Genomic DNA, 128,922 nt, shown 5'->3' with positions numbered 1-128,922 from the left:
GCCCAACTTTAACATTTCATCAAGGACAAAAGGAAGATGACGCATTTATTCGTTAACTGGATTGCTTTTATACTAAACGACTAAAGTAAACGTATATGGATTCTGATGCAAAATTGATATACCATTCCTGAGTGGGCATCTAGTTTTAGTTAATTACATGATAAAAACACACAGACACACACACACTCAAGCACTGTAAGACACCCTAGTGTGTAGTTTATGATGCCAAACTAGTGCAAACTTTTGCTCTAAGTGGGCTGACTTTTGCGATGCTGTCGACATTAGCTTTTTGTACTTGCGAAAAAGGAGTGATCACAAGCGTTCTCGCTTATGATCACCAAAGGTTATTAAGCTTATTCATGTGAGATCAATAGTATTTCTAATTCGTGGGATGAGCTTTAGGACCACATGAACTTGTTCGAGCTCCAACGTCTGATACCTGAGTTAGCACTTGGGATCCTCGGTGACATGTTTTTCTATGTCAATTCAATGCCACCTATAGTATTGCGCCAAGTGTTCCGTTATTATTTACACTTTAATTTTCTAATAATTCAACTTGGTTTGGTTTAACACAAGTAAAAATAATAACAGGACACTTGGCACAATATTATAGGTGGCATTGAGTTAGCATAGAAAACATGTCACCGAGAATCTCAAGTGCTGAGTTAGGTGTTCTGACATGGCACAATTGGTTGGTTTTTTGGGTGTATGCACCGTTCACTATCTTTTTTCTAAGTAAGCACCTTTCACTCTCATAAACCCTTTTAGCAATTATGATAGCTATTTTAATCCCATGTTTGGTACATTAGCTAAGCGAGCTTGCTATTATTATCCAAAGAGAGAAAAAAAAAGAAGAAAACTTGTCATAATCGTATTGCGAGTCTGACCATGTTAGCTGGTTTTCATAGAGACAGAGGCCGAACTTAAAAACTTATTTTACCCGTAACATCCAGCCAACTGTGTATTAACTCTAAAAATCATTTAATTTGAATCATTTGGCACCGCTTTCATTCTGGTTCGTTTCCTAATTAAGCCCTAGTTTAATTATTGCTTTTTTTAAAATTATATATATATATATATATTTTTTATTCCTAATACGCTAAAAATCTACAACATGCGCCTTTTTTTAACAAGAAATATTCTTTGCGAGACAAAAATTTCCCCAAATGAAAAACTTTTTTAGGTCAACTAAATGAATGGATTACCCCAATTGTCCATTCAAAGTAATAATTAAAAGGCATTAGGTTGATGACGGAATATATCAGGAAGGATTAGTTTGCTTACTCAGAGCCTGGAGCTGGAGATGTGGATATTATAGTATTAGTACCGTTTAACTTGATATCCATTACATACCATTTGCTCTCGTCATCTTCAACAAAATACGACTAGGTATTTTGGACTGTGTCCCAAACACGGTTTCTTGTGGACATGCAAGAAAATATGAAGTCATCGATCCCTTCTAAAACAAACATAGAAAGATGTGAAGGCAGTAGATATCCACTAGAACACCCCTAGTGACGCAAAGATGAATCCAAGTTTTCTTGAGAGTGACCATACTGATAGTAGGCAAGAACTTTCATCAGAGATCATTAAAAATCTGCCACTACATTGTTTTTAATGTTTTGAAGGACTGCTGAGGTATGTTGTCACTCATAGTCATCAGTTATATATGTCTGCTTCATGCATTGAAAACCCGGGTAGCTTTTCTCTTCTTCTTCTTCTTTTTTTTTTTTTTTTTTTTTTTGTCAAGGAGAAATTCCAAACCTTACAAAAGAGAAGAGGGACAAAACAAAAAACAAAAAAAAAACTTACCTAAATAACTTTGGTGATTAGGAGCCAGGGTGGCTTTCCTAATCACTAGGATTCAAACTTTCTTTGCACGATCACACGCCTAAATTAATTCGCTTCCCACTTAAATATACAGGGCGTTTGATTTGTAAACCTTTTTTTTTTTTTATGTACTAAATGAATTTATTTGGTACGAAGCCAGACTATGGTGATGGAGAATTTTTGTCTCCGTAAAAAGGTGTGATCCTCACATTTCTATTTTCTCCAATGGCCTAAGTTCCATCCTACTCACCATTTCTCTACTTGGAAACTGCTAACATTAATGCTCATTGGCATCTGAATTGGCTTTTGATGAATAAGAAACACTAAGCACTTTAATTGTTCATCTAGGGTAGGTAATATATATGCAGTCTAGTATTCACATGGCTTAGATGAAAGTGGTGTAGCCGAACGCGGGGCTTCTTGATAAAAGTTATGATGCATTGATGAGTTTGAGAGAGGAAAAGGTTGGAAGGTCGATTTGATGGGGTGAACACCTAGCCGACAAGCATAAAAAGTTTGTGCTAGTGGAAGATGATTTCATCATTCTTGATTGATTTTAAAGGGCTTGTATGTTGTTGTATGAAGAAGACCTTCCTGCAAATTGCCTTGTGTGTCCGTACGTTTATTAGTGCGCTTTCAAAGCTAATTTTGGAGATCAAGAATCCCATTCTGACTGGGAATGCAGTCGAGTTAACGTTGAACTCAAATAGTAGACTAACTTGAGTTAAAAAACTTAGGTTCGAACTAAAACTTTGAACTCGTTTGACTCTTGAAAGTTCAAGTTTGAGTTTTGAGTTTGTTTTACTTGAACTCGTATAAAATTGAGCTTAATTTGAGTTTGATAAATATAAATTTTAAACAAAGGACAAAATAGAGATTTACACTAATAAATATATATGTATGTGTGTGTACATGGAACTTGTTTGAGTTAATTAACCTCGACAAGTTTTCACATATTATGCTCAATTCAAGCTCATTAACTAGCTCGAACTGTTTAAACTCGAGTTTGAACTTGATCAACGCAAGTTCGAGTTCAAGTTTTAACTGAGCAAACTCGCAATTGCTCAATGAAACTTGACTCATCTAATTCTGACTAGGAAAACGTAGGTTTATTCATTGCTGAGTACCGGCTGATTGAAGGTTTCCTCCATCGTTGGAAGCTTGTTTGTTAAAGAAGAATACAAGAACTAAAGTAAACAATTGTCAAAAGAAGTAAAAAGAAAATTCCTTGCGATTTAGAAACAAGCATGGTAGTTTATGGCTGTGCCAGGCACAAGAAAAGGCTTTCTTTTTTTTTTTTTAAAAAAAAATAAAGGCATAAAAAAAAGGTTGAGGTAGGATTAATTCGACAGTAGATAAGGTATCCCTCTTCATAGGCAGAAATCATAAAACCACAACCTGCCGGATGTTTTCTTTATATAAAGAAGTTAGTTGCTGTGGAAAACCCTCAAGTCTTATGCGACTGTGACATTTAAAATTATATATATATATATTTATAAAATATTCATATACACAAAAGACCAACCATTCAAACGCTTAATTTTTAATTTGGAAAGAGGGCTGATTGTCACTTTCATGGGGAATAATTGATGTCATTTATATCCCTACACCGATGACGAATATACCTAACAAAAGTTGGGAAAACACTTTGGACATGATTTAGAAATTTTTTTTTTGTTACCACAAATAAAAGGTGCGGTTTAATTAGCATCGGTTCATATATCTATCGAAAACTTGAGATGTTTTAGAGTAAATATATAACAAGGAAAAGCTCGATCAGTTTCATGGATTAAGAGCTCAAGGACCATTTCTTGTACACTACAATATGGTGTGGTCTCTGATTCATGAACCATTGTTCAGACCCACTTTTGGTGAATCAACTGCACAACAAATGTATACCCATTCCTTCTTATTGTAACATCCATCTTTCGGATTCAATTTCAATATTTCATGGTGCTACTTCCAAAAGCTGTCAAAATTCAGCGGAAATGGTTGGGTATTAGAGTCAATATATGTGCTCAATCAAGGCTATGCAGATCGAGGACATGGTGCAGCACTAGTTTGATGATGGAAATTTCAAAACATTAGATGTTCCTCTTTCTTTCTGAATGTTATCAAACACGGGTTTTGACTCTAAACGCCATATATATGATTCATCCATTAAAATATGTGTTGTTCTCCCTTTCAAACGATCGAAGTCAAAATGGGAGAGAAGAAGTCGTTGTCGAGCAATATTTGCAAGGATCAAAAACCTCTTGTTTCCGGGGCCATTTGTTGGTTTCAATTGGGAAGCAGAACAAGAGGAAAAGTGCGTATTACTATTAGTCCCTCTATCACGAATCCACCTTTGTCTGTCTTTGACAATTTACTGTGAGGCATAAAAAAAAAAAATTTTAATTTTTTTTTTTGCACGAGCGAAACTTATTAGTACTAGTATAAATCGCCCCAAAAAAAAAAAAAAGATTGTTTTTAATTCCAATCAACTTATCTATGTGCTTAAATCTGAACCAGTTACACAATTTCTGACCCTCAATTCTTCCACAATAGCAATCCATTGGACCAATCTTGAAAATCCCGGCTGGCCCCTCTATAGGACGGTACAAACACAAGGACATAACTTTTGTCAATTTTCTATCCACATGAGGCAGTCAGTGGCACCGTGCTGGTTCTCAGGTTTTAATACTTCCTTGTTAAATAGGAAAAATAGTACCTAGGCTAGAATATTTTCTTTCATCGCAAATTAAAATTTGTTTATTCTCTTTTTGTTGTTTGTGGTAGACCAACAGTTATGCAATTCAAGTGGTGCAAAAAAAGGCCCTCCACCCCCCCGCCTCCCCCTGCAAAAAAAAAAAAACACACACACACACGCACGCACGCACTACACCTTTGGCACTTTTTAGCACTACAAATTCGCATCCCACCCCTCGCTTACCCTTCATTCAACATCAACTTGTTTCTCTCCTCTCCTCTTCTTTGCTTGTTAGCTGCTTCCTCTCAGCTGCCCCTCACCTCCTGCTATATACCTTTCTTCAACACTGCTCAAAATCCTCTGATCAACTTTGCTCCTCAATTTCCTCCCTATCTAATTAAGGACATTTGTTTTTTTCACCTATTTGCGACCCTTTTGGCCTGTCATCATGACCACCATATTACAGTCTTGTCTTGAGACGCAGTTCTGTGAAACAGCAACTGTCATGCTCAAAGTTGCTCCCTCCAAAACCTTGGAGTCGAGCAGAAGTAGTCCCTGCAACCGTCCAACGGAGGTCAACAGTACGGCCACGCCAAACATGTCCTCCAACCATGATTCACGAGGTTGGAGTTTCCTACAGTTTCTCGACAATGTTTCTTCAGCTCCCAAAGAAACAATGGAGAAAGAAAATGTGTACGTCCATCCTTTGACGAAGCAATATTCATCCTCAAGACTGAGCGAAAAAAGCTTGGAATTATGCACTGAAAATTTGGGGAGTGAGACGGGCAGTGATATCATGGATATCAGCATTTTGTCACTGTCTTCATCCAATTCTCCAACGAGCTCTGAAGATTCTTGGATAAAACAAGAAGGAAAGCTGCCTCAAGAAGCGGAAACATCATCGAAGTGTAAGGTGAATAATTCTCGAAATTTTCCACCTCCCTTGACTACAATAAGTGGTTCAAATTCACTCCAATTTAGACCCCACCGGGAAGATGGAAGATTAGTTATTCACGCCGTCGAGGCCCCATTGAAACATAACTATTTTCAAGCCGAACGAAGCCATGGCCGCCTTAGGCTATCTTTTTTGATAGATCATGCTACTAAGTTTGCCTCGCAATTGACTCGAATGGAAGAAGATGAAGTCGATGTTAGTGACGACGAAGATGAAGATTGCTATCAACTAGAGGAAGAAGAAGATGACGAAGAAGGATGCAATATTTTTGATGTTGATGTTGAAACGGGAAGGGAAAAATTTCACAGGCTAATGACTACTAGATGCAACGAAGGTGGGCACGGGAACAACGGATTGTGTAATTGGCAGGAGCCTGTATGGGTGGCTACATCCTAAAGTTTTTTCTTGTATCTTTTCTTCTAAAATCCAATTTCCACAAATTTTTCTTTTTGGTTTGTCTTTTAGCCTTTTTGTCCCCCTCCTTTTCCTTTTCTATTAATATAATTTATTCATTTCATTACCAGCTCCATGTGCTTTGTGGTTGGCAGTTATTTTCGTTATTTGAAGATGGCCCCCCTTCTCCCCACTCTTTTGCACAAGTTCCCATGAAATTCTTGATATACCAGCATATTGGGTTCGATAACCAAGCAACAAATTTACCACCGCCTTAAGAAGAATGAGTATGCTGGATCATAAATAAAACCAGATCTCAAGCGGACAAACTTCAAATTTCATCAGTTTTGCCATCAACACCGCATATATATGAGGGTGAATTTGATGCAAAATTATGGTACATTAAAAGTTTTCAACAAGCAAAAAGAGCCTGTACTAGTACCAACATGTATGATTGATGACCTACCTAAAACCAATTTCAAAAGTGGCAATGCTATTGTAATGATTGTAATGATTTTGTATGTGACTCATTCGAAGCCCCAACGTCAAAGGAACCAACCAAGACTTTGTCAATAAATACTGTATTGTGGTTTCCTTTTCATCACTCATGCCTGCATGCTCCTGGGAACGAAGCCATATATATCAAGATTGAGCTCATTGGCTATGGATGACGGATGACTCATCATCAGTACGGGAAACATTTGTGTGTTTTTGCATGCAAACAAGATTACCGGGATTAAGATACATGATTAATCTTGCAGAATACTTGCAACCCAGCGCATTTGTTTGTTCCTGTACATGGACAAGGTATGCATAAAAACAATATGAAACGTCAAATTCAAAGCTTGATTAGCTTTGTTTGTTTTGCTAATTTTTTTTTTTGTACGGAGAAGACAAAAACCTTAGTTTAATTAGCTTAAGTAGTAGAGAATTATTGAGGAAATTGCCGCCGCATATGCTTCGACCCTTGCTCTAAAATCGAACCAGGATTTGGGTTCAGCCCTTTTTAGTGGTTAATGCGTATTTCTATGCACAAGACAGCAGGTTTTTCAACCTTTTACAGCTCTCTTGTCTAGAGAATTTTGTGCATAACAACCACAACTTCATAGAAAATGACAACCACTATGGTGTTGGATGCCGAGGAAGATCCAATTTCTCTTCTTTTAAATAAGACAGGAGCCGCCCTTGCTACCGAGAATATTGAATCAGAAGAGTCATTATAGATTCCGGATGAAATTGACGTCTTACTTCTGAAGTATTGGCCTGGTGGATGATGGTTTATTACCTTTTCCATTAATTTCTTTTTTCTTTGCTTTTCTTCTTTCTGTATCACAGAGTGGAGAGAAATCGCCACTGTACCAACGCTTTTCACGCTAAAAGGTGATTATAGTTGTGCATTGACTAAGTATTTTCGTAGATATTTTCATCTGAAGAATAAACAGCAACAAGATAAGTTCAGTTTGACTAATTACTCCACACTATGGTACTTGTTTACCTACCGCGCGCAACGGGATGCAAATTGCATATGGTACTTTTTTTTTTTTTTGTCGACACAGTGTCCGGATCAATTCTTACAGGATCGACTAATCCTCTATGACTCGAGCTCGACGTCTCAACTCGGCCCGAACACGTTAAGTGCGCGGAGGAATGCATATGGTACTTGTTTACCATATTAGTTCACTACGTGTAAACTGTATTTCAGCTGTATGGCCGGCCAGCTGCTTACTTTTCAAACTTCAGTACATGAAATTATTATTTTTTTCTTTTTTTCTAAATCATTTTTTCATTTTTTTTTATTGTGACTACTGGCTGAACCTTGTGCCCTTTTCTTTTTGTAATCTTCTTTTGATGCCCTTTAAATACAAACTATATATATATATAAGACATGTACAGTTCACATGAAATTCTGTTCCTCGATCTTTCTAAATTAATTTTCATTTTTTTTGTTAAAATCCTAATGTAATAAATGGCTGAACCTTGCACCTCCTTTCTTTTTCTTGTTCCGTCTTAATCTTCTTTTCCTGTCATTCTTTTCTCCTTCTGGATTCAGTAGCTGCAGTACCCATTTGATCATATCTTTCTGTTTTGCAGCACAATGGAAAACAACTTTAGCAACTCAACACTTGCACAGGCTGATTTCACTTGCCAGTAGGTCCAGCACTTGCATTTTAAAAGTGGCAAAAATGACAGAGGTGTTTGCAATTGCATGAGATGAACTTCTCTTTTCCGTAACAACATATATTTGGACGAATGGCTTAGTCTGACTTTTATCAAGCATGAGCATTTACAGCTGAACATACGGCCGACTAGTTGGTCCCCGCCCCAATCGCCTTGAACACTAATGTTTATACCTATCAAGTTGCCTTTTATAAATATTTCGTATTTAACCATGTACAATTTTTTTTTTTTTAATGGGATGCATATCCTATATATTAGTCATAGAAGCGATGTATTGGGTGGTATGACAGGAGGGAGCGTAAGTAAGAAGTTTCGGATTCAAAACCTCCTACTTACATTAAAAAAAAAAATCCTATATACTAGTAAAATTATTATACAATGTTTGGTGTTCTAAGAACACAAACTATGTATAATTGAAAACAAAAAAGAATAAATGATCAACTATTAATTAATGCGTTAGAATTACCACCGACCCCTGAATTTCGATAATCAATGGTAGAAGACCAGGTCCCCTACACTCAATGGTAATGCGGGCATGAGCCAAATGCAACACGATCGAATAGAAGGCCAAGAAAGATTTTTATTCATGGAGGAAGAAGCCAAGAAGAAATGATCAAAGTTTCTCTTGGACAGGAAATCTATTTGTTTAGCATTTACAGAGATCTAGAATTGGCTACGTGTTTAAATGGGATTGCAGTTGGTTTTCCAGTGAGCTCAAGAGTCAGGGAAGAATGCAGGCTGGCATTCCTGTGAGCTCGATTAGCTTCCCGTCAAGCCAGCAGAAACCGTCGGCACTATTTTAGAATTATAACTGAGTTGCAAATCTTGATGATTAAGGTCAATTTATCTCCATTTACTTGGTCGTAATAATTTGGAGAATTGAATTCCAAGATATTTTTTAGGGGCATGAAGGAGTTTACACTTGAATTAAAAATTCTAGTGTTCTAATGAGCTAAAAATCGCATTTTTATTTACCGGTCAAATCAAACTCATGCAACACAATCTTGTAACACACCGGCATCGAGTCTGAATTTAAATAGTTTGAGTTTTTTTATCTGATAAATTTCGGTTGTATTTGGATTGCATTTTTTATGATTTTTCATGAAAAAATTACTGTAGCGATTTGATGTATATGAGAAAAAAATGTAATAGGAAAATGTGATCACAAAAAATAACGTACGGAAAATTGCAATCCAAACAAGGCCTTCAAATTCAGCGCTTGTCGAATTGAATTGGAACCTAGTCTCAAAAACTGAGGCCTTGTTTGGATTGCGATTTTCTGTCGGAAAATTACGTCGTTTTCCGTGATCACATTTCCCTATTACCTTTTTCCCTCACATACATCAAATCGCTACAGTAATTTTTCTATGAAAAATCATGAAAAATGCAATCCAAATACAACCTGAGCTTTTGCTTTGCGAACTCAATTCAAGTAGTAAGTAGGTTGGTTTATCATCCAATCCTACTCATAACAAGGTTTTGCCTCTTAAGTCGAAAAATCAGTAAACATGATAGATATCCTTAGCTTAAAATAGATTGGTTGAGGATAGAAATTCGGTTATTGCATGGAAGAGACAGGATGACTAGATGTCACTACTACTAGCTAGATACAGTATGTTATAAGGTTCGCATTATTGGACCAACCAACTTAATATAGATTAATATGCGGAATGAGGACGGTATACACAGACCTTGAGATTGATTGTTAAATGCGATATCTATAAACTGATATGGCGTGTCTGACGGGAAAGATTTGTACCAGAAGGCCGTACAGGTTTGGATTGTACAGTAACAGTAACCCCTGTCCTGGGGCGGTGGGCCGGTGGGTGGGTGGGTGGTGGGCGCGCATGCATCCATCAAAACTGTTGCCCACTGCTATGCTGGCTTGGCGATCATCAGACATCAGTGCCCAGCACACGATCTGGAAGATTGACAACATCCATATGGGGGATCGCATTTGCATCATTGCACTGAGAACTGAGATGAGGAGGAGGTGTTTGCATGTGAAAACGAAGCAATTTGCAATTTGCAATTTGCAACTTGCAACTTGCAACTTGCCCTGACCGCTCCTCTGGATTGCTAGGCTTGTTGTACCCGTCGCTGCCTTTCTTCCAAAGATCTTCCGTAAGCTGTTAAAAGTTGAGGAGGACAATAATGATTATTCGCGCTTGTATTTACCTATACGGTGAATAAGTGTAATTTAAGTATACCGATCGACATGTCTTCACTGGGAGGAGGACAATGATGATTTGCGTTTGTATTTACCTATACGGTGAATAAGTGTAGTTTAGGTATACCGATCGGGTCCCACGTGAATGGTCCAGCGGCAGCGCCTCTCACCATGAACCTTAAGGTCACAAGTTCGAGTTTCCGCTCCGCTGAATTCCTCCGCGTACTTAACGTATTCGGGCCGGATTGGGGCGCCGGACCCGGGTCGCAGGGGATTAGTCGGGCCCATAAAGATTGATTCGGACACTCTTGTGTCGGAAAAAAAAAAAAAAAAAAAAAGGGTATACCGACCGACATGTCTTCACACCGCGCTAAAAATTTCTTTTTCCCTCTCTCCTTTTTCGGTCAATTAAAAGTGAAGATCTTCATGTTTACCACCACCAACTTGGACAAACCCTCCCTCCCTGGAAAATCTCAGAATATTTGTTATAATTAATAAGAATTCGAAGTTAAATATAGCTACTACCCCGCTTAATATCGACGAAAATGTTTTTTTTTTTTTACATATTATTGAAAAAGTTTTAGTATTAGTAATTTTTAGTGATGCATGGGACGATTTGTACATGTTTTTGATTATTTGGTATTCGTACTACCTTTCTACGTCGTGCATTTATCCTATAATAATTCATCCTTGGCTGAGACTGATAGCCAATATTGTTGTGCTTGATTTATGCTGCATAATGTGATCCGAGTCGCACAAATTTTTTTAGCCAAATCATGACCGTCAACTGCCATGTCTCCTGCCCCATCTCCATGTTGGATGTAAGTTGGAAATCGACTGTTCCGCACGGGGCTCACAAGCGTCCTAAAAGAGAGCTAGCCATCGGTGTCTGAAAGCTTTGAAAGATTAAAGAAGAAGATATACCATATATCTTACATCCCTACCAAGAGGACGCCAGCGTCTTATCGTGGACTAAGACTATCCATTCATAAGGAATCTCACACAAGCTTCTGATCATCGTAATCTTTTAATTTAATTTCTCCTCAAGTCCTATATATATTTACCCTTTAAATAAATAAATAAATAAAAATCTGTTGAGATATATATTTATTTTTTTATCAAAGCTTTTAGGATTTAATTAATGGTTGACTAGCATTATTGTCGAATAGTAAGTAGTTGATGATGAATTCTTGGAGACGGTTCTGCATTTCTTTTGTCTCGAATTCCCTCGAGTCTGAAAAAATTTCAAGCATTTTGGAAGTCCTGTCCTATACCATTGAAGAAATTTAATTTAGTGACTACATGAGTTGACTGGTAATTTCCAAAGCAGAACAAACTTTTGATCGAGACTTTTCATCTTCTGCCATTCTGTTCTAAATTAGCTGCGGCCAAGGTGGAAAAACAAATGAAAATTTTCAGCTAATTATTAACTAAAATAATTGTTGATGGTCAAAGTAGGCACGTCCAACCTTTTGGTAGGAAGGAAGAAGTTGGAACAGCTTTTGGTAGCTGACTTGTTAATTAGGTTAGCCTTATCCTCTGCTTTGTTGCTTGTTTACAAAATGCATCCATTAATTGGCTTTTTTTTTTTTTTTATAATTCTATTCGAGAAATGACATACATCCATTACCAAGATTCATTACACAAATCCTCATCGATCCTTTTTCATTTTTAGTCCAACCTTTGTAGCTAAGCAACCATCTTTCATCTCTGTCGAAAATTTTAGGCTCCAAAAGGAGAGGAGATCTTCTTCTTTTTTTCCCCCTGTTAGTTAAAGCAAGTGTATCTTTTGATTTGTTCATGCAAAGTCTACTTGGAAATGGGATGAGTTTGCTTGCTGCTAATTCCTTGGAGATGAAGTCATTTTGAGTGGGTACTATGAGAAAATTGTGAAAAGTAGAACTGGAAATGGCGGACGTTGTTTCACAAATACCTGGACTCAAATCATGTTTATCCATATTTGGAAGGCCGAGGTTGGTCGATACCTGGGAAGCCTTGCTTGCTAAGAAACATAAAGGGACCGGAATTGGAACTGATCATATCTAGCATCCACTTAATAAATAAATTTATTTTCATCAGAAAATTAAACCAGTCATACACAAAAAAACTATTGAATAAAGAAACCCTTCAGCTCTCCTCTCTTTTGTTTTTCAATTCTTTTAGCCTTTTAGGGTCTGTTTGGTTGGAAGTAAAATGTTTTCCTTGGAAAAATATTTTCCGTGGAAGTAATTTTCCATGAAAATCATTTCCCTTTCATCATTTTCAGGTGTTTGGTTAGTTTATTGAAAATATTTTCTTACTTCATTTTTCTGGTGTTTGTTTAACTTTTGAAATATTTTCACTTTTATCTCTATCTTTACTTTCTACACATTATAACTACATACTTCTTCCCATGCAAAATAAGAAAATTTATCTCATTGTTTAACTTTAAAAAATCTTGGAGAAATGTATATATGAATAAAAAATATCTCCTTAAGCAATAAAAAAATTGCTGGCCATTTAGTGTCAAATATCAATCACATGCAATGCTTATTGTGACATATATCTTGCACTCTCACTGCCGAAAGTTTTTCTAGAAAAGAATATCCCTATTATACATAATTAATTACTAGCATAGGATGAGCAGGATGAGGTTTTTTTTTTTTATTTTGAATATACTAGGGGGAGGGTTGGGTTCGGTTGGGTGGTACAGGGGAGGGAGTGTAAGGAAGAGGTCTTGGGTTCGAGTTCTCCTATTTACACTAAAAAAAAAAAAAAACATACTACAAGATGTTTTCAGTAAGTTTGGAACATACTACAGGCGGGATACATGCATTTCGGAAAACAACTTCAGTAAGTTTGGAAGGGAAGTTGTTTTCCATAAGATGAGTGAAAATATTTTACATAGAAAAATATTTTCAGTAACTTTTGGTTACACGGAAAATTAAAAAAATATTTTCCTGGAAAACATTTTCACCCGAAACAAACGGACCCTCAGTGAATGCCCTTTTTTTTGGCCAAAGTGGTGTGCTTCAATGGCAACGCAGTGAATACTTCTTCTTCACTCGTGGTGGTAAGCATTTCTTGAGTATTCATGTTTGGTTTGGATAAGCATCCTTACTTCTTAGTGCCAAAGCGACACCACACATCAATGTTTGTCTTTGTCGATTAAAGGAAGAACAAAGAACTAATTGTTGACCTCAAAAAGAAATCAAGAAAAGTTGTTGACTGCTTAAAAGTACTGGTTCACTGTATAAAATATAATTCTAATTAAATTCGTAAAGATTATCCATAAAACCAATTCATACGTACCATTCATTTTTAAGGGACCAAAAGATATAGTAACTTACCTAGCTAATTTTTCCACAAGAAAGAATAACTTAAGGGCGGTGTATCTATTTCCATAAGATGCTAAATCACTTAGCTAGCTAATTTTTCCACTAAAAAGAATAAGTTCATTTTCAAATTGCAAATAAATTCCCTAATTCTATAAATCCACATAATTAACCAGATTGCACTACAATTTCTTTTTTTTGATTCATTTCTAAAATTAAGGAGTAGATCTTTTGACTTGGTATGCCGACACTTTTGAGTAGCGCACACATTCAATCCCCCACTATTTTTACTTTTTACATCCTTCGTATCTCCGTTCCTAACTTACATTTTGATTTGTCAACGACTTCATCAAACAAAGTAAGAAAAAGAGTGAATCATATTGCTTCTTTCTACTCCCATTTTCAATGATAGTCATTCATTTACTCTCTTCTTTTTTTTTCAATTTAAAAGAATCGATAATCCTAGAGACGAGAATTTTGCAAATTCTTTCACTAGGCTCAACTCGTGGAGCTACGAAGTGGAGATTTCTATTAACACTCCGATTAATCAATAGCATAGGCATTTTTTAGGTTCAACATCACAAACCCTAATAGAACCCAATGACAAATAATAATAGAAATAAAAAAAAAAAGGCGGAAACTTAGCATCTTAAAAAGTGTAGGGCATTGCTTTGAGAGGCAACTAAAAGACATGATTTCGGTGGTAGAAAGAAGGAATCCGCTTTGAATATTGTTGGGACCCCCTCCATGCCCAGCAGCCTACCCAACAACAATAATACTCGGCAGAACCAGATTTAGAAATCCAAAGGCTCTTTAAGAAAAAGCATATTCCTCTGTTTATGACTTGTCTGTTTCATCCTCTGTTGTGTTTCGGCTCATTCATGTCCCCTCGTGTTTCTACATCCTTCTTCCGCTCCTCCGCCCCGCCCGGCCCCCCCCCCCCCCCCCCCCTCATTCTCCTCCTCCTCCCTCCTCTTTGCATACCACACGTGTTGATATATATATATATATATATATATATATATATATATTCACACATATATATATTTGAGTTTTTTAATCTCCAATTTCCATGCAGATATGTATGTAGACCAACATATGATTAACACATATTTTTGTGTTGACGTAATTGGCATGTTAGCCCCCCCTAATATCCACGTCCTTATAAATCCTGTCAAAATTAATTGGATTTTTAAGTATGATATTTGCACGTTGTTAGAAACCTCACCCTTTTTGTCGGGTTGATTAGATTGATTTTTAAATAGATTTTTACTTAAACTCGAGTAAATTTAGTTAGAGAAGATGGGAAAGAGGATCAAGAGTTGGTCACAAACCGTCTTTTCGAGCAACGTTTATTATTTGCTATCAAATTTAGGAGTACTAATCTTGGTAGGTGGATTGATATTTCCGTCGATGTATGTGAGTTGTTACTCTCATCATTTGTGTGGATTATTAGTGAATTGCTTTTAATGATGTTCGAATCTTGACTTGTTTTCACTCATCCCATTATAGTACGTGTCGATTTCTCGTGTAATATATAATTATATCAAGACAACAAAAGCCATAAAAAAAAAGGAAGCAAAAGAACAGGAAGAATGAGAGTGACAATGGCTTAATAAGGATAAGGAATACGAGCCATCGCAAGTAATATTTGCAGAACCGGCTTTGATTCATGTCCACTAAAATGTCCGCAAGTATCCTTGTCATTTTTTCTTTTTGGGGTAGTGGGGGCTGAGGAAATATATGATACCTTTCCAATAATTTTGTGAGGAAGGATTAAGAAAAGGATTGCTCACTCAACATCAATAGATGTGAGAGAGAAAAGGGGAGATCTCACTTTTAAAGGAAAAAAAAAAAAAAAAAGGTATAGGGCATGCAATAATATGATCATTTCGATGGTGATGATGAAAGGACCAGGAAATTGAAGCGATCAAATCACCTCATAGTCCTCAACTAGCACGACTTAAGAGATTAGGAAACATAGAAAATTCTTCTTATAGGCATGATTCATGGTATCCTTACATATGTATCAACCAAATTGGATGGTATTAGATTGTTAATTTTCAGAAATATATACAATCACATTTTAAATATTTCTTTCCTTTCCTTGCTTCTTAAATCCTACTCTTTCCCTTCCAAAAATATTTTTTTAAAAAAAATTTACACTAATAATAAATTAAATTACTTGGTTGACCATAGACAGGAGGGGGAAAAAAAAAAGATTTACTAAAGAATGTCAAAATTGCCACCCTAAATATTGAAGCCTCCTCCCCGTCCCTTCCATCCTGGATCAAATCTCCCATAAAGAATTCAGGTATTTCAACAAAAAGAAGTTCCTTTCAGTGCTAGTGTAAAAGAAAAGGAAGAAAAAGACGTTCCTCATCTAATGGAAAAACATCTCGTCATGCACTTAACCAAAATCTGTTCCTTTCTTTCAAAGAATCCATATCTGCCTTATACTTCCAATGATGTCACTCTAGTACTCCATGCTTTTTGGATTTGCTGGGAATCCCTTTATTGATAAGGTAAGAAGGAAAGAAGGAAAGAATGAATGAATGAATGAAAGGGAAAAAGAGGGCATCAAAGCAAGTTTTGACCTCACCAACCGATGAGTAAATCCTTATTGACATATCAATTGGGATGATGATTTTCCAAGAAACAGACGGAACTGTTGACGATTTTGGTGATTTTTTTTGCATGAGAACTTTTGTCAGACAGGTTGCATCGTGCTCGTTTACCGGGAAACAGGATCTGATATAACGGGGCGGCTACTGAGTAATATTTAGGTGACTTGGAAGATCACCATATATATGTTTTTTTGCTTGTCCACATGGTGAGGACCATTTGTTCCTTGCCCGACTCATGCGCCTTTGACTTCAATCAAACCGTAATACCTAAGCAATTAAGCATATATATTTGGAGGGGAGGGGAGGGAAGAAACAAAACTGTTTTTCACGTACCAAAATTAGTTTTATTCAGTACTCCTCCGAATATTTTGAAAATAATTGTCTGTAATGATGTAGACTACCTATGTTGTGGGTTGCAAACGAGCCGAGTCGAGTCGAGATTTGAGCTAATCGAGCCGAGTCTCGACTAAATTTTACCAAGCTCGAGCCGGTAAATTTCGAGCTCGAGCTCAACTCGAATCAAGTCGAGCCGAGCTCGAAAAAAAATAAAAAAATTTATTTTATTTTAAAAAAATAAATAAAATAATATTTTTTTCTTAATAAATAATAAAATATTAAGGATATATACGTAATTTTATTATGAAAATAAAAAATAAAAAATATATATAATATACGTAAATTTATTATTAAATATAAAATATATATATATATATATATCCAAGCTCGCGAGCCACCTCGCGAGCTAACGAGCTTAATATTCTGAGCTCGATTAATATTGAGCTCGACTCGAGTTTGACTCGAGTCGGCTCGCGAGCCGCTCGATTCGTTTGCAGCCCTAATTGTGGGAGAACGGAAATAATTGTTAGCAGTGATGTAAACTGTCTATAAATTTCATTTTTTGAAGGTCAAAAGAGTGAGATTCAAGAAGGAGAAAGGAGATTCAAAGCTCCGATCGATCGACAGATTGGAATATATATTACACCACTTAAATACAAATTATCCTACTTTTATTAATTCATCTTTTATTGTTCTTTCTCCCGTAAAAATGATTGATATGCCTCTTTTGTATTTTTTTTTTTTTGGGTGATACCAAGCAAAACGAATATGATGGAGCATTAAGGGCTGTCGTCGTGTTAGTTTTCTTGCCATTACTAAGAGCTTAAAACTGTAGAACCAAAAATCTCGCGACAAAATCCTCTGAACAACAAAGGACAAGATTCTAGGTCATTCTTCTGGAGGAGGAATCATTACCGAAAGCTTGTGTGTTTCACGGGGATAACTGTTGTATTACAACTTGCACTGTTATGTTCTTCCAGTACTTCCAGTTCTGTTCACAATTAATTACTTTTTTTCTTCCTTCCTAAAGTCATCAGCCGTGACATCGTTTTAGATGCGGACAAATGGGATTGATTCATGCAAAAGAGAGAATTCAAGTCAAATTAGAAGTTTTCGGGTCAATTGAAACATTTCCAAAGAATCAATAATGTATTGTGGATTCATGCTCACTTCCAATTTTGCATGATATTTAGAAGCATATAATATGGCATTCACCGCACATGGTAACGAGATTCATTTCACCCCATGGCAGCCGGCACTTATGCACGATGATGACCGTAAAAAAAGCCAAAAAAAAAAAAAAAGAGATAGTATCAAATCAATCCCAAATTTCTCATTCTTGCAATAATATAATCTCATGGCAGAGCATCACATTGCCATCCAAATTTTCGTCGTTTTGCATGCCATTCTTGCAAGAAGAATCTCACGGTAGATTATGACGACATTTTCCTAACCGGATAGGGAAAGTTCAGACACCGCACCCCACCCTTCATTGCTAACACTAATGTTGACTCTCACCTCACCACAATTCAATATTCAAGCCCAGTTTTTTCTTCCTCTTGTCTTTTTCATGTGAAATTATGGGATACTCCAAAATTAATTCCTGAATCATGTGTACTCATGTTTGGTCAGGGACCAAACAACACACTGTTCAAATTCGAATTCAATAAAAATGGCAAAGGATAATTCATAATGTACCACCAAAATGGAAAATGGAGGAGCAATATTCTCTCTACAAATAGACTCTTCAACCGATCACGACTTTTATATAAAACACCTAATAAGCTCATCATACACTACTACTCTCTGGAAGAAGCAGGGTAAGTAAGATACACTACTGCATTCTGCATATGATGAACAATACATTTACATGTTAATAAGCTCATCATATACTACTACTCTCTGTCGTATATTATCATATTCCGCCAGGACATACACACAATCCTTTTGAGGGACTTTTTTAATATATAGAATAAGCAGATACAGATTACTCGTACCGTACAATAGGCGGGTCGCATGAATTGCACGCAGAAATCGGCAATTGCGTGCTTGCTTACATGGGAAAATGCCCACCACCCTGCCACTTAATTTAATCAGAAAGAGTTTTCATCTTAAGAGGAGCAAATGCACAGAAGATGACATTTTTCTGCAAGCACTTCATCGGTTCTCAGCAATAGATCCTCTCTCGTCTTTGTAGAAGCCCAAAAACTGTACTCCTTTCGGTTCATTAAATCTACACAGATCGCCTTTGAATCCAGGCACCAGTGAGTGAGTACACATCTCTGCATCAAACAGTTTGATGGTCCAGATGTCAGCATCACATGAGACACACCATAAAACATAATCCTCCATAGTTTAGAGATCATTTGAGATTTACATTTATGTTCCGGGAGATGCATATCTTAACTGATCCTTGAAGCGGTGCACAATACGATCCTTGGGAGACGACGTCTTCACTACACCTGCCTGACGCATTATTTCTGTAGCATGCAATATCAATTTCTCAGATCAGAAACTACAAATTGTGCAAATGTCATCCAAAAACAAGAACAGTAATTGTCTAGAAACACAATTAATAGCTTTTCATGTAATACAGCAGAAATGGCTCTATTAGTATTCCAGGTGTTTCTTCATAAACTGGTCTGACACTTAAAAGGATTTTACAAGATGCAAAAACCTAACTGCTTCTGCATTCAACATAAATGACACCAAAAACCACCTTCAGGACTGAAAACTTGACAAGCATACTCAAGACTGACACACTTGCGCATTATACCGTAAGAAAAGGATGAACCACCAGTATAACACAGAGAACTAGTCTTCAGAATTGCTGATAAGTGCCAATTTCAGTAAATTACTGAAGCATGCTGCACTACAGGTAAGCACAAATCTAACAAGCAATGAAGATTACAACTTTAGAATACAGGACAAATCTCCTATAAACTGGAGCTGAGTTTCATACATGAGTCTAGGTTGAGCAAAAATACAGGCCACTAAATTGCAATGAATATATGCGGGAAAGAACTAAAAGTGAACCTAATTGTAGCAGAAACATATATATGCAGGAAAGAACTAATAAAGCGTACCTCGTTTTCTTTTAAGCTCCTCATCAAGCTCCTCTTTCCATTTTCTCTGTCTCTCTGAGAAACTTGCACTGTCGGTGTCAGCAAGAGATACTTTTAGCCCAAGCAATGGTAAGTAAAACTAAAATCCATTAGAGCACATAAGCTAAATATAGGAGGATCTTTCCATCAGACCTTGGACTGGGTGGCTCCCTCTGAGAATCAAAAAGGAGACCTTTCAATTCCCTAAGCTGAGAAGACTGAGCATCATGAGAAACTTGATGATTTAAGCCACCAATATTTGATGAGCGCTTGGAATGACTTTCAGGGCTACAACTATTGGTATTGTCAACAACAGCAGAAAGCCGTCTGCTAGGTAACCTATTAGGTGACCTGCTCTTAGGAGGCAGGTTCAAATTATCTGACACATTTTCCTTGTTCTCAGTAGCAACAGGACTCACTGGGCTGGCAGCATTCAAGGAATTATAGAACTCTTCATACAAAGGACTTTGCAGCTTCTTCAGCTCTAAAGCCTATGCAGTTGAACAGAAAATTTGAACATAAGATTAATATTCATCATATTATTAGTTTATCAAAAGTCAAAGTAAGTGTATATAAAGGTATTTCAAATCAACACCTTTTCGTCCAGGAATGCCCGAATTTTTGATTCAGTTACTTCATCCTCATCATCTGCTACCAGTTGCCCAACTGGAAATGTGAAGCCACCATCCTTCTTGCTGGAAAGTTCAACGCTATTCCCAGGATATTGAATAGCTTGACTCGCGAGCAAGCTTGTCCTGTGCCTCTCCAACTCTGGACTTTCATCAAACTTGCATGGCCAATCGTCCTCAGGTTCACAAATTGGATTAAAACTCTAGATTTAGCAAAATGTAGAAAATACTTCGTCAGTTATAGCACCCTGATGTTACAAAAGTTATAGCCATCAGTGGACATTAAGACATCTCAAACCTTGTTAAAATCTTTGGAATGAAACTCAGAATTGTATGACTTCATTGATGAGCCAACCATCAGAAGGTCATCTTTATCATCTAATTGACACATGTCATCATCAAAGTTGCCTGACTTCCAAACGGATCCTTGTCCAGAAAATTTCTCAGGATACATGGTTGAGCGCCTTACACCACTCATTGTGCAAGCATCTTTCAAACCGTTAGAACTCACCCAGGGATCAAATTTTGTTCTGCAACCATTAGCACTATAGTTAGAATTTACATCCTGGAAAAGCAGATTAAAGTGAAAAGGCTTGAGAGCCAAATCCCACTAAAAGCAAATGCTTACGACTTGGTAATGTCCATCCTTGTTGCAGCAATCCAATTCCCAGAGTTGTCCAGCTGATTGAATGTTGCAAGGTTAGTTAAACAAAATATGGTAAAGGAACGAAGGAAATGATTACGAAGGCCTCAAGTAATAGCTGACCATAATTGAATGGCGGAAAACAGGATGAGTTCCTTCATACTCTCCAGTTACAAATGGATGCTGCAGATTAATGGCAAAGAGGTTAAATATCATTGTTAGTTGCTTAGGTTTTATAGCTCCAATTATGCTGCAGATTTACGAAAGACCCAGATATACCCTCACAAAACTGACATCAAGATTGAACACCACTGCATGAAACAAGGAAATATGACAAAACTATATTACCTTTAGCAAATCTGATGCACTTGGCCTTAGATTCGGCTCCCTGTAATAGTGCTAAAGTTAGAAATTTCAAATCACTGGAAGAAAGGATGCACACAAGTTCAAGATAGAGCACATATTTGATAAGTTTAACCAAGCACCCCCGGTAAGCGGGTATGAAGGGAAGTAATAAATGTGGTCAGGGGGAGCAAAATAATCAAATAAACATACTTGTGTAAACATTTAAGCAAAAAGTCTTTTGCTTCAGCTGAAAGCTGCTCAGGGATGGGTGGATGAGATTTAGTTGTTCCTATATGGAAGAGAGCAGCAACCTGAAGAAGAAACCTGTAAGTCTAGGCATGAAATCAAGCCGAAAGCAAAACCATAGTCCACATCGATTTCAGCCTTACTGTTTTCACTTCAGTATAAGAAGTAGCAACTGACGTACCTCTTGATACTGCTGGCTCCAAGGAGGTTTTCCAGTAGCCATCTCAATAACAGTACATCCAACACTCCATATATCAGCAGAGCTGTATTGTCATGATTCATCAACAAGTCAGCTCTTCATCAATAATGCAAGGAAAAAGGCAGAAGTAAAAGGAGATAACTTAAAAGAAATAAACGAATTGGCACTTTCAGCAGGAACCTTTCCGTTTAAGAAACCTTCTAGTTTAAGAAACCTTTCCATTTCATCTACTGGTACTCAGTTCAATTTATTTTAATGGATAAAAGAAAAAAACATAAAATACTTCGAGAATGCAATACTTTATCTGACCCATTGCCTTCATTATACATCTTATCCAAGATATTGGAGCCGCAGAACTATAGAATAGTGTCAAGTGCTGGAGCCACAGAACTACAGAATCTATTGTTTGATATTTAAACAAGCAAACTCCATGACTTTTAATCAGCCTTAGAAAAAAGCAGAGCTACATCTCTTTACTCACAAGGTATGCCCTGTCTGCAGAATGACTTCAGGAGCCATCCAATAGGGGGTGCCCTTCATTGACTTAGCACCAGTCATTGTAGCCTGCAGCAACGCCAAGCACCAATTCAGTAGAATATTTAAGCAGTACCAGCTAACAAAACCAATATAGTACAAAAACAGAGCTAAAAGTATGATCATACCAATTCAACAACTTTCTTGGATGCCCCAAAGTCTGCAAGTTTGATGCATCCCTTATTGTCGACAAGAATGTTTGCACCCTGCACAAGTACAAGTAGCACCATCAGGGTGCTTCTCATAAATTTTCTAATTGCTTAACCATGACAAATGAATATACTACCTTGATGTCCCTGTGCATGATATTATTCTTGTGGAGGTACTCCAACCCTAACAATAGTTGTTTTGTGTACATCCTAATAACCTGAATAGTATCAAAATAGGCAAAAGTTAATTCCTAGTGTCTAAATTACACAACCTCGCAGATATTTAACTTCTAAAACAAGTTGGCTTCTTTAGCAGGTTTCATATTAAGCTAATTCATGACAACCATAATATAACTGCCAAGCAAGTCCCCAAAAAATAAAAATAAAAATCCAGCTTTTGAAAACATTCAAGTTCTATAAACTGAATACATAGCAATCACTTACAGATTCTGGAAAAGATCCAAATTTTCCCAAAAGGGACGAGATTGAACCACCTGGAACAAACTCCAGCAATATATTCAAAGATTCTTGCTCTCTAGCAGTTCCCAAGTATCTCTGACAACAAATCAAAAAATTTCAACATAAAATGTAGGAAAATAAACTATACCACTTACCGTACACATATCAACATAAAAGTCATACTTACCACAATATTTGGGTGAGAAAGATTTTTGAGCACATTCACTTCTTCTTCAAGTTCTCTAATGTGAACCTACAATGGTCCAAACAAAACAGATGCATAAAATTTAACTAACTACACCTTAGTCCTGCAACCAGAGCATCAAACCTCACCAATATTACCCCAAAAAAATAATTATTAACTCATAAAAGCAAAAGTCACCAATCTAGCACACTCAAGAACTGCTTCTGTTTCAAATAAATTAAATGTAATTCAAGCATTGAACCATGCTGCATGGAGATATAGATAAAAAATCAATCAAAACGAGACTCACTGAACCTAAATACAAAAACTTAAAAACTTCATGCTTACCCCATGATGTTTTCATCTAATTTAGCTCAGTCTGAGTGAAACTGCAAAGTCAAAAACATAACACACACACACACACCCCCAACCTTCCAAAAAATATATAAAAAACCCTGTCCCGTAAAAACACAATAAATTCAAAAATCTACCATCTGTATTAGTTGAGCTTGAGAGAAATACAATATAGAAATCTTTATGCCAAAAAGTGCAATTTCCTCAAATAATTAAGTGAATACTAAAAGCCATCATCTATATCAGTTGAATTCATATGCCGAAAACATAGCTGAGAAGAGGAAAAAAGAAACTTCATGAAATCTGCAAAATGTCAAATTCGCTTACTTGAGTTCTCTCTTTTGAAGCACTGTTTGCAGCAATGGAAACCTGCATTTCATACAAGACCACCCAAAAACAAAAATCAAATCTTTATCAAAACCTCAGAGGCCCCAAAATCAAATAAAAAAATGAATCTAAACCAATCAAAAAATCACCTCTTTTACAGCAAGTAACTCTCCAGAATCAATATTCATTCCCATATAAACCCTACCAAAAGCACCACACCCAATCAATTCCCCTTTCCGCCACCGAATCTGCGGCTTACTCTCATCTTTCCTCACTTTCACCGGCTCGGATTTAGCAATAGGCGGGAGGGAAGGAACCTGGGGCTTGGAAAAAATCCCAATTCTAGATTTCCGAATACTAGATCCGATCTTTTCCACAAAACCGTTGAACCCATTAGCAATTGTGCCGTTATTATCTGGGGAGTCTCCTCCGGTTAACGGTTTGAAGACGAGAGATCGGCGGACTGAGCCGATGAAGTCTTGCATTTGGGGAAAGAATGTAAATGTGGAAAATTTTGGGAATTTCTGCAGATAATTCTTTTAGGTTTCTCTGACTTGCATTTGCTGTAAGTGGAGAGTGAGAATGAAAGTGAGAGTGAGGAGTGGGGAGAGAGAGAAGAGGGAAAAAGGAAGAGGATTCAAAATTAAAGAAATAATTATTGGGGAATTTTGAACGTTTTATTTTGAATTATGTTGACTATTGATTTTGATTTTTTTAGTTGGGGATTTTTGTAGTTGGGACTTGGAGAGTTAGCTTAGATTTTGGGTGTGTGTGTTTATTATCTATTGTTGAAAGTTGGGACTCTATTTGTCAATTTATCAAACTTGTTCTAGGATTTTGACCACTTCTTGGGTTTATTTGTTTTTTTTTTTTGATTGGGTGTTTGTCTAAAATTTTACTGTAAGTTACTGTAAAAGTCTTTTAAAAAATTTTTAAAGTGTGTTTTTTTTATATATATTTTGAAGTGTATAGTTTAAAATTTTTAAAATTTTTTTTGAAATTACTACTGTAGTTAAATTTTTTAAAAAACTTATAGTAAATAAACTTGGCTGCCAAACAAGGCCGAGGTTCAAAACGATGTTTTACTTGAAAATTTTTTCAAAACTTATGTGAACTTTATACTAGTTAAAATGTTTCTTAGCTATTCAAATTCAATTTAGATAAACTATGTACGATATAGAATTGGATAATTAACATGAATTCAATTATATATTAGCCAATAAAAGAAAATAAATGACAAGTGATGAGAAATGGCAAATTTGAATCCCATTAGAAATAAAAGAAAAGAAATGACAAGTTATGAGAGAAAGAAAAGAAGAGAAGGGGCACGGTTTCTTTGGATATTGATTTGGAATTTATGCACTAACATGAATGATTTTGGGCTCATTGTGTATTAATATGTAATTATTGAACATTTTGAAGTTCGTACTTTAATTGAAGTTTCCTTCCATTTTTTAAGGCAAGCAAAACTAATTAATCTAATCTTCCATTTGTTTCCATCTTTTTTTTTTGTCTTCTGACTTAAACTTCTCTGACCGTGGTTCTCTTATTTTCTCTTCAAATCTCTGCTCCCATTAGGATTTGTTTGGATTGAGCATTATTTTCCCAATTTTATTTGCTTACATCATCATTACAATTTTCAATACACCTTTTTATCTTTCCAATTACTTTTTTATCTCACACACATCACGTCACAAAAAAATGCTACAGTCAAAATATTCCAAATAACTTATAATCCAAACAAACCCTTAAGCCAAACAAAGCTACAATTAAAATCATTATAATAAAGTTAAGTATAAATAGCATAACGTTCGACCTATATCTTACCTTCAAGTGAGAATTGAGAAGTGAAATTGAACCATAGGTATGAGCACTCGTTTAAAATAAAAAACACTAGAAGAAAGGATGAGTTAGATGGTACTAAATGAGAAGTGCAAATTAAAATTTTCAACATCTCTTACTTATACTACTTTGTTCAATAGTTTCCATATTTGATCTCCCCTTGCTTGCCACCAAACTAAGGCCCGTCTAGCAAGTGAGTTTTTTTTGTATTTGTCTAAAATTTTACTGTAATTTACCGTAGAAGTTTTTTAAAAAAGTTTTAAGGTGTGTTTTTTTTTGAATATTTTGAAGTGTATAATTTAAAAACTTCAAGAATTTTTTTTGAGATTATTGTAATTAAATTTTTTAAAAAACTTATAACAAAAAAACTTGACAAAACACTTGTCTATCAAACAAGGCCTCTTGCCTCCCTCAATGAACTAAAAAGACCTGATGGTATCGTCCATCTTAGTATTATTATTGATGACATCAATTTTTTTTGTACATCTTTTTGGTGTTATACATTCTCATTTGCTAAGAGAAATTCAACCAATGTAGTCATTGTCAGGATTTGGTTAAATTATCAAAATCCTTCTTATTGGTGAAACTAAGTGAAATTTTTCATCTGATTTGATTAGCTATAACCGTAAAAAATAATTTATTGTCAGTTACCAGTGGGGGTGTGCAAAATAAAAAAATTTCGATTTACCGATCAAATTTGAATTGAATTCGGTAATTCGGAATGGAAATCGGAATATCCGATTTCGAATTGATTGAATTCGGTAATGAGATTTTTCAAATCGGAAATTCCGATTTCGTATTCACAATTCGAAATCGAAATCGAAATCGAAATCGGAATTCCTATTTCGATTTTAAATCTGTTTTTCGTGTATATATATAAAATATATATTATATAACATTTATATAATAATAATAATTTTTATATTCATGAATTCGATGAAATCGAAATTCCTATTTCGATTTCAATTTCGTTTTCACACATATATATAATATTTATATATATATGTAATATAATATTTATATAATAATAATTTTTATATTCATGAATTCAGTAAAATCGGAATTTACCGAATTCCGAATCGAATTCGGAATTGGTGAATTCGAAATCGAAATCGGTCGAAAATTTTGATACCAAAATTTCGAAAAATTCCGATTTCAAAGTTCCGAATTACCGATTTCGATTTCGATTCACACCCCTAGTTGCCAGCTCTTTGGACAAAGTTATTTAAAAATTTAATAGTATTTTTTAATACTGTATATGTAAAATAAAAAAGCAATTCGAAAGACAAAAAAATAATTAAAAAACATGAATTTTCTTAATCAAATAATAACCCATCCAAAAAAATAAATTTAAACTAAGAAACAAAATTTATGATGAATCTCATTTACAATAATTATGAATATTTAAAATAATTTATTGAATCACAAACAAAAAATTTATAAAGATACCTACTTATTTATAATTTATAGACAACTAATTTGACAAAAAAAAAATGTAAAAAAGCTTTTGTATATACGTTACTAGTACATTTTGTTTTTGCTATAATTGCATAGATTTCGGCTTACGTTTCCGCTTCCCAATATGCCTTCTAATATCGCCATGTCATCTGACCGTATGGCATCAACTGTTCAACACACGTCACTCTCCTCCATCTTCCTCTCCAGAACTCAGCTCCACATTCAGGCCTCAAAGAATCCACTTCCTGGATCTCTTCATATATATTTTCTGGAAAGAAAGCTTGATTCTTTTTCAGCAATCTTTTCTAGTCTTTAATAAATTATGGCTTTAAATTTGGAATCATTATCAGAGGCAACTTCTGGGGCGGTTGGAGCGCTAGTAAGTACAACTATTCTGTATCCTTTAGACACCTGCAAGTCCAAGTATCAGGCTGAAGTTCGAGCTCACCATCAGCAAAAATACAGGTTCTTTACTTCTTTTGAATCTTTGGATTTTTGCTCTCATGTTTGAGTTTTCCGGGTCCCACCTGTTGATATGGATATCTTTTTTGTTATGTCTGGTTTTTCCATTTTAGCTTTAACTGTAAAAATTTGATCTTTTGCTATTACGAATGAGAGACCCTTTTCATGAATTATAATTCTTTGCTGATTACCACGTGTAAAAGCATGATCTTTTTCCTATTCTAGTATGAAAGACCCTTGTGATGAATCATGCTGTTTTGTGGATTACCATGTACTAATAAATGGCTAGAGACGGATGCAGCTAAAATTGGGATAAGCCCAAAATTAGCCATGTGTGTGAGTTTGTCTGTGGGTACTGTGTATACTCTTTCATATAGGAATCAGGCTGGTTGAATTATGATTGCTGCATGGGCTGTGAGATGTGTATGCACACAAGTGAAGAATGTGAGAAATAGCTGTAGCCTGTAGAGAATGTATGTATATGCTTATTGAAATGTGGCATGTGCAGATGGGAAATATGCTGTGACATTATTGTTATTTAATTGAAGTTGTAAATGTTTTACATGAACTGCTGGAAACAATAATGTCCTTTGCAAGAGTGAGGCTGCTACAGATACCTAACCTTCCTTGACTGACTAACACTGAAACTTTCACACTGGGCTTGTCCTCTTTATGAATTGTACTTCTGCATATGCTAGATGTTAATATTAGGTCGTTTTCCATGGTGGCTTGCATCTCTCTAGTTTGACTTGGTAGAACACATAAATTCAGAGAGGATATCAGTTGGATCTTTCCCATACAAAATCTGCACGAGAAATGAAGAAGTAAAGTTTCTGATATTCTGATATTCCAACCCCTACTTCCAAGAAATAGGAAGGAAAATGAATGGAAAATAGGAAGAAGTAAAGTTTAATTGCTCTGTTCTTTTGCAGGAACATTTTGGATGTTCTTGGGGAAGCAATTTCAACTCGTCAGATCCTTTCACTGTATCAGGGTCTCGGGACCAAGAATGTACAATCTTTTATCTCGCAGTTTCTGTATTTTTATGGATATAGTTTCTTAAAGAGACTGTACTTGGAGAAGAGTGGATCTAAATCCATTGGAATGAAAGCTAACTTGATCATTGCTGCTGCTGCTGGTGCATGTACAGTTGTAGTGGTTCATGTAAGTCAATTTTTGTAATTGCCGGTTTGCAGTATTGGAGATAGTTGTGAGTTCTTGTAGATTTTGGATATGTTCATATGCACCATTTGCATTGTCAAATCTCTGCTAACAGTGCCATTGCTTAGAAAACTTCATTAACTGATGCATGGCTGTTAGAAAGTGCTATTGCAAAGAAAAGTTCATGTATAGTTGTATTGCATTACTCTGCGTTCAATTTGAACAAGGGATGGCAACTGGGAAATACACCACCAAGAAAAAGATTCTCTTTCAAAAGGACTAGCTAGGGTTGTACATCATTTTAAGGGCCTGTGATTTGGGGATATGCTAATTTTTAACTATAGAAAGTTTTGCTGGGGAATGTCCATTTGAGAAACTCCATATAAAAATAATTCTGCAAATATTGATTATACAAACATCTGTGGAACTTTTTATAGGATATAGCAGTTTTACTTAATTGCTATTCTTTGTCTGTTCTAATTATGAACCAACATTTCAGCCACTAGATACAGCATCATCAAAAATGCAGACAAGTGATTTTGGGAAATCTAAAGGTCTGCGGAATATCCTTTCAGAGGGATCCTGGGATGAGGCATATGATGGTCTAGGCATATCTCTCCTTCTTACTGCTAATCCATCCATTCAGGTACATGGATATTGCTGCTGAATATGAATCTTCCAGAAAAATGTAGTTTAATAACTTCAAATAATTCACTTATATTATTCCTCATTTTTTTCCTGTAGTTGGGAAAATACAGACACAGTGAGAAAAGTTCTTTTTTTTTTTTTCATGTAAACTTTCATCCTTCTATTGATCAGAAAAGAGAGTGTACAAAGGAATTAAATTCAGATATATCATAAAAATGCTCTATGCTTATACAAAGAATTCATCTAAAGCAACTTTGAGAAAGTTCAAGTTCCATCACTAACTCCCAGTTTTCTTTGTTTTGTGGGATTTTCTTCCATCCAGCAATTGTACTCTTCATAACCTCCAAAATATTATGTACAAGTCTAGTAGCATCTTCAGGAATATACTCTGGTTCCGTGCTTTCCACAAGTAGTAAACTGTAACAGCAAGAGCAAGTCTCCGCACCTGATCAGGAAAAGAGTTGGATTTCCAGTGAGAACACACCCATTGCAGCTCTTGTTGCCATGGAAATGGTGCTCTCTGAACCAGGCATAGCTTTAGCAGTTTCTGCCACACTATTCTAGAAACCGGGCACTCAAAAAACAAGTGATCCATTGTTTCCAGAGGACCTTTACACAAGTCACATGCATCAGATGCCATGTTTATACCCCAGGCCTTCATTCTATCCTTAGTAGTCAATCTCTTCTGACAAAGCAACCAGACAATGACAAAGTAACATGGCACATAGCCCTTCCCCCATACTAATTGATATCAAATAACATGAGCTCCAGGATTTTGAAGTAGTTTCATAGCAGGCTGCACAATGTATTTTCCTGATGCACTAGCCATCCAGTACACCTCATCCTTAGCATCTGGATGGGGTAAAAACAGAGCAGGTGTTTCAGCCTTTAATTTCCGAACTTCACTAGTCATTCTCCTACCTTTTTGGCCATTTCCACCCTAGTCCTGTTCATCACCAAATAACGTCTTGATCTGATGGTTCTGCCTATGAGTTGAAAAGACCTCGAGACCTTTAGATTGGGGTTTCAACTCGCTGTTAGATGTCTTTTACCTGTGAATTTTGAAGAAAGTTTATAACTGGAATTGTGCTCTTTTGCAGTACACTGTATTTGATCAATTAAAACAAAGAATGCTGAAGGGACAAATGAGAAAGAAGAGAGACAGTGAATCATCTCCAGAATCTCTTTCTGCTCTTTCTGCTTTTGTTTTAGGTGCTGTCTCAAAATGTATTGCTACCTGTGTAACCTACCCAGCAATTAGGTAATCATATGTTCTTTCATGGTAATCAATCATTACTTTGTTAAATTTGGTATTCAGGATGTACAAGGGAATTTTACTGACATACCTCATGAAAATGATACCCAGTTAAATATCTTACAACAAGATTTATTAACGTACTCCGTACTAGAAACCTGGGGAATAACTGTATTGCCTTGATCTCTGAAATGAGCATTCTTTGATGTAGATCTTTTTGTTGTTTTTTCCAATTTGGCTTAAACAGGTGTAAGGTGACAATTCAGTCTGCTGAATCGGAGGATGATGTGAAGAATGAAGCTCAATTAAAAGCTCGTAAAACAATATCAGGTGCATTATATGCCATTTGGAAACGGGAAGGTCTATTTGGTTTTTTCAAAGGGTTACAGGCCCAGATACTGAAGACCGTACTAAGCTCAGCATTGCATTTGATGGTGAAGGAGAAGATCTCAAAGGCTACATGGGTTGTATTGCTCGCAATTAGGAGGTATCTATTGATAACCAGGACCAAGACCAGGTTAAAGAGCTCTTGAGATCAAGACCGTGTAGGAATTGTGTACTCAGGTCCCTTGAAGAACATGGGTCCTTTTACCTAATACAGCTTATAAGCATGTGTAATGAAATTTAGAGGAAGAGGAAGAGTGTTGTAGTCAAAGTGAAACTGTCCTGAAACATGACTTTTCCCGCTGTATCATTTCTTGTCACCTTCTTCTTTTGTTGGGTGGGGTGGTCGTTGATGCCTTTCTTCTTTTGTCATAACACCTAGAGTAAATGATCGACTTCCTATGTTCTTGCAAACTGTTCGAATGCTTTCTTCCGTTCTTAGTTAATTCAATTAGGCTTTCCTGCGTATGAAATTAAATACGCACCCGATTTTTCTGGCAAACCATAGTCGGAATAGGGATCAGGTTATTAGATAAACTGGAGAAAAAAATCCCAATATCAATTCCTATTGTAGATGGAAAGTGCTTCAATTTTCACAGCATTAAGAAGAGGCGCAGTACTAACTCTAGCTAAACAGCACTAGATAGATAACACAAGAATGACATCAAAATCAGGCAACCACAAGGATTCAGCTAAGATAAAAAAAAAATGGTAACTGCAATATTCTTTCTTTTAGTGGATCAATGAATTTGTCAATCTACAAGCGTTGTGTAGGTATACATTAATAACAGCCTCAGCGAAAAATGGCACGGCATGAAACAGTGTAAAATACATACGCAGTGATGCTTTCACATCAACAGCAAGAAAGCCACGCATAAAAATAATGTATAGTATACTGGACCTGGCTGCATTGCAAAATTGGGTGAATTATTATCAGCAGTCACATAGCTTCCCTCTGGTGTGTCTGTTGTCAAAACAACAACTATCCAGTCATTTTTGGAACCGATTCCAACTCCAGTAAATTTGGTGTCGTTAAGGTTGTTTGCGTACTGTGTATCCGTGAAATTGGCAAGAACAATAGTAGGATTAAGATTGGGAACACAGGCAGGCATTATGGCCCCATCCCTTGTGGTGGTGACATTCAAATGGCATTTAGCTAGAATGTTGGGATAGTCAGAGAACTGTGATTCGGTGCCCGGAACAGTATTGGCGCCTGTGGTGTTTGTACAGGGTTGATCCTTGAAATTATCTGCCATTCCATCAGCAAGGCACTTTGCTTTATCATTCTCTTTTAGAGCTGTCAAATTTAAGGATGCTCTGTAACTGTTAATTTGCTGCAGAAGATTCTGTTCCTCATCTGCACATTAACAATAATCATGTCCTTAATTAATTTTTTGGAACAAAAATAAAATGGCTTCATGCTTGTTAATCACACGAGAGATGATGGTGGAGCATGAGGCTCATAGCAAGACAGAACTTAACAGAAAATACAACAGTGCAAGTTGTAGACACATGGAAGTCAAGCAATTATACACTTACAAATTTCAAGAATTTCATTCTTCTCCTCTTCTAGAATCTTAAGGAAATAAAACTGATAGAATGAAATAGCTCTAATCACAAATTAATATGATTTGGAGCTAATTTTTTAGCGCGGCAAGAGTGGCAACATGTCTTGAGATGTGCTAAAGAATATCAAGAAGTAGGAGTTGTACAACTTCTGGTCAAGATACATAGGTTAGTTTTAATCGGTCATACAAGTTATATTAAACTTGACTGCATCCGGAAAATCTAGAGAGCTTCAATTGCTTAAGCACCTTAGATATGTAATAAAGATCACTGAGCTAAACATCATCAAATCATTAAATAGAAACGACACCACGACCGCCACCATAAGCAACCACATCTGGATTCAATCTTTGCATGCATCAGCTCATCAAGGACAAAATTTACTGAAGCATGGTAGAGGTATGAAGGGTAAAAAATGCACAAGGCTAGCGGATTCAGAGCATTCTACCAGTAAACGACAATGGATTAAGATAAAGAATTTTGAGACTTAATGATGAAAGATCAATGCAAACTCAAAAAGATTGAAAAGGCTATGTTGTACACTATAAATGTCAACCTCCAAAGTCGACATCACTATCTTACCATGAAGAGGTAAAGATCAGATCTTTAATCCGAAAACCGATACATAAAATTATGAGCAGCCAACAGCTTCTGGCAAACAATATTAACACAACCCATTTATCCAAAATCCCTTCCGCTCAACCGGACAATATTTGCATTGGTTTAGGATGTGATAAAACCAAGAATCCCAATAAACAACTTTAACGAGACTGCAAGAAAATGAAGAAAACAGCTGGTCCAGATCAACTAAACTTCAGAACTAGCTGAAGCATTCATAGTCGTCGAAAAAAAATCAGATCTTTAATCTCAAAATGGACTTAAGATGCATATTAACTCAAACTGATTAATGATCATTCTAAGCTTCAAGGAACCAACATACAAAAAATGAATATTAATTATCACAAACCAATAATGAGCATCTTATCACTAAATTAAATAAAGCAACAAACTTGTACATTGCACAAAGATCAGATCTTTAATCTCAAATTGGTTCTTGATCATCCTGAGCACCAAATGAACAATAATAAAAAGAACCCATGTAGAAAAAATGCACAATTAGCATGACAAACCACCAAATGAGCATCATTTTATTAGATTAAAGCATTATCAAGAATCCAAAAGAGCATGAAATTGTACATTGCAGAAGGCTACTGCTAGTAAATTAACAATTACCGGCACATTTGACAGTGTGGCTGATGAAGAGGACGAAGTTGAGAAGCAGAGGGAGAAGTAGGTAACGTGCAAGAGACGTCATTGTTGTTGAATCAAATTGAAATGAAGTAAACTCGACGTTTCAAGAGGGGAAGGAAGGACTGAGCATTTATAAATGTGAAGTGCCCTGGAAAGCGGCAACAAGCATCTCAAGTTACGATGTCGTGTTGGTGGAATTTCGTTTTCGGATTCTAGTCATTGACTTGAACCTCAAAAGCGCAAAAACAGAAAAGAAAAAAGAACAAAAGATATTTAACTTTTGTTTTTTTTTTTTTTTTGAGTTTTTTTTTCTCTTCTCTGGGAACCCTCCGACCCCCTCCTCAACCCCATCTCCATCTGCTAGATTTAAGATTCTTGACGGCAGGAAGGTCTCTAATGTCCATCTCTGGCTACTCTACATTATATAGGCAGAAATGCACACTTTTTAATTGTAACATGTACAAACGTTTATTATATTGTAATTAGTATTCAAATGTTTATTATGTGTCGTCCTAATTAATTGGTTAGATCATCTTGTCTAGGCTATTACATAACTTCTTATCAAAATCCCAAAATCACTTTTTGCTAGACCACTCATTAATCCTGTCTTAATTTGTAGAATCTTATATGGTAACCTTATTCTAGATTTGATGGTAATTGTCAACATTCTACTTCTGATTATCAGCTTGTTTACTTTTTTACTCCAAACCAACAAAGGAAAAATGGAAACCAAGGTGTTGGTAGGGAGTAATCCAGGAAATCTTGATTCGTGACAACTTAACAAGCTTCGATTTGTCCATAGCAGAAGAAAGTGACTTGCCATCCTCTTTCATGCAGTTTAAGAGCAAGTTCACGGGGCGATTTTGGACTTTAATTTTGGGCGATTTTGGTATAGTGTTAAGTTTGAGACAGTGACCTGCGGCCTAGAGTTTTTAACGAATTTGCTCAAGTTATTATTGATAGAAGCCACGATATGGCTGCAGGATATGAAGAATTGATCTCAAGGACCCGATGGAGGCTCTGCAATGCGAAAGTGTGCAGGGTTGAGGCTCTCAACTAATTTTCTTATTTTTCATAGAGTTTTAGAAAATTCTCAATAAGGATAAGAGTATAATTCCCTAAATCTTGTCAATGCCCTTCTATTTCAACTATGTACATGACGATAAAAGGAAAGAACAGTCGACCGAGTGGAATGTGATCAATAAAACATGTTTTGTCGTCTAAGTGAATATATGTGGTTTGAGGTTCAATATGGACTAAAAATCTCGAAAAGCCTAGAGCAGAAAGCCAGAAACCAATAGCGTATTCTTCTATTTGTCAATCAGCAGCCTCTTTGAGGACTTTTTTGTAAAACAAGTGGATTTTCTACTTTTAAAGGTTCACATGAAAACAAAAGGATTTTCGTGGCTGAAATTGAATTTGGATAGATGTGGTTCAATTCCTCAATGCCATGCATTAGCAGTCTCGGTCTTCTCAACTCCCTGCTATTGCAGTTCAGCATCAAGCCAAAATATAGATACATATATAGCCAGATTTCCTGTTGTCCCCTAGAGTACAGTGAAAATGGCTGTTGCCATTGATGGCCGGATTGCCTTCCGACCAGCAGGACAGTTGCATGGCACTGTTGCATTGTCTGGGAAAAGGAATTGGAGCATTATTAAGTTCTGCAATGGAGATTTTATGGGAGAGAAGCTCAACTGCAGAAAGCTTCAGCAGAGGCATCTTGAAAATGGTATTGCCGGGGCTCCTGTAAGCATGTCCCTTACTGCTGATATTGTACGTGACACTAAGGTAAGCGTTCGAGGTCCATGCAGCCCAAAGCAACTCAACAAACCTTTTTCAGTAAAAGAAGACGTCTCATTTCTGCGTCAACTGGCAATTTCATCATAATGATTTTTTCTCGATCAAATTAAGATGTACTCTGCAAGAATATACAGCCAACAGATCTTGGGCGGGCGCATTTTTTACGTGATACTTTTAGTTGCGTAGCATTTGGTCTTTCAAGTTCGAAGTTGAGGATGTACATGATGAATTATGCATCTCTTCAAAATTACTTCAGCATCATCATGAGAGCATAATCGAACAAATTTTATCTTAAACATAATACATGAATGGGCATTACATTTATAAATCGTCCTTGACTGTAGATCAAATATTTATTCTCCTCTAATTTGGCTGAGTTTACAATTTCCAAGCAGTTAAGGGACCTGGAGATGGAGAAAAGGGATCCAAGAACTGTTGGGGCAATTATACTGGGAGGTGGAGCTGGTACCCGTCTCTTTCCTCTCACCAAGCGCCGAGCAAAACCTGCTGTACGCTACGCTATCCTTGTCCTCATCAACTTTCTTTCAACTTTTCACAGATGATAAGAATCTTTAAGACAAGATGGTCAAAAACAGGGACATATATTCTCAAAACTTAGGATAGATTAGGTTATAGAAATGTCGTTGCAGTAAAAAGAAAGATTCTCAGAACTTAGGGCTATATAGATGACTACAAAGCTAAAAACTAAGCGCTTTCTACATCAACATTGGTAATCCGCACATCTTCCCTAACCCAAGAGCTGCACATCTTCACATTTCCAGGTACCTATTGGCGGATCATACCGGCTAATTGATGTGCCAATGAGCAACTGTATCAACAGTGGTATCAACAAGGTTTACATTCTTACCCAATTTAACTCAGCATCACTCAACAGGCATCTTGCAAGGGCTTACAACTATGGCAGTGGTGTCACACTTGGGGATGGCTATGTGGAGGTATGCATTCTCAAAGTTCTCCCCTCCTTTCGCATCCATTTCAAGTACTTTAGTCATACCTGTAATATTAACTTTAATTAAAGTCATTAGCAAATACCCATTTTTCAATTTAGCTTGGCTATTGATCTGCTGCTCCCTGCAAACCATACAACAGGTCTTAGCAGCCACTCAAACCCCAGGTGAGGCAGGTAAAAATTGGTTCCTAGGTACAGCAGATGCGGTACGACAGTTCCACTGGCTTTTTGAGGTATCCCGCTTCATGTTTGCTTAGACTGGTTTCAACTGCTTGGCTGTGACACAGATCAATTTTCACTCCAACTCAATGGACATGGGAAGATTCTAACGCTTCCCTATTTCCGATCCATATAAAGCATATATGTTTCTTATAGGGTCATTTACGTCCAGATGCCATTTTCTTGAGCAGATGACGTGTAAACAAATTTGAAAGTTAACAAGATCGGCATATCAACTTTCAAAATTGTACTACTACACAATAAGTCATAAATTACTGTTCTATCAATGGACATGTGAGTGCAGAATCTAATATTTGTGATGAACATTTGACAACTGCAGGATCAAAGATGCAAGGAGATTGAAGATGTACTGATTCTATCCGGTGATCACCTGTACAGAATGGACTACATGGACTTTGTTCAGGTGAAGACAGACTGTGCTTATGCTCTAAGGATGCTTACTTAAAGATAAATTACCCCTTAAATATTAATTCTTTCCCTTTCACAGAATCACAGACAAAGTGGAGCAGATATCACTATATCAACTTTGCCAATAGATGACAGGTAGGATAATATTTTGTACCCAGAGCCATAAATGAATCTTTCAAGAACTCAGTTTAATGCTAAAAACATCAAGTTTAGGGGGTTAAATTGCAATCATATTAACAATGCACTTTTGAGTCAGATGACTATAGTACCACATAAGCAAAAACCTAAGAATATGGTCACATTCCTTATTCATATCCTTCCTGAACAGGTTCTATCATTATTGTTATTCACCCTTCATGTCTCTGTAGGCTATCAACCACATAAAGCAGCTTATTTTTCATTTCATTTTTTTTTTATTATAGACGTGCATCAGATTTTGGGTTGATGAAGATTGACAACGAAGGCAGGGTCCTATTTTTCAGCGAAAAACCCAAAGGAGATGACTTGAAGGCAATGGTAATAGTTAAACTTTTACTTGTCTCTCAGAGCCAAATGCCCATAAAAATTTCCTAACCAATAATGATACATCCTTTAGGCTGTAGACACCACAGTTTTGGGGCTATCTAAAGATGAGGCTCAGAAGAAACCTTATATTGCTTCAATGGGAGTTTATGTCTTCAAAAAGGAAATCCTTCTGAATCTTTTAAGGTAACAACCTTTACTTATTTCTCTCACTTATCAGAAAAGGGATTCATACAACAATAGATTAGAGGGACTGTAAATATTTCTGAATGTTACCATTCAAGCTTGACAGAGAAAACTAAATTAAAGTATTGCTTGTTCTGTCGCTCCAGATGGCGTTTTCCAACTGCAAATGACTTTGGATCAGAAATAATCCCTGCTTCAGCAGCAGAATTTTACATAAAGGCCTGTATCATTTTTCTCCAGTTTGTTTATCTCTTTTCCGAGCAAGTGTTTTTTAAAGAGTACAACAATTCAATAAACTTGACACAACTTGCACTAGGACTTTCATTCAAGAGGAAAATATTTATCAGTTTATAACTGTGTGCATTTTCAGTCCACAGCCTAACAAATGCATACCTTTTTATCTTAATTATTTTGCAGGCTTATTTATTTAATGATTATTGGGAAGACATTGGAACAATCAAGTCCTTTTTTGAAGCAAACCTTGCCCTGACAGAGCATGTAAGTTCTATGACAATACATTTCACCTCTGCTTTCATTCTTAAAATATTAGGCTGCAGTCAGTAGTGAGATTAACAATACATAGGTAAATTGACATACCCTGTTCGTCTATACATGGAGATATAAAAGCATGCATCTGTCTACATAGTCTACATTGCAGAAAATTAAGGAAAGTTTTTGTGAATCAGATTAATTAGTCCATAAATAAAGTCATGATTGCTCATATAAGAATTAATGCAAAACAGACAAAATAAAGCTTCAAAACATGAATACAGGGTAAACATATTATTATTGAATGAACCATTACTAGATCATTAACTTTAGGCCCTTGAGTCTTGCACTATGCAGTAGACTATTAAAAAGAGAATTTCATTTAGATTACTTTCATGTGGACTCTTACAAAAATTCTTTTGATCTGTCTTTCTTCAGCCACCAAAATTTAGTTTCTATGATGCAACAAAGCCAATCTATACATCCAGGAGAAACTTGCCACCATCGAAGATAGAAAACAGCAAGGTTATTGATTCTCCCTGCAGTGTCATCCTTGTAAAAGACCTACATTAATGTTTCTCATGGATATCATATATTTTTCTGCAGATTGTTGACTCAATCATATCACATGGTAGTTTCTTGAGTAATTGCTTTGTGGAACACAGTCTTGTTGGTCTGAGGTCCCGCATAAATTCCAACGTTCACTTAAAGGTATATCTCAAACCATATCAATAGTTACAGATGTCAGATCGTATACCTTTTTAACGTAAAACAAGAAACTTGCAGCAATTTCATTTCCCCATTTCTTTTTCAACTTCATCTTTCACTATTAAGAGGCCAAATATTCAGATTTTGCTTGAAACAGCAGTATCCAGTAATTATACTGAAGAAAACCATTCCATACATGTATAGAGTTGTTTAGTAGACTACTGCTTTTATTTCTGTATTTTTGTCTTGAAAACTGATAATTTTCTACTTGCAGGATACAGTGATGCTGGGGGCTGATTACTACGAAACTGATGCTGAAATTGCCTCACTGTTAGCTGAGGGAAGAGTCCCTATTGGAATTGGAGAAAATTCAAGAATCAAGTATACATAACCCAAACCATCCTGCTCCTTATCTAGCTTCAAATTTTCTTTTCATTTTTTTCCAAAATTCTAAAGCCAAAAATTTTATGTGTGTTTTTCAGAGACTGCATCATTGACAAGAATGCCAAAATAGGCAAAAATGTCATCATCGAAAATTCAGAGGTACGTTCTCTAGACGTTTACTCAAAATTTTCTTTATAAGCAACTGTATGCTGCTCCATCTTTATCTAAGGATCTACTTTTCACCTTTCAAACATCTTAAAATTAAGATTTCAACCTTAATGGATCATTCAGGCTAATACTCAAAGCTAGTTTTGTTGAGAAGATAACAATAACATTTCTTACTTCTAAAAATGTCAATACAACTAACCCAACATCTTTTTAGTTGCTTGAAAAAATGAAAATGAAAATGAAAATGTGATAATATAAATTGTTGATTAAGGGCTTTAAGCATGAAGCCTTGTTGGCAAGCTAATTCCTATTTAGGGAAACTTGGCATACTCATAATTTTCCTGTTTATGCATGATTTGCAGGGCATACAAGAGGCTGACAGATCCTCAGAAGGATTCTATATCAGATCAGGCATTACAATCTTATTAAAAAACTCAACAGTTAAAGATGGTTTAGTGATGTAACACCAATACATTCAACTTTGAGAAAAGAAAAACTGTCTGTTGCAGTAGAGCAGGATGGGATCAAAACACAAGAAATATGAGTCTTTCCATTTCAAATAATACACAGAAGCAATGCAAAGGGCTGAATTCATGGTATTGAGAAGTGCAAATCAATCTTTTTCCTTCAATAGTCAATGCTTTCAAGATTCTGTTCATACATTGCCAAACAAGAATATGGATATTCTCTTTGCGCTCAAAAGACACAGATTATTAATTTATTCAACCAAAAAAAGAAAAAAGAAAACTCTTAACTTCCTTAAGCGTCCATAGTACTAATATTCAATTAAACTCAGAAAAGAAATGGATTGATGCTGGTTAAATACATTTATTAGAACTAATCTACTGAATTAAGCCTTCTGCCCTTAATGATTTTAGAAGTGCTAAACCACCACCACCATTGATAATGTACATCAAACTAAGACTTTGGTTTATTTATTTATTTTTTTTATAGTACAGATTTCACCAAATAGTCTATTTCACTGACAAAACAACAAATTTAGGACATAGGACAGTGAGAAAAAGCAATAAATAAATAAAATTTGATTCATTCTATTCAAATTGAGCCAATTGGAATGGATTTCACTCACGCACAAACCAAAAAATCATTCACACAATTACAGGAACAACTCTTCACAGAAAAACTTCAGTTCATTTTTGAATCTCTGCAATACAAATCGCTCTTCTGGTGCTATAATGTTGGTCACAAAATATTTATCATCTGAAAATGGTTTCCTACCTGCCCTTCCAGCTCGATGAAGGTAATTTACTGCATCTCTTGGCAGATCAAAATTGTAAATATGAGTTGTCTCAGGCAGGTCAACTCCTCTAGATGCTATATCTGTTGCAACCAGAAGAAAGTCTCCTCCTCCTCTAAGATCCTGCATCCAGAAAGTGATTAGGCTTAGCATAAGCTGTCATCCGAGAATATGTAAGAGTTCTGCTTTCCAATTAGCAACCTAAGGACATAAAAGAGGAAATACATGCAATTACCAAGCTATACTTACTATTAAGGATGCTGCTCGCTGATTAAAATTCATATCTTCCTCCAGAAGAATTATTGTGGAGCATCCCAGAAAGGAGGCCTTTAAAAAATCAAATAGGATAGTTGTTGGTGGAGCATTTCCAGCCTTCTTTGACTTTTCAGACTGGAGAAAAAATTAAAAGATTTAAACAAGAAACTGGACATGCAAAATTTAAGTCATAATGTAAAGTAACTGAAAAATAGAATAAGGTATTAAGTACACAATGCACAAACATTTCAAGCTTTAGTAGTAAGACTTGCTTTTCATTCAGATAAATAAGTTTAGTTAAAAATTTGATCCCCAGATTTTGTGCATTAGGGTTCACTAGGAAACAACCAAAGGTAGCCATTTACTCAAAGAACAAGTAGCCATAAACTCCCTGAAAGATAAACAGTATGAATATACTAAAGGCTTGTTAATACACCATCAAATTCGATATTGGATAAGTTTAAGAAGACACATAAAAATTTGATGTGTAATTAAGGTGCTGTTGCACATGCTACCAAATTTTTTCATTTTGGGTAAACACTAACCACGTCTAATGATGACAAGCTTAGGAAGCTTATTTCCAACTTAATCTTGAAAGATCCAACAAATACAATAAGAATAGAACGATTTAACATGTTTCACCTTCAAAACTGTCGACCTGAACAACCAGTGCTGATTACATTCTGTAATAGTAATTCACACAAATATGCTATTACTTTGTAAACATGAATGTCAAGTTACATAAAAAAGAACATGACAGAATATGAAGAACTGACTTGCTCTCCAACAAACACTATAGCAGACTGAGGAGCATCTGATTGTAATAACAATAGCAACGTTGAGTGCCTTTCCCTTTCGCCACATACCTGAAGCCCCAAGAAAGAAATTTTAAGTATGCAAAAGAAAATTAGCTTGCATTATCAAATAGTATGCCAATGAGCAAAATAAAAGTCAGCTAAAATGGAAAATCTCAGTAGAGCAAATTCTTAGTTATTAGCATGGTATTGGGGGGGGGGGGGGGGAGAGAGAGAGAGAGAGAGAGTAGGCCAATATGCTGAAATCAACAAAACGCCAGACTTATAAGGTTACTTTCCTGGATTCAAAAATTGTCTTACCACAAATCTGTGATGTAGGCATGATGGCATTGGCTGAACTGGATTTACATGGACATGAACAACATCACCCTGCCATAATCACTAACATAAATATCAAATCTTCACAACTAATAGCAATTAATAAGCAATACCCAAGAACAGAATCAAATGTTCAGCCATTTTAACTTTAAATTTCATAATCAGCAATAGATTGTAAGAAATGCTAACATGAAAATCAAATAACATATTCTCACATGCAGACCTTGGTCCATTTATGCTGTATACAGTCGTGCAGAAATCGCTTGTGTTGGGGAACTGATGCACTGGCACAAATCGTTTGACGATTACTGCTTGAAGAGTATGATGTCAAAAGCCTTCGAAGAGCATCAACTTGCTTTGAGGAATTGAACATAAAATCAACCTAACAAATGATAAAATGTAATTTAAATATGCATAAAAATTCAAATAAATGAGCTTCACTAATTGATTTTACCATATCAAAAGATGCCAAGAAGAAGAAAGAGTTAAATTAGTTCTTGAATATTAGACAGTCAATACGTCGTTAACTTTGCAAGGCACAAGGCGTCCTAAACTGAGCAACAATACTTTTAAGATGAAGCTACTCCAACTTACCTCATCAATTACCAGCACTTGCAGGGCACCTAACCCAAAAATTTGCTTCTCAAGCATATGACACAAACTCTGCAGAGTTGCAATCACTATAGTAGGAGGTTCTGCCTGCATTTGTGGAAGCATCTTAGTAAGTGTTATATCACAAAAACAGTGTCATCCAGCATCAAATCTAATTGCATCAGCTTGAGTTGCTTTGCCTTTACATTCCAGTTCTTTGTCACGCCATAGAAAGCAACATGATAAGGAAAAACGTGAAGAACTTGACAAGTTTCATGAAATGCCTCCTTAGTGCTTCAACAATTAGTATGATTCCTAGACAACTGTTCTTTCCACAGTGATCCTAATGAAACATTAATTTGAGTTTCCATCTATAACATCTATTTATCATTCAAGATTTCAGGTTTTGCGCTGACTTATTTGTTTAAAATTCCAACCTGGCTATACTACACACAGTCACATGATCATTCCCGCTCCACCCAACCTCAGTGTAATATACATGAATTGACATTATTGTTACTGAAACACTTTTGTACCTTTAACCACCTCTTATGTCTTGTCAACCTTCCCCCATCTAAAAGAGCCATGATGGTGCATGGCTTCTGCTGTCGTTGAGCCTGTGAAGGCTTAGCAGCAAGCTTTCGAGTAACTTCTGTAACCTTAGTTTTGAATACAAGAGCACAAGATTCTCTTAGATAAGTATGTTAGTCATGAATACTCAAGAAATCAGGGAATTGCGTGCCTACTTGCATGCCAAGCTCCCTTGTGGGCAGAACAATCAGTGCTTGAACACCAAATCTTTGAGTATCAATGACTGAAAAAATCTGCAGCAGGTATGCAAGAGTTTTTCCGGAGCCTGTCTAGAGGGCCAAAGAAGAATGAGTGAAACACTCTGATAGTATTTTCAGCAGTCACAAAGCATAAGCAAAAACACAATGTTAAGTTCTGCATAGACCTTTCCTGACACAAATCATTCCTAGAGGAAAAAATTGTTTTGTCTGACAGCAGTGCAGATAATAATTTCAGATCATGACCTTGAACTGAATTATGATAAGTATCTACCTGCAGTTCAAGACAATAAATCAAATACTACAATGCAAATGACAAATTTAAACAAAAGAACATGTTTACTAATTTCCTACCAAAAAGACTTTGGTGAAAAAAAAACGATGGCAATGACAGCTGTAGATATCCATTTAACTCCATGGACTAAATGAACTACCACAACATTTAGAGGGACACCATGACCAATGATCAATTAATAACATGGTCTTAGTCCTTATGAAACACGCAACAAACAAAGTTGCCCAGATATTCCTCAAATACACTTCATGATGAGCAAACTATTAAAAGTCTAAACAACATAGCAAATGCAGAACTATCTTCCACAATTTTTCGTTTAAAGAAGCAAATTGACCTGGGCCTGAAGTATACAATCTCGTCCAGCAAAAAGCACCGGTAAAGCTTGCTGCTGCACCTCTGTTGGTGCAACATATCCAATTTCTTCCATCCTGCATTCAGGTTTATAATTTCCTTCACCCAAAACTACCTTTCGCAATAAAATTTTCATTTATAGCAAACCAATATTAGAGAAACTCAGATTTGTAGAGTCAACCAGTTAAAAAGGAAATAGCAGAAAAAGCATTTTCTTCGCCAACAACGTCTTAATATTCAGCACCTAAAATTTGCAGACAAAAATGATATTTTTAAGACCCTTTATGTGAAATATAAAAGTGAATTTCTTAATACTAACATTTTATAAATTAACTGCCATTCATTAGTTCTTTAAGTTCAACTCAAGCTTGACTCGATAAAACCTCATTTAAGCTCGGCTCGAACACAATTTCAAACTCGTTAACAACATTAAACGAAGCATGAAGACACCATGATATTCTATTCGATTAAGCTCATTTTCACCCATAACTAAGTCTCTTCATCGTCCTCAACCTCAAGCTCCAAACTTTTCAAATGACGGTATCAGTTCAAAACCAAATTACCTTAAATTCCACAATCAAACAGGGGGAAAAAAAAAAGATACCGACATTGAAGAAAATATAAAGAAGGCGATAAAGAGAACTAACCTGTTAATCACGTGCTCAGGCACGTGACCTTTGCATAGCTCTCGTAGCGTGGAGAAGCTGCTGTTCTCTTCGATATGGGCATCTGTGGTATCCATGGAAGAAGAGGCCACACGAGCCTTCATCAATGGGCAGTGGATTTGCAGGGCGCACTGAGTCCGCTTCCTACACCTGAAAACTAACGACTTTGTAACGTAGGAAGGATTAGAGCTTTGTCCGAAATTCGCAGAGGAGGTCCATGAAACATAATGAGGATGCGTTGCAGAGAAACACGACGCCATAGCCGCTCCTCGAGTAACAGAAACAACAGGAGTAATCTGGTGTTATTTTTGGTTTTTTTTTTTTTTTGGGGGGTGGGGCCTAGAGTTTATTTTGGGCCTATTGGTTGTGGAGTCAGCCTCCAGACTATGGGCTGTAGAGAAATTGGGTGGAGCATGGGCTGTAGAGAATTTTGGGTCGAGTAGTTTTGCTCTTACCAGATGCAGGCCCACTGTCATCAATCAAACAGAAATCCTCCAATATGTTCGTCCAACTTACAACTATAATCAACCCTTTCCATAGAACTATGGGCTGTTTGGTAAATAAGTTTTTTATTAAGTTTGTCTGTTATAAGATTTTTAACTACAGTAATCTAAAAAAAATTTTCAAAATTTTTAAACTATATATTTCAAAATATCCAAAAATTTACACATTTTAAAAATTTTTTCTACAACTTTTACAGTAAAATTTTAGACAAGTACCTAAAAAATCCACTTACAAAACGAAGCCTATGAATAAATTAAAAAACCATCTGGTTAACTAGGCACTCAGGACCGTTCGGTTAACTGGGCACTCGTAGAGAAAGAGTTAGGGATTACTTTTTAAAAAAAAAATATGAGAAGGAAAGTATCGAAATACAAGAATTGCAATAATTATGATCATGCGTGTTCACATATAATTCCTTTAGAAAAATCTAATAAAGAATGTGGACATGTTATCTTTTCAAATGAATAAAGGAGCTAATTCGAATGTCATTAATAAAGATAGGAGCATTTCATAACAAATGACCTGATTTCAATTAACAACATCGCTTTTCTGACTTTGATTGATTAGTTGATCAACAAGTGTTGAATACTAAAACATCTTTTTGAAGTAGGCAGTGCCTTGGCAAGTTCAGTTCTCGAGTGCTGCTGTTTAATGTTTTTCCAATCTCATATATAAATTGGGGAAAAAATTAAAGTACCATGAAGAAAAAGAGCGAGACGACTTGGTCTACGGCGAGGAAACCGGTTAGCCTAGCTGTGCCTTTTGGTCGGGATGACTTTTACCCCTTAGCGTGGAATTCTTGACCAATATTAATAAATAAATGCAAACGGTACTGTCCCTGCCATTTATGTTCTTGGTACTTGAGCTCCAATTTTGACTAATTCCGTGGAATCACCTCTTTCAAAATAAAAAAAAAAAGGCCATTTGAATTGTTAAATATACGTATAAAAATATAAATTATTTTTTGAAAAAAATGGCAATTCAAACCGGAAAAAAAATTGAAATAGGCACCTCTTTTATTTTTTTTTTCAACCAAAATCAAAACAGTCTTTAATGCACGTTCTCTTGCCCATTCCTTCTCTCAAAATTTCAAAAAACCATTGGAGGAAAAGTCAACAATTGCGTTAAAGAACTGTCCAGCTTACGGAGTACAATACTTGTATGGTATGTGTTAACCAGTTTTTTCTAGTCATTTCCAGCCGTGTGACACACAAATGCTAGTTGCACACTCGAGGGGAAATTGCAATATGGACATTAACCAGTCAAATACATACATGTTGAAGGAAAAGAGATGAGACGTTTGTTTGTTTGTTTGTTTTTTTATCAATACAGGGGTGTCCGGATCAAGATCCGAAGGCGGCCCGACTAATTCCCTGCGCCCAAGTACACCAACGTTTGTATTAATATAAGAGTAAATATTATATACGTAAACAATGTAGACACTACTATCATCATTAAAGTCGTGACATATGTGCAAATATTGAATTTGAAATTTGCATAGTTGACAGTTTATATACTTATCACATTATTACTTTCATGCTCGTGCATATTAGTTCAGTTGATAAAAATGAATCACTTTAGGAAAGCAAGATATAATATAAAGATTTAGTGTACGTGAGGTAAAAACATAATTGGAAATCGTAATAGTAGAAAAGTAAAATTTTTTCGGTAGGAGGCTACACAATCTAAACATCCACCTTCTTTTTACTAGTACTAGTAGACTGCGAAAGATAAGAAGGAAGGGGGAAAGGAAAGAAGGGAAGGTGGAAATGGTAAAAGGGCGTTGATTGATTCCACACAACCACCGTCTAAAACGGAATTCATTGCTTGGATTTTCATTAATTCAGGTGCTAAGCAGCAGCAATTTTTGGACACAATTCGTCGATTATTATAAGGTCGTACTGCTCCATTTTTTAACATTTGTCCACTGCTTTTTCTTGACCTTTTTACGCAGGAATACTCGGCCCTTTCCTCTCTACACTCTTCCAGCATTTCCTCTCCTTTTTTTTTTTTTTTTTGTAATTGGTTTAAGAAAACTTATTTCGTATTTTTTTTTAAAGTGATTGATTATTTCGTAACACTTTTTTTTTTGTCAAAATAACTGTAATATTAATATTTTTTTTTTAAAACGATAACAATCGTATCACCTATCTATTTTAGATTGCATGAGGAGGGGGAAAGAGACCGTATAACAGGTAGTATTAGTACTCACTAGTAGTAGTATTTCTATTCTTCTTCTTCTTCTTAAATTCTCCGTCTCCTCGGCCTCGTCCTCTTTCCGCACACATACAATTACACACATTGAGTGTGTGAGCTGAGCTAAATTAGTCACTTTTACAATTAATTTTTTCCACAATGGCTACTGAGATGATCATCTCATCCGACAATCCATCAACGATCATGAAGACCATGACGATCAGCACACCATCATCCTCATTTCCGGCAACAGACAATGCCGCCGGCGACGTCGCCGTTTCGGACGACTGTTTCGAGGACGGATGTAGCATTTGTCTGGAGCCTTTCAGCTCACACGATCCTCCCACTGTACTCTCTTCTCGCTCCTTCTCTATCTATATATCCAAAGGTCTCTCTGCTTGATGAATTACGGGCCGTTTTGTCGTCGATAAAATTCATTGTCTTATTACTTAAAATTAGAGAATTTGTGCAGAAAAAATTTTATATTATTTACAAGATTTTGAACTAGAATAAGTGTTCCTCTTTTCTTTTTCTTTTTTTTTCCCTTTTTTAGTTTCAATTGAATTCTTTCTTTGTTCCTTGTATGGATTATATAGTAGGTGATTTCTGATCTTTAAATATTTTTCTGGTGTTTACAGCAATTATTGATGTAATGCCACGTGAGAAAACTTGTATACTTGTATGTTAATAAAACAGGCAAAACATGTAAAGTTGGGGCCTTGTTTTTTTATTAAAGCAATATTCAATCAGTTTGTAATGCTATGTTCGATGGAGTTATACCTTAAGAGTAATCTGCTGATCATTTTTTTCTTGATTGGTAGATTATTCTAAGTGATGAAACTGCAATTCTATGGTAACCATCTTTCTATGACTTGATGACTCTAGTGTACTTTTAAGGGCCATTTTTTCCCTTTTCTGTTGGTTGTTTCGATCAAACATTTCCAATGTTAAGTGAGTTTACTTTTCTAGTTTTAGACTAATCCTATGCAGCTTGTTATTTTTGTCTTGGTATTCTGGGATTATAAAGAACCTCACTGCATTGACAACTTTATTTTTTTGGTTACCCTTTTCAGAATATTGTTTTTGTTTAGCTGCCTCTCCGTTTGCTTCCAACTGTAGTTTCTACTGCGCTACTCTGCATCTGTACCTGGAGTTGTACAAGGATTATTTGTTTTCTTTGCGATCATTGATACTGTTATTAACTTCTTGACTTGTTCTCTTTTCAGGTCACCAATTGTAAACATGAGTATCATTTGCACTGTATTCTTGAATGGTGGGTTTCTTCATTGTTTGTCAAACATAATGCATTCTTCCCCCACACCCCCCTCCCAAAAAAAAAATGTCTTCCATGTTTTGAGGGCTCCGTGTGAATATCAGCTATCTGATTTTTGTTAATGGACCTTAATTTAATTGACCAGTATATGCCCGTTTCAGGTCACAGAGAAGCACAGAATGCCCTATATGTTGCCAACTTCTTGAATTAAAGGATCCCACCAGGTATGATGCAAGCCTAATATGTAAAGATTTTATTGGTTAATTTGTTTCACTATCTTTTCTTCTCTTGTTTTTACTGCATTGAATTTTTCTGATTTCTTATACTACCACTGTTTAATTCCCTTCTCCAGCCAAGAGCTTTTATGTGCTGCAAAAGTTGAGAGAAGCAAGAGAGCAAGAAGTAGTATCCGTGTTGTTTATGAGGGTCCTGAAGTGAACCACGTAAGTAGTATAGCAACTCTCAATTCCATGTATGTTTCTTCAATGTCTTCATTCCTTGTGCTGAGAACATTTTTCTGTTTTTTTTTTCAAGGATTCTTCTTATGTAAATGATCCTGATGAGGAGGAGCAATTTCTGCAGCATTTTGCTGCTGCTACAAGCAGAGCCCGTCATGTTAACAGAAGCAGAAGGCAAACAGCATCACGACTAGATTCTTCCGAAGTATTCCCTACTGTCCCTTTGGAAAATGGGATTAACTTGACTTATGGGTTGGAGGGTGGTTTAGCTACTACAGGTGCACCAGCTAGCACCATTGAGGTAGAGGCATCATCAGCAGTTCCTTCTGTTGTGGATGTGACATCCATGACTCCTGAAACTGGAGATGGTCATGTTGGCCATAGGTACAGCTGGAACTGTTACTCTTGCATGTTTCTAAAATTAAATTTAATTGAATGGCTTAAAGGAGGTACCGGTCCTCTATGCTTACTGTTCTTTACATTATGCTCATCAATGTTACATTGAGAAATAATCTGTCCGACTTGAAATATAAACAAACCATGGGAGTAACTGGATTACACACTACAAGAGAGCTGTTCTACTAATAGCCCTCAGAAAACCTTGTTAGACAAAAAGGCCTTTGTTCTTATGATTTTTCTTGCAACTTAGCTTGCTAATATTTTCAAAATTACAGTTTTAATGGTATCAAATGTAAGCATTATACGTCAACCATGATGTAATTGTAATGGTTTGAGAAGCAAATGATACACATCAAGCTAAAATTTCTAGTTGAAGCAAGGTTGTTGCTAATTGGCCTTATTGTCCTATAAGTGGTTACTTGTAACAGTTTACTGCAAACTGGCCTTTCTAGAGTTCTCTTGAAGGAAAATTCCTTTGTTCATAAAAAGATATGTTTTTTTTTTCAAACCTGGCTCCACTACAGCTTATATTCATGGAAAGAACTTGTTGACATTCAAAAGCAATTATCTAGTTCACTGCTACCTCATTGCAACTCCAGACTCTGTATGATCAATCACTGTGTAATTATATACATGAAAAAGATGATACATAGCGGCATTTCACAGAAGTTTATTTGTGCTTGATTGTTATCATCTTGGAACTTTCATCACGGAGATTCTTTCATAGTTTCCGTACTGTCTAGAAGTGGTTTCTTTCACAAAACATTCATTGTCTTACTGATGAATTTTGTGTTTGTATAGGATTTTCTTTCGCCAACCATCACCTGATGCTCCTCGCAAACTGAATTCATTTGAGTTCCTTGCCTTCTCTGAGTCTGTTAAAGCTAAAGTGTCTGCTGCTTCAGCCAGGTAAAAGGATTCACTTTTGGTATTTTTTGAGTGGATGTAGTAACTATGTTAAATCTGAGACTGGAACAATTCTGTTCAGGTATAAGGAAACAATTACAAAAAGCACACGTGGTTTTAAGGATAAGTTGTTGGCTCGCAATACTACGGTCAAGGAATTGGGTAGAGGAGTTCAGCGGGAGATGAGTGCAGGTATTGCTGGAGTTGCAAGAATGATTGAACGTTTAGATCTTTCCTCAAAAAGAACTGGTGTTTTTGTTCCTCAGTCAAGTGCTCCGGTAGAAACTCCAGGAGCACCAGCCCCGGCCGCCGATACAGTGAACTTCTCACACGAAGGAAAGAATGTAGAGAAGAGCATTGCAACTCAGTATCCCATCGCGGGTTATAGGGAAATTACACATGGTATGAGTTCTGATGTTCTGTCATTCAACTCCACTACCAGACCAGCCCAAGCGGATGTTTCTCTTATATAGGTATATTGCCTCTGTCATGATTATTCTCCTCTCATCAACTTATGCAATTCTTTTGTACTTCTAACCATTTGCTTTTTTCCTCATGATCTTTACTGATTTTGTTTCTTCTCTTTCCAGAGCAATTGCTGACACTTCAGTGATTGGAATTGCTGTTCGGTGACTATCTATATGTTTTCCTTTTGGAAATGGAATCTGCAAGTGATGTATCCGGCCTTTATAGAAGGATAAATTGATCCGCATCCTGCAGCCTCTGTAAAATGTGAGATCCCAGGAATGTCCAGGCATATTATGTATTGCACTAGCTGCACATAGTTGATTGCATGACAGTCTGTTTGCTTTTAACTTACCTAGTTGAGCCTCAGTCCTTTCGAGGTCCTTTGTATTGTCCACTTTGAAATGGATGCCACAGCGGCTGAGATTGAGATCATAAAGCCAGCTCTTTCATTTTTATTATATCTAGTATTGATGCATCATGTTACTTCTTTTACACTTTATGCCTTTGCTCTATTTCCTGACGCTTGCCTTTTTCTTCAGTGGATATCTTACAATTCTTAAAATTAGGTGTCCGGAGAAATTAGGAAGAAAGTTAACACCATCTTATAGCTTTCTGCCTTTCTTCAAAATTTATGCTCTCTTGATCACCATCCGATTGCAATTCACACATTACCGTACTGCTCCACACAACCAAGAGGTTTATGACAAGTCTTTACCAACATGCAACAGTTAATGTTGTTCTGTAGTTTTAACATCTACTAATCTAATCATTGTTAATTTCTAAACGAGGTCCATGGGGTTGAGAAATTTTCATTTACAAGTGCAATTTCGTTTAAAAGCAATTAGGAAATGGACGGGAGGATTCAGCAACGACTTCGACAGGAAGACTTGGAAACCATGGCTTCACAACAAGCAGAGACGAAAAATAAAGCTACAATTCCTCTGTCATCATTTTGTCTTCTGAAGGAGTATGAGAGCAAAATGAAGCAAATCAGTCGCGTAAAGATTAATTAAGCAAAGCTCTATTGCACCATCCAGCAGTTCCTGTTCTTGCTCTAAAGAAATGTCACCCGCTTGTATTATCCAAATGGCCAGGGCAAGATTGTCTGGGTTGACCTCTCAATATTCTGATGTTGTCTCTATGGTAGTCAGTGACTGTGTTTGTGCTGATTCTGGTCTGCCACCTAAAAAGCAGGAAGATTTTGAACTTGAGTTAGACTTCAAGCCGCAGCTCTTATCGTAACCAACCAGGAATTTGCTTTCCATTTGCTTTCCTTTCCTCACTGGAATCCTGAAAAAAAAAACAGGGCCTAAGAGTCTCTGATCATAACTATTTTAAAACTGAATCCATGTCAAATTAGTTTTTTCAAAGCAGTGGGCGGCCTTTATATGCGAATAACACGTTAGAACAAGAGTAAGTAATGCATTAAGAATTTTTTAAAAAAAATTCCCTTTTTTGCAGTTCAGGAGCGGCTCTTTATGCGATAAAAGAGTAGAACCAGAGGAAGTAATGTTGAATGGATAGAACGAGATCATGAAAAGACACGGTTTTGAATTTATTTAAGGATCGGGTTCCAGTGTTTCTAGACTGTGCTCTGAAATTTCTTGAACATTTCCAACTGAGTTTCAAGAAACTGCAGGGGAAGCAAGCAACCACGTATCATCTAGCCAATGCAAAGAATGAACTTCCATCAATTCCTTTAGAATCATTACAACTTTTGAAGCAGCAAGAAAGTAAAGTGAAGCGAAGTTGGGAAAAACTGAATGATTTGGGCTGCAATACAGCATCCTTTAGTTTTCCTGGTCCTAGCCGTCTAGCATTCCCGGCTGATGCAATTATCAAAATGGCTAGAGCAAAATTGCTCCAGTTCACCTCTATCAGTTCTGGTGGAGCTTCCGTTTTGATTAGTGATGATGTCTACGCTGACCTTGGCTTGTCGTATGATCAGCGCAAAGATTTTGAACCTGCACTACTGCTTCAGGCTGCTGCAGTTAACTTCTCAAATGAGAAGTTTGACTGTGCATGTAATTCGCTTGGGATCTGTCTACAGCTGCCTTCCTCACTGGTAATCCACTTCAAAGAATCGCCTACTTTTTGCGCTACAGCCCTCAAAGAAAGGATTACACGGGAGGTGGGCACGATGTTTCTTTCAGAGGCACTTGCAGGAAATCAAAGGATGCAAACAGTTGATGAGGCTTTTAGAGTCTACAACCAGCTGTGATAGAATGTCAGTATGAACTTCCTTTCTGTCAAATATCCCAATTCGCTGCAATCCAAGCCATAATGGACAATGTGGCTTCTGCGAAAAGAGCTCATTTGGTTGATCCGGGGATCAAAACCGGGTCATATTGGCCCGTCATGATGCAAGCTCTTGCTGATAGGTATGATTGCCCACTTGAGCTTCTCAAAATAACTGCTGTTGGACCATCAAAACAGATTATTGAAGAGGTAGGTAATCAGCTGTCTTCTGTCTTCTTTTGCCAAGACCGTCAACGTACCCTTTGCATTCAAGGTAGTTGTCTCAGAGAGCATGTATCTTGAGGCAGATTTCTTTGAGTTAGAAGCTGATGAAGTATTGGCAGTTCACTCAAGGTTCCATATAGTAAATTTGTTAGCATGGCCTGATCACTTACTTTCTCTAGTAGAAACTTTCAACAAACTTAATCCTCGTGTTATGGTGATAACAGAAGTTCAAGCACGTACAAATATGCCTATTTTCATGGACTGTTTTATTGCGGCACTTACAATCTCCATTGCTGTTTCAGACTGTCTTGAGGATTGCATGGACAGTGACCATCCAGGCCGAACAACTATAGAAAGAGTTTTCATGTGGCGGGCGGTTCAAAATGTTATCACCACGGAAGGCAAAGCTAGGATTTATTACAAAGAAAGCATTCATTTCTGGAGCTAGCAATAGGTAGTACCTGGACCTTTTCCTCTTTAAGTATTATTTTTCTGCTTATAAATATGACAACTTGGTTCAGTTAGTCTTCTATTGTGCACTCAGTAAAATAAAGATAGAGACGTTCACTTAGCTGAATCACACCTGGTTTTCAAGTTGACTACTCCCTTTCTCCAATATCTGCTGCTGCATGACATTTTATCCTGATTTCTATAGATAGAACATCGTAATTGTTGATCTTCTCTCTGCTTTGCTTTTATGCTCATAGGTTGAGCAAAGAAATCTCGAAAAGACACATTGTGCGTTTTGGGATTTTGATTGCTTGAAGGAGCATTGGAGCCTAAGAGCGAAGCAAGAAAAGACTTGGCAAATCTGATGGTCTGTACAAAGTTGATTTGGAAGTTTATGTGTAGTATTCTGCATTCACTATCTTTCCTAAGCTTTTGTTCAGGCTTGGACAAAAGAATCGGCAAAAGTATCAAAATTCCTTCGATCTTTTAATATGACATCCGTGTATCTCAAGAGTTGTTCCCCCTGCTCCATGATGCTTTGCATTCTAGGTTTTTCGTTTTTCTCCTCGTCACAATGTGATGTTTTTTTGGCATTCTCTCTAGAGCATTATTAAAAAGTTTAACCAATAAGTCCAAAAACCATATGACAGTGCTGGTGATGCATTTCGAAGAAAGGGAGCAATAATGGTGTAGAAGCAATCTGTACGTAAGACTTGCATTTGAATTATATCAATAAGCAAATTCTTCCCTGAGGTTCTCTGCAGTTCTCTCCTATTTTTATTTCAAATAGCTTCATCTGGGCCTAGAGTATGTTCAAATTAGTATTCAGAACTGGTGTTACCTCAAATGAAGCAAAACTCTTACAACTGTGCAATAGAAAGTTGGACAAACGTTGGTCCTCTTATGAACTATATCTGGACATACAAAGTTTGTCATAGCTAGGATCATTCTTGTTGCAGGAATAATAGTACAACAGTACAATAACTGAGAAAGTGTAGGTCATATCACACTTCTCAGAGTGCTCCAAAGATTCTGAAAAGGGGCTAGGACGGTTTTGTCTGTGAATTACGGCCATCATTTGGCCAACGGTGCAAAATTTCAAGATGTGCGGTCCAAATAACTAAATTTCGAGATGCATGAATGATGAACCATACGAACAGTAAGCTATATTACATCTCTATTATGAAATTGTACAAGTAATTCGCGATTTATAGCAACCCTTTCAAGAAGTGTTACACCATTCAGGAAGAGCTGCAATATTCTCTCCCCAAAGATTCATAACAACTGAAGGTTTGGCCTGCACATTCTTAATGTAAGGTTATAGCTTACCCAAAAAGGGGGAAAAATCTATAGATTTCATATGAACACTCATGAGGTGGTTAATTATGATCCTAGCTTCCAAATCTAACTAGTTTTTTTTAAAACTTAAATATGGCTGTTGACGAGCCATATTTCCAAAGAGATTGGGAAGATGATAGCTAGATTCTTATCTTAATGACATTCGATTAAAGACTGGGAAGCAACTATCCATTTGACAAAAGAATATGCTTAGGTGGTAGACCAATGAAGAACCATGAATGTTTTGAGAGATCAAAATTTTGTCGTAAGCTGATGGGTAATTGTGCTTTGGGTTTTAGTTCCTCCTTCTGCATTAGACGGCTTTGCAACCGAGTAGACCAAACCAAAATTTCTGACGTCTAGAGTGGCTTATCATTGGCTTAACATCACATCTTTTTTTAAATAATAAGACATTAGCCCTCAGCAATGAAACAAATGGCAGAGAGTTAAGAAGTCCTTTTGTCCATGTGAACGGCCATTAGGAAGAATACAAAGTCTAAAATATTCCATGAAAATATGGTGATCATTTCTTGTGAATGAGAAAGGCATTTGGGAGACAAAATTTATGTCTTTTGGCCTTTCTTGAGAATTTCAATTGAGCTTCGTCGGCTTTTTTTTTTTTATAAAATAAAATTTACACATATTTTCCTGCCCACAAATTGGAGGAGACAACCAAGCTACAACTTCAAAAAAGTAACTAGGAAAATATGGCACCACAACATGAAGAAATCACAAAGGGAGCTCGAACCACAGTGCCAATCTCTTTTTTTGCCGAGGCAAAGAATAAAAACCAATTTCTTCCTTCAGCATCCTTGCATCTCATAAAGAAACATCACGAAAGCAAAGTGATGCCTGAGCAAAGCCCCACCAGTGAACCATCCAACATTTCCTGTTCTCTCTCGCTGGAATTATCAACTGTTGACATTATCAAAATGGCCAAGAAAATAGGATCAGGTGATCTTTCTTATGTTAAATCTGCAGCGTCACCTGAGAACTACAAAGATTTTGAACTTGCACTACTACTTCAAGCTGCTGCTTTTAACTTCTCTAACCAACAATTTGTTCATGCAAGAAATTTGCTCAACATCTGTCAAGATTCTGCTTCTCTTAATGGTAATCCAATTCAAAGAGTAGTCTATTACTTTGTTGAAGCTCTCCAAGAGAAGATCACCATGGAGACGGGAGGAGAGGTTCTGCAAGAAAAACCGGAAGGAAATCGGAGGGATCTAACAGTTGAAGAGGCTTTTCTGAGTCTGCATCCTGCTCTGATGGAATGTCATGCTAAACTTCCCTTCTGCCGAATCACCCAATTTACTGCAATTCAAGCCATACTGGATAATGTTGGATCTGCTAAAAGAATTCATTTGATTGATTTGGGTATCAAATGTGGTACACAGTGGTCAGTCTTGATGCAGGCTCTTGCTAATAGACATGAATGCCCACTTGAGCTTCTCAAGATTACTGCTGTTGGACCATCAAAAGAGATGATTGAAGAGATAGGTAAGCAGCTATCATCTTTTGCTGCGAGCTTGAACATTCCATTTGCATTCAGAATAGTTGTTTCAGACTTGCAGAATGTTGACCAATATTTGTTCCAGTTAGCAGCTAATGAAGTAGTTGCAATTTACTCCGAGCTGCGAATGGCAAGTTTGTTAGCATGGCCTCATCACTTAGAATCTCTTCTATCAACTATTAAGAAACTCAGGCCACGTGTTATGGTGATGATTGAAATTGAAGCAAATACAAATGCGCCTCTTTTCATGGATCGATTTAATGCATCTCTTTCAGTTTCAGCAGCTCTTTTTGATTGTCTTGAGAGTTGCATGGACCGTGACAGTCCATGCAGAGCAATTATTGAAGGAATGTTTCTCCGAGAAGGGATTCAATATCTTATTACCTCCAGAGGTAAGGAAAGCATTCATCGCCAAGAAAGTATTGGTTTCTGGAGAGCTTTCTTGAAAAGATTTGGCATGGTTGAAATTGCATTGAGCAACTGGGCTTTCTGTCAAGCAAACTTGGTTGCGAAAAGCAATCCTTGTTGGAGTTCTTGCACTCTAGAGGTAAATGGAAAAGGCATGGCTATAGGGTGGAAGGGAACTCCAATTCATATGCTTAGTGTCTGGAAGTGTTGATTAATGTGCTTGGGATTAGTTCATCGAGTTGGCCTACTGATGCTTCATACAAGTGTCTTAGAATTAGTATTTCAAGGAGTCTTTGCGTTGATCATGTTAGGGCATCATCTACAAGTTCAGCTCATATGTAATTTTAATTAAGAGTGAATGAAATGAAAGGATTTATAGACTATTTGCTCCTCGTACTTTTCTTTTTCTTGAATATCCAACAAGCAGTTCCATAGTGATCAGCTCGTCAGTGGAACATGGAAAAGCCAGCATAGAATCATGAACTAGTGCAATCTTTGTAGACCAATAGCTGAATGACAGAACGAAGCAGACATTATGTTTCACAGTAGGAAACTTGAGTTTCCACTGCATGAAATGTTGGCTTTTGAAAAGCTTTTGAGTTATTTGTTATCAATCATGTTAACATGAATCTAGGAACCGTGATGTTTTGCAGTTTCAAACAGCCATTCCAGGTAATTATGCAGGAAGGAGATGCACATAAGAACTTAAATGAACTCTTTTTAACATATTCAGAATCAATCTTGCTGTTATTTAAATGATCTAGAGATTAGATACAGGGTTCTATCCAATATGTGCCTAACTAGTTCATCTTCAAAGTATAACAAAAAACAGCTCCACTGGCTAACACATTTTCTCATCCTGATCATTCACAGCAACGAGATACTACAGAATCCAATTTAGTTTTCTAACTTCGTTGAAGCTTCTATGTGCTGCCAGCCACATCCTAGGCTTGAAAACCGAAGTTTACAACACCTGAAGGATAACGAATTGAAGATTTTTTTTTGAACTAAATACTGTTCCAGAATACAAGATTGAATATTGTTAAAAGATTGTAAAAAAGATGATAGATGCCCTTTTGTTGTTTCAACCTGCAAGACTCATCACCAAAGGAAATGATAACGTGAGGGGTTTTCGAGACAAGAATGTCATATTTTTGTCTGTGACTATACAGCGTTATCACGCAAGTTAATCAGTGAGTTCCAAAACCGGATTACAATTTATAAAATAACTACCTGATGCTAGAAGAAAAAAATACGCAGTGAGAGTGACTTCTTGGATGAATGGATGAAAATAATACTTATTGAAGCAATCTGTGAGAATTGCATTGATGATCAACTGCTATTACATCCTTGCTTCTCCTAAGCTTTCTAGAATCATTGTACCGCAGAAATGCTCAAATTAGCCAGTCTGTGATCATGAACTGCTACTTAAAGCAAAATCAGGTGTACCTCTAAACTACACATCAAAAGATTGAAATGTACACATCAAAAGTTTGTCTTAAACTTCAAGCGAGAAAACAATGCATCTTAGAACGGAAATAGACGACTCTAATGCTCAAATCCATCAGAGACAGTGCTAAAAATATTTATGTTTAAGTTGATTTTTATTTTTCACTTTTTATGGCCTTCGAATATCTATCTTTTCACTAATATATCAGGTCATTGGTAAAGCCAAATGTATGTAGTATGAACTTCGTTCTGACTTTCCTCGAAGTTATTCTCATGGAAATGTCATCTTTTAGGAAAGCAGACCTATAAAGTCTCCTGCTCCATTTTTTATTTGAACCGCATGACTGATTTTTCCGTTCACCATTTTATTTGATTCAAGGCTCTTGCAAAGTCACGCAAGAAAAATCTTTGGATTAAACCGAGGAGAAGCAGAATCTCTAACAGGTTTCACTACTTCCAAAACTGGGAAGATTACAGCCTCATTTGCACAAATAACTATTTCTTGTAAAAGTTACATAGTATCCCAACAACTATCTATGGACAAAGAAACATGCTTGATTAGATAGACCTATCATACATTAACTTGTTGGGAGATCGAACTCTTATACATATACTTTAGTAGAGGACAGCAGCAGGTTGCTGCTACATCTGTTTGGATTTCAGAAACTTCTCCCGCATTAGTCGGCTTTTCATCTGAAACACAAGACTAGATTAAATAATAATGTTTCAAATGGTACATCCCGGTTTTATTTCAGGGCAAATTACACTTTATCCCGTGTGATTTGGTGTTTTTTACATAACCCCTTATGATTTCAAAAACTATACATAACCCTCTCATGATTTAGATTAAAGTATCAAAGTGACGGAAATGACCATTTGTTACTATTTTTCTGCGGCTCTTCAAGAGAGGATCTCGCGAGAAACTGGGGTTGTGGTTCCTGAAGCATCAGAAGGAAGTCAAAGGATGCCAACGCTTGAAAAGGCTTTCACAACTCTTCAGCCTGCTGTGGTAGAGTGTCAGCAGGAACTCCCTTTCTGTCAAGTTACTCAGTTCACTGCAATTCAGGCCACAGTGGACAATCTGGCAGCAGCTAAAAGGGTTCATATAGTTGATTTAGGAATCAAAAGCCGATCGCACTGGCCAATCATCATGCAAGTTCATGCTGGAAGGCAAGAATGTCAACTTGAACTTCTGAAGATAACTGCTGGTGGACCACACAAAGAGAGGATTGAGGAGATAGGTAAAATGTTATCATTTTTTGCAGAAACCATCAACGAACCCTTTAAATTTAAACTAATTGTATCAGAAATGAGGGATCTTAAGAAAGATTTCTTTGAGTTAGCAGAACATGAGGTGCTGGCTGTTTACTCAGAAATGCGTCTGGCGAGTTTGTTAGCATCGCCTGATAACTTGGAATCTCTTGTAGGAACCATAGCCAAACTCAAACCATGTGTGATGGTGATGATTGAAATAGAAGCGAGTACAAACACACCTAACTTCCTGGACCGTTTTGATGCAGCACTTCATCTTTGTGCTGCTGTTTTTAATTGTCATGAGGATTGCATGGAAAGAAAGAATTCCTGCAGGGCACTTTTAGAAGGAGTTTTCATCTGGGAGGGGATCCAAAACATTATAACAACTGAGGGTGAAGAGAGGATTCATCGCCAGGAAAAGCTTGAGTTTTGGAGAGCTTACTGGCAAGATTTGGCATCGTTGAAATAGCATTGAGCGACTTGGCTTTGTGTCAATCACAATTGGTTATTAAAAAAAACCCTGGTTGGAGTTCTTGCACTCTAGAGCTGAATGGAAAAGGCCTGATTATGGGGTGGAAGGAACCCCAATTGAGTCTCTTTCTGTTTGGAAGTTCGACAAGGATGACGGATGACACACACGTTTTGGATGCCTCCCATCAGGAACTTGCTTTAAGCTACTTCCTTTTGCAAAGTTGACCAATAAAAGGTTCGAGTTTTCCCATTTGATTCTCAGCACAATCTATGATCCTGCTATACTTCTTTAACCAGGAAGACCATCGTGCTGTAATGCATTTCTGTTTATCATCTATGCGTGTTTCTTTAGCCAAGCATAACATCCTGATATTGTAGACTTTTTATTCTCATTCTATGCTTCTTCTTATTGTTTATTGCAATCAGGTTTATGTGGCGATGAAACCGCTTTTAAAATGAGCTGGTTTTTCCTGTCGAGAAATGCCTCCTTTCCACCCTGATTAAAACGAAATCTTTATTTCATGGGCTTTCGCATGTTTCCAAATCTTTCTTAAGGAAACTACTTTCAAGTAAAGGGGAGTGAGAACCAATGTGGCCATCGAAACAGGTAAATCTTGCTCCAATCTGTCTGAACTAGTTGTGCAGCCAAAATAGTGGAATTTGACTGACTCAATCTCAGCTGCATTTCAAACAGGTTAGGTTCTTTGTATCACGACATATGTTCATTCGAATGACCCTTTGATCCTAGTTAGAAGACTAACATGGAGTAAAGATAACATTTGGGCACAGTGACCTAATATGTCCTCTTAACTTCTTCTCAGATTCCACTTAGCTTCTGGTTCTCAACACAAACACACACATTAGTTTTATTCCTGATTCCTGTGGTTGTATGGTAGAGTTCTCGGGTAATGGTTTTCGTTGTTTTACTTGATTTTGTTACTTTTTCTGCTTTGTGGTAGTCGTTTAGCATATACTGCTATACTTGCACCTTTTACACGTTCTAAATAACGTTCAAATCGAAGTTTGTTATACAAGTACTGAAAATAGAAACATTGATAATACACAGAATACATTTGGCCAGCTTTCCCTTCTTGTTTTGCTTGCAGCTCTGATATTCGTGTCACATTATTGTACTAGGCACTTTTGTTTCCTTAAACGTCAACGTTGCTCAATAACAAAGTCGTGCACCGGTGTAGTACCTGGGGAACCCAGAGGTGCAGGTGCCTTTGCACCTACGGGTGAAATTTTCAGAAAATCTTGAACAAGAATGCAGATCAAGAAATCCAATCCCTTGACCTACGCTGAAGAAGGAGAGCTTTAAAGCTCTCGTGGTGGAGTAGTTGGTTGCTAATCGCCATTCTAAGTAATTGCTTGAGTGCGTTTACAATTCCAAATGCTCTACCAAAAGAGCTATACATGTCTGCTTTACAAGTTAGTGTGCCGGAGGAAGTGAAAGATGCAAAAAGGAAATATTTCAACCTGTTTAAATCTTAAAATCTTACGAATTGTTCGAATCTTGAGCCATTCAGATATCAGAAAACGATTTCAGAACGAAGGAAACCTTGACTTCAGAACTTATTTTACTGCTTAACCTATATATACACACACAGTGATATGAATCATAACCACACCCATACATTCAGGTTGTTAACTGCAGAAGAAACTGAAATTTTCTTAGATCTGTCCCAATATAACATCTCCACCGGAAACCTTGACTTCAGAAGGTGCTTGTTCCAGATTAAAAACCTTGACCTGTCCATCAACCACATAGGCTGACCACCTGTACACAAACTTATCATCAGGGTCTCTTTACCAATGAAACCTAGATAGATTGGTTCTTAGCGGCAACAAAAAAATCTAGATAGCCAGGAAAATACTATGTTCACAATTTATGAAACCCATTCTTCCAAACAGCAGTACCAAGACCGTTGATTTACTCCCTGATGTAAAACACTAAGCTACTAAAAAGGCAATTATTTTATCTTATTAAGCACTCTAATGTTGGATAATAGAAAACATAGAAGATGTTAAAGACAAGGTCTCGAGGATTGATCTTATACCTATGAGAGCGAGGTCCAAGCAGCGCAGCAGAGAGATCAACCATTAAGTCCAAACTTTTGTGGAAGCTTCCATCAAAATCTCCATAAAACTCTATCTGCAATGACCACGATAAAATAACTTCTGGATTCAGATGAAACCCAAATTTCATCCTCATTTTGCACAAAGATATGCTACAGCAAAAATTGGCATATGGTCATATTATCAAAATATATTTTTTTTTAAGCTCAAGGAAAGATATCACAGAAACTATCTCAGGAGATGTGATCCCATCTGATCGCCCTATCAAAAAGTAATATGCCTACCCAGGTATATATAAAAAGGCATCCATCAACTGCTACAGAACAGAAGATAGCCAATCTACCATTAGATCATTTTGTCAGAAGATAGCCAATCTACCAACCAACTCAAACAAACATACAAGGAAAGAAAACAACAGTCCTGTACCAGGAAAAGTGAATAAAGAAAAGATGGTACAAGGGGGCATATCAAGACAAAGGAGTTAGGAAATGTTCTTAACTTGGACTATAGACATCTAGTAGCTTTCTTGGGCTCGAAGTTTCCTTTTCAAGTTCATACTTCATATTCAGCATGCAGAAAAGGAATATCGATTACATATCCGTGCTAGCAGCAGGCAGCCATTAACTAAGCCAACAAAACTGAGCAAATTACTTAATGTCCTGTTTGGAAAATTGATGACATAATTGCAAAGCAGGACAGATGAACAAAATGTACACACCCTATATTTGTCATGATCTTGATCAGAACCTTCAAAAGATGCTAACACATCAAAATATTTCTCTAAACATATCTGACGAAGTTATCTAATTTAAAGAGGAAATCATTGGATACTTAGCATAGTTACCAAGAGTGTAGTAATATCAATGCCATCAAAATACTTGAAAACAACAAACCATTAGAAGACAACTGAAATATATGTTTCTTTAAAATCAAGACTAATAAACTAGAGGTTATATCTTACAGCTTCTGTAGCTTGAATTTTTTCTGCCCAACCATTCATTGTGTATGGATCATTGACAGCTACACAAATTACAGAGTCAATCCCCTTGGCCTTGAACTTGTCGATATTGTTCTTGTAACTAGGGACATGCTGAGCTGAACAAACTCCTGTATATGCACCCTGGAATATGGCTAATCAAGCTCATCAGATCATATATGTAAAAGAAAAGAAACAAACACTACACATCTACTTGTGGCGCCAAAACTCGGTATTCTGTGTCAAATTGAAACAGAATATACTTTTTCAAGGTAAAACATTCTCCTACCTTTCGTTATTCTGCCTGAAAGCACTTGTATGGATTTTGACAGCATAAGTTATTTTTCAGATGGTTCAAAACATTCACCATTTATCTATACCTTCTTTCTAAGGATGTTTGCTAAACTTATCCTCAAACTGACTTTTCTGATTCCCACCTCCCTATTCCTTCTTTCTATACCTTCTTTCTAAGGATGTTTGCTAAACTTATCCTCGAACTTACTTTTCTGACTCCCACCTCCCTATTCCCCTCCATCTCTTGATTGCCTACACTACAGAAAATTTACTTGCAACTAACTTAAGTGGAGTGTGCTGCACAATTATGTCACAACTAATCATTATCACTGGTTAAGTTCTTTGTAAAATGGCTATTTGAGTGCACAAAATTGAACACTTTTCCTACTTAATAGCCTACAGAAGATCAAATATTAGGCATATCATGAGCCAAGGCTTAAAGCATATTATGTTCACCAAAGGAGCGCAAAAATATGAGTATTTTTGTACAACTAGTTCAAGAACATAATAGCGCCAGAGTTTTATATGTTAATAAGGAGCACATTTTCTGCCATCACTTGGTTTTGGTCTGCATTCTGCAATTAAGCATCACTGCATCAACCTATTATCGCGCATTTTCAACTCATTGACAAGCCGAAAATGTCTGATACTTAAGAAAGTTAAATGAAATAAAATGAAGGAATCCCCAATTTCATCCAATCACATGCAAAGCGAATATGTTTGCCTACAACTGTCATAATACTATCTCAACTCAAATTTCATGTAAATGAGAAACACCCATCAATTAAAGATGTTGAAGAATAGTTGAAAACCGCATATTACAGAATTATACATCTCTTCAATTATTACATTTCTCCCCACCAGACCATACTTCGTCAATAAATCAATCAGTCATAAATATCAGTCAAGTCAGACATAAACCCAAGGATTATAAAATATTGAGCATAAGAGAAATCTGAATGGCAAAATTCCATAGTTCCCTATCTCTAAAAAAAAGCTTTTATCTTTTTCGTCGATGCAATTACAAGTCATGGGCGATGATTAATGAAAGTAAAACGTCAGGAAATCATTATCCCAGAGCTAATTCTTCCTCCAGACATTCAAAAAACACACACATCATGACAACAGCTAGGTATGAAAATCAACTTACAGGAAGGCCAAAGATGACAACTTTTTTCCCCTGAAAATAAAAACAACGTCATCAAAGCCAAAGAACAAATCAACAATTAGAGCGACCAAAAACTCATATATAGTTAAAGGGAAAAAACATAATGGGACCTTGAAGATATCTTTGAGAGGGGTGGTTGAGAATTTGGAGGCAACCCCTTCATCCCAAGTCCGAGCTTTCTGGAGAGAAACATTAGGTGCAGCCGCCACCAAGTCTGTACCCTCTGCAATCGACGCATAGGCCCTCCTCCTAGATGTCTCCTGCAGGCCTTTGAACACCATTGAGTTCACCATTGCAGCTCTTTTCAGCATTGCTGAGGCCATGGCTTTTCCCTTTTCTGATGATGTTTTCTTGTTTTCACAGCAGGAAGAAGAGTGTAGAGCAGAAAGCTCTCCGGAACTTTTTCGTTTATTTTTATTTTCTGTTTTAAAATTCAGGGGAAAATTTTTTGTTTACGTGCTTTTGGTCATTCAACTATTAAAATTCCACTTTGGCCAACAACTCTTGAAATTTGTATACTTTTAGCCCCACATACTTTTACAAAACTAAGTTCTTAATTTGTCAGCAAAATATTTTTTCTTTTTTTCTCTATACTTCCACCTACATTTTTACCTCCACCTCTTCTGCTACCAATTCCTTCTCACCTCAGAAACTACATTTTTATTTACTTTTGCCTTTTGTATTTTCTTTGTCTTTATTTCCTAAATTTTGAAATCCAATCTAAAATGAAAAATCTAAAAATGTTAAAAGTATGAAACAGTCCTTGAGAACTATTAACCCGCTTATTAGTTTGGAAAGAGTCAACTTTCATTAGCCAAACAAAATTAAAATGAAGGGCCACATTGAACATATGAGACTTTTAATAAGGCAAATTATCCAATTGGCCTTAAACTCTTTGTCTAGGTAAAAAGAAGCTCCTCATCTATTTTTTACTGACTTTAAACCAATTTGTAAAATTGGACACTCGTGACCCTTTTAGCCAGTTTCTTCGATTTTGCAACCGAAAGGCCAATTCACACGAATGCCAATTGCTTCTTCAAAGGGGCATTGTTGTCCGCATCTTTCTAAGTAAAAAGGGAACAACTCCTCCTTCTTCCTTCCATTTTCCTAACCCGCCCAATCAAGTCGAACCATACTGCATTTTCCTTATCCCTTTTCATCTTCCCTTGAGGATTTTTGTGGAGGGAGAAGAGCAAGAGAGAATCAGCACTGTCGGATTTAGGTATCATCGACATTGAAGCAACAATGGAGTGGCAAATCAGGCCGAAAAATGAATACTTTGATCCCGTCCTCGTTTATGATATGTAACTTTGTTCGAACCTTTAAATATGAAATAGGTAGCATATTTAGTGGTCGGATGGGTTTAGATAAAATTTTGGTGGTGGGGGTTACTGAAAGTGACATGATAGTGGTTCTAGATGTGGGGGTAAGGTGGTGAGCACCCAAATTTGCTGTTTAGTTGTTGAAAAAGTGTAGGGATTTACGAACAATCAACATTTCATTAAAAGTTGGAACTTTTTTAATGTTTAACTTGGATTTGGGTATTACATTAGGGTTACTTTTTTAGAAAACATGTGAAGCAGAAATTGAAATTTTAATTAATTATATTTGAATTTGAATAGTATATTTTTCTGCACTTCTTGTAGTCCAACTTGTATTGAAACGAAAAATTCATATTGATATATAGATTCAGAATCTGAAATATTTAGCATAAGGTAACACCACGGGGGAAGAATAAATTGGAAAAATTATGTCAGCTATGAGAATGGAGAAATAGCCTACATAGACATGTGTGATGCTGAACGTATGTCAATCCATGAGTTGAATAAAATGGTTGAAAAAGTTGATCACCGTAATGCAGTCATATTGCACTATTACCTTGAACCAATTGCAGACATGAGAACTGGCTTGAGAGAATTGTCCACTGATACTTATGTTAGGACATTCTGTGACTGGGCATACAAATTCAAGGTGATAGAAGTATATTGTCATCATCTAACAGTCCCAGAAATTGAAGAACTGAAAAATGCTGTAATAATAGAGTCACCAGACAAGAGAAAAAAAAATCTGGAGTTGTCATAGAAGAATTAGATAAGGATGAATACATAACTAGATATGTAGATACTCAGAAGAGTACTAGAAGGGATTGTTTGGTTGGGAATGTAGGGGGTGAAAAAGAGCAAAAGGCAGTCATGTAGCTAGTAATGTTAGGACAGCAGAGGATGAAGATATGGTTGGGAAGGTAGGGGTGAAAAGAGAGTAAAAAGTAGACATGCAGCTAGTAATGTTGGGACAGCAGAGGGTGAACATGAAACTGACTATAGTAATACAGCATCTAATTGTGGGGCTAATGAATCAATAGGGATAGAAAATGTGACAGCCTCACCTTCCCCTAAAACGAACCAAAGAGGTTAGCGGACTGCATGCCCAACTTTCGTCAGGACTAACGGTTCAGTTTAAAGCGATCTAATACATTCCGGAACATACAAATGCGAGTAAACAAGTCAAAATCACAAAATAAAAAAAAATGAAAATGAGGTCGGCCATGAATAGTAACCGACACGTCAAAATCCAATCAAGCATCAATCAAATATATACATCTTGAAATTAAGCATATACAATCCAAAGTGGCATACAAAAGTATTCAAAAGTTGATACATGTATGATTTGCCAAATCAAAAGAGAAACGGACCCAAAAGTACATTTAGGGTTTCAATCAATGAGCTATACAAAAGATATGTCCATCTAACTCAATTCGGCAACCAACTATCAAATCCAATCCAAAAGAATTTATTTTCCTATAAGGAAAACAAAAGGAACAGAAAGGGGTGAGTTTGCGCTTAATGAGGTACCAGACATATAGCAGTAAAATTATGGCATTTCACATTTACAAATCAGATACACGTACCAGATGTAAAGTAAAAGAACCAATGATTCAAATAGGAAGGATACACGTGGCTCTCAAGAGCCAAATTCCCATTCGCGACACCGAAGCTTGATCGAAATAATAGTTGACACTCCGTCAACGCTAAAGGAGTAACCAATACCGTAGACTTCACTTTCTCCGATTCCTTCCACCTCACATATCCCTACTGGGCCCGCAATCCAATCAGATCAGAAATGGTAATACTCGAGTATATCCGGAATCAAGGGTCTCAATACCCAAAGATCCCAAAACAGACAACCGTGGTTCGTTATCTAATCGACCAGACCCTTGCCGGCTCGACTCAAGTAACTTGTCACAGGGGTTGAGTTCAGAGGTCACAGAAAGGTCGTTGGATACAAGTTTCCAAACGACGTCCGAACAGATACAGATACAGATATCGATACAGATACAGATACAGATTCAGATTCGCACCAAAATTGGCATATGAACAGATAAGAGAACGAGTGTGATAAAGTACACCCTCGTCTCAAACAAAATAAACAAATAGTGCAGTCATTTAAATCACAGATTGCAAGGCAGAAATTAAGTTAAACAGCAATGGAGGGGAGTGGTACAGCCACCGGTGTCAGTACAGATACCTCAAAATTTTGGAGCTTTAGTCACCAGGAAACCCTAAAATAACCAAGGTGAAACAATTATGGTTCCCACTTTCACGAATCCAGTACACGAAATGCATAATTAAGACTTAACTACAAGTCGTGTGCCTGATCACATTAGCTACCAGTGCAAAGAAATAACAACGAAATTGGAGAAAAAGGTAGCGGTTGTTATCAAAACATGAACAACCCTAAAACCCTTCGCTCAAGTCACAAGTAAATCCAACTAGCCTTCAAGAAAAATTTCAGCAGCAAGTCCCTTGTGTTTACCTATTTTCCAGCCATTAATGGCTTCATTATTTCCTCAAATCAGTCCCAATATCTCATACCAAAAATAATCTCATTTCCAAAAGCCGTTCAGTAAGCTTAAAGTCGTTCAAGTACAAAATTTAGTTAAGAAAATGACTGGAAACAAAAGTCAAGCCGTAAAACTATTCAAATAAACACAATAAGACTCGCTTACAAGTCATAAATCAATTCCAGATACCATTAAAATAGGGCTCCATAAGCATACATAAGCATTAGAGGAAACCAGAAAAATCCGGAAATGTAGTTAAGCGTTAACCCGAAAAAACAGTTTTTGACGTCATTATGCGGTTTTGGTACCAATGGCACTATGATTATCGAATGAAGGTGAAAGACCCACCGTTTTGAAACTAAGAGATAGGGTTACAATATTACAGAAGGTCACTCAGCCCAGTTTTGAGTGTAACCAGGTAAAAAATGCAAGATACTACACCAGAACCGGAAAAACAGATTCACAGAACGCATTCTGGTTCAAACATCATAAGTCAGCCTACCTAAGTTCAAATCCAATAATTCCAAAGCCATTCGAAAGCTAAGAAATAGGGCTACAATACATTAGAAGACCTCAACAACCAATTCCAAAGCATTCCCAACCAAAATAACCCATTACAGAAGCAATTCCCAAATTCGGGTAAAACCAGGGCAGCAAGGGTAATTCCGTCTTTTCTCAAGCTACGCTATTTCGATTGACCTGAAATTTTGCAGACACCTCTAAAATATCATTCCCTACAACTTTCATATTTTAACCCAATGCCAATTTGGCCTCTAACTATGAGCTACAAAACCGGGCAGAATTTAATTCAAAGAAACCATACTTTCCAATTTTCTTTCTAAAACAGAAATTGCTTGCAATTAACCACTTTTTCCACCTTCTAGCTTCCTTAAATACCATTTTCAATCATCATACATAATCACATAATCATATCCATATGAAAACAGAAAAATCTCCAATAATTACAAAACTTCACCAATTCAACCACAAATCAAAATGTAATCCATAAAATTGCATTTTATACTACCACCAATCATGAATCAAACATCATTAGAGGGAGGAGAGGAGACCTTCACTACTCACCTTAGCAATACAAGAGAGGGAGCAATTAATCCCCTTAACTTTCCAAACAACTCCACCAAACAACTCACAAACACTAAGTGAAGAGATTTTATGGAGTAATTGTAAGATTAAACGGTTGGATTGTTGAATTTGAGCAAGATTAGAGTTAGGAATTTGGAGAGATTTTCTTACTTTCTTGCTTGAGAGAGCCGGCTTCAATAACTTGGAAAATGAAGTGAATTTTGGTAATTTTTTGATTTATTTGGTCAATTGGTAAGACCATGAATAGTGTTCATAAAGTTCCACCAACCAAATGGTGACACTTGTCACCTCATTAAATGCATACATATCCTTTTGTTCCCTCTCACATCAATCCACATATCAACCTCTAATTATCTCTTAACACCCGGTCAATTAATTCCAATATCCAAAATTTAACCTAGTTAGCCGAATTTTTTCGAACTTTTCGTACTAGCGGGTCTCACATCCGATATACGCTCTTAATTTCTCAAAAACTAACCGATATTAGAAAAATAATTTAAAACTATATTTACTCATAAAATTTATTTGCACAATTTTTCGAATAAAGAAAAGGTGAAAAAACGTGTAATTAAAAGAAATTAAAACTTAGAAATTAAGAAAATTACGGGTTCTCACAGAAAACATGGAGGATGAATCTGAATCAGAAACAGAGGAAGAAAATGATAGATTTAGTGGTGCCAATGAGTATGGTGGTGAAGAGGAAATGCTGGAGATTTGTTTTCGAATGCTGATGACAATGGTGAAACTTCACAGCAACAGCAGAGAGATGAAACCACAAATGAGTAGATGCAATGTTCAGAACAGGAGAATGTTTATGGAAGGCAAACAAAAACTAACCTGGAAACGCAACAGCAAGGTGCGAGAAAGAAATAAGTTAGGAGAAAGAGAACAGAACCAGCAAACCAATCTAACCAGGGATTAGAAGATACGGATTCACTCTAACAAGATTACATCCCTGATCACCTAAGTAGTGACAATGGCTCATCAGATGATGAATTCAAAGGGAGATACAAGGACTTTATCCTAGAGAAATTCCTCAAGGATCCCAAATTCGAGATTGGGATGAAATTTGAGTCAAGAGCACAATTCAATTTTGCTGTGTCTGAGTATGGGATTAGGATGGGTAAACCTGTTTGGACCAGTAAAAATGAACCCACCAAGGTAAGGGTCAAGTGTAGGTAGCTATGTAAATGGTTTGTATTTGCTTCAATAGAGAAGACTCTGGGCACAAAGGATTTGATAGTAAAGACCCTGCATGATATCCATGAAACATGCAATCGTACATGAAAAAATAAGAATATTACTGCAAAATGGCTGTCTGACAAGTATGTAGAGAGGATATGATCAAACAACAATTTGCCAACGAAAGAGTTAAGGTAAACAATCCACGAAAACTATAAGGCAGAAATACCTAAGCATGTTACAACTAAGGCAAAGATACTAGCTATAGAGAAGATCAAAGGGTTAGTTGAGTCACAATATAAGAAAATATGACAATATTGTGAAGAGATTAAAAGGACTCATCCTGACAGTACAATGGAGGTTATGTTCACTTCATTTAGAGAACCTGGATGTAATCCAAAGTTCATGAGGATGTACTCCTGTCTTGGTCTACTAAAGAAAGGCTTCCAAGATGGATACAGACCTATTTTGTGTTTGGATGGATGTCATATTAAAGGTAGATATCCAGACCAACTGTTGACAGCTATTGCAATGGACCCCAACAACGGCTATCGGCCAATTGCATGGGCAGCTGTTGAAAAGGAGGCTACGGAGCAATGGAGATGGTTCTTAAGCCTCTTAAGTGACGACCTGAAAATACAGAATCAGGGACATTATACTTTCATATCTAACTAGCAGAAGGTAAAAGTATAATTCAGTCGTCAAACTTTTGGAAGGAAGGTTAAAATTAAGCCTCTTAACTATTCTTGCAAGCAAATGTAAGCCCCTTAACTTTTATGTGTATAAAAGTAAGTCCCTTAACTTTTATATGTGTATAAAAGTAAGCCCCTTATCTTGGATGTCTAACTTACACTTGTTGTGATATTTTGTGTAGGGGCTGGATAGAGCACTTGTAAAGGTTCTACCAAATTCTGAATACAGATACTGTGTTCAACACATGTATAGAAATTTCAACAAAAAATATCCAGAATTAGGTTTAAAGGATCGATTGTGGAGTATAGCAGACTGCACAATAGTTAAACATTTCAACAAAACCATGGATGAGTTTCAAGAATATGACAAAAAAAACACATGCATAGATGAAGAAGGGACCACACCCTCGACATTGGTGTAAGGCTTTTTTTTCCAAACATACATAGTGTGATATGCTTCTTAATAACCTATGTGAATTATTTAATACCCATATTTTAGAGGCTAGGGACCAGTTTCTAATTTCTATGATGGAGGCCATTAGGGAATACCTGATGGAAAGGATCCAAAAGAGAAAGACATCAATGAAAAAATACAAGTTGGATGGTGGATCACTGATTAGAGAAATTGTGGAAGAAAGGGTCAAACATACAGCACAATGGGACATAACATGGAATTCAATCTCAGGTTATCAAGCAAAAGGGCCACGAGGAGCCCAATTTGCTATTGATTTTGACAAAAATGAGTGCATATGCAATTTGTGGGCCTTGAGTGGCATTCCATGTTCCCATTCAACACATCAACCTTAGTCTCAGCAATCCACTTTAAGGCCACCAGTTCATACGCATAAGACAAGTACATCAAAAAGGCCACTGACGGATGCAGACAAAAGTTTTATTAATCTCAATTACGCTTACTTGTTATGGGCCTTGAGTGGCATTCCACTGAGATTGATGTGTTGCAGCCTATTAATGGAGGCATTCAGTGGCCACAGTCAGATATGCTGGAGTTGGACCCACCAGCAAGTGTCACTCAACCTAGCAGTCTAAAGAAAGTTAGAAAGAGAGATTTACAAAAAGAAAAGATCATGGCAAAAGGTTGCGAAGGAGGGTTATAATCCTTGTAGAAAGTGTGGAGCGATTGGACATAATGCTGCGACTTGCAAGAATCCTCCTAAGTCATCTAGTGAGTAGCAACCTTCTCAACAACTAACACCTACTGAACAACCATGTAATCAGCAGCAGCAAGAAGCTCCAACAAAAAGACAACGTGTGAGTTTGCACTTCATTATAACTTCCTTTTGTTTATGATTTTTTTTTTGTGATTTGAAATGCTTTCTTTAATATGAAGGTAAGCAAGAATCAGGGGCAAAGAAATCAGAAAAAAACTCAGCAGCAGTCAACGCATCAACCTCAGTCCCAGCAATCCACCTCAAGGCCACCAGTTCATACGCATAAGACAAGTACATCAAAAAGGCCACTGACAAATGCATACAAAGGTTTTATTAATCTCAACTACGCTTATTTGGGTAAAAATCCACCTTTCAATGTTAAAAATTAACAGGGAAGAGGTGGAGGAAGAGGAAGAGGCAGGGGAAGGGAAAGAGGAAAGGGAAGATCTGCTGGATCTTTCACAAGTTCTTTAAGTATTGCATTATCTTTTGTGATTAGACCTGACAAAAAGGAAGACCTTGTATATATTTTTTTCATGATTTTGTTGACTATAAATGGATGTAACTAGAATGTCAAGACTATCGATGGGAAGATCTGCTATTGAAAACTTTTATTGAGAGGTGGAGGAAGAGAAAGAGGAAGAGGCAAGGGAAGGGGAAGAGGAAAGGGAAGATCTGCTGGATCTGGAACAAGTTCTTGAAGTATTGTTGGACATTTTGATATTTTTCTGATTTATTGGCTGTAAATGGATGTAACTAGAATGTCTAGACTATCAATGATATTTTTTTGAATAGTCTTTTGTGGGGAATCAAAGTATGTGCCTGCCTGTGCTTGATATCTAGCAATATGGACACATGTCACTACTTTTTACGCATTTGTCTGTTTCTTATGAAAGTGATTATTCTATGTATTTACAGGCAAATATCATTGTAATTTTCTTTTGCTAATTATATTCTAATGTTATGCAGTTGCTATCTTATATTTGTATGGTTCGGTATAGCAGTTTTTTGTTGACTAATACAATCAAATACATCCAACAAAGCCCATAACATGGGAATTAGAATAAATAATTGTCATCACATTACTTGCCAAAAATTACAGTTAGTATTGAGTGGGTTCAACCACACTTTTACACTAATCCAACATACAACAAAGACTTGTTTAGGCTAAAGAATACATTACACTTCTCCCTAACCCTCTGCACCATACACCATATATCCATTTGCACCATTTATTTTCTTCAAAACTAGCAGTACCGATGGCAATATGTCACAGTTACATACTGCCCTTCATGCATCACCTTCAATTTGCATAATTCCATTACATTTATCCCCAATTTGCAGCATCCTAGGAAAGACTCCACCTCTCTTTTTCTCTGTAAGCACCATTATCACAGTAACCAACCAACTTACCACAAGAATCCTTACAAGAAACTTATTCAATCATTTCTGCCACCATAGCTGCTCCTCCGTTTCTTTTAATTTTGCCTTCAACTTGGCAGCTTTTGCCTCGGATCTTGCTGCTGCAATTTCAAATTCCTCTTTTTGCTTTTCTGTTGCATTGATCCTCCTTAGAAGGCCTAGTATCAGCTCAATAGAACGACGGCACATCTCGTCGTCAATCCAATTCCAATACCCACAATCACCAACTTCTTCAGAGCAAACGGCGTACCTTCTCTTTGAATTTCTATCAGTCCAAGAAGTAATCATCTTCGTCACTTTACTGCAACGACAAATAGGAAGTAGAGAGCTGCGATATTTGCGCATTTTTTCTTTCCTTTGACAAAGATTTTACCTTCTTCCCTTTTTTTGTTTCTTTGCAGACTTCTCTCTCTTCCCTCTGCAATTCATTTGTTGAATAAGTTAGCGGTTGGGTTAGGTTTAGATAGAGGGAAGAAGGAGGAGTTGTTCCTTTTTTGCGTAGAAAATGCGAAAAAAAATGTCCTTTGAAGAAGCAGACTAGCATTTGTGTGAATTGATCTTCTGGTTGCAAAACCGGAGCAACTGACTAAAAGGGCCACGGGTGCCCAATTTTACAAGTTCGAATGATTAAAGTCAACAAAAAATAGATGAAGGGTTTCTTTTTACCTAAATAAAGAGTTCAAGGGCCAATTGGATAATTTGTCCCTTTTAATAAGGAGAACAAAACTTTTGCATTTTTAGTTTGAGGGGCAAGGTTGAAAATTTTTTTTCGGAGGGCCGTATTGAAATTTTTGGTCAATTTGGAGGCCCAGAATGACATTAACCATTTCATTTTTTCCTTTTCAATGGTTGGAGTCCAAGTCATCACTTTGTGTGATTCCAAGTCCAGGTCTACAATAACATTAGTCGAGTCTACATGAACAAGCAATTCTCATTCTCTCGTCCGAAAAAGTTATGCAAAAGATTTGCCTCTGTCCACCATTGGATGGCACATGAGTCTCTTCCTTTTATTTTCCTTCGCATTTTGTGGGATCTTAGGAAGATTGAGGCAAAGGATGCACCTTTGGCAAATATCAATTAGAAGAAACATAACAAATACTATGACAAAATCGGAGACTACCATGATAGTTAGCCAACCGCGAGTAATAAGACGGCTCTTAAATTCAAAAACCTCACAAATAAAGACAAGAAATGGGACAAGAAACCAAAGAAATATTCCCAGGGAAACCTAATATGTTTGCTAGTCTGTTCTAAAAAGTGATTATAGCTTCTTTTGAGCATGCCATCTTTCGATGCTTGCATACCAATTCCACTGGAAACACAGAGCTGCAATGCGTAAGATACTCGCAGCAACCACCTCAATAAATGCCATCAGGAATGATCTCTGTGGAGAAAGACCAGCAGTAGCAATCGATAGTAAAATTCCCTCAAAGTTGCAAGGGACAATAAAGCTACCAGATTGAATGCCTTTCAATGCCTTCTCGGCAACTTCTTCAGCCTTCATTGCACCAGAGGAAGCTGCTATTATACTTGTAAGCTGCGGCCTCCTTTTGTTCTCTGTAACACCAGCAAGTTATGGAGAATTAACTTATAACTTTTGACCAATAAGATGACAATGTGCCAAGAACTGCTCGTCGAGCCAACAAACTGGAGAAGATAATGATTACAAACCTTCGACAAAACCAGGAGTTTCAGTGTCCGGGGGAAATATAAGCGAGACATGAATGTCATCACCAATAAGCTCCTGTTGCAGGGCTTCGGCCATACCCCTAAGGCCAAACTTACTAGCAGAATAGGCAGAATAACCATAAATGCCAACCTACGAAAGTTAACAATAAAAAATGCATCAGTAGAGGAGGCTAAATAGAAGCACATCATCTACGCAAAACAGATTAACCGAAAGTTCTTTTTTCTTCATCCCATTCAACAGATGCAGATTCATCCATTTCACTATGAAAAAGATGTCAAAATGGATGCTGAATTGCTTGCCTCCTGATATCCCTTAAACAGAGCAGCTTGTCCTTCCAGCATGAAAATCCTAAAGCATGCATACTATTGGAGCTAAGTCAAGCTAACAACTACTACAGACGGATAGAAATGCCCTGTACGCAAGAGTGGGTGAAACCATTGTTTGGTTGCAAGTCTTGAATGTTTTTTTCAGCTATCCTATCACAGCCAATTCATACACAGCGATGCAGTAAATTGGAGATGATGATGAGCGCTGCCTTTCATGTCTTCAAGCTATGTATTTTCTCATTTATCTAGTCATTTAGATCCATACTCCACTGTCTTTTCAAACTTTTGACAAAATTCGTAGCTTGTAAAATAGGTTTAGTTCATAACCCTTTGGTTCCAGGCTTGTCACATGAATCAACTGTAGAACCACCATGGCAAACAAGCAACCTAAGACACTAACGACGGGACACATGTCAAAAAACTAGACTTTCAACATTAATCTATCACTCCAAAAGCTATTCTCTTAACTACCATGCAAAATCTTTATACGACCATTAAAACTCCCAAAGTAGATATAATGGAAAATTAGCCTATTCGCCAACTCCATGATGTACTAAAAAATGAACAGTAACTCTCCTAAGCAATTCGATCGATCCAATGATCAGTCCACTAGATTAAACAAATTTGCTCAAAAGTCAGCTCAACAATCGTCCTTCTTAAGCTTCAAGATGAAATCTTTACCAAAATTCACCCAAAGGTCAAATCTTTATAAAAAACCCACCAAAGATTAAACATCAACAAACACAATACAATTGAGAAGGGGAAAAAAAAAGGACAAACATACCTGACCAGCCTGAGACGACATAATGGCAATGGAACCGGGCCCCCTATCACCTCTATTCTTCATATTGGGCAAAGCAGCCTTAATCAAATGAAAAGTTCCCATCAAATTCACATCAATCATGAACTTGATTTCCTCCAACGACTCCTTTTCAAGCTCTTGAGGCACAAAAACGCCCTGGTTGCAGACCAGGATATCAATTGGGCCGGCATCCCTGATAGCTTTATCCACAGCTTCGAAGTCTCTAACATCAGCGCTGAAAACGGCAACGTCTCTACCAGTTGCCAGCTTAATCGAGTCCTTGGCTTCTTGGAGCTTGCTAGGATTCCGGGCAAGAATTGAAACTTGGGCTCCCTCTAAAGCGGCTTGGTGGGCTAAAGCCAAGCCGATGCCACTGGAGCCGCCAGAGATGAATACATGGCGATTTTTTACTGAGATTTTTGTGGGTTTTGGACGGACAATTATGGCGAGGAAAGTTAGGAGAGAAATGGGAATTATGAGGATGATGAGGAGAAGAAGAAGAACAAGTCCCATTGTTGTCGTTGTTTTTCTTAAGAATAAGACGCTGTTAATTAATGTAAGAGTTAATGGTGTATTATGCGAAACGTCGTTTGTGCGACGTCGTATTAGGCTCTTGCAGGGCTTGGATTTCTAAGCCGGCATCTTCTTCCCTGGGCCACTTATCTGTTTGTTTGTTCTGAGTCTGATGGAAACAGATTAAAACAGGCCGGAGAAAACAAAGACCCGGTTTGGTCCGGTTATATTTAGTGACCGGATATCGACTTCCTTTATGGGCCTAAGGAGTAGGAAGTTGGGAAGCATTTGCTTTCTCGTCTTTGGGCTGAAAGCAAAGATTTCAGGACAGGAACCTGTAATAACTGAGGGAGACAGGGCCAGTGCTGTTGGGCTTGCTACACTATTGATACGATTATTGTATTTCTTTTTTTTTTTTTAATGTATTATACGTTTACCATTGTGGTTGTATTAATTAGAAAGTTGGTGTATAAAAATAAAAATTACGTACAAAACAAAGAAATATAAGTATACATCAAATGATGTACAATCATACAAAAATCTCAACTGTACCGGCCCCTTCTCCATTTCCGAGGGAGGAATTTTTACATTTTCTTTGGCATTTCTATGTTTTAGAAAATACGTTGCTAATTTTTTCCCTTAAGAGTGTCTAAGATCATGGGCTGGGGGACAAACAAAAGTAGATTTTTATAGGCCATGGGTGATGGGACAACTAGTCCCCATGAAATTTTCATAAAGTGACCTCAAACTTTTTCTAGGCCTTTTCACATACTTTAGTCCATTTTCCTCCGGAGCCAACAGCGCACTAAGACCCATGTCAGGCCACATCAAGGCCTGATTTTTTTTTTTCTTTTTCGGAGACGATAAACTTATTTTATCCTACGTTAAGGGAGAGATGACGGATCTAAGAAGGCTCAGGAACAATCCGGAGGAGACTGAACCACCGTCGGATTAAACGAATGCACAACACATCCGCATGAATTTTTTTATAAACAAGTCACTGAAATGTGACATTTTTTATGGGAGACAAGGCTCATCAACTAGGTGGTGGTCACCCACCCAAAGGCTAGTGGTTCATCAAGGCCTGATCTGATCTATACCATTTCTTGGACTATTAGAGTACACGGAAGTGAGGAACCCACAAGGCCAGAATACTACAATTGACAAACTGATCAGAAATTGTGAGGATTACGATTCAATAAATCTACAGTATTAGCCACAAATAGTGAGAGAAAGAAAGTTAATTCCACTTCTGAACTAGATCCAGACTGAAACCAGGCATGTGAGCAATTGTAGAACTGGACAGAGAAAGTTCAGTTCAGTTCAGTTCAGTTCAGTGCGTTCCTTTGTTGCTGCATTTATGTTTTGTGTCTATAGCAAAATACGTTTGGCAAGCTAAGCTAGTTTTGTGACCAAAGGCAAATTCTCAAGCAACTTTATCCAGCAAATCGGTGTCTATACGATTCTCCAACAAATTGTGAAAAGAGATTTTAAAAGCAACTTTATCAGCCCCTGCTCTAAAAACTTGTTGAGGATTACTAAAACCACATACTACTATATAAGTTATTGGGAAATAATTGTCAGACTGTCCCAGCAGAGACATCAGCAAACTTTATCTAGTCCATGGGTCATTCTATATCTGGCTTTATCCCATGATACCAAGAATTTACTTCGTCAGTGGCTGATATGGAAAATCTCTTTATTCTTATCCTATGCTGACAAAACAGTAGTACCAGTACTTCTGTTCTCTACCACAGCCAGTGATCATGGGATGTTGGCTTTCAATGATGCGTCAACTTGCAACTGTCCACTATGAAGTTCTACTGTTCGAATGATTTGGACTTTCAAGACATTAACACGTACGTGAGTGCGTTTGGATTGTCAATTAATCCATTTTATTTATGCACACGGATTTACTTGTATCATCAATTTATTTTTTAATTATTTTTTTATCTCACATACGTCATATTAAAAAAATATTACAGTACTTTTCTATAAAATTATCTCAATTAATTTACAATCCAAACCAATTATGGCAGGATATTTGCTTTCTCTTCGTAAATGTCGTGATGGTCTAGACTTCTTCTTCTTGCAAAATTTGTGCAAATGGGAAGAAGAAGAAAATGCCAAAAAAAAAATGAGACAAACGAGGAAAAGATGAAAGGAAAAAGAAGAAGAAAAGACACAAAGAGTCGCGCCCTTTTTACGAGAATGAAACTACTGTATCCTTATCACTGGACCATATTTTGCCAAGTACGAGATTCTAGATGACTTGGTCAATGTGGAAGGTAAAATTTGTCAAAGGCAGAAACCTTTAAGTAGAATTTGATTGGTGCATGCCATTTGCTTCATATTCCATCAGCTGTAGCTGGATGATCACTTGTGGAGGTGGCCCTTACTCAAGATTTATGAAAGCAATCTGCACTCAATTAAGCTGGGGGGGGGGGGGGGGGTCGGGTGGTGTTAGGTCATAGATGTCCTTCAGAACGAGATACGTGAACCCACACATCATTCATCCGTTTCTTTCTTTTGTCACCTCTTGCAGGCTTTGAATAATTCAACATTGGCAGTTTGAAGTTTCAATCAACTGGACCAGTAAAAATTCGGCTCCCTTGTGGAGGTTGATATCCACATTGGGGTTGGGAGGGTTTGGATGGTTAGTATATTAGCCTTCTGTGAGATCTTAAAAAATTGTCAACTTTTGAGGGTTCTCACGGGATTAAGATTAGTAAAAAAACATCCAAAAGTCTGTCGACTTTGACAAAAAAGACATCGGTCTCAGTCACGTCACGGGGGGTATGGGGTCTCCTTAGGTCTGGTAGGCTCCCTTATGGAGGTTGATATCCCACATCGAGGTTGGGGGAGGTTTGGATGGTTAGTATATTAGTCTGCTTTTGAGGGTTCACCATTCAAAAGTTGCCGGCTTTTGAGGGTTCTCACGGGATTAAGGTTAGTAAAAAAGCGTTCAAAAGTCTGCTGATTTTGAAAAAAAAAAAAAAAACCAGTAAAAATTCACCTAAAAAATTAAAAGGGTGAATCATATCGTATGCAATTGTCCTATTTTCCCATGTCGATAATTGAATCAGACCTCTTACTTTTATCCGACATGTTGGAAAACATTTGATGACCCCCACAACTTTTGCTCAGATAATCCCTATTGCCATGGTATCTTTTTTTCAGTTGATCTTGAATTGTAAGTCCAACAAATTCTTGAGGTAAATTAGATTCGAACCCCCTGTGCTTGGAAAATGGAATCCAGTCCACTAATTTGACTGCAAACACCGCGGGGCATAAAGTGCACAAAAAAGCAAAGCCACATAACATGCGGTACACAGTAAAAGCTGGACCGGAAGCATCTACTACTACATTTGGTGTTTGGCTGTTTTTTTTTTTATCCTTCAACTGGGCCAATAAAAGCTGGCAGGACTGAATCATTATCAGATCAACGAATAATGTATTATACATCAATCTGAATTTTTTTTAAAAATCGCATAATGTATCCTTCAACCCCACCAAGTCCTTTGAGTCCTTGAGCCTTAAGGATTTGGTGACCAGACGCAACTGGTGGTATTTGGCTGTTTCTGAAAGATTTTTCTTTGAAGTTGTCAAATCACCAAACGAACTGGCGAAGGTGCAAGTAGAGCAAAACGTACGATGTGGAGTCACGAAGCGCCAGATCACGAGCACACGCTTTTATTGGGACAACAACAGCATTTTCCAGCAGTTTAAACATAATAATACGAGCAAGTCATACATCCATAGCCATAGAAGTAATTGCATGCCTGTTCCAGAACAAACTACTGCAGTATAAACTGTTGTATTTCTTGGCCTCTATATCATATTTTCCATCAGCAGCACAAGAATTGGATTTCTTTTTTCCCCTCTGTCGGTGTCGGTATATGGCTTCCAGGATGGCTAAGGACAGCTATACTACATCTATGACCCCAGCTGGATTTTTAAGTTAGTAACAATAATAATATAACCGCACTAAAGTAGAAACTTAATTAGATGACTATTGATCCTGGATGATCCAATATGTATACATATTCATTCTGTTAACCAGCCCCGGTGCTTTCGTGGGATAGTGATGTTTTTAAGGTTAAAACATAGTTCAGTGCCCTGATAAATGATGATGATAGTAAATCAATTATAGTACCAGTACGATTTTCACTTTACCTCGGCTGGTCTGTCAAAAAAAAAAAAAAAGAATGAGGACGAAAGAAATAAATGCCAAGATTGGCAATGATCAGCCAGTTAGGCCCTCTTCCATACTTCTAGCTAGGTTGGATTCCACTGTAGTAGTAGTTCCAGAACATCTCAAAAGTCAGAAACTGCCGCATGGAAAATCTGTAGAAATTGTTCTGGGAAAATTCAAAAGGGTCTACTAATTTTCATGCACTATACACGTTGTAGTCTTTTGCGCAATATTTCTTGTTCCCACCTATGTTCCTTGATCTGTTTTGAAGTTTCATTTGTCAAAGAGTGTGAAAACGTGTAATTATGGCCAGCACATAATAATTCCCCAGATCTGAATAGTGTGTGTAATGCTGCGACCATGTGACAGCAGAAGTATACTTTTAAGCCAGCTGGAGTTTGAAAGTCTGGAAGAGATCCATCCCAGAATCAGACCACCGTCATTTGCCCTTTCTGACTTTTATCAGGTTGTGTTGTTTCACATGTACATGATACGTATCTATCTTGTTAACGTCGATAAGCTCAGAGAAATTGGTGTATCAAGTTAATTAGAACATGATTAGGCTCGTCTTGTTGCAAATGGATAAACGAATATCAGAGAAGGACGCAGGAAAGAGGACAAACCAAAGCATATTGCTCCAAATTCTATTCAAACAAGATAGGAAAACGAACAAAAGAATCATTAGAGCATCTAACATGCATGCCAAGCTTGATAAGCACCATAAAATTCCACCACAAGGATTTTTTTTTTTTTTTTAAACAAGTTAAACCAATTCAGACAAGATAGGAAAAGAAACAAAAGAATCATTCTAGCTTTTCTAACATGAAGGTCAAGCTTGATAAACACCGTAAAATTCCACTACAGGTGAGGCGAGGCAACCTGCCTTTGGTTGAAGCCTGCCTTTAGGCTAAAAGCCATGAATAGAAATATACCCCCTTATACATGAATACCCTTTGCTGCAGAATTAAAATCCTCACTAACACATTAATATTCAATGCTTCTAGTAGTAGTAGAGTTTCCTAACTTTGTAAAGGTAAGTATAGTACAACTCGTCTCCTGACAGAAAGCACACTTCTATATTATTCTTCTGGAGCTCTTTACTGATTGGAGTAGTAGAATTTATTTAGTATCTACAGAATTCTTGAGCTCGAATAGATTGATGTTACTGTTGCTTCTAAAATCTTCTCAGGTTAAATGAATCATAAGCTGCTTTATCAGTATGAGCAACTTGAGCAAGCCCTCTTGGATTTTCATGGTTCCTCTGGAACTTTGAGTTGGATGAAGTGTTTGAGTGTCTTCCTTGCCTGTTCTTTCGTCTTGATTGGGATGAACGTGGTATGAAAACTCCCGTTCCTTTGCTTTCTCTTCTGATAGCTTGCTCATATCCAAATGGTGCTTGTGGGGCTTGATGGATTGATTGAGAGAAGGCCTGACGTTTGGATCAAGAAAAAACCCCGGTTAGGCTTCTTCAATTTCTTCAAGAAATCGAAATCAAGGGGTTTCTTGAAATTCACAATCTTAAACAACCCTCAAAACAATCTAGCCTACGCTAGCTAGGTAAGACTTGAATATGAAACCTTTTATTTCAGAACTTTTTTAAACAGCTAGACCAAGACCTCAGAGATTAAAAGGACGAAGAAGAAGGGGAAAATGAATTACCTGAAGAGAAACTGCAGGAGAATGAGGCCGCAGGTCTTCTTCATCATCCATAATCAGCAGAGAGATTCGCTTGCTTATGTCGGCAAAGAAGACATCATCATCTAGTTCAACTGCTATAGCTTCCATGTCTACTTTATCAAGGTATTACCAATACGAGGAGCGAGATAGTTTGTTGGCTGCGGAGGCAGGCAAAGGACAGAGAAGAGAACTTGAGGGTGGCTCTGCAAGCTAAGCTAACCGACTCACTTTTTTTCTTTTCTTCAGCTGATGGAATGAATGTTTACTTAAATTAAATAGTGAAGGAAGGGCCAAGGATGGGTTTAAGTAGGGTGCATGGGTTGCAGACAAGAGGGGAGGTGGGGACAGATCGAAGCATAGGGTCATCATCTGGTTGGCTAATCTGCATTTGGGAGTCCCACAGCCCCACAGGGATCAGGAAGTGGGTTAATGATATTATCCAGTTGGGAAAGGGATGAGAAAAGGCAGCAAGGCAACAGCCCACACTAACATATCCGATCAAGGAACCCAAAGATAGATAGACTTCCTATCTTGAGAATATACTTACTTGGCTGTGAATGTATGAGCACTCTCTCCACCCCTCATCCACAAATTTATGGCTCGGATGTCAATCTTTGCATGTGCACAACCGGCAAAAACATGCACTTTTGACTGACTACGTATTTTGCATGATTCATAGGCTTTATTGGTGCCTTCCTTGAGGGCTTACATTACTTAAAGATATGACTAGTATCAGTTCGCACAAGGTAAGGCATGTCATGTCATGAGCTAGTCTGCGGTCTTTGTCTGGATTCAAGCGTTAGTAATGTAATGAAGCGCTGGATTCACTAATCCCAGCTGAGATTATAATTAGTTCACGAGCAATGTTGCTGGATTATTGATTATACAAACATGGCTATGATCTGCCAGTTTACTAAATCTCAGCCTCCAATATGGCTTTTTTGTTCCAATCAAGAATTTTGTAAAGCATAGCAGTGCATGCTTGCTACATTCAAAGGTGCACGCAGCACCGAGTACCCTTTCACATGTCTTTCTTGGTGAATCAACTCATGTTCATAAGCATATGCGTTTAAAATGCTTAATCAAAAGAACAAAAAGTAGTCTATCATTTGCCTCGTCCATGCAGATATACGAGTATAAATACATATATATTTACTACATGGTAGCTACCGTGGTCAATTTCGAATCGGATGGTGCAACTTCAATTCCATTTCATTATTAAGATATTACTGTGCGCTTATCTTGTGAATCTGGCCCTGGGAAAAAAAAATATAGTCTATTGCAAAGTGGAGAATCAGGAAAAGGATTGTTGGGGTCCAGAAGGGCACAAGGGTTGCTGCTGGATAGATATATATATATAAGGCTAAGGGCGATGTAGAAAGGAGTTGGTGATTGGAGAAGATCGTGGCGCAAAATTTTTTCAGTACTGTATATTTCAACAGATGGATGTGTATCGTATAGTTAGTCAATTCATAGCATTTAATAGTCATTATCGGAATTCCTCCAGAGATTGCTGAAGGAGTTGGTCTCCAAATTTATTGGACACGGATGATATGCATGCTGGCCTCACAAAAACAGGAGGAGCTCATTTTCAGCCAGCTTTTAAGTTTTTTTGTTTTCTGAGTTAGGATATTAGGCCTCCGGCTGCGTTTGGCCGGCACTTGTGAACACGAACCCATTGAGGTTTAAATGCAAACACAGAGCAGTACAGATTTGACCCGAGTATAAATGCGAGACTGGAGAAAGAATGGGGATCTTTATAGCACGTGGGTAAACTTCAGAAAAATCATTGGAGCCGTTTTCACTGCATCAACAGTCTATAATAACCGCTTTGATTCCAAATTTCAGACGCAAATTGGTCAAGCGATGACCAAAAAGATCAACTACCCTTGTCCTACATGACTCATTTACATATACGTAGAACAAAAAAATTACTCGAAGAGATATCAGGAAATACTTTGATCTCCGCTCGCCCTGATGCAATTGCTTATAAATCAATCCCCCCATCATGTTACGAAGTAAAGCAGCTCCCAATTTTCACCGTATCAGTCCTTGCCTTCTGCTGGATATCAGGAAAGATAAAATTGAACAATTTTTGCTCAGCTTTGCACCAACTAGAACCAATTCTAGATTCAAACACACGGTATAACTCAGAGCAATAGACCATCATGCTCCACCGGCCATATCCAAGTCTGTAACACCATCAAGTCCCTTGAACACAACCCTCAATTTCCTCAAACATGATTGCTTCTTCTCACCTTTGCCGGCTGCGCCGGTGACGTGGATAATGTCCTTGGGAGTTCTGTCCATTAGTTCAAATAGCTGGATATCTAGATTTGGTCGTGTCATCTCTTCTAGTACTGGAGGCGCCCGCATATACAAATTCTTCCCTCGGTATGTGATGCTAACTCCAGTCAAGAAGAGTTTAGGATGATCCTTGAGCATATCAATGAACTGAAGCAATAAGACAGAACTAAATAGTTTAAAATACAAAACCAAGGAAAAGCCAGACAACTCTAAAGGCAGTTTGACGACACAAGGACATAACCAAATTATACAACCTTTCTTGTTTCATAAGGATGCATGAACAATTTTGTACAGATTAGCTACCAATTAAAAGAATTTAGGCAACTAAACAGAGAATCTTTAGGGGTTAAATTTCCTGGTTTACTGGCTCTTACAAAATTGAGACCCAATCAAACCAGGCACCCGTCATACAGATATAAAAGGAACCAGTAAAAAGGTAACCTGGAAGAGGGAGAGCACGTAATATAGCCACTTTAATTTTCTGACTTATCATAAATCTAAGTTAATGGAGGGTTTCACTTCCCGATTGTCCAACTTTTCATTCATCAACTCAAGGTACAGAGTACTAGTTATTAGGTAGTTATATAGACGCTCTTTCTATTTCCATGAATCAAAAGATTCCTTTACAGAAATCCAGTTTCAGAGAAGGAAAAAACGCATTTTCTTTGGAACAGTATTCTGTAGTTATAAACACTCAAGTACAGAAATCCAAACAGTAACCCACCCCTTTAATACTGTCGACAGCATTTTCCACTTCCACATGTATGATTTCCGTGCAACAATTGAAGGAATAATTACATGAAGGAACAGTGTGTGTACACAAGGTTTACAGAATAATGCTAAGATGATAAAAAATTGCAACTAATGCTTTACAGGGAAAACAAAAACAAAACACAAAACTTGAACTAAAACTACACAAGTAAAAGGAGATAGAAACAGACCTTTTTCAAAGTAACTGAAGCATCAAGCTCAATCAGAACTCCAGGTCCACAAACAAGACAGTCTTTGTCCCTCACAAACTCGGTCACTTTTGTGTGGAGCCCTTCAACCCCATTATACCTATAAAAGAATTCAGAATCACAAATTAGTTCTAAAGTTCACTTCTATTACTTAAAGTTCACATGGTACAAATTTACCTAAAATGTTTTAACTTGTCTACTTAATGCATGAAAAGGAGGTCTAAGAGTCCTAGGAAGATTTTAGAAAAATATTATACACCTTCCTCAAGAAATGAAAGCCCACTCACAGAGGAGGCAATCAGAACATAAAGACTTCATACACCATATTAGGTGTTACAGCCAATGCCGGGCAACATATCCTAAGAAAATTGGATATCATCCCACTGATGTAACCTCCTGGTAGTCTATCACACCAAACGCACCCGAACTCGCACAAAACCACGTAACATAATGCTCTTACACCAGAAGATAGAATGTATTCAGAACTAAACAGAGCGTAGAAAATGGAAGAAATTCTTGAATAATTTTAGCTAATTGAGAAAAAACAAATAAAAGAGCTCTTTCGGACAGTGTAACAAATTTTTCATTTTTCAGGTGGAGACCTATGAAATGAGTAGAAGAGAACTTGCATTGCTGTTTTTCTTATTCATAAGAAAAGGCCTAGGATTCCAGAGAATTACAAAATTCAGTTAGTGCAGGGACAAATACACCTGGAATAATTCATTAAATCAAATGAGACAATTAATACACCCTTCTTTTACAAACTACAAATGCACTGCTTCACCTGTTGGATGCAATCAATAAACTCAAGAAATTTGAAATGGTACATACGTCAAATAATTTGATAACAACTTGCTGCATCCAGTTGCAATCTTCAAAGTTTCCAAAGAACATGCTGCTGAAATAATGGCATTGGTGGAAGCTATAGCAGGTATGATATTTTTCACCACTCCCTGTAAAGGAAACAGAAACAAATATCTGAAAGCATTATTTTCTGTTCTACTAGACCAAATAATCATACATGCAAATGTATCTCCAATTGCCACTCATTGCCAAAGAAACAGAACATAAAGCAACTCATGATAGAAATGCAATGCTTGGGGAACTATTGCCACCAATGTAAATCAGAGAAAAGAAGATACAACTGAAATATCATGCTGTACATCCTCAGAATGTCTTGGAAGCTCAAGATTTCAGAGCAGAAACTAACCTGTGTCAGAGAATATGTAACGCCTTGAATCCCAAAAAGCTCAGCTCTCTTAGCAGCCTGTAGCACCTTGATCGTATGAGCCAGAGAAGCCAAAATAGATGATATAGGTAAATTGAGGTTGCAAGCAAAGATAATTTTCAGAATATTGACAACAATTGACCTCTGTATAAACCCACTGCATGTGATCAAGATTATCTGGATCAAAAGATTTTCCACTATGAACCTGCAAGTGACAACCAAACAGCAAGAGGAGAAAGCTTGAGCTTAAGCCTTACATTAGATATGAAAGAGTTAAGAACTAATTGGTTAAAAAACCACCTCATCCCATTTAATTAAGTGAGCATATTCGATACAATGGGCAGCAGTTCTTGGAGTTTCTGCAAGAGTACATAAAGGAAACTTCACTTGTGGTGGGAAAAGCCAAATTGTACACTCAAAGCATGGCGTTAACCCTGGTAAAATAACCCTTGCATGGCCTTTAAATCCTTCTGTTCCACCATCCACCATAGCTTTCATTGTTTCTTCAATTGGGTTATCATCAGAATCATACTCTACATATTCCATCCATATCAAACAAACAACATAAGCTCACCTTTCCAGAACCAGCCTTGTCACGGTAAGAAGGCATATCCTAGTAATAGATGACAAGTAATTCTTCCCGGCAAAAAGAAAGTTAAGTAGGGAAGTTTTATTTTAAACCCAGAACAACTTATCTGATAACTCTATAGATAGTTGGAAATAGTAAATTTCCAACCTGGTCAGTCAGGGCGAAGTATAATGAAAAACCAATAACTAGTAGTCTCAAAAAAAAATTTCAGGAAAAAATAAGTCAGATTTGAATGCAGGATAACCTTATAATATACAAGACCTAATCTAAGGCAAGAATTATCATAAGATGGCTTTCTTCTCCCATCTCCAACTAACTAAGAGAACAGAAAAACTAGGCGACTTCAAATTTTTACTCTTTGTTCAAAAAGAATATCTGTTGCTCATGTTATTCAACCCATAGCAATTAAAAAAAATTAAAATTTGCAAGTGCCATATCTTTGGAGCAGAGACTTCACCATTTAACCTACTTACAAGAGTAAGTATATTCCCTTATTCCTCAATGGCTCAGTATAATTACATTCTTCTGTTCTTTTAATTTTGCCAATTAGCTTTCTTCATCAATAAACACTACCTATAATCTTCTTAAGCATATAAAGACAAGGTCTTTACCAATAACATGTAAACAAAAAATATCTACAGTTCCAGTATGAAAAGACAATGAAAAAGTGTTAAAAAGACAAAACAGAAGTATAGACCATAGGAAGCATAGGCAAAAGTCTTAATCAGAGGCATTGTATAACCACCAACAGGAACCAAAATTTCTAAAAGAAAATATGAATGCATGCACTGATGCTATGCATTCCATAGTGATCAAATGTGACATCAAAACATATGCCGCAAGAATATTCTATCGGAGAGATGAAATAAGCAACAGGCAAACAAATGTTACCACAGTTCCAAAAGCATTTAGATATCTATTATAGTGACAATGTCTTTGCCATTATTATACTATAGAAATCAAATGAAAGAGAAGAAGAAAATACAGACCTAGAAAACCGCAAGCCACAGCATTTATGTAGCTCCGAGCCTCAATGGAATCAAGACCAAGTACAATGATATTAAATTTCTCGTAGAACTCTAGTGGTTTATCCTCAATCCGACAGAAATGGTGCCTGATTTCTACACCATTAATTCTTTCCATAACTCGTTTAGCAGCAACTTCAGCCTTTGGCTTCCCTACATCTTCAAGCCTACAAAGGAAACATCAACTGAGTACCTATAACAGAAAACTAGAAAGCGAGCCTAAAGCTGCAAATAAACAACATACAAATTACCTGCAATATAGATGCAGTTATAGTTCCAACAAATTTGAAAAGCCAGAAATAATAAACATCAAAAGAAGCATAATTAACCAGCAAAGTTTAGAGTCTTGGTGCTCCTACTCAGAGACCTTATCATAAAATGGATGTTGTGACAAAAAGCAAAAAGGACAATGAAACATTACAGAAAATTGTTTCCCTCATGTGTCCTTTAATATTTGAAATTCGGCAACAACTTAACACCCAAAAGTTTCTAAATCCCAGTACAGAATATGCAAGGTCCATTCATAACTCAATTTCCTAAAGAACGACAAGAGAACAGGATTTTCTTGTGACTTTGATTTCTTTTCAGCATTAATTTCCAAGTTGTAAACATGGTCTAAACATATGTATCAGAGATTAAATCGAGTAAAACTTCTGCCAGGCTTCGTGCTGCACACCAAGAGACCTTGAACAAAATAATTCTTGCACATATGTCTGATCCCATCAATTTACAATTGTAATGCAGACAGATGAATGCCTCCTAAAACAGCTTACAGCCTGAACACATTGCAAAGTAATCTCTTTTCATCCTGGCATCCACGGTATTCACAATGTTTGCTCATTCAAATCCACAAACCAAATATTTCATCTACATAAAACAAACCCATTTATGACATCATCTAAAACCACGAAACCCTCATCAGTTACATAAAGTGCCCCTCTAAATTCACAGCCCAAATGGTTCATGCCACCATCTCAAAGTCCAAAATTTCCATGGATCACCAAACAACAAAATAAATACGCTATAATTCAACGACCCACATTAAAAAAGTGAACAATATACCTAAAAAGAAACTGACGATTGAGATTGGTAACTTCAATCCGGTCCATATCGATAACTTCCAGCTTTTGAAATCCTGATAATGCCAAATCCTTTAACAGCTCGCACCCCAATCCACCAGCTCCGACCACCAACACATTCAGAAACTCCTTTATATCCGAGATAGTCTGCCCCCAAAATCAAATAAACAATGAGAAAAAATAGTTAAACATCCTTCATAGAACTAAAATTGGAAGGCAGAGTACTTGTTTGTTGAAATTCCGCAAAGAATTTTTGGGACAAAATTTACCTCTGATGAAGCTAAGAAGTTGGCTCCCACTAAAGGACCACGGCGTTCCAATAGCTTGTCGAGGTCCCTAGTTCGGCTCGACTTCGCCGTAGAGTCCGCCATTGAAGAGGAACCCAGCTGGGTTGTGGTGTATAATCTACGGGAATATGCAGCAAAACGAGGCCGACTTGAGAGCGTGAAGCTTTGAGTTTACGCTACGGGTGTGTACTGTCGAGGGGACCAAATAAGAAGCGCTTGAGATTATTCAGCGCTTTCAGGAGAAAACGGAGGTAGGGCTCTTTTCTGATTTGTATGTAAAGCGTTAGCCTGCGTGTTTACTTTTATATTTAATTATTTTTTCTTTTGAAGGTGTATCGAGATGTTAATTTTTTTGGAATTATAAGGAAGTTGTTTAGATAGAGATTATTTGCCAATTTTTTTTTACTTGCGCTATCAATACATTTTTTAATTACCTTTCTATCTTACATATCAAAAAAAGTGTTATAGTATTTTTTTTACAAAATTATCCAAACACACCAAAGATTATGTCAAGCATATAACAAAATTAAATAACGAAAGTACATAAATGCAAAGAAAAACAATAATTAGTGTTTGCATCTATAGAATAAATAAGTAAATTTAACTAATTTACAAGTATACTAACAAATAGCCATCCAACATAAGAAAAACGTTTTTTAATAAAATTAAAACATTCTACGATCTTATGTTTGAAAATCAACTTGCCAAAAACTATATCAAGTTTTCACTCAATGGTGTTATTTTGTATACGCCGTAGTTCTTCAGATAAATACATTAAGGCCCTGTTTGATAATTCACTTCACCACTTAAATTTAATGAGTTTAAATCTTAATATGTTCACTCATTACTTAATGTGATATGCACTTAAATGCATCTGATTTAGTATTTAACAATTCATAACTCGGTGAATTCGATTTTATCAAATGCATCCTAAATTTCATGTCATGAGATGAATGAGCATTAACTAATTCACGTTCAGCTAACGTATAAGTGATAGTACATCAATTGAATCCAGAAATAATTGAATGAACCAGAAGAAGACAAATAATAGAAAAGATAAAGAGGAAGAAAAGTACATTGTGATGGTCATTCTGGTTTGAACCAAACACTCAAGATATATCATTTAACAATGAGTTGCTACAATTACCTCTTCACCAAATCTATCTATGGTATTCTTATGTACAAAAACTGTTATTGGCCCTGTGGTGCAGCAAATACCTGATCTCCAGCAATTAAGACAGCAATATATGTGATGAGAACTAGTTTATTAACAATTGATCCTATGGTAAAGGTAATGCTTTCCACTACAGCTATGCTCCGAATGCTGGAGGAAAAATACAAAGAAGAGAACCCTTCTTAACTCATTTGCCCAAAAGCTGGCTTCTTTCACCATCAACCAGAAAGAAAACAAAACAAAACAAAACAAAAATGGTGTCTGACTAAGACCCTTGTTTACATGGAGTCTCATGTTCCCAACAGCTTGAACATACATTTTTCAGTTGATCTACACTCACCGCTATACTCCCACAAAATCCTCCTTTTCTTCTGCCTTTTCCGACATAAGAATACCACCTCATTGGTGTCCAGGGGAGTAAATTGTTCCTAGTCACAGAGTATATATACACTTGCTAAGAATCATCCATGTGCCCAAAGTAACGATTTCTGAATTGCAGATTCTCATGTTTTAGAAAGATAGCATACAGGAGCTCATTCCATGCATCTGGGACGCCAGGCAGACACCAATGGCTGCAGTCCTGCCTGTGGGGAGGCACAGGACCAACACTAGGATCCAAGTAATACAAAGATGAGTGCCCATCTTTTCTCCTCGCGGTCATATGAGTTATATTTAGTACTTCTACTGCTTCCGCATTTGACGAGTTCAAGTGAGCTGAAACTACATTGCTGAAAAGGTTATACATTTCCCAATTGTTCGACGGTACCAATGAAGAACCTAGCTCTGGAAGTGTCTCCAGGTGACAGTTTCCCCCGTTTCTCCAGTCTCCTCCTCTACAAAGCCACCATGTCATGTCAACAGCGACATTACATAACAGTACGTAAGCATATATGGACATGACTGGAAAAGATTTATTTTAAACTCTTAAATCTTGCAACCTGAAAGCAGATCCCCTCAACACATAGAAAGCATAAGCAAGAATAATACAAAGGAGGAGAAAAACTAAAAATTTTGTTGGACGTTCAATGCAAATAGAGCAACCAATGCATAAATTTGGAATTCATGCTATAGAGCTCCTACTTTCCATAGTTCTGCCAAGCAGCAATGTGGAGTATGAAATACAGTACTTACAATCTTCAATTGGCAGCACTTTGGCTCCGGTAAAATAAAACACCTGATTATGGCATGCAACCAAACCAGGACAAACAAGTCAAACAATTTGCACAATAGATGGAATTGGAGCGATGATTTACTGCAATCAATTTTGTAACTTATATCTGAAACTAAATTGATTTTTTGATGAGGTCAAAATGGATACCTCATCCAACATTTCCCAAATTACCACCAACTGAAATTTGGAATGCAGGGTTCAAAGTGCCTAGGGGATCTTATGCTTGAACAAATAAGATGACATGCATTAAGACAGAGAGCAACATCCTATTACATGACAAATTCTCCTTGGGCCTGGGTGATAACTAAGAATCTCTGTCCTCTAAATCCATGACGGTTTCCTGCATGATGGACAATAGAATACAGAACAAAAGAAACACGAACAGGGTCCTCATTTGAAGGTAATAAGCAAAGAAGGAGCTAAGCTAAAATTCTAGATTAAGATAATTTGAGAAATCGAGGAATGAAAACAAAGACAGGAAAGCCTCAACAAGAAAATTACCAGATGGTAAAACTACAATTTACCTGAAATGGACAGGGGCATATGTGCGAAAGAAGACCTGCGTTTTGCTTGTATTTAATTCACGATCAACAAAATCTAGAACTGTCTGTAATGATCTCTTGTATGCAGTCTCAACTTCCATATCCATCGTTATTTCCAAACCTTCTTGAAAGTAACATCCCCTAACAAAGATATTGAAATCTTGCAGTTGGTACACTATAGGCTAGAATCAGAAACAAAAAAGGAACAGAGGAATACATCACCTTTTACAGGGATTTCAAATAAACAATTACTGCCAGGTTTATAGTTCAACTGGCACTAAAACATCAAGCCTATTATAGACTTAGAGTCACAAATACAACCTTCCTTTTTTCTCTTTTTTCTTTTTTTTTTTTTTTGAGGGGGGAGGGGAGGAGTGACACCCTTCACTGAGTGTTACGAGTATTGGGATCTTGCATCCTAACACTATACGTTGGTTCCATATAATGCATGGTACAGAAATTGTCACAGATAACAACTCCTGAAGATTCCAAAAGTTTATTAAATTGTTCTAGTCCAGCTTGCAAACAAACTCAGGCTTTACTCATTCAGTCACATCCAATAAATCTGTTCAGAAGATAACAGCAGTTATACAAGCAAAATATTGTCGAAGAAGTCTAGTTACCCTCTTATTGTCTTCTCATAATTCCACCAGTGCCCTGTGTTGAAAATGAGCATATCAGCATCTCTCCATTTTGACCAACTCCAATCCATTTGGTCTAACTTCAAAGTAGTTTTAATGTTTGATGGAGCTCCAGCAGGAGGCCTGCTCTGCAGTACAAGAAAAGGAGCCCTGAAGTACTCCACCGTGCAATTATAATCTTTGAACTTGAAGATCAGAAATCCTCTGTGCTTCGTGATAGGATTGCCATTTACTTCATAAATTGAATCCTTGTCAGGGATAACAGAAGAAAGGATGCAGAGTAATGATTCCCACTGATTTCTTCCAATGGAATCACCCACGAATACCACCCGCTTATTCCGCAGTTTATCTAACATAATTTTAGGATCAAATCTGTATCATTGATGAGAAGAAATGTACCATTATTAATACACTTTCTTAAGTGAACAGTGATATTGTATTTATCACACCAGAAAGCACATCATATCATGGAGACAAAATAAAATGATTGATTCCATCACTTATCTCCATCCAGCATTCTCCAATATTCTAAAATAGTATAAACAAAGTCCCAAACTGAATGATTCATCAGAATTTGATGGGGCACTATTTTGCAATATAATCCAATTCTATTAAGGCTCAAGAACTATGGCATAACATGGTTCTTCTTTCTTTCCTTCTGAGTATTACAACTAAACCAGAATTAATCTAAAAAAAGGAAATTTGTTAGCAAAAAAAGTAATATAAATGTTTAGTATACACTTTCTTAATGCACTTTATCACTTTAACTACTCTAATCCATTGTTAGTTTAGAGCTGCATAAAGATTTACACGTGGGGAATTAGCAGTAGAAGAACTACGTCCGACAAGAAATTAGAGGTCATTTTCAGAGCACAGTTAAAATACTTATCATGTGATACATGTCATTCTTAGTCATGAGTGGAGACAAAATAGCAACCAAAATACATGGAATTCGTAATGCTATGTAAATGCTTTCTTTTGCCTAATATAATTGCAAAGAAACATAATTTGTTTTTCCAAGTCATTGAACTCAGGAATTCAAATCATCAAGCAACTAAACCAGGTCCACTTCATTAAGTATCATACGATTTTTCAAGTTAACTCATTTTAAAAATACCAATTTAAACAGTCATGTCTCCCTATATTACTCAATCAAAAGGTACAATTTTTAGCAGAAAAATGAAGAAAACAAATAAGTGAAGCACCTGGGCAAGTTGCAATCTTTTGGTTGCCAGCGCCACTTGGTATAGAACATATCAGGCCTACCATTTTCCGAGCACCTGAATCCTTCATCCAAGAAACTGCAATCTGTGGACTGATACAATGGATAACTATCATCCCAAATCCAATCACCTTCAAACACATTACATCTACCACCTTCTTCACTCAAAAAATCAACTTTCCTTGCTCTCTTCTCACCACCCTCATTCAATTTCAACCACAGCAGCCTATCAGACGCTGCAAAAAATCTTGACCCTTTAACCACAGCTTTGTAATCCAACAAAAAGAACCCAAAAATAACACAAACAGCAACTAGGAAAAATCCAAGAATCCCCAAAGATGGCTCAAATATCCTCAAACGCTTCATTTTCTTGAAACAATCCATAAAAAACATTTCGTGAAGTTGTTCTGCAGGAGGTTCTTGGTCCTCTTGGGACATCTAAAATTCAGCAAAAATCAAGAAACCCTTTTGTTTATTAGCAGTAAAGATGAAAGTAAAGAGTTGTGGGGTGGCAGCAAGTTGAAGAAAGCAGCAACTATCATAGCCACTAGTTCAGTTTGAATCATGGTATACTTGTCTTGGGCTTCTTTACTTGGTGATGGAGTAACAGGGTTATTGAGAAAGTCAGCGTTTTCGCTATCTCTTTTAAGTTGTTGCAGGATTTGATTAGTTAGTAAAGAGGGGTGTCAAGAAAGCAAGGTACTGGTAGTAGCAGTTATGGAGGAATTAGAGAGAGAAATACAGGAGAGAGTTGGGTGAAAGGAATGATGAAATATTACAAATTAGTACAATAAATGGGAGACGTTGTGGGCTAATGGGATGGTGGCGGTGGCAAATAGCTCTGTTTTCAAACTCGGACCGGACCGGCCGGTCGAACCGGTTGAACCGGGAACCGGCCAGGTAGCCGGTCCGAGTCACATTAGAAAACCGGAAATTTAAAACCCGGTCAAAGCCGGTCAAAAACCGGGTTTGACCGGGTTTGACCGGGAAAAAACCGGTTTTTCCGGTTCAACAGTATTTTTTTAAAAAAAAAATTCAAACTTTTTAATATTATGTTTTGACCCCCTAAATTGTTAAAACTTATTGATATACCTCAAATATTTGATACTTTATAAATATTGTCCTAAAATTTGATGTTATTTTTCAATTAAATTCATAATTTTAATTCTAAACTTGTTAATATTTATTAAATAATATAAATTGCTACTTGATTGTTCTAATTTCTTTGTATTTTCTTGTTAAATATATTTGAAACATCAAATATATATGAATATGCCTTTATTAATATCAATATATTATTAGATATTATATATATAACATTTTAATTTTAAAATAATTTTTATTTATGACGTCATCCGGTTCGACCCCTATCGACCCCCGGTCGAACCCATTGACCCCTGACCCCTGACCTCGGCCGAGTCGCTATCCGGTCCGGTTCTGAAAACATAGGCAAATAGGCCATGAGGAGAAGAATTGAGAAATTGCAATTCAAATCTTATCTTGGACGAATCTTAATATATGCTAAATGTGTCATTTGAACACATTGGAGTAGCCGAGTAGGCCAGATAAAATATATGTTGCAATAGTTTACTTCTATCTGATCAGGTTACATTTTATTATTTCAGCAGTTAACGAAGGACGAGGGAAAGAGGAAAGTGTGTCCGATCTTGGAACCAACAGCCACTTTCTTTTTTTTCTTTTTTTTTTTTACCATTTTTACCTCAATTAAGCCCAAATTATGTTTCCTTTTATTTCTCAAAGTGGTATTTGCACTCTCCAATTAACATCTAGGTATTTTCGTAAACATGGAATATTCTACAAAACAAAGCAGCTTTAGCTCTGTTTCTCTCTTCTTTTTTTTTTTGTTTTTTGGCTTGAAATAACTGGGCAGTTTTTGATCATATTTGTATGCTTGGTTATGTGGATAAACTAGTAAAATTACGGTGAACGTGGAGTCTATATGTTATGTTCCAATGATCATATTGTGCTAGTCATTTTTTCCATGATATCAGAGATTTATCTACTCATAGTTTAGTACTTCAATTTAATTAGAAGATCCAAGCACAGCAGGATAGCAAAATTCAATGTACGAGGATCATTAGGTTTATTTTCATGATCAAAACTGACAAACATAAATCCCATTTCAGTTTTTATTTTTTTAAAGAAATCCTCTTCTTGTATTCGAATGAATTGCTTTTCCCTTTTAGTATTCACTACTAAATCCTTTTTAGCTAAGACATTATTGTTATCGATGAAATTAAAAAATAAGAATTTGATTCTTGTTTTGGCCTATTTATCACCTAGCCTTAGATGAGCAGCATTTGTGGTTGGAAAACCAGCTAGCATTCTTTAACCTTTATGGGTTGGAAAAGGTTAGTACCATACCATTTACCAACCATGTGAATTCGAACTGTAAATTGAGGCCTAATAAATTCTCCATCTGAATACAGCACAAGACTTTTAAGTCCTTCGTAATTTTTGTATTTAAGTGAAACATAAAATGGATAAAAGTCCTTTGTAATTTGCATTTAAGTGAAACACAAAATGGATAAAATGCAGGAAGCCTCCCTAAACTATTTCTCCCCTTTTTTCTTTCACTTGCAATATTTGACCTCCCTTAAATTCTTGCAAGTTTACTCCAATTTGGATTGCTATTTTTTAGAATTTTTTTTTAAAAAAATTTATATAACAATTTGATATATGTAAAATAAAAAAAAGGATTAAAAATGTATTCACGAAAAACGTAAAAATTTTTTATTAGAAAACTATAATCCTAACATAGTCGTCTTTGGACACCAAAGTTGTCCAAATCTATTGTAAACGCGGCAGTTAACTATTGTTGTCCTTTTGACCTTTCTCTTTCATTGAAGAACTACCGATCACTTATTTTATTGTTATTCAATTTGTGATCAAATTTGATTAACTTGCAAAAGTGAAAAGTAAACGAGTTTGTTGGATCTGTAAGATAATCAATGAAGAATGAGTAAGGGATGTTAGTTTATTAGGTTTCACTAGGTAAACACTCCAGTAGAGATTAATTTAGTTTAACTGAGCTGCTCGTAACAGATTGATGTAGATTCAATTGAAAACTATATGGGACATAAGTGTCACAATTGAAAGAATAGGGGTCCTTCAAAAAAAAAAGGAATAGGGGGCAAAATGGTCGTTTCGGGAGTTAACCGCATTTACCCCAGATTAAAAAAAACGAAAAAGTAAATTTAGGAAGGAAAGTACCTTGCTTTCCTTGGCGGCAGTTGCTTTCCAGACAGTAGTGATAATAACGGTTGGAAAATAGTCACCCACGTTTTTTTTTACCATGGACTGCCGTATCCAAGCGAGAAATCGCCAACGTCCACCCACAGATGTCTCCCTTTTGTGGCTTTTGACATTGACATGAAAATAAAGGTGATTATCAGGTCCTAAAAAGGAAAAGATAAATAAAGTAAAGAACGTAATTTCTTTCTTTATTTGTTTGATGGCCAGATAGTAAATATGGTATATGTTCTCTTCTCAAATTAAATGTAGGATTTTTTCCATTCACTGTATTGGGCCTAATTTTATTGTGTGAATGCATAAGCTAACATTTGTTATCTCCTAGATTTGGACACTTATTCAAATTAGTTACACTTTTACCACAAAATTAACACTTAAACCCCATGCACACATGTTAATCAAATCCTTTAAAGAATGTCCCTCGACACGCTCTTTCCACCTCCATCTGTCAGATTCAAATCTTAAATTTTATAGTGGAAAAAATTTTAAGAGTTCTTCTCTGATCATTCCTCAATGATTATTCATGGTAAGATAACAACTCTAGCTAGTTGTTCATTTTCTTATTGTTCCAAGCTAGTTCCCACACAATTCCAACTTAATATCCGCTTTATTTTGACGGGTCAATCATAGCCAAAAAGAAATGCAAGATAAATATTGGGCAGAAACAAAAAAAAAATTTGAGAAAAGAAGTGCCAACTATATGGCTAATTCCTTAGAGTATTGGTTGAAAAAAAAAAAGTCGTCTACCTACGGATCTGACATGAGGTATGTATTAATCTATGGGTGCCGGGCCTGACACTTTTTTTTTTTAAAAATCCACATGGGTGCCGGGCTGAGACAGCCCGGCACCTGACACAAACTTATTTTTAAGTTTGTGTCAGGTGCCGGGCTGTCTCAGCCCGGGGGCTGACACTTTTTAGCAGATGCTGGGCTGTCAGGTGCCGGGCTGACACTTTTTAGCAGATGCTGGGCTGTCAGGTGCCGGGCTGAGCCCGGCACCTGACACATTCTTTCACTGATACAACCGAAGTTTTCTTAAATAAAAAAAAAAAAAATCGGTCAGCAAAATTCACTCTTTCAATTCTTAGCGTACGTGACTCCAACTTTCCACTAGAATTGCTAGGTTGAAACAAAATTCACCACTTAGGGTTTTTTGGTCAACCCACAGGAAATCAACTTTTCCACTACAATTGCTAGTATTGAAACAAAATTCACCGCTTATGGCTTTTTTTGGTGAACCGATAGGGAAAGGGGCGGCAAGGAGAAATATGAATGGTTCAGGGTAATTCTTAACATCCGCGAGAGTAGAGTAACTCTTTTAAAAGAGCTCAACTCTCAACTTTTGGACAACGAACAAATAATACCAATGAAAAAGTATCAAAAGCATTTATTAAGTATTTAGGAGCAATTTTAAAGTAAAGTTTTTTAATCTTGTTGGGTCATTGGACATTGAAGATCATGAATCCATGATCAGGCTGGAGGATGCTACTTTTGATGATTTGGACTTGTTACAAATTGAGCATAAGAAATAGGCGTTAATCATAATTAATTTCCTTAGAATATATATCATTTTTGACTTTAGCTCCTAACAACGTTTTTTGTCTCGCTTTGTCTTGCATTGGAAACAATTATACCTATACTATTATTAACTCTTTTTCCTCTGGCATTTTCTTCTTCCTCTTTTGTGCTCTTATATTTTCTTTGTCACTTTATTGTTCCTTTTCTTTATATTGAAAAGGGCGAAAGATAGAGGAAAGAGAAAAAAGAATAAAATGGGCGAAAGATAGAGGAAAGAGAAAAAAGAATAAAATAGACGAAAAAAGGAAGGGTAATTGAAGGTAAACGGAAAAAGGTAAATGAAAAATGAAAATATGGGAAGGGTAATTTCATCGTATAGGGGGTTAAGTGAGCAGAAATAAAAATTACGGAGGTAAAGTGAGAAATAAGATATATGGTTTTGGAATTAATTGTAATTAACCGTAACATTTTAGAATTTGTATTCATTCTCATGTTGGTACTTATATTGAATTAATGCATTTTACCAATTGAACATAATGCATAACAATAGAACATCTATTTAAGTTCTGAATTTTTTTCGTAGTTTGTATTGTGAGGATAATTCCATAAATCTCCCATACAAAAAAAAAAAATCAAAAAACCAAAACAAGAAAAAAAAAGTTTAATAAAAAGTTGGGTGAACCTGAAGTACTAAATCTTTTAGTCTTTTAAGTTAATTAATTTTCATTTCAAAGTTGAAACGTAAGAAAAAGATGAAAATAGATTTGTGCAAAATCGCTAATTACTCCTATAGGATGTTAAACTAAGAAAAGGTTTTTCAAACAAAATATCCCATTCATTTTGTTAGAATTATTATGTAATTTTTAAATGTTCACTATAATTTTATAAATATAAATTTATTGTGCAATATAAAAAGAAAAAAGGACGAAAAAATGAAGGAAAAATGCATGGCGTGACATGGTGAAATGGTTAAATATAAAAATAACGATAAGCATTCAAATAATAAAAGATTAAAATAACGCTAAATCCCCATATTATAAAATTTGATATTTAACAAACATGTACTGAAAATGATCACATCAACGCCCGGTGCGCCTTTTGCCCTTGCCTTTATCACCTGGTGTTGTGGACGGACAGCAAAATCTTTTGGGCCGTCGTCTGCAACGTTCACGCAGAATTATTGCCTCCTGTTGTGCATCAATTGGAGGGGCAACATCTATGGAAGCATCATCAAGTCATGCATCCTCCTCCTCAACCGAGTCTGCAGTCGTACTGCTATCACAATCGTTCTGAGAGCGATACGTGACAAAATCTCCCGAATGACCGTATCCAGTAGTACATACTGGCTGGATCGACGTAGGTACGGTCATAGGCTGTCCAAGACTATAATAATCAGGAAGGTCTAAAACAGGAGATGTACCACCCACTCCACTAAGAAGACTGAATATTGGATGCAGTTCAGAAGCAGAAGATGACACCGCTGCAGTGGTAGTGTCTCCAACTGGAGGCTCGTGCGATGAGGATGGATATTGTCCACCGAACCCAGGACAATATGAAGAGGGCGTGGGATGTGCACCAAAAGGTGGAAACTGTGGCAAAGGCGTGGCATCTAGACCAATATGCGATGAGTACGGGAAAGATGTCACCTGAGGGCTAAAAACCGATATATTCTGTGTAGTTGGCATAGCATTGATATCCGGCACCTCGGTGTGCTGAATGGTCTGCTCCCCGATGACTTCGTCTTGCAAGCCATGCCTGTGCCGTCGACTTCTGCTAGATGATGGTCCACCTTGTGTAGGGACACGTCGCACACGATTGGGCTGTGGAATTTCTTGTGACACAGGAGGATTATGACCGAAAGAATTAAAATCACCAACAACCATGCGATCAAAACGTTGGAGGTATTGCATTGATCCATATGCTCTATCAACAATGGTTGCATAATGGGAATGAAAGCGACCGTTAGTGTCCTCAAGCTGTAGTGCATCATGCGATTGCTGGCCAACGTGCTGCATAGTACCCATCTGACATATACAAAAAACGGCGACAATCCTTTTTAATCATTGTTGAATAGTAAATTAATTAAATTGGTATATAGTAATAACTTACCAAATACTCAAACTGGCCAGAAACTCCATGCAACATTTGCCCATATTGTGCATGCTGCTGGATAGGAGGCGTAATGTACAGAATGGTGTGATTATGATACCACTCGAGATACTTATTGGAAGGCCTGAATGTATCTATGGGCACACCAGGTACCTCTGCAGTTGCACGCGCATTCCAGTATGCTATCCAACCCTTATGAAAATCAGCCCAATTTCTTCCCGGATAACCAGAAATATCCAATTGGTGTAAACCACCCCGATTAGTGTCAACTGGTTCCGGAATGTCCTGCCTCATCCCAAATTGACGCATAACACGATCAGGAAAATGAAATTCGACGATGTACCAGAATATAAGAGGGACTCTTGCCCGCCATATGTGCGCTCCCCGTTTGCAGTAATCAGGTAGTCGTGCCAGTATATCATCGGTATACGGCATCCAAATAAACTGATATCATAACAGTTATTTAGATTGTGGATCGGCTCTTTGTGATATTATTATTATAAATAATTTATTTAGATATAAGAGACAAATACCTGATCCATGCGTAATAAGGCTAACTGCTCCCGATAATGTATGCCGGACTGACTAGAAGGGTCAACCCCTGTTCGTTCGGCTGCCCATCTCCCTCCTCTCGGAAAATCCCCAATTTCAGAATATGGGAGTACATCAGGTCGAATCACAGGAATCCGCTCCCACGCCCAAAGTTGTAGTAACAAGTATGGACCTCCAGTTGTTATTGTTCCAACACGAGATGCGTGGCACATTCGTGAATATAAACAAGCCAACGTCGCAGCCCTCCAGCTGTATTGCCTCATGGCATCCAAATCACGGATATAGTCTAACCAATTCAAACTCACGAGATTCTGACATGAATCAGCAAATAACAATCCACCCAATAGAATCAGGATGTACATGCGGGCATACTGACGAACCATAACATCTGAAGCATCTGCAGGCAACGGTGTACTCAACCGTCGGGATATAGAAGTAAGCTTTAGACGATCGTGGTTGAGCATGTTATCTTCTGGCCAATATCCCAAAATATCATAAATCAACTGCTTCCGCTCCACCAAGTAATTTAATTCATCCATTAAATATTTAAACAACTAATTAAACTACTTAAACTAATTTTATCACTAAACTAATTCAAGTAAGCATGTACCATATTATTAAACTAATATTAGCTAACTTACGTAAAAAGTAAATTACATTATTTGTATACAACTATTCTATAATAAATTAAATATTTATTTAACAAAAAATATTAATAACACAATATAACAACAATATAAAATATTTATCACCAATTGAGTAACATAATATAACAGTTATAACAATTTTTATATAAGACAGATCACTAACCTCTTTCGAACTATTTGTATTTAAAAAATTGATTGTCTTGTCAGCACTGTTAGTAGTCAGTACGGCGACCTATACAAAAGCACCGTAATTAATTAGCACGGCGGTATCGTAATTAATTAACACGAACATCTTAGCAAAAATATATTAACAATAGGCTCACCAATTCTGCCCGCGAACAAAGCTATGGCCAGAGACACCGAGAGGGACAATCCTCGACAAGGCAAATCTGAGACACCAATAGGGAAGGCAAATCGCAAACACAACAAATGTCTTTCGGCTCTGGAGGAACTTTGGCCGAGAAGCTGAGTGAGAAGTGAGAGGGATGATGCAAATAGAATTGGGAGAGCTCAGAAAATAAGGAAATGAGAAATGAGGTGCGGGGTGAGGGGTGAAGGGTGAAGTTTGGTTCGTTTATATACACATTCGGAGTTCACGACGCTGGAGCAAGCCCACGTGATTGCAGCTTTTGTTTCTGTCCGTAGCTAGCCACCACGGGGTGCTAAGCTGAGATAGCTTTTGTTTGTTTTTCCGTAGCTAGGCACCACGGGACGCTAAGCTGAGATTCCACCAGCTAAGAGGCACCTGATAAAAGCTCTGGCGGGTCAGGAAATTGCATGGACGAGAGGGGCGCATGGCTTTAAAAAGCTGTTTGGTGCACAGCTTTAAAAAAAAAAAAAAGGGAGAATCTGTCAGGTGCCGGGCTGACAGAGCCCGGCACCTGATAACTCAATCACACAAAATTCTGTCGGTTTCCGGGCTGCCAAATTTTAAAAAAAAAATTTTTTTTTTTTAATTGGGGTGTCAGGTGCCGGGCTGTCTCAGCCCGGCACCCATAGATTAATACTTAACCCATGTCAGATCCGTAGGTAGACGACTTTTTTTTTTTCAACCAATAGTCTAAGGAATTAGCCCAACTATATACATGAATCATGATATTTTGTAGTGAAATCGAAAACTTTTAAGATTAAATGAGATCGATAATAAGGGTTGCTGTCTAATGCTGATAGACGCCAACCCAAATACTCCCTCCATCTCAAAATTTTAGTCACACTTTGAAAATTTGACTTTTCATTAATAGTGCTTTGATTGTCAATGAATTTGATTAAAAGTAGGGACAATACTTTTTTTTTAAAAAAAAAAAAGAGAGAGAGACAAAAAAATATTTATTTTGACTTTTTTTTACTTTGAGATATCTCAAAATGAAAGGTCGGACTAAAATTTTGAGACGGATGGTGCATGAGATAAGACTACATGGAAGGCGACTAAAACTCTCCTATCGTGACGAACGAAACAACGTGGATCTTGTCATCGAGTGTGGGGTCTCTGGGGTCAACACCTGCCCATCTTGCAGAAATGCTCAACGTAAAGTCTACTCTTGCAGAAATGATGCACAAAAGAAAAGAATTTGGCCAGTCCTTCACCACAAGAAGCATCCAAGGGTACTATTTTGTGGTTGGTCCTCCAATGATTGAAAGATTTTTCATTTTGTTGGAACAAAAACAACTAAGTATTATTAAGAGTGGTTGTCAATAATTGAAAGAAATATTAATATTGAATCTTGGGATTAAAGCTGGTTTTGCACCATCTTTCTTAGTACTTAACTGGGGACAGCAATGCTAGGATTTAGTCATTCACGTGCACGTTGTCTAATGTCCTCTTGGGATGGAATAATACAGAAGCAACATACCGTATCAGGTGTGTCTTTGTATTGGGGATCTCAGTTTCTAGACGCACCATTTGGATTCTTATTATTTACTGTACTAAAGTAAACATATAATGTTGGCCACTGCAATTTTCTTGTGTCTTGAGTGATTGCATCTCCAAGATACTCCATCCATCATGCAACAAGAGTCAGAACCAGCTCTAAGCCCATCAATTTACAGAAAACATGTATATTGGTTCGCCCATGAGCAAAGGCTAGTTGAAATAGGAAGTCTTGGGGTTAGAGAAACTAGTTGAAATGTTTGGTAACAGAAAAGTATTGCATTCAAGAATTAGGCAAAGATTCTTCATAGTCTCTTCTAAACTAAACCTTACCGTGTGTTTGCTAGTGGATTTATCAAGGGAAGTTCAACAAATACACTAAGGCTGTACACCACCTTTGCCATCTTCAGATTTAGCAGCAAATGAGCACTGGTAGAGCAGAGATCGTCAGACACTCTAGAATTTGGCACCAATGAACTATGACAGAGCCAACCAAAGTCATAATACCAATCTGGGGTTTTTGATCTTCAACCGAAATTTGACATGAATATGTTTTAGTTAATCCATTTATTGGAAGTTCAAGTTACCACATAATGGTGTTTGTCTAGAAAGATTTTACTTTGACATAAAATATCATACAGAATATTTATCCAAAACTTGACTGAGAAAAATAGCAATTAGGTTTGGAAATGTCGCCCCCGCGGGACTTGTTAATTGTTGCTTTCAAGGCTCCATCAGCAACATCAATTTGGCTTGAAATATTCCTACCCTTGACTTCCATACATGGACATGATTCGGTCAAACTAGAGGATGAGTACAAAAACCAACAGCAAAATAACTTAGAATAAAACCATGGCATTGTATCGAGGCACTTGGATGGTTAGCAGACTCACTTTAGATGCCGAGTCATAAACAAATAATCAGACTAGATGACAACACAGGCACGCTGCAGCATGATGGATACAGAATTGTCAAAGAAATGACGGCCAGTGATGAAATGCAGACCAGAGTCCTGCTTCTCCACCGAAAGAAAAACTACGAAAACCACAGTTTGAATATTTGGAAATGGAAAAGGCATCATGAAAGCAACCATTATATTTGTCGATTCCTCACGTAAGTCTAAATTTGGTTGACAACCAACTGCTTGGCTTGGCCTACTCCGCGTTACTTGCCTGATTGCAAGTGCGTGAAAATGATAGGTATGTCCAGTACTTCTGACCAATTCCCTGAAGCCGATGAATGGGTTTGCAAGAACTGCTTGAAAGAGATCATAGGATAATTCTCACTACTGATTGGGTCTATTCAGGAAAAGGGTAGGAGAAAGTCCAGGCATATGCAGTTGAAACCGTAGCTATTCCTATTTGGATTCTCTGTTGGAAGGCAGGCGTGCCAATATTGAGCCACCTGAGATAAATCATGGGCCAAATCTTCTCTAACTACAGCAGTAGAGAAACAACATTCAAGACAGGGCTAAGAAACAGAAATGCCAAGTGCTTATGTTATCTAGGATGCATGTATGTGTCTTAATTGATAACCATCGTGATAATCAATGCGGACTTGAGCTTTGATTGATTTAATGTAAGCTGGAATGCTGACATAAGCAGTAGTAGTTCAAACAACTATTGATCATAGCATTTCATTTCTCTTTCTGTTTGTTTTTCTGGGTCACCAAAAAAAATCCAGTCTCAGACTTTGTCATCATTTGTAGTTATATCTGGTCATCTGGCAAATCTACTGATCATTCAAAGACACAGAAGTGGGAGACGAATAACCTACTAGTCCCCACTCTGAGCAGAAGCAGAAATAGATTTAGGCATATTCCCCTTATCTTAATCAAGTGCTTTCCTCCATCGTAATGGATGAAGGAGAAAAGGAATATGCTGCTTCTTCTCAAAGTCTTCAATGCTTTTTGAGTCTCTCGAATCATGGACAAACAACAGACGACTGGTTCGCTAGTTCTACAATTAGTAAACCACAGTTAGATAGTCAGTCTAAACATTTATCAACTGTTGCACCAATTTTCTGAATGTTAATACTGTTGCTGAGTTGTTGATAATTCTTTGTCATATGGTTGTCTCATAAACACTCTTATACAGAAAAGAAACAAGCCTCTGAATATTACATCACACTATGAAACCAGAAAGCCCCCTATTCGGCATATATTATACAGGATTACCACTTGCTCTTCCTTGACATATATTATACAGCTAGCAGTCCTAGCATCATGTAACAAAATTCTCTGAACTCGTAATCATCTTAGTTTCCTCTCAAAACATAGCCTCGTCATATCACTAAAACCTTGACTTGTTCTAGTTGTAAGATCTCTCTCCTCCCTTCCTTTACCAAGCCTGTTAACCGTTTCATGATAAGTAACTTCCTAAAATATCAAAGACTCAGCAGCCACTGCCACTAATCTGACTCCAAATGTAAGATAGAAATCATAATTAACCACTGCATGTTCCACTTCCAAGAGCCTCCTCCTGGACCTAATTATCTAAGCCTTCATGGTATACTTCTGCTTAAATATCCTCATCCTCAGCATCATCGCCTACTTTCTTGGTTTGATTATCTTTTACATCTTAAGCATTGGTGACTGATCATTACAACATAACTTTCCATTACACTGATTCCATGAGAGCTTTGTTCTTACAGATAATTAAATTGTAGCCTAGTTCTGTTGATTGAATTAACAGATTAAGCGACATCAAGCCTACCATACCATCTGTATGACCAATTTAGTTTTATAGAACTCATGTTAAATGCAGTCCACAAAACTAGTGACAAATCAACACATCTATAGTACCCAAATCTTCAGAAGAAATGAATTTTAAGAAGAAAAACAACTCTTTACTAAAAATGTTGCTCTTAACTTAGAAGATGAATTTTCCAGAGCTTTTGGATTTTGATCTTCTGTCCATTATCCTTCATACTGTCATAACTTTACGTAGGAGCAGCTCTTATGTTCCGGTCCAATAAAATTTCCATATCCAACTGAATCACATTGTTTTGTCAATGTCTAGATTACTTGTGATAATAGCTCGTCATGGTTCTATCTCCTATCACTCAGGCTCTAAACAAGCAACTCTTTCAGAAACTGCCTATAGAAAATACTAGCTCTCTGTTTCTATCTTTTTTCAAACATTTTACGATTATCACTTAATTGATCTTGAAACACCTTACTGCAACTATTTAGATTGTACAACATTATTAAAAAAAAAAAAAGACAAGAATAAATGTCATTATGTCCACAATGGTCCAAACATGCCATTTCCATGGCCAACTGAAACAGGCTATTGTATGCAATTTTTTAGTAGATTAATACACCAACTTCAAAAATTCGTCCCATGTTTTATCTTCCCACAAAGACAAAGATATACACAAATTCCACTACAAACGGAATGAAGTGAAATTAAGAAAATTGAACAGCACTAGAATAACGAAGACAAGTTTACTGCCATAATTACCGAAACTAGATTTGTAGTTCAACAAATGTGTGATATTAAAACTGGAAATGCAATGATAATAAGCACAAATAAGAAAACACAGAGAGAAAAGTTGTAGTTGCAGCAGTTACAGATGATTCAGAAGAACCATCATTTATCTGTGATCAGAGAGCACTTGAGATGCTTCTTCAGACTGTTCTTGTTGTTGTTGTTGGAGGAGGAGGGCTTCTTGCCACTTTTGTGCTTTTTCTAGAGATGGCTTCAAATCATTCGGAGAAGAGCAAAAAATTACAGGCCAGAGTGCCAATCTCCAAAGAAGAAAACTGCCACTTCTATTCATTCTTTGCAGGGGGTTCATCACCATATCATAATACTTTAAACATCACAACAATGAAAAACCAAAGTTGTAACTACTTTGCTAATCACCAACAATATCCCACACTTTTCTTGCCTGATAAGACTTAAAGCTCCCAATTCAACTCAACTTTACAAAGCTTATAATAGTGGATTTTCAATGATGAACCTTCTACAACTACTTAAGGTCTATCTATGATCATTTGTTGACAAACCTACTTATAGCAATGATCATTTGTTGACAAACCTACTAAAACTCAAGTTAACACATTATGAGAAAACAACTTTCTACATATGAGAATTGTTAAATCACTCCATATTAGCATTTTATTCGGATTCCCTTTCCACCTTCAATTTCTGATTGGTCTCATGGCAAAAGCAAAACTTTATTGAGGAACCAATCAAAACGAGATAACCTATATTTCTCTTTACGCTTTGCAAGGTTCATCATCACTTCATCTGCTCTGGATTTGCACACCAATCCAAACTCAAGCTGGAGACAACTACCACGGTAATCACTGGCAGTGTCTCCTCCTCTTTGGCTAGGTAATAAGACTAAAAGCTCCCAATTCAACTTAACAAGGTTCACATATTGATCTTTATCTACAAAACCTTCTAATACTACATCCAACAAGTTATAGCAAAAATTCTTCTAACATGTGAAATGTAGTCATTCCTTATTATTCTACCTGAGCTAATAGTTTGACCTGAAATTGCACGATAAGACTTCAAATAAATGCTCCAAATCATGATTCAGAAAAATAAAATAAAATAGAGAAAAGCTTTATAGCAATGATCTTACATCCCAGCGACCTGCCCATACTAACATAAACAAATATGCTATAGTATATGAATAAATGTCAGAATCTTTGCTTATTCTTCAACTTGAATAACTAGTCCAGCTTCAAAGTAGTTAAGCCATTATTCGCCACATAAAAATTTCAAATTTCAAATTCCAACAAACAAAAAACAACATACAACCCCTATTAGACAAAGAAATCATTAGAAATGCTGATCACCGAGAATAGCTAAGCATTTCAATGTAAGACTTCGTTCAAGAAAACTGGAAATGTTACTAATGCATAAAACATCGAACTAGAGGGCAGAACTGCAGAAGAGACAAAAGTTTGAGCTTTCGTTTAAGTTACAAATTTATTGAGGAGAACCATGAATTACTTCTACTCAGAGAGTGTCTGAGAAGCTTCCTCGGATTGTTGCTGTTGCTGTTGGAGGAGAAGGGATTCTTGCTGCCGCTTTTGTGCTTTTTCGAGAAAAGGCTTGAAGCCCAGTTGCAGGGTCAAATACCCGAATGCTAAAGCTCCTAACACCACTACCCCTGACCTCATTGCATTCATCTTTGCCGTCCCTCTCATTCCTCTTCTTCTTGTTCTTCTACCTGTTATTTTCTTGCCCGACCACTCTTCAGTTTCTCGTGTATGCTCTCACCAGTACTGATTGGAAATTGTTCATTTCGCAAGTTTTTTCCTTTTCCTTATTTTCAAGACATTTGTAAATTCCTAAAGTGCCTAAAGCAATGCGCTTGCACTCCAGCATACTGCTTAGCTGGGTTTTGGGGTATAATGGTATTTACACATATATTATTAAATAAAGTGGTTTCGCAGGTGAAGATAATCGAATTTTCACTTTCGAGAAAGTAATTTTCACTCACTTCAACAAAACCTTCGAATTTCCGGCATTCCGCTGCTGTTTCTGACTACTAAACTCCACAGGTATAAGTTCCTATGAAAAAGAAAAATTCTTTTATATCTCTTCATCATCTTGTTCTGCTCTACTCTGAACACCTGAATTTCTACAATATCATTAAAATACTCGTCATATGATTATCTACTCTAAAGAAGTGATTTTTATTACAAGTTCACATCACAACAGGAGTCCCAAATTGCAGCATAGTATTTGGTTTTTTAAATGGGTTTCGGGAATTAAATAATGGGTTGCAATTGATTTTTCTTGTGCAGGTTGACAAAGTTTTATGGTGCGTGGTTTTTCTCCAGCTGCTGCAGCTGCTGTTTTTAGGAGGCAAAATTTCTTGATAAGGTGTTTGGGAGGCTACAGAAAAGAGAAGAACTACAGCAACAATTTCCATCATCATTGTGTTATCAGAATGCATTCTGCCATGAGCGGTGGTCCCTCTTTGGAAGCTGACGCAGTTAGCATTTTGAGATCAATTACTCCTACTCTTGACCCAACCAGACATAAAGGCCAAGCTGGTGTGCAATCTTTCTGCTTTTGTCTCTGTAAAAAAATACGCTTTACATCTCTCACACACTCATTGACTGATATCTAACCGAAATGCTATTGGCTTTTGTACATAGTTGTGGTGTTGTTAGTCTTTAATTTGGGGTTGCTGAAAACGATGGTGCTTGAGATGACCCAAGTTCTTAAATTTTGTAGATGGACCCTTTTTTTTTTAAGAATTTTATTAGTTCCATATTCACAATCATTGCAGACAATCTATTATAGTTAGGATCAGAAGAGAAAGTAGTGTTGACATTTTTCTTCTTAATTTGGGATGTGTGTGTGTACGGCACTTTATTTAGAGAACAGTTGCAAAGCTAATGGATTATGAAAACCAAGTTGTGACATTTTTCAGCAAGTAGATTACATAGTGAGAAGCACGCATAGATGGTTAGGCTTCTGCAACAGTAGTTTTTCTAAAACCACCTGAGGTCACTTCATATCTAACCTTCAGACTGATCGATGACACTACTTGGTTTTCCGTGGCAGTGGTCATACATTGGATACTTATTGTGGAGGATTAGTTTCATCAGGTTACATAAAGGATTTATTCTGGTTTCATCATTTGCTTTGGGCCCTGCTAAAACAAAAGATTGGTATTTTCCTGTTCAAATGAGATCCACCGTATAATGTTTTTGAGCTGATGGACTATGAGTAGCTATTTGATCATAGCTACTTGTTAGTAGTGGCGTTGAAGATATTGAAGTATGGTCTCTATCCCAGCCTTGGCCATTATGTCAATTTTATCTTTGTTAGTTGGCCTTTTGTTTGGACTGAACTACCAGGAGAACTGTTTTCCTTCTTCATTTTATGCTTTAAACTTCGGATTAAGTTTATCTTGGACATGAATAGCTAAATAGGTGGATGTGAGAGATTGGTGATGTAAAAATTTGTCCAGTAGTTGTCACCACAGGCAACTGAATGGCTATCGTCTTAGAACTTTTCCAGCCACTCCATCTATTAATCAACTATGTTGAGTTTCCAATGAGAAAATGGCTGTCTAATTGATAGTTTTGTTCCAACTCGTGCATATCCCAATTAGGAAAAGTAGCTGTCATTGGTGGATGTCGTGAATATACTGGAGCTCCATATTTTTCTGCTATATCAGCTCTAAAACTTGTGAGTCCTACCAATCTGTGCTTCTGTTTGTTGTCATGTTTTGTTTCAATTTCCTGTACCTATCTATTTTTCAAATTTAGCTGCTCAAGAGTTCCTAATTTACATCTTCTGTGCTTCAGGGTGCAGACGTATCACATGTATTCTGTACTAAAGATGCTGCTACTGTCATAAAAAGCTATAGTCCCGAGTTAATAGTGCATCCTATTCTGGAAGAATCTTACAGCATCAGGTGGCTTTCTTTCTTATCTTTCTTTTGGTGCTATTCTAACTACATTCTTTCTTTTCTCTTAGTCACGTAGAGAGTTAACCTTCAATTTGTGGCTTATAACTAACTTTTGTGGAAGATCACTTCCAGGAATGACGAAAAAGGATCAATATCAGCTAAGGTGATTGAGGAGGTAGATAAATGGATGGAAAGATTTGATTGTCTTGTTATTGGTCCAGGACTCGGGAGGGATCCCTTTCTCCTTGTACGTATCTTTCGTTCTAGTCCTTCCAAGTTTTAAACCTGCCTGAAGAAATTGCCTCATTTCATGGTTTAATGTGGTCATGTGGAGGTCTTGATGTATCCCAGATGATATAGAATTGAAGTGATGAAATGTCAGATGTTGATATAAGATGAGCGTAATGATGGTTGTTTCACATTATTATGTGGAGAGACTATGGTTTTATAGTATATGCTCCTAATTTGGTTATATTATAGTTTCCCTTGCATTTATTTTTGCATGGAACCAAAGAGCCATCAAATTCAGAATCAATCTTTGCAACATGTCTTTTTTTTTTTTTTTATAATGGTTGCTGTAACAATCTATTCTAACGATCAAGTTTCATGTCCAGGACTGTGTGAGTAACATCATGAAACGTGCAAGGGAGTCCAATGTGCCAATGGTCATTGATGGTGTATGTAACTACAGAGATGGAATTTATTTTCCTCAAGGCATATATTCCTGAATTGCTTTTCATCTTTCAATTTTTGAGCCCTTTGTGCTGTTGCTTTTCCAGGATGGGCTTTTTCTTGTTTCAAATTCCCCTGATCTAGTTAGAGGTTATCCGTTAGCTGTTCTGACTCCAAATGTTAATGAATATAAGCGGCTTGTTCAGAAAATATTAAATTGTGAAGTAAATGATGAAGAAGGAAGCAAGCAGTTATTGGCTCTTGCAAAAGGGTATGTGCTTGATTGACATCTGCAAGCTATTGTTCACTTATTCGGTAACCTGCCTTGTATCAGTTGTCCTATGATGTTTGATAACTTGTGCAAATGATGATAAGGATGTTCTCCTTTCCTTCTGAGACACCTATAAAGGATGTTTTTGGTGCTAATTAGTGATACGCACAACAATCCTAAGTGAGGACATACATAAATCCTACCAGAAGCAGAATGACCTGTGGGAGGGAATGGGATGTGTCAAAGTATTGGAAGGAAAATCTTAGTCACACCAGATTGGATGGCCTACTTGTATCCATGGTAGTGGTACATGATCCATGCTGACATATATGCTTTTACTCCACCTAAAAGGATGATAGCTCATCCTTAACCCCTCCTCTCCGCCCAAGTATTTCACCGTTACTCTGATTTATTCAATGAAAAAGCAATTTTTATGCTAATCTTTGATTTTGGAATGAAGCAAAATAGTGCAGGAGATTTCTTTTGAGCTGCATCTCATAGCATGTTTATAATTCTATCATTGACTCTTAGTGTTGCATGTTTCTGCATTGTGTGCTTAATTCTATAAAGTCAAATAGCAGTCCAATAATTGAGTCTCTTCCTGATTAGGATTGGTGGTGTGACAATCTTACGAAAAGGAAAATCTGATTTCATCACTGATGGTGAAAAAGGTAACTTTTTATTTCTTCATTTTTTTTCCCACAAGGTTAGAGCTTGTTACATGCATAAGCTACTCTGTTTCCCCAGATTTAATTACCTACCAGTGAAACAGATCTGCAAACACACTACTTCTCACTAATCCCGCCTTGGCTTTTCTAGTGCACAAAAGCACACTTAATGATCTTCAACAATGTATGAACATGGAATTATATCAACGAACACGAAAGGGGAGAAAAAAAAAAAGGATTCACACATGGGCATGGATGAGTACACAGTCCAAATTCTGGTATTGTGCTTGAAGAGTTATTCTAAATTATAGCTTCTTGGGTGCTCGAAATCCAGTGGGTGTCTTCCCCATTTTGAGCATGCTACAATGTTCTGCTTTTCTTTTTATGTGATTAATGTATGCATAGATTTGAAGTTTTCTTTTTTGGTTGATGCAGTTAGTGCAGTAAGCATATATGGTTCTCCTCGGCGTTGTGGTGGTCAGGGTGATATACTTGCAGGAAGGTAAGCTATTGTGACGAGTCCTCTACATGTATACCATTGGTCTGGTCTCGATTGTCCATCATTTCATAGAAGATTTCTTGTACCTTTTTTGGCAGTGTGGCTGTTTTTCTTTCTTGGGCTCGTCAGTCTGCTTATAGAGGAGAGTTGGGTACGAATCCAACAATTTTAGGCTGCATCGCTGCATCTGCAATACTGAGAAAGGCAGCCTCTCTTGCTTTTGATCAGAAGAAAAGGTCGACTCTTACCAGTGATATCATCGAGTGCTTGGGAAGAAGGTAGGTAGTTTCTCAAATAATTTTGTGAAAGAGTTATGCTTTAAGCATACGTACTAACAAAAGCGCTCTATTTTTTTTCTCCTTTCTGCAGTTTGGAAGAAATCTGCGCCGTCATTTCGTGATATGAATAAACCCATGATAGAGTCCGAGTAGTTTGGCTTCTTGCCGGAATTGGTCAAAACCCGATAGGGGAAAACTGATATAAAACTAAAAGTTGAAGCATCTTTGTATGGATATTAATTTTTTTTAAAAAAAACAAAACCTTTATATGAGAGTTTAAATTCGCAATTATCATATGATTAAGAGCACAGCTATTCTCCAAAAAAAAAAAATTTTTTTTTTGAAAAGGCATAGCTATCCTGTTTTGCTAGCGAGCTCTTCACGGAAGATAGCAGGATCCTTGCCCGGGGGATGGTCCAATGGTTTTGTTCCTGCAATTTCTTTGCTATGATATCTTTCTTTTATGATCATAATCAGAGAATAATGCAAATTTAGAAAGTTCCATCAGTGTACTGGGACATGGAATGCAAACACAATTGGCAAAAAAAGAAAAGGAATGTATATTTTCTTAACGAGCTTATAAAACTTTTCCTATCTATAATTTCTAAGGGAATACGATAATGGGTATAAAACGAATCAATTCCACACTGTAAGATGAAGAGAGAAATCGGCTCATAACTTAAAAAGAGGCCTCCTGAACAGTCTGCAGCATCAGTCTTTTCCCCAAACACAGGAAAAAGGGCAATCTCAGGATTGTTTTCTCATCGTGAAGAACCAAATTATTAAACGACCGAGTGATGAGCCACTGTGCATTACTCACTTGTCGGTGATCCACTTTAGCTGCAGCGAAGCAGCACCTTATTACTAGAGTCATTTTTTTTCAAGGAAACGTTTTTGCCTAGGAAGCAGTTGGAAGGGACATTGAAAGATACACCGACAAACTAGACAGATCAGTCACAAATCTGGAAAACATGGACAGTAGGCAGCCCAAACAGGCTGGTACATGTTATTAGCCGCAAGCCATGACAATCTAACTTAACTAGTACATAGTTAACACTACTAAAGCCTTAAAACTGAATTTGTGCAGAATTTAGTTACATAACTTAGGAATAACAAAAGGTGCAACACATATTCTTCTGTCTTTTAAAGTCTCTCTATGCAGTCATCTATCAGTTTGGTATGTCTCCAGTACTTGATCTGAAAAATCTCTCACAACTCCTGCAAATTCATTTCATTTGTCAGTCATGCAAAAAAAAAAAAAAGTGAAGTGTGCACTTGATGCAGAGCAAATCAACTAAAAATTAATTACCTCATAGAAAGTTGGGTCAAATCATAAGTGTGAAGATAATTTTTGGATTAAAAGTTCTCATTGTTACGTTAAATATACCCCAAATATAGACCAGTCACTAAATTATACACCACAAAGTGAAACTGCATGAACACCTAAACAAAGTATGCACAATCCTATCTACCTGCAAGTGGCTTATGCAGCAAAGAACACATCTAAATCATCCATACGCATAAAGTGTAGTGTCAAAGGCAGCCATGTGGAAGATGACAAGTTTAAAAGCCTTCTTAATCCTCAAACATAATCGTGAGATTTGATTGCTCAAACCACCAGAGAATTACAATGTTGACAGTGTCAAAAGAGAACATGAAGAGATCTAGCGGAACCAGAAAGCAAAGTAACATAATTGTCAAACTCTGGTACATGCATGAGGATTCACTGTGAAGATAGAAGTACTCACAGTTGGATAATTCTTCACTTCTGCCTAAGAATCGGCAGGTGGTTGCTGTTGGTGTGGCCACATCTGCTGGGGCATATAAGGACGAGGCTGATGGCCGTAAAGAGCTTGATCAACGGGTTTACCCATATACATCCCTGGAGCTCCAACCGGTGGAGCAGACTGGGCTGACATGTAGTAGTAAGGGACGCCCTCTGCAGGACCTCCAACAGGAAGGGGCCCTCTGGGGATTGATGCAAGCATCTCCTCTTTCAAGTCCTCTCTTGGTACTATGTCAACCAAAAAATCAAATATGTCAGTCCTAGTGATGGCTGCTGCAATGTCATTTTTTTGAAGGGTCCTCCTCTTATTCTCCTCTGTGTGGTTCCACGCACGCAGGGTTAACTCGAGGATAAACATCTCACAGGCCCGGGCAAATATAACTGGTGCTTCTGCTGAAATCATTCTAACATCTTCATCCGCTTTCATTATTTTCTTGATCCTGGCCAATGGCAGGCTATGATTCTTGAAATCAGTCACTTGCTAAATTTCTTGGTACTGGTTTGCCCAAAAGTTCTGGAGCTGTTGCTGCAATTGCTGCTGTTGTTGCTGGTGAATGTGCTGATAGGCAAGCTGGTGTTGCGCCATCTGAGTAGAAGAGGCAGGAAGGCCAGCTGTTTGAGGAGCTTGAACTGGACCAGCTGATGCAGAAGGAGAGGGGCCCATCATTTGGTTAGTTTGATATGGTGCAACACTATATGGCACATGAGCAGAGCTACCAACCACCTCCATACCTGGAAGTTGTCCGTTTCCTTGCTGATCCATGTTTTGTCAAGTCTTATAGGTAAAAGCTTTAGGATATTCACTTCCTGAATGCAACATGGAGAAAGAGTGAATGGATATTTGGAGAGAGGAAAAAAAAAAGTGTAGATATTAGAATATTATTTAGCTAAAGTTGGACAGCCTTCATTTGTTTTTCCATCCCAGAGGAAGACACATATTGCATGGAGTGGAAGTAGGTAAATTACTTTGAATTCATAAATCCAATAAACTCCATTTCTATAACAGCTCAAGGGCTATTTATGATACGTGGTGTGATAAGCCACCTCAACAAAATAGTCATTTTGACAGAACTCCTCAAATACCATAACCAAAAGCCCAGGTCAATCAATCAGTAATCGTTCTTGCCTTGTCTAATGCTTTGGAGTCATGTCTAGTAACTTCAAGTTTGATACCTCCAATTATGCAGAAACCAAGTGCCTAGACATTTAATGCAATGGAAAGTTCTCCAAAAGCCAACAACATAAGAGTCATGTAATAACACATAATGCATCTGTAACATCCAAACATATAATTCATAAAGACTCCACCACAGTGCACACTCAAGTAGGACCAGGGGGTGTTCCATCAACAATCAACACAGCAAGCAGAATTTACTGGGGATGGTAGAAGTTAGAACAACAAATAATCAGAAAATTATCCAAACATCATCCTTATCATAAATGCGTCTACATTACCGAGAAGCAAAATTAAAAAAAAAATGTTTACAATAGGCATACAAGGAATTCTACATCACCGAGTGTCATGACGACAAAACTCTCTTCAATACTAAAAGAATGACGACTGAACAGTGTCAGAAAATACAAACCAAAGCAGAAAGAGTCTCTATGTCAGCGAACGCAAACAACAATAAACAGCAGAAACTAGTTTGATGAAATAAGATGAAAGACTCAGCATATCAAATTTCTGGCAAAAAATAAAGCCATACCATTCAAAAGTCCACTAGTAACGAAGAGACAGCCTTGAGTTAACCTCAAGAATACCGAAAAACGGCCCCTTTCCTTTCATTTTCAACAATTAATCATTTTGTAAAGCACAAAAGAAACACTTTAATAAGGTAACTATTATACCCATAAACCACACAGCATGAATCAGATTCGACAAGCACAAACTCACTTGCCTTTTCACAAAAACATACACATACCTATGCCTGATAACTCACAACCAGATTAAGCATCAAATTAATACAAACTTGGGTGAAAAAAAGGGCAAACATCAAGAGAAACAGCAGCAAAGCCAAAGAAAAACACAAACATCCATAACAGCGTCACCATACACTTATGTTGCATTCTATACCGTACGTGTACGTTTAGAGACGAAACAACAGACTTAATAGGATGATTCAACAAAATACACCTATTTACATGCAGTGAAACACCAGGAAAATCCCAGAAACAAAAGTAGCTAAATCGTCACACAAAAATATAAAAAGCAACAATCTTTAGCGAACTTAAACTAATTTCTTTCACGGGTTCAGATTAAAGTTGATACCTTTCACTGAAATTCACTTACTTGAAACTTCAAAAAAGCAACAACCTTCAGCAAACTTAAAACTAATTTCTTTGACGGGTTCAGATCAAATTTGACACCTTTCACTGAAATTCACTTGCTTCAAAAAAGCAACAATCTTTGGCAGACTTAAACTAATTTCTTGACGGGTTCAGATTAAATTTGATACCTTTCACTCAAATTCACTTACTTGAAACTTCAATTCTGCTCAGGATCAAATAGCCCTATAACAACAAAGCAAGAAAACCCACGAGTCCAAATCATATCAAACTTGTAAAGACACAAAATTTAAGCATAAAAATTAAGTCTTCATGCATATGCACGTATCTCACCTAGACTTCAAGGGACTTCAAGGGTTTAAGAAGAGGGATAAACGGAGACAGAGGATAGAGTGAATCCCGAGTCCAAACTGCATGTGATGTTGTCACTATATTTGCCTTTTTGTTTCTCTTCTAAATCCTTCAAAGGGCTATTGTTTTGTGCACTGAGGTGGGTGTATACGTGGTCCCTTGAGAAAAAAAAAAGGAGAAGAAAAAAGGAAAAGGAAAAGAAAAGAAAAAGTGGAGGATACGTGGCTGTTGGTAATGGCTTACAAGAGAAAAACAAAGAAAACAGTAGTACGTACTAATGTCTGAGTAGTTTTTTTTTTTTTTTTTTTTTTTTATTGTTTCCCCGTCAAGCTCAACTTTCTCCAATAAATTTATTTACCTCCTTTTAAAGTCTATAGGGCTCCACCAGTCATTTTTTTATTTATTTTTCACTCCCTCATTAGTCATTCCACTTAAACTTGATTAGTTGTATGTTAGGTTTGTCCATTTTAAAATTTATTGAAAGATACACTTGGAAAGTTGTTTCTGTTTAAATTGTTTCATTTCTTTAAATTAAAAGGTAGATTACCTAAAAATGGATCAAACTCTGAGGTTCATTGCTTTTTTTTTTTTCTTGGATTAATTTTAGAAACTTCCTCTAAGATTTAAAACCTAATATCACCTAGCACTTTTGAAGTTTTAGAAATCTCACGTAACTTCCCTTGAATGACAACTCTTTTGAAAGTTGTTGTAATATATGATTCATTTGTTATATTTATCACTTGTTTAGTCCCCTTGGAATTTTGGTATAATTTAGTATTGATACATTTTTTTAGTTACTTATATTGAAAAGTATATATATTTTGTAGAGTTGAAAGTGAAAAAAGTTGTAAATTCATGTATGGTATTTTAAAACATGATAATTTTATGAGTAAATTCTAGTATGCCTTTTTTTTGTTACTCACAACATATATGCACTATTAATACTAGTTACATGACTATTGATATGTCCTATTTTTCAAATTAAAAAAAAAAAAAGAAAAGAAAAATTAAGCAAGAAATTCTATTAACTATTGTCTTTGCCCCTAGTGTGAAAGTTCTTTCCGGCTCTGCCATTGCTTTGTAGTAAAAGTTTGCTTTTGGATGTGAAACTCCAAGAAGGAATTTGTTCAAGTGATGAATATTAACACTTGAAATTCTCCAAAATTAAAATGAATTGAGTGGGCCGACGAGTGGTGGGTCACGATCCATCTTATATTTTTACCTAGTCATGCAACTAGTTTATGTCATGACTGACTCATGAATCATGATCCCTTTGAGATTTCCAAATTTCAGGCAAGTCATTATCATCCCTGCTAGGTGACTCGGTCAAATTTCACGCATGTCATGATTTATTTTTGTCATTTTCAGTCCAATTTTATAACCCCCGCCCCCTCCCTCAGTTAGATTTGTCCTACCCTATATTCTAAAATAAACATAGGGCTGTTTATCTGCTATGAGTTTTTTAACAACGTTAGTTACAGTAACTTTAAAAAAACTTTTCATAGTTTTTAAACTATACATTTCAAAATTTACATACTTCAAAAATTTTGCTTACAACTTTTATAGTAAGTTACAGTGAAATCTGAGACAAACATCTAAAAAATTCATTTGCCAAACGGGACCATAGTTTAAATGGACGAGGAACTAAAATTCAGAATTCACAACAATAAGGCGTCTAGAATACGGCATGTCCCAATTGGATGGAACTAAAACCAAATTCGTGGGAGCAAATTTGGGCCGAAACGAGCCCACTTTTATACGTTGTGGAAAACTGGAAATGTTCATAGGAGTTATAGGTGTAGTTTGTCAGCATGTTGGCCACATGATGAGACAGTATGGCATTATTCAAGGAATGGCATATTTGATGTTAAATCAGCATATCTTTTGGCAAGAAACTCTAAAAATCATCATCATCGAGTAGTAGGAAAAAGAACTTATGGAATGGAGTATGGCATCCATACTCTAAAAATCATCATCCATACTCTAAAAATACCCACTGGTCATAATTTAAATGCTTGAATAAGATGTGAAAATAAAAATTGCAGATGATGTGGGTGTGAAGTGGAAACTGATAAACACATATTTTTTGAGTGTGAGTTTGCCCAAGAAGTGTGGGAAAGGACTTGACAAACGGAAGTTGTTAGAGAACGCTTTTGTCCCAAAATTCAGGGAATGGTTTGGATGGGTTACGAATTCACAAGGAAAGCAAGAAGCAGAGAGTTAGCGGCAGTTATTACTTGGCTAATTTGGAATGAGAGGATTTTTGAAGGAAAAGTAAGGGATGCATGCGCTCAGAGTTGGTGAATATGCAATAGATTTCTTGCAGGAATATTGGAATTTACACTGCAAAGCTGAGTTACCAGAGACTGGTAGTTTGACTGAGTGGGTAGCTCCAGAAGAAGGTATTTTAAAAATAAATGTTGATGGAGCCTCCTCTGATACTGGGGCCGGAATCGGAGTTGTGGTGAGAGACCATCAGGGACAAGTGGAAGCTTTAATGGCTGAAAGACTTTTCGAGGCCCTCAATGCAGAGCATGTGGAATGCTTACGCCTTGTTTGGACTGTGATTTTTCCTCGAAAAATTGCATCATTTTTCATGATCATATTTTCCTATTATCTTTTTTTTTTTTTTTACATACATCAAATCGCTACAGTAATTTTTTCATGAAAAATACAATCCAAACACAACCTTAGCTTTTCTTAAAGCTTTACAGTTTGCCAAAGATTTTGGTATTTCTCATCTCCTCAATCTAGAGAGGGGTGTTCTTCCACTTACAATCTCTTCCCTTACCATCTAACTCAATTCAATCCTTCCCACCATAACAAAACTTGCTAAGTCATACTAAGATATCATTCGATCTTTTGTGAGTAATGCAATGCATCATTAGTCAATCTGCAAGGTAATTAGAGGGTAGATCTCGCTGAGAGGAGAATTAGATTAAATACTAAAACAGAAGAAATTGTAAATAGTACGTGTGTTCTAGACCTCCATCTTAAAGAAAAAAAAGGGTAAACTGAGCTTTTATTAGTAATTTATAGAGAAAAAAGGTGAACTGTACAAATTCCAAAGTAAGCAGCAGGCATTGGAACCAGCGAACCGCTACATGAAGAGAAGAGAAGAGAAGGAACTACTTAGGCGAGCAAACAACCAACTCTAGCGCCTTAACAGTACCTAATTCGGCACCATCCTCATTCACTCATTCAAGGAAGTAATAACAACAGCTACTAAGGGAAAGACAGCTCCACTAATTTTTACATGGTCCCAGAAATCAACCCCCTCCCTCCCTCTCCAATCCCCCTTCCACTGTTTTCCTGTCTTTTAGCTGCAACTTGCACATTGCAGGTGGAGAAGATCATGAGCTTCTATTTTGTGGCTGCAAAAACTGCTGGCCCTTCCACCTGGAAAAATATCACCAAAAAGATGTTACAAAAGAGAACAAATTTCAGTATCACCAAACCAGAGCAATCTAAAGCCATGATTTTAAGACAATAGATCCCCAACATGATTAATAATCATCTTTGACCAATAGATCCCCACTAATAATAAGCTACCAAATGGCCTCACTGAGTATATATATACTCCTGGATTCCAAAAAAAAAAAAAAAAATGGCTGTATTATTTGGCGGCTGGTAACATAGAGAGAATCTCATCTGTTTACCATGAACTTTGCTCCCCATATTTCTTCCTCTTTAGCTGGAATTGCAGTGATCTTATTCTTTGGATTCTCATAGCTTCTCAGTTCACCCAAAGCTGTGGAGAAGAAGCAACCTGAACAAACGAACAGACATCAACGTACATTACAAGATAGCAAAGGAATTTGAAACGAAAGATGTACTAACCCAAAAAAAAAAAAGCAGTTAATGTATTCATTAATTGAAAAGAATCAATTCTTTGATGATGGCTAACTTAAGCGCCTAAGAATCAAATTTACCTTGAGGGAAAGATGCAAGGGACTTGCCACAAGCACCTTTAAGCAAGTCAGCATCATCTGCAAATGCTACCCATCCATCAGCAGTGATTCCCCAGTATAGAGGAACCTTAGCCTTTTCATCCTGTCGCAACATCACCAACCACACCGCTGGATTAGATACGACTTAAATGCAAATAAAACATTTCAATGAAGTCAAATTGGTAGGTAAGGAAGATTGAAGATCACTCACAGTAGCCACAAACAAGGTGGAGGTGGCCTTGTCGAAGACAATAAAAGCAAAATTCCCTTCTAGGTGGCCAACAACATGGTTTGGAGGGTAAGGTGCCCTGTCACGAAGCGCCTTGTATGCTTCAATCATCAAAACCACCTCATTTGCAGACTTCGAAAGCCCGTATTGTTGCTTCAGACTCCCTAGATTGTCAAGTGCTCCCTCAAACAGGCAAAATATGTCATCCTTAACTGCGAATGACCTGCAAATTTTTATCACCAAGTTAGCTTCACGCGTCACTTTTAAAAAAAATTCATCAGATCATCGCACGGTAGGTAAGAGTTAAACTAGCGGGTAAATGTCAATTTTGCTTAGAATTCCAGTAAGAGAACTTGTTACCAGAAACAACTAGTCATAATCAACAAAACCATTTAAGGTTCTTTTTATATATTTTCCAAACCACTTGTGGAAAAGTAGCTGCCTATCATCGTCACCATTAGAATAATACAAGCCATATATTTCCAAGAAAATAATTACTTTGCAATTAACCTAGACAAAGTGCTAGCGTTACACAGCTTGATCCGAACTTTGAAAGACTGCCATTTTGAGCCGTCATTATTGGCATAGAGACTAGATAAGGATTCTAGTAGGGTCTACCAAGGCTCCGGATTAAAGGAGGGCCCAACTTTTGGAGATAAAATCTAAACCAGAACATGATGGTCACCGAAGATTATATGAGTACCTAAAGAATATCACGCTTTTTACTTGACACAATTACTAAGCAGACTTTTTTAGGCAAAAAATTGAATTGGCTTAATGTTTTCTGACTAAACTATCAGATTTTTTTTTTTTTTTTTTTTTTTTGGGCACGTTGCCTTTTACTCCTCTAATGATTGACACGTGTATGGCTGCAATCTAACGTGTGTGGTACCAGAAGGTTTGGAATCAAGACACCATACAATCCGAGGTAACAAAGAAGGAAGGATCCACAAATTTTTTTTTTTAAAAAAAAGAAAAGAAAAAGAGAGAGAAGGTAGTACAAAGTGTAATATATACAGATTCCAATACGTGGCTGGCAAGAGAGCGAGGAAGATTTGGACAACTGGACTTCCAAGACTCAAAAACTTATGTCGTCGTCATCATCATCATCTAAATCACAACCGCTCAAGAAATATTTGTTGCCAAAGTAGTAATTTTCTAAAAGCTGAGCTGAGAGATGCTAACAAACCAGTACTACTTCAGGATAAAATCACAAGAAAAAAGACAAATAATTATCCACAACATAGAAAGAAGCTCCATGGTGATTACTAACCAGCTTACAAGATTATAGAGTTTGTAGTTTATTACTACAATACTATAGAGTTTTTAGTTTATGAAGTGTTTCTAGTTTTATTATAATAAGCTTAGCTCCAGAAAGCTTATCAGATTCTTGAGTAACATAAATCTAAAGAAATACAGACACCCACTTCAGGAATTTTATAATCAAATATATCCAAAAGATTCATCGCTATGTCAATATTCCATACAGGCCCATCAAATTCTGATCAACCAGTCCCCCACCTTTTGATTCTTAATCATCATCATCATCTCGTCAAACGGCCAAGATTACTACTACTTTACTCCTAAGTCAGCTCACCAAACTTTCTTTTTTTTTTTTCCCTTGAATTTCCCTGTCCATCTATTTACTAACTTAATTTTTTCTTGATTTTACGTTTCTTGAACTGATTGGTAATTTTATTACCTGGGGTGTAAAGGTGACTCGTTGTGATGAGTATAAGCTAACTGGGCATCATCGCCGATCTGCATCGACACCGCCGAGGAATTGGTTTGTAAAAACCGATTCACCAGCGCCGCCGCTGTGATCTTCGGCGACGGTGTCCTGCTACCTGCTGCCACCAGCTCATCCGGCGGCGACATTATTGAACTGCTAAACACTCCCAACATATTTGATATCTAACTCCGAAACCCAAACCCCCAAAATTTTCTATCTCCAAAATTTATCTAACGGACACACAAACACACACTCTCTCTCTCTCTCTAGAAATGTGAAGGTTATGGAAATGGAAGATGGAGGGTGGCCGATGAGCGAGACTGACATATATAGAACATGCCGGTTGGGGCAAAATTGTAGTTTTACTCAATGACGGTGAAAGTTTCTATAGTTTTCGCTTTTAAGTTTGGGCAATTTCTAATCTAGTCCCTTGCATCTATCAAAGGTTTACATTGAAGAAATTTAATTTATCGCCAAATTTAATCTACGATCCTATATTTTAGTCATCGTAGCCCATTTGCCCTAACTTGTTCCTAAATTTACAAAAAAAAGTTTAGTTTCAATTTATCATGTTTAACATGAAGCAATTTAATTTATCTAACATGCATCTCATGTGTTACTAAATTTTGGACTACAATTTTATACATAATGATGCCTATAAATCACGTGAATGTAATTTTAAAGCAAGCACTAAATTTCTACTTATGATAAGTGGATTAATCAGCGAAAAAAATATGAAATACTGCACATATAAAATTTTTTATAAAATAAGAATATGGTTAATAATATTTATTGCAAATTACCAAAGAAACTTGTCATATTACAATAGGTTGATTTATCGTGCTAAAAAAGACGCAAGATTTTAATAGTTTCAAGTATCAAATTGTGAGAAAAAAGAAACTAAATAAATTCTTTTACAAAGCAAAGTATGCGGTGCCATTTAGCAAATATCGATTTCTTTCTTTTATCGGGAAATATCCAATGAGGGAGAGGGGAGCATGTGAAGTGGGGTCCAGGGGACGGTCGATGATTCCCGTGTGCAGGGATAGGATTAGTGGGGTCCACTTGGGTACGGGACACTTGTAATTTTGGCGGTTTTTGTGATGAAGAAGAAACTATGTGGTGCGGCTCGTTGAGTTCTATGTCAGCTACATTTGGCAAATAGGATTGGAGGTGGTTGTGCCACGTCAAAAAATTTAATTATTTACGAGTTCCAATTTAGATTCTTTGTCCATCATTGTTTGGTGTTTGGATAGTAAATTATTTAAAATATTTTTACTGTAACATTTTTTTATATGATGTATGTGAGATAAAAAAAATAATTAAAAAATATGTTGATGACGTAATCAAATCAGTACGTATAAATAAGATGTAAATAAAATGAAAAAATCTTTAATCCAAACACATTATTGCGGGTTCTATTCTCTCTAACATCATTGGAATTTTGATGCGTGGAATTTTTTAAAATTTTTATTTAAAAAATATAATATAATATTTTAATATATATGAAATAAAAAAAATATTAAAAATAACGTAAAAATTTGTTTTTAACAAAAAATGACTTTCCAAACAAAATCTAATAATCAGGCTTGTGTATGAGTTGGAGCAATAGACGTCAAACTCTAACTTGATGGAAAAAAGTCGGTTCTAGGAATAAAGAAAAAGGAATTTCACTTTTCAGACGCCATTCCATCTATCTTTTGATGTAATTACACTCTATTGAATGTATAAACACCTGTCTAAGTTATCCACTTTAGCTAGCAGAACGCCAGAGACATCTCATTTAATGCAGAAACCAATTGGAATGTCCTCGGGTTTAGGTTTGTAAAAATTGACTTCAAGCTCACTGGACTTTGAAGGAAAAAAGAATTGGAATGTCAATTTTTTTTTTTTTCGAAATAATTTTACATTTTACGTAATATATATTTTTTAATTAACTATTTATCTCACCCACATCAAATTATTATAATATATTTTATACTAAAATTATTATTTGCAAGTACTAAATTAACTTTAATAGCAGTGGCCTTACTGGTCTTTCCAAAAATTCTACATCGATCATTGGGGGGGGGGGTTTGGGGTTAGATTATTAGTTTTCTGGATGGCCTTAAGAGTTGCCAGCTTTTGAGATTTATCTGGGATTAAGAATTAGTGATTTAATTCTGATTTTTTCCGTTGAAAGGTACTAAATTAACTTTAATTAGGCGGTTGAGTTGAAATGACAATCTAAACCAACTCAAAAGTTGTGCTGCAGTTTGATGGATTTAATCTGGAATAAAGGGCAAGTCCAAGGTTCTAACTTCCAATTTCCAAATCTGTGGATGGAGAATAATTGGAGATGGACCCTGTTTAACTTTCAATGTGCTGATCTAATTCCGGGATAGGTTAGATGATAATTCTCACGTTAAGCCCAACTTGGTTAGTGTACTATAAAGTGTGTTAATTAGTGTCACTACCCCTGATTATAGAGATTAAATAGCATACAATATTCTGTCTCCTGGCCCCGGGGGAAAGGAACAGATTAGATCAGTTGGACAAAACTACGAAAGTAATTTATTCTAGTGGCTGTCCTAGTCAGCCAGACTAATTAAGAATGCTAAATAATTAGTGTATTTCTTGTCAGAGAGATACCATCTAACATGGAGGGATGCAAGATTCCGTGGCAATTGGCCTGGTTACATCAACCATTTGGTCTATTCTTCTGTTCTAACGCAAAATTGCTATACATACCATGAGGTTGTAATTTTGTGTACTGCTGTTATACTCCCAAAAAAAAATTAATCTTTCTTACGCTGACAATATATATAATGTCAATTTTGAACAAATGATAATTATACGGTATTTGAATTTGAAATTCAATATTTGTACAAGGGTCATGAATTCAACGATGATATCGTATATATATATATATATTGTCAGTATATATAAATTTTATTTGAAAAAAAAAAAGAAGTTTAAATAAGTGGAGATTTGCATAGTAGAGAAGCTTTCGATTAATTTTCATTAACTTTTGTCTTCGAACATCTTTA

The 128,922-nt window shown here is 36.8% G+C and overlaps 18 protein-coding genes and 1 long non-coding RNA gene across 26 annotated transcripts; 8 read left to right on the top strand and 11 right to left on the bottom strand.

Moving 5' to 3' along the window:
* Window positions 1-4,746: 4,746 nt before the first annotated feature.
* On the top strand, window positions 4,747-5,997 carry LOC113734920 (protein FANTASTIC FOUR 2-like). The gene has a single exon (XM_027261688.2). It carries the CDS (start codon window positions 4,968-4,970, stop codon window positions 5,868-5,870), a length of 903 nt encoding a protein of 300 aa, XP_027117489.1. The 5' UTR covers window positions 4,747-4,967; the 3' UTR covers window positions 5,871-5,997.
* A 12,157-nt stretch (window positions 5,998-18,154) lies between these two features.
* Window positions 18,155-24,387, bottom strand: LOC113734097 (mitogen-activated protein kinase kinase kinase NPK1). Of its 2 annotated transcripts, none has more exons than XM_027260441.2 (18): window positions 23,815-24,387; window positions 23,666-23,707; window positions 22,988-23,053; window positions 22,786-22,896; window positions 22,479-22,559; window positions 22,321-22,398; window positions 22,140-22,222; window positions 21,641-21,722; window positions 21,424-21,524; window positions 21,217-21,256; window positions 20,992-21,051; window positions 20,857-20,906; window positions 20,524-20,755; window positions 20,192-20,428; window positions 19,750-20,087; window positions 19,579-19,646; window positions 18,870-18,972; window positions 18,155-18,774 (listed from the first exon to the last, which is right to left on the bottom strand). In XM_027260441.2, exons 1-17 carry the CDS (start codon window positions 24,148-24,150, stop codon window positions 18,872-18,874), a joined length of 2,106 nt encoding a protein of 701 aa, XP_027116242.1. In that variant the 5' UTR covers window positions 24,151-24,387; the 3' UTR covers window positions 18,155-18,774; window positions 18,870-18,871. The 2 variants fall into 2 exon arrangements, with proteins under 2 accessions (XP_027116242.1, XP_027116241.1); XM_027260440.2 differs by having other exon boundaries at window positions 20,854-20,906; window positions 23,815-24,385.
* Window positions 24,388-27,084: 2,697 nt separating this feature from the next.
* Window positions 27,085-31,289, top strand: LOC113734095 (peroxisomal adenine nucleotide carrier 1-like). 2 transcript variants are annotated; one of them, XM_027260435.2, is made up of 5 exons: window positions 27,085-27,430; window positions 28,360-28,591; window positions 29,088-29,234; window positions 30,337-30,497; window positions 30,739-31,289. In XM_027260435.2, exons 1-5 carry the CDS (start codon window positions 27,288-27,290, stop codon window positions 31,022-31,024), a joined length of 969 nt encoding a protein of 322 aa, XP_027116236.1. In that variant the 5' UTR covers window positions 27,085-27,287; the 3' UTR covers window positions 31,025-31,289. The 2 variants fall into 2 exon arrangements, with proteins under 2 accessions (XP_027116236.1, XP_071937924.1); XM_072081823.1 differs by lacking the exon at window positions 27,085-27,430 and adding an exon at window positions 27,460-28,251.
* Window positions 29,358-33,994, bottom strand: LOC113734096 (uncharacterized GPI-anchored protein At3g06035-like). Of its 2 annotated transcripts, XM_027260437.2 has the most exons (3): window positions 33,675-33,994; window positions 31,777-32,232; window positions 29,358-30,288 (listed from the first exon to the last, which is right to left on the bottom strand). In XM_027260437.2, the coding sequence occupies exons 1-3, from the start codon at window positions 33,754-33,756 to the stop codon at window positions 30,263-30,265; spliced, it is 564 nt and encodes a 187-aa protein (XP_027116238.1). In that variant the 5' UTR covers window positions 33,757-33,994; the 3' UTR covers window positions 29,358-30,262. The 2 variants fall into 2 exon arrangements, with proteins under 2 accessions (XP_027116238.1, XP_027116237.1); XM_027260436.2 differs by lacking the exon at window positions 29,358-30,288 and having other exon boundaries at window positions 31,588-32,232; window positions 33,675-33,989.
* Window positions 33,995-35,150: 1,156 nt separating this feature from the next.
* LOC113734093 (glucose-1-phosphate adenylyltransferase large subunit 3, chloroplastic/amyloplastic-like) lies at window positions 35,151-40,169 on the top strand. The gene is made up of 15 exons (XM_072081820.1): window positions 35,151-35,483; window positions 35,891-36,004; window positions 36,278-36,451; window positions 36,606-36,698; window positions 37,025-37,108; window positions 37,193-37,248; window positions 37,536-37,629; window positions 37,709-37,821; window positions 37,968-38,042; window positions 38,241-38,319; window positions 38,749-38,835; window positions 38,917-39,021; window positions 39,293-39,399; window positions 39,501-39,561; window positions 39,933-40,169. The coding sequence occupies exons 1-15, from the start codon at window positions 35,256-35,258 to the stop codon at window positions 40,032-40,034; spliced, it is 1,572 nt and encodes a 523-aa protein (XP_071937921.1). The 5' UTR covers window positions 35,151-35,255; the 3' UTR covers window positions 40,035-40,169.
* On the bottom strand, window positions 35,714-45,220 carry LOC113734094 (DEAD-box ATP-dependent RNA helicase 58, chloroplastic-like). 2 transcript variants are annotated; one of them, XM_072081821.1, is made up of 11 exons: window positions 44,889-45,220; window positions 44,225-44,318; window positions 43,554-43,667; window positions 43,344-43,466; window positions 42,811-42,915; window positions 42,440-42,598; window positions 42,199-42,267; window positions 41,860-41,949; window positions 41,078-41,218; window positions 40,810-40,951; window positions 35,714-36,044 (listed from the first exon to the last, which is right to left on the bottom strand). In XM_072081821.1, the coding sequence occupies exons 1-11, from the start codon at window positions 45,164-45,166 to the stop codon at window positions 36,010-36,012; spliced, it is 1,350 nt and encodes a 449-aa protein (XP_071937922.1). In that variant the 5' UTR covers window positions 45,167-45,220; the 3' UTR covers window positions 35,714-36,009. The 2 variants fall into 2 exon arrangements, with proteins under 2 accessions (XP_071937922.1, XP_027116232.1); XM_027260431.2 differs by lacking the exon at window positions 35,714-36,044 and having other exon boundaries at window positions 40,603-40,951.
* Window positions 45,221-47,589: 2,369 nt separating this feature from the next.
* Window positions 47,590-51,585, top strand: LOC113734092 (E3 ubiquitin-protein ligase RHF1A). The gene is made up of 8 exons (XM_027260428.2): window positions 47,590-47,954; window positions 48,833-48,879; window positions 49,041-49,103; window positions 49,232-49,322; window positions 49,414-49,721; window positions 50,538-50,645; window positions 50,725-51,115; window positions 51,233-51,585. Exons 1-7 carry the CDS (start codon window positions 47,766-47,768, stop codon window positions 51,113-51,115), a joined length of 1,197 nt encoding a protein of 398 aa, XP_027116229.2. The 5' UTR covers window positions 47,590-47,765; the 3' UTR covers window positions 51,233-51,585.
* A 310-nt stretch (window positions 51,586-51,895) lies between these two features.
* LOC140037516 (uncharacterized) lies at window positions 51,896-54,716 on the top strand. The gene is made up of 3 exons (XR_011841435.1): window positions 51,896-53,558; window positions 53,876-54,027; window positions 54,281-54,716. It is a non-coding gene; the product is annotated as an uncharacterized lncRNA (long non-coding RNA).
* A 1,352-nt stretch (window positions 54,717-56,068) lies between these two features.
* LOC113735278 (DELLA protein RGL2-like) lies at window positions 56,069-57,493 on the top strand. Its single transcript, XM_072083263.1, has one exon. The coding sequence runs from the start codon at window positions 56,069-56,071 to the stop codon at window positions 57,491-57,493; it is 1,425 nt and encodes a 474-aa protein (XP_071939364.1).
* Window positions 57,494-59,599: 2,106 nt separating this feature from the next.
* Window positions 59,600-60,454, top strand: LOC113735359 (DELLA protein RGL3-like). Its single transcript, XM_027262372.1, has one exon. It carries the CDS (start codon window positions 59,600-59,602, stop codon window positions 60,452-60,454), a length of 855 nt encoding a protein of 284 aa, XP_027118173.1.
* A 1,459-nt stretch (window positions 60,455-61,913) lies between these two features.
* On the bottom strand, window positions 61,914-65,407 carry LOC113734091 (peroxiredoxin-2F, mitochondrial). Its single transcript, XM_027260427.2, has 5 exons — window positions 65,084-65,407; window positions 64,956-64,985; window positions 63,497-63,655; window positions 62,517-62,611; window positions 61,914-62,236 (listed from the first exon to the last, which is right to left on the bottom strand). Exons 1-5 carry the CDS (start codon window positions 65,294-65,296, stop codon window positions 62,131-62,133), a joined length of 603 nt encoding a protein of 200 aa, XP_027116228.1. The 5' UTR covers window positions 65,297-65,407; the 3' UTR covers window positions 61,914-62,130.
* Window positions 65,408-75,426: 10,019 nt separating this feature from the next.
* Window positions 75,427-77,766, bottom strand: LOC113734090 (3-dehydrosphinganine reductase TSC10A-like). The gene is made up of 3 exons (XM_027260426.2): window positions 77,184-77,766; window positions 76,055-76,202; window positions 75,427-75,940 (listed from the first exon to the last, which is right to left on the bottom strand). Exons 1-3 carry the CDS (start codon window positions 77,712-77,714, stop codon window positions 75,645-75,647), a joined length of 975 nt encoding a protein of 324 aa, XP_027116227.1. The 5' UTR covers window positions 77,715-77,766; the 3' UTR covers window positions 75,427-75,644.
* Window positions 77,767-82,722: 4,956 nt separating this feature from the next.
* LOC113734089 (uncharacterized) lies at window positions 82,723-84,012 on the bottom strand. Its single transcript, XM_027260425.2, has 2 exons — window positions 83,569-84,012; window positions 82,723-83,338 (listed from the first exon to the last, which is right to left on the bottom strand). The coding sequence occupies exons 1-2, from the start codon at window positions 83,692-83,694 to the stop codon at window positions 83,084-83,086; spliced, it is 381 nt and encodes a 126-aa protein (XP_027116226.1). The 5' UTR covers window positions 83,695-84,012; the 3' UTR covers window positions 82,723-83,083.
* Window positions 84,013-85,323: 1,311 nt separating this feature from the next.
* LOC113734088 (NEDD8-activating enzyme E1 catalytic subunit) lies at window positions 85,324-91,275 on the bottom strand. Of its 2 annotated transcripts, none has more exons than XM_027260424.2 (9): window positions 91,043-91,275; window positions 90,757-90,920; window positions 89,659-89,861; window positions 88,381-88,439; window positions 88,223-88,285; window positions 88,063-88,119; window positions 87,684-87,805; window positions 86,835-86,952; window positions 85,324-86,040 (listed from the first exon to the last, which is right to left on the bottom strand). In XM_027260424.2, exons 1-9 carry the CDS (start codon window positions 91,142-91,144, stop codon window positions 85,753-85,755), a joined length of 1,176 nt encoding a protein of 391 aa, XP_027116225.1. In that variant the 5' UTR covers window positions 91,145-91,275; the 3' UTR covers window positions 85,324-85,752. The 2 variants fall into 2 exon arrangements, with proteins under 2 accessions (XP_027116225.1, XP_027116224.1); XM_027260423.2 differs by having other exon boundaries at window positions 88,381-88,613; window positions 91,043-91,273.
* Window positions 91,276-92,155: 880 nt separating this feature from the next.
* On the bottom strand, window positions 92,156-96,641 carry LOC113734087 (protein trichome birefringence-like 11). Its single transcript, XM_027260422.2, has 4 exons — window positions 95,794-96,641; window positions 94,571-94,960; window positions 93,930-94,088; window positions 92,156-93,067 (listed from the first exon to the last, which is right to left on the bottom strand). The coding sequence occupies exons 1-4, from the start codon at window positions 96,246-96,248 to the stop codon at window positions 92,689-92,691; spliced, it is 1,383 nt and encodes a 460-aa protein (XP_027116223.1). The 5' UTR covers window positions 96,249-96,641; the 3' UTR covers window positions 92,156-92,688.
* Window positions 96,642-101,559: 4,918 nt separating this feature from the next.
* On the bottom strand, window positions 101,560-104,441 carry LOC113733796 (serine/threonine-protein phosphatase 7 long form homolog). Of its 2 annotated transcripts, XM_072083206.1 has the most exons (5): window positions 104,233-104,441; window positions 104,073-104,141; window positions 103,244-103,734; window positions 102,711-103,154; window positions 101,560-102,625 (listed from the first exon to the last, which is right to left on the bottom strand). In XM_072083206.1, the coding sequence occupies exons 3-5, from the start codon at window positions 103,724-103,726 to the stop codon at window positions 101,837-101,839; spliced, it is 1,716 nt and encodes a 571-aa protein (XP_071939307.1). In that variant the 5' UTR covers window positions 103,727-103,734; window positions 104,073-104,141; window positions 104,233-104,441; the 3' UTR covers window positions 101,560-101,836. The 2 variants fall into 2 exon arrangements, with proteins under 2 accessions (XP_071939307.1, XP_027115771.2); XM_027259970.2 differs by lacking the exons at window positions 104,073-104,141; window positions 104,233-104,441 and having other exon boundaries at window positions 103,244-103,759.
* Window positions 104,442-111,166: 6,725 nt separating this feature from the next.
* Window positions 111,167-115,855, top strand: LOC113734086 (ATP-dependent (S)-NAD(P)H-hydrate dehydratase-like). Of its 2 annotated transcripts, none has more exons than XR_003459224.2 (11): window positions 111,167-111,303; window positions 111,550-111,801; window positions 112,872-112,948; window positions 113,068-113,177; window positions 113,304-113,418; window positions 113,786-113,848; window positions 113,951-114,114; window positions 114,724-114,785; window positions 114,934-115,060; window positions 115,218-115,284; window positions 115,380-115,516. XR_003459224.2 is itself a non-coding variant. In XM_027260420.2 (11 exons), the coding sequence occupies exons 2-11, from the start codon at window positions 111,564-111,566 to the stop codon at window positions 115,679-115,681; spliced, it is 1,107 nt and encodes a 368-aa protein (XP_027116221.1). In that variant the 5' UTR covers window positions 111,167-111,303; window positions 111,550-111,563; the 3' UTR covers window positions 115,682-115,855. The 2 variants fall into 2 exon arrangements, 1 of the variants encoding a protein (XP_027116221.1); XM_027260420.2 differs by lacking the exon at window positions 114,934-115,060 and adding an exon at window positions 115,651-115,855 and having other exon boundaries at window positions 115,380-115,559.
* Window positions 115,856-116,522: 667 nt separating this feature from the next.
* LOC113734084 (nuclear transcription factor Y subunit C-3) lies at window positions 116,523-119,656 on the bottom strand. The gene is given in 3 exon segments (XM_072081819.1): window positions 116,523-116,777; window positions 117,308-118,152; window positions 119,636-119,656. A coding segment is annotated over 1 exon segment (777 nt). The 5' UTR covers window positions 118,109-118,152; window positions 119,636-119,656; the 3' UTR covers window positions 116,523-116,777; window positions 117,308-117,331.
* A 3,319-nt stretch (window positions 119,657-122,975) lies between these two features.
* On the bottom strand, window positions 122,976-126,205 carry LOC113734083 (stem-specific protein TSJT1-like). Its single transcript, XM_027260410.2, has 5 exons — window positions 125,864-126,205; window positions 124,144-124,384; window positions 123,915-124,035; window positions 123,642-123,751; window positions 122,976-123,381 (listed from the first exon to the last, which is right to left on the bottom strand). Exons 1-5 carry the CDS (start codon window positions 126,064-126,066, stop codon window positions 123,346-123,348), a joined length of 711 nt encoding a protein of 236 aa, XP_027116211.1. The 5' UTR covers window positions 126,067-126,205; the 3' UTR covers window positions 122,976-123,345.
* Window positions 126,206-128,922: the final 2,717 nt, after the last annotated feature.

Source organism: Coffea arabica, chromosome 3c (genome assembly GCF_036785885.1).
Source record: "Coffea arabica cultivar ET-39 chromosome 3c, Coffea Arabica ET-39 HiFi, whole genome shotgun sequence".
Taxonomy (NCBI): Eukaryota; Viridiplantae; Streptophyta; class Magnoliopsida; order Gentianales; family Rubiaceae; genus Coffea; species Coffea arabica.
This window is presented reverse-complemented; position numbering and strand designations above follow the sequence as displayed.

What these genes read in the sequence shown, in the direction of transcription:
- LOC113734920 (XM_027261688.2), top strand. Translation starts at nt 4,968, where the DNA reads ATGACCACCATATTACAGTCTTGTCTTGAGACGCAGTTCTGTGAAACA.
- LOC113734097 (XM_027260440.2), bottom strand. Translation starts at nt 24,150, where the DNA reads ATGCAAGACTTCATCGGCTCAGTCCGCCGATCTCTCGTCTTCAAACCG. An exon ending in TTGCTTAAATGTTTACACAA is followed by an intron (nt 21,257 to 21,423) that starts GTATGTTTATTT and finishes GCACTATTACAG; the next exon opens with GGAGCCGAATCTAAGGCCAA. An exon ending in ATTCCAAAGATTTTAACAAG is followed by an intron (nt 20,429 to 20,523) that starts GTTTGAGATGTC and finishes TGCTAAATCTAG; the next exon opens with AGTTTTAATCCAATTTGTGA.
- LOC113734095 (XM_027260435.2), top strand. Translation starts at nt 27,288, where the DNA reads ATGGCTTTAAATTTGGAATCATTATCAGAGGCAACTTCTGGGGCGGTT. An exon ending in CACCATCAGCAAAAATACAG is followed by an intron (nt 27,431 to 28,359) that starts GTTCTTTACTTC and finishes GTTCTTTTGCAG; the next exon opens with GAACATTTTGGATGTTCTTG. An exon ending in GTAACCTACCCAGCAATTAG is followed by an intron (nt 30,498 to 30,738) that starts GTAATCATATGT and finishes TGGCTTAAACAG; the next exon opens with GTGTAAGGTGACAATTCAGT.
- LOC113734096 (XM_027260436.2), bottom strand. Translation starts at nt 33,756, where the DNA reads ATGACGTCTCTTGCACGTTACCTACTTCTCCCTCTGCTTCTCAACTTC. An exon ending in CCACACTGTCAAATGTGCCG is followed by an intron (nt 32,233 to 33,674) that starts GTAATTGTTAAT and finishes GTTAATGTGCAG; the next exon opens with ATGAGGAACAGAATCTTCTG.
- LOC113734093 (XM_072081820.1), top strand. Translation starts at nt 35,256, where the DNA reads ATGGCTGTTGCCATTGATGGCCGGATTGCCTTCCGACCAGCAGGACAG. An exon ending in ATATTGTACGTGACACTAAG is followed by an intron (nt 35,484 to 35,890) that starts GTAAGCGTTCGA and finishes ATTTCCAAGCAG; the next exon opens with TTAAGGGACCTGGAGATGGA. An exon ending in GAGATGACTTGAAGGCAATG is followed by an intron (nt 37,630 to 37,708) that starts GTAATAGTTAAA and finishes TACATCCTTTAG; the next exon opens with GCTGTAGACACCACAGTTTT.
- LOC113734094 (XM_027260431.2), bottom strand. Translation starts at nt 45,166, where the DNA reads ATGGCGTCGTGTTTCTCTGCAACGCATCCTCATTATGTTTCATGGACC. An exon ending in CAAGGGAGCTTGGCATGCAA is followed by an intron (nt 43,467 to 43,553) that starts GTAGGCACGCAA and finishes TTCAAAACTAAG; the next exon opens with GTTACAGAAGTTACTCGAAA. An exon ending in AAGTGCTGGTAATTGATGAG is followed by an intron (nt 42,599 to 42,810) that starts GTAAGTTGGAGT and finishes ATCATTTGTTAG; the next exon opens with GTTGATTTTATGTTCAATTC.
- LOC113734092 (XM_027260428.2), top strand. Translation starts at nt 47,766, where the DNA reads ATGGCTACTGAGATGATCATCTCATCCGACAATCCATCAACGATCATG. An exon ending in GAATTAAAGGATCCCACCAG is followed by an intron (nt 49,104 to 49,231) that starts GTATGATGCAAG and finishes TCCCTTCTCCAG; the next exon opens with CCAAGAGCTTTTATGTGCTG. An exon ending in GTGTCTGCTGCTTCAGCCAG is followed by an intron (nt 50,646 to 50,724) that starts GTAAAAGGATTC and finishes AATTCTGTTCAG; the next exon opens with GTATAAGGAAACAATTACAA.
- LOC113735278 (XM_072083263.1), top strand. Translation starts at nt 56,069, where the DNA reads ATGGCACCACAACATGAAGAAATCACAAAGGGAGCTCGAACCACAGTG.
- LOC113735359 (XM_027262372.1), top strand. Translation starts at nt 59,600, where the DNA reads ATGACCATTTGTTACTATTTTTCTGCGGCTCTTCAAGAGAGGATCTCG.
- LOC113734091 (XM_027260427.2), bottom strand. Translation starts at nt 65,296, where the DNA reads ATGGCCTCAGCAATGCTGAAAAGAGCTGCAATGGTGAACTCAATGGTG. An exon ending in AAATTCAAGCTACAGAAGCT is followed by an intron (nt 62,612 to 63,496) that starts GTAAGATATAAC and finishes TGGTCATTGCAG; the next exon opens with ATAGAGTTTTATGGAGATTT. An exon ending in CTTGGACCTCGCTCTCATAG is followed by an intron (nt 62,237 to 62,516) that starts GTATAAGATCAA and finishes GTTTGTGTACAG; the next exon opens with GTGGTCAGCCTATGTGGTTG.
- LOC113734090 (XM_027260426.2), bottom strand. Translation starts at nt 77,714, where the DNA reads ATGGGACTTGTTCTTCTTCTTCTCCTCATCATCCTCATAATTCCCATT. An exon ending in TGTCGTCTCAGGCTGGTCAG is followed by an intron (nt 76,203 to 77,183) that starts GTATGTTTGTCC and finishes TAACTTTCGTAG; the next exon opens with GTTGGCATTTATGGTTATTC. An exon ending in AACTCCTGGTTTTGTCGAAG is followed by an intron (nt 75,941 to 76,054) that starts GTTTGTAATCAT and finishes CTGGTGTTACAG; the next exon opens with AGAACAAAAGGAGGCCGCAG.
- LOC113734089 (XM_027260425.2), bottom strand. Translation starts at nt 83,694, where the DNA reads ATGGAAGCTATAGCAGTTGAACTAGATGATGATGTCTTCTTTGCCGAC. An exon ending in CTCCTGCAGTTTCTCTTCAG is followed by an intron (nt 83,339 to 83,568) that starts GTAATTCATTTT and finishes TCCAAACGTCAG; the next exon opens with GCCTTCTCTCAATCAATCCA.
- LOC113734088 (XM_027260423.2), bottom strand. Translation starts at nt 91,144, where the DNA reads ATGGCGGACTCTACGGCGAAGTCGAGCCGAACTAGGGACCTCGACAAG. An exon ending in TGCAGTGGGTTTATACAGAG is followed by an intron (nt 88,120 to 88,222) that starts GTCAATTGTTGT and finishes AAGGTGCTACAG; the next exon opens with GCTGCTAAGAGAGCTGAGCT. An exon ending in CTTCAGTTACTTTGAAAAAG is followed by an intron (nt 86,041 to 86,834) that starts GTCTGTTTCTAT and finishes TTATTGCTTCAG; the next exon opens with TTCATTGATATGCTCAAGGA.
- LOC113734087 (XM_027260422.2), bottom strand. Translation starts at nt 96,248, where the DNA reads ATGTCCCAAGAGGACCAAGAACCTCCTGCAGAACAACTTCACGAAATG. An exon ending in TATGAGAAGACAATAAGAGG is followed by an intron (nt 94,089 to 94,570) that starts GTAACTAGACTT and finishes TATCTTTGTTAG; the next exon opens with GGGATGTTACTTTCAAGAAG. An exon ending in TATGCCCCTGTCCATTTCAG is followed by an intron (nt 93,068 to 93,929) that starts GTAAATTGTAGT and finishes GTGGCTTTGTAG; the next exon opens with AGGAGGAGACTGGAGAAACG.
- LOC113733796 (XM_072083206.1), bottom strand. Translation starts at nt 103,726, where the DNA reads ATGCTCAACCACGATCGTCTAAAGCTTACTTCTATATCCCGACGGTTG. An exon ending in CCTTATTACGCATGGATCAG is followed by an intron (nt 103,155 to 103,243) that starts GTATTTGTCTCT and finishes TTATGATATCAG; the next exon opens with TTTATTTGGATGCCGTATAC. An exon ending in CTGGCCAGTTTGAGTATTTG is followed by an intron (nt 102,626 to 102,710) that starts GTAAGTTATTAC and finishes TGTATATGTCAG; the next exon opens with ATGGGTACTATGCAGCACGT.
- LOC113734086 (XM_027260420.2), top strand. Translation starts at nt 111,564, where the DNA reads ATGGTGCGTGGTTTTTCTCCAGCTGCTGCAGCTGCTGTTTTTAGGAGG. An exon ending in CTATATCAGCTCTAAAACTT is followed by an intron (nt 112,949 to 113,067) that starts GTGAGTCCTACC and finishes TCTGTGCTTCAG; the next exon opens with GGTGCAGACGTATCACATGT. An exon ending in TTATTGGCTCTTGCAAAAGG is followed by an intron (nt 114,115 to 114,723) that starts GTATGTGCTTGA and finishes CTTCCTGATTAG; the next exon opens with GATTGGTGGTGTGACAATCT.
- LOC113734083 (XM_027260410.2), bottom strand. Translation starts at nt 126,066, where the DNA reads ATGTTGGGAGTGTTTAGCAGTTCAATAATGTCGCCGCCGGATGAGCTG. An exon ending in GAGTCACCTTTACACCCCAG is followed by an intron (nt 124,385 to 125,863) that starts GTAATAAAATTA and finishes AAAAATTTGCAG; the next exon opens with GTCATTCGCAGTTAAGGATG. An exon ending in TATGGGGAGCAAAGTTCATG is followed by an intron (nt 123,382 to 123,641) that starts GTAAACAGATGA and finishes ATATTTTTCCAG; the next exon opens with GTGGAAGGGCCAGCAGTTTT.